The following is a 108,629-nucleotide window of genomic DNA, read 5'->3' as shown; positions in this document are numbered from 1 at the left end:
TAATGAATCTGGAAAATTAAAAAAAGAGAATTATGAGAAAAGAATGCGAGAAATTGATATTCAATACAAAACATCAGCGCAGATTACTTCTAGTGTTGTAATTAGTGCTTCACTCATTATAATTACTGCGCAGCTTAGTTAACGGTAACAAATTTGGGCAGCAAATAAAATTTTTCTAGAAATTTAAGAGTGTTTATTGTTTACTGTAAGTATAATACAATGTACTCTTTAATTATGACTGCCAATCTTCTCTCGTTATTACAAATCCCATCCAATAATTTTCTAAATTGTTATAATTTCTGTTGCTAAAGATCTAACGAGGAACACTATGAAATATATGCGAAATAGACTCATTAAATCCATTTCTTTTTAAATCTAGTTAATGGTTTGTATGTTCAAATAATAAAAATAATGAAAATGCATTAAAAATTCTGTGGAATTGGCCTTTTCATGATTGGCTTAATGATGGCTACAAAGAGGACTGATATCTATCTGTTGATAGTTCATTTGCTCGTCCATTCGTTTTCATGAAAGTTTGCAATTAATGTCAGTTCATTTTTTCTAAATAATTTGTATAGTATAAAATATAAATCGAAACTCCAGTGTTAGTGTAACCATTTTAACATTTCCATGAAAAGAAATCGAAAGATAACAGATGGCTAAAAAAACAATGGTAATTATTTAAATGAGTTTCCATACCTGGCTTTTATTTTGACTATTATGGATATAAAAAAGATAAGAATATTGGAAAAAAAAAATCTATCCAGAAATTAATAGTTCAAATATTTCATTTTGACAAGAAGTAAACATTTGGTTACTTCGAAGTTTTCAAATTCAAAAGATTAAGGCCCAAAAAACTTACTCAACATGGAATATTCCAAGTTCAAGAAGTGGTGTTTTCATATTTGCGATAGGGAAAGTAGAATTCTCATCAACGAGCTGTTGCTGTAGTTCCATGTTTATTTTATCTTAAGATTAAAAAGAATAAGAAAACAACGGATTGCATTAGTGGTACTACGACGAGAATCGCTATAAGTAAAGAAGTAGGAATGGTCAAAACTGCGATAAAGGAGAAAATATTAAATGAAAAAAATTCGTGTGTTTGAAGGAATTTCGGAAGCATGAAGACTCCTAAAAATATAACAGCAATTGCATCAGTTGAAATCATTATACAATTTCTAATGCATTATTCCTTTCAAAAATGAATAATTTATCTTACAAATAAATGAATCATTTACAAAAAAATATCTTGAAAATTAAGCTTCTAATTTTTAGGGGAAGTTCATGGTTGAGTAGTGTAATGAGAGGAGTGGGGAATGAAGAATACTTGAAATTAATCGGAATGGATTAATTAAGAAATAAATCATAAAAAAGAGAATTACTTTGTAGTTGAATACATCAAAAGTTTCTCTTAAAAAATTAAAAGAATTAATGTAATTTATGCTCAAAGTGAAACGTATCAAAATAATATGCTATAATTGATACTATGAAGTGAAACTAGAAGAAATGTGAGAATGAAGAAGAAATCGAATTTCATTGGAAATAAAAGAAAGTTGGCGATTAAGTTTTTAAAAAACGCGGTATCGATCAGAGATCTACTTAAAGACTCGACGAGTGTAACAGTTGCATAGTTCGGTGTGTGTTGAAAAGATATTTATTTCACCGATATCTTCTTAGTTTCTTCAACATTTTTGATTTCTGTGTATGTGTGTATGTATGTATGCAGGAAGCACACATGAATTGATACAGAATTTGCATTTTTTTCATGTACAAAACATGAAAGTTAGTTATCAAAGTGCTCATCCATAGGCCTCCTTTCGTCACTCCTAGCTCCACACAATGAGAAATAATATTCTTGGACAGAACGAATTCATTTCCTTTACTGATATCCGACTAATATTCTTCCGCAAAGGCAAACAAATCGGAAATGGATGCTATCATGCTATCACGAGCAGTATCTGTGAGTGTTAACTATGCCATGTTGTGTGCTTCTTGCTTGGCTTATGCTAGGCTTCATGTAATACAAAGTTATAATTATAATTAATTTCATCAGAAGAGCCCATAACAATTAATTATTAATGGAAGCCAACAGAAACGATAAGTAATTCATTAAAAAAAACAGAATCAAAAATGATAACAGAATATTAAGAAAATCAGAAACTAAAAGTCATTAAAAGAAACTAAAAGTTTTATTACATCACTAGCTCAAATAATCTTTTCTTACACCATGATGTGGCAATTAATTGAAACATGTTTGTAACGATCATAATGGATCATGTATTATTTATTAAAATGTGATGAGAGTGACAATTTCCAGCTAAATACAAAGTCATAATGAGAAAGTGGTCATTTCAATGCTAGCTCGTCACTTCACTATATTTCAACCATATGGATTCCAGTGCAGTTAGCAATTAATTTAAAGTTGGAAATGAACTGTTTTGGTTAGTAAATGTAAAAATATTCAGCAAATGACATCATCAGAAAATACTGAAACGCTAATGCATAACGATATTTTTAATGGAATCAAATTATTTTACATGGCTGCAGAAAAGTTGAGTACACTTTGTGAATGGAAATCTTCACTTCTTTTCCTGAAGCAGTTGAAATTTTTGAAGAAACAGGACAACTGTTAATATAAACGAAGTAGTTTTGTCTTGAAAAAGGCCAGGACAAAAGTACTTTGTTGATATTGATGCTCTAAGCTGATTGTTGGTTAGTGACTGGTGAGTAGTGATTGGTGATTCAAGCTGATCTCAAATTGATAATGTCAGCTGGTATCTGAAAAGCTAAAAGGTACGGCTGAACAACAGTGGATTAAAAAAAACTTTGGGGGAATTTATTCAGCAATGAGAAGGATGTTTGAAGTTAAAAATTGAACAATTTAAGAAAAGCGGTTCAAATGAGAGAACTGGTCAGTTGAAGCAAATGGTCAAAGTTTAATGTTATCACACATTACCATCCTTCTGAAGGTTAGCTCACGAGGGACAATTGCTCATCAGGGAACTGAGAGAGCGATGATTTTTGTTCTTAGCAATCCGCTTCCCTCGTTCTTCTCAAATTGGTGCTCTCATAATATTTATTCCAATTTATTTCTGCTCACTTTCTTATGGTAACAATCAAGAATATTGCATATCGAACTCAGACAATTTGACCACTTTGAGATTATAAGGATGTCAGTAAGTGTCACTCAGATACTTCTCCTCTTTCCACCTTAAAAAACATTTACGTATAGAGTGTAGCATTACCGAACATTATCGATTGTTTAATCGTCACACCAGTATGCACCTTGAGACTGGCTACTTCGCTGCGTCTCCTCGTACTGACCCGCATCGTCATCCAGCGCGACCCCGTTATTTCCGTCAAATGTTCCGAGAAATGTGACACAGTGTTATGGTCAGGTTGTGATGTTATAGGTGAAAGGAAGTGGGGCAGATAGTTTGACAGTTCAGAGGTAATAGAGGTTAATAAGTTATGTGAGACAATATGCTGGTGGGAGTGTAGGGAAAAAGAAATGTGGAAAATGTAGTGAGTTATACATAGGTGCTGTCACGTGATAACAGAGGTTAGAAGAAGGTCATGGTATGATGTTTAAGCATTTGTGAATGGATGTGATATGTAATGCCAAAGAGAGTGTGATAATGACAATGGAGCTGTATTTTAGGTTGAATACAAGTTGACAGTATGGCACCACAAACGGCAAGTGCCAGACGTTTAACCAGTGAAAATTGCAGAACAAAGGACGTGGAACAGGTGGCGGTATGTATTAATTGTGCTGTATTTTTGTATGAACAAATTTCAGGAAATTACTGTTGTGTCTCACTTTATGATACTTTTGATGCACAGATAGTAAATCGGCCCATTTTCATGTTTTCGAGCTCTGAAAAAGGTATTGCTGTTCTTATGGTTTTCTAATCGTACTAATGAACTGCTACAAGCTAATAGGGAGCTCTACTTTGATTTCTCATGCGTTTTACAGATCATTTAGCAACAAACGATTGCAGATATTTAGTGAGGTAGCCATGCGACACAACGTTGGTGTTTTGGAGTATTCAAGGACATGTCAGGCAGCTGCATCAGGAATGGCCAGCGGTATTCTTGGATTAACTGGAGTATCTGGATTTATTTTTTACTTCGTTTTTGTTGTTTTGCAGGTAATCTGTCTACTGAGTGTGTTTTCAGTATTTACTTTAGATTTATTTCGATGATCATTTGTGTCATTTCCGTTATCTCCTTATTACCCGTTTCAGCTGCAGTCCTATTACAGGCCTTGTTTTGGGAGATGAAAGCGAATTTTGAGTGGCAGAATTACTTCACGAGTCGAAGTTTATCATTGACACATTCGTTAATATCTGGTTTATTTACCTATATCTTATTCTGGGTGTTTTTATATGGTATGGTTCACGTTTACTAAATCCTATATAGCCACTTCACGTAGCTTGGAATAATATTACTGCATTTGACTGAAAAAATGAATAAGAGGATGTTTTGATGTTTGGAATGTATTAATCTTGTGTACCAAAATTACTTAAATCTATGAAAAACTCATTCATTTGTTTATTTTCATTCCGCAAGCTATTGCTGGAATTTGTTTTTTGTTCTTGATAAATTTGAAATTTTTAAAATATTCATCAGTCAGTGCTTTACCATAATATTAAAGTATGGTCACTGTTGTATTTGCTTCGTTAACAGTTTAATGAAGTTGTTAAAATCATTTGATATGTTTCTGGGCTTCATTTACTGGACAGATTTACTACTATTTATTTCTGTATGTTAGTTTGATTGTTTAGTAGTTTGTTTGGGACTTCTCTTTAGAATTTCCAGAATTTTTCTGTATTTTACATTATATTGGATCTTTCTAATTCTTCAGGATAATGCTTTATATAAAAGTCATCTTCGAAATTGGCTCTCGGTGACAAATGAGAGCCGTTTATTGAGCCTTTCACCAGCCGGTTGTGTAAGTCCATGCATCACCTAATTTTTTATTCTCTAAATTTTGATCCTTAAATCTTGTAATATTTTCAGGTACTTCCTAACCGCTGTCCCTATAAGGTAACAATATGGGGTGTTTTAGAAGCATGTATTATATTCACTGCGTTCATTTTTGATGTTTTGATAAAATTTTTCTTCTTTATCGTAATAATAGAATATGCTAGCGTTGTGATGAAGAATGTTTTCCAAAGTGCAGCAGTTGCACTGTTATGAATATTTGTCTCATTAATTTCATATACGATGAAATTCAAGGTTACTGAAGTTAGAGCAAAATCCGCTTTCTGCAAATGATGTTAATTAGTAATAATATTAGAGACCAGTAATTGAGCGGTTTCAAAATCTTCAGAGAGCTGCTACTATTCAACATGGTTTTTGTTAATCGAAAAGATAACCACAGTCAACACTCAGACCTTAGCGACTTTTCATCGTTACTTTTATGTTTCCAAAAGTGATTTAAGAAGTGTGATTTTTCTCTACTCGGTCGTTCGGTATTTTGATCGGAGGATATTTGGAATCGTTTTTCAAAATTTGTTTTATATTTTTGATATTTTTCAAAATAGTGGACGTTTAGTTTTTTTTTATAGAATTTTTATCGTTTCGTTGTTGAAACTTTGTACCTGTTGTTCTTTCTTCTTGGTGAAATTTCTCCAGGATTACAATTGTTTGCAGGTATAAGGAGAAAGGTCGATCTTTTTCATGTTTCAGGTATACATCATACATTTGTCTTTATTTAAGGCAGGGTACGATGTTGAGGAATAACGACAAAGTGAAACTAAACCGATCGAACCTTATAAAGAAAATTGAAGAACAGCAACTCCAAATCACTGATTATGAAAACAAACTGAAAGGTTTGGAATATTTTAATAGAAATATCTGAGCTTTAAAACTAAAAAGTGAAAGGGAAAGAGGACATAGCTGTTACAAGTGCTTGGAATAAATATATTTTTCAGACTTTCGCGTTAGTGCGAGAAATGACTTCTAGTTCCTTGGATGGTGTTATTTCTTCGTCAGGCTTGCTATTAGTAAATTTGGTATTTTTCAGACTTAATTCGCGCCTACAAAGGACTCACCGCTGAAAAGAATGCTTTGCAGACAGCAGTTAAAGTTTTAGGCTTGCGACAAGGTATGTTTAAATTCTGAAGTGAGCTCTTTAGAGACCATCATTTGAATTAACAGTCACTCTTCTTGCAGAAACTGCAACTAGCTCGCAAGGTAGATCTCATCTCGATGCTGATGCAGAGGAAAAAGAATTTTCTGAGGTTTAACATCCTGTTATTTGTTGTTCACATTTTTTAAATCAAGTTTTGAATTTAACTGATAAAGTAGCGAAAGCTGTGCACAAAACTTGTTTGTGCCTGCACTTTTTAATTATCATAGAATGTTTGCTATAATATTAATTATTTTTTCCAGGAAGATCAAGTCGAAAGTCTAAAGAGATCGTTAGAAGTATTAATAACTGAAAAAAGTAACTTGGAAGCAGCTTTTCGATCTGATAGAAAAGCTTTATTGGTAAGAAGAAGCATGATTTTCTCCTTCCGATTAAATTGACAAACATTCATGTATGCCTAAAATGAATGACTCATTTCTAGCTTCTGTGCGAAATCAAGGATTTCATCTGAGATGAATTTCTCCACAGAAATTATATAGGCATCAGTTAAGTGTGGTTTATGCTTTGCTATCTTTATTTTGGTTAAGTGGGTGATTTAATCATATTTTAAACACTAACCAAAGTCCGAAAGTGAAAATATCTTCAACTTTTTTTGTGGTTTTGCAGGTTGAAAATGAAGCTTTGAAGGAAAGATTGACAAAAGCTGCAGATGAGACTGAAGCGCAAGCTGAAAGATTGGAAAATAGGTTGTTGGTAAATTGTTTTCTCGAGAGATTCGATTTTTTTTTGTGATGAATAATGTTGGTTATACTGCCAATTTAATTATCTCAGCCACTCACTCTTGCAGGTCTGTTCTACTTGTTAAATGTATTTGTAGGAATTACGATCAAAAATAAAGTTAATAGAAGGAGATCGTGAAAAAGAATTGTCAGACCATGGTTCTGTTTTGGCTGCTATTCAACAGCAGTATGCAAAAGAATGTGTGAACTCAGAGCATCTTGAAAAACGGGTATAAAATATTGATTTTTCACTACTTATTACTATAATATTTTTACTGTACTGTATTTTCACTATAGGACTGCAACTGTTAGTAATTTCACAACCTTTCCAATATTCCTTACTTATTGGTTATTATATCGACTTTTAAAAATTGTTCAAAAAATGAAATCGATTGCTGGAAGTTTTTTTCACTGTAATTTCAATTGCAGATAACAGATTTGCATCAAAAGTTGTGTGAGAAAGAAGAAGCATCCAAAGTGCTCGAAATGGACATTGTCTCTTTGAAAGAAGAACTTAGCCGAACACAAACTGAAGTGAAATTTTGGCAGAAAAGAGCTGAGAAAACACCAGCTATACAAGTTCTGGAAAGTGAACTTCAGGATGTGAAGGTGGAACTTTGTTTTGTTTTAGGAAACACAAATAATATGTCGGGTAATCTCCAATCTTTTTTGAAATCATAAATGTAATTTATATCAGGAAAGCAGTAAAAATGAAATTATCGAACTAAAAAAGAAGCTGATGGATACTATGAACACAGGAAGAGAAAGTCGTCTACATGAATTAGAACAAAGGTTATTATGCAAAATTTCGAAGAGTTTCATCGGCAGTCTTTAGTTTATGTAAATTCTAATATAGACTCCAGGAAATGTCGATTGAAATTGGCGTTTTTAATAAAATTCGTACAGAACTGCAACAAAAAATGGATCAGCTGGAGAAAAAAAACAAAACTTTAGAAGATGAGAATGCATTTCTCAAAGTATGTTTGTTTTAAAGAATTCTGGTTTCATGTGAAAGTAGTTTTGAAAACTTGTAAATTCAAGCAAAAATTGCTTGTGGACCCTGTACTAGTCTTTTTACGAAGGGGTAAGACGATAACAGTAAGATGTGCATAACTCATCTTTCTGATCAATAGTAATACTTAATATAGTAGAGCAAATGTAAATAAAATGAGATGCTTTTGGTTTCAAAACATTATTTTCATTATTGTTCTCAAGGCACTTATGACAGAGTTTGTACAACGAAGTGGTTTCATTAAACAAACAGCGCTATAAGTCGGAATCCATGAAATTTATTTTTTTATTCCCCAAGTGTGTAATGATTTATGTAGTTTCACATAATTCTTGCATCTAGGCTTCAAAATCAGCGAAGGAAATTGATGATGCATCTATTGATTTCAAATCATTGGAACAGAATTTCATAGAAATTGCTCAGAAGTTGCGCAATAGTAAAGAGGCGGTCAATTTTCACGGTGCAGCTATTTTTTTTTTTAGTTTATGTTAGAGTAAAGTTTACATGAATTACTGATAGTTACGTAAAAAAGAAAAGTTCGAACCCATCGAAGTAGAAAATTCTCCTTGAATAGAAAAAGTTTTTTAATTTTTTTTTTTTGAAATATTTGACTTTTTAAAACTGGTATTTCATTTATTTTGATGATCTTAAGTTAACTACAGAGCTGTTGGGCCTAGAAGAAATTTCGTGTAAACGGAAAAATGAGTTCGAAAAGTGCAAACTGCAAACTGAAGCAGTATTAAATGGCAAATCTATGAAGGTATGGAGTTTTGTGTTTTTTATTTATCTTTAATATATTGCGTTAGTTTCGTTTGTAATTAGGAAAGTTCATTTATTTATTTATTTTTTTTATTCATTTACATAGAAAAGTTTAGAAAACTGAACGAAGCAAATTCTGAAATTACCGGTGAATAAAACTTCTATAGAAGCTTATTTATCAGAAATTAGACTGCTTATCGCTGTTGTGGTGTAAATTGATTCGAGAATTGATTGCTTTCGAAAATCGTATATAATGAAAAATCTCACATAAATATGCATATAAAAAAATGATGGGTAATTTTGCCATACTTGATTTTTTCATTAAAAAAAACACTAAATATACATACTATTTTGAAATGCAGAATGAAGTAAAAGCATGAATGGAAGTCGAACAGATAGGTAACTGTTTCTTTTTCTAAATTCACATGAATACAAAGTTGGTGTTAACTGTAGAGTTCTTTGTTATAGAAGAGGTTTTGTTTGAATAGAAACGACGTTGTGAAATTGTAAAAGATAAGTGCGACAGTTGAAGAACAATCAGCTTTCAGTGCTTTTAATTAGACACCAAATATTAGTATAAACCAAAAAGCTTCATAATTTCAGTCTTTCAGGTTGATGCGTTGGAAAATACAGGAACACTATATACATTATCTTTGTTACCTGTGAACGAATGTTCATCTTGTGCAGCAGCAGAAGGAGATTTGCGACATATGCGTGCAACAGTGGCCGAGCTTCACGAGAAATTTCATTCTCTTGAAATTGACCATGCGAATGTAAAAAGCAGCTATGAAGAAGTAAGATTTTACAAAAATGATTATTTAATCACACTTTCCAAAGATTTAATTTTGCTTTAGAGAAAAATGAACTATGTTGCATTGTGTCGCAAATATATTTCCATCGACTTGTCTGTTATATAAAATATACTGTAGAAAACAACTCAACTGCAACTAAAAATTGTCGAAATGGAAAAAGCGCAAGAAAGTTCGGCTTCTGATTTACGCAATCAAATGCATCAAAAGGGTTAGATGTCATTTCAGTTCGTCCATCTCGCTTTATTTTCTGCTAGTCATATCACAGCACGTAAAAAAATTTGCTTTCTTTTTGTAACAAGTCTCGTTTCTGCATTCATTTTTCAACTTCTTATTCATATTTTACTCTTTTTAGTTCCAACTTCTCATTTATATTTTACTCCTTTTTTTTAATTTTTTAAAAACTTTTTCTCCATTCTTTTATACTGCAGTATTTTTGGGTTTTTCCATTAGTTCTTATTTTCGCTCATGTCTTTAGTGGTCGAAATGGAATCAGAGATGCAAAAGCAACGCATCCGAGCTCTGGATATTCTTGCAGAAAAAGAAAATGAGTTGGAAATTACGAAGTAAATCTCTTTCTCTTGTAGGATAAAGATGGGTTTTATTTTGAGAATATTAAAGCTTATCTTTTAACTTGACATAACATTTAATTTTAACATTTCAGAGATATTGGCATACATTTTCTTTCATGAATGCATAACAGTTTGATTCGGGAAAAATTCATTTTTGAAGTGAAACTTTGGTAATTAATTATGCGTTTTCTTTTCTGCATTGGAAAAGCTTACTGAGTGAGAGTTAATATTTATTCATGAATTCAAGAGCTATATTGGCATCTATAAGAAGTCAGCCAAATGTTGATCCAGTAGATCCTCCACAAGGTACCTCGTTCCGATCTGTGAAATATCGAAAAACTTGCTCACACGACTTATTTGGAAGTAACGCTTCTATTGATGAGCGACGAACTGGAGGTATTTTTTAAATATTTCCTTTTCGAGAATAATTCCTTCAAATGCATTTCGAAAATACCCATCTTTTTATTTCCTTCATGAGGTCTTCCGTTAACATTAGATCATTTGAAATATTGACAGTTTAAAGCTTTCTTATATTTTTTTTCATGCTATGATTTCTTCTTTTAACTAAGGTAGCTTTTCGCTTTATTTGCAGAAATTCGAAATGTAATCGATCATTCATCAAGTGATGTCGACTCGTGCTCCAGTGTCGTGGATGAGCACCATTTAGGTAAATCAAAAGTACTGCATTAACATTTATTTCATAATCGCGAAACATTATTTATATGGTTTGTCAATTTTTGCTTTTTGTAACTGTTTTAGCTCTAGGATTTTTCATTGTTTCAAATTTTTGCTCTCGATTTTTGATGTGTAATTTTTATAACTTAGAAAGAACAAAAAAAAAAAAAAAAAGTTATACATGATGCAGATTATCATTATTTGAATTCTAGTAAGAATTTCAACTATTTCTTAGTATTTGAATATGCTATTCCATTGTCTGTTTCTTTTCATATCGGTTCAATTCATTCGTTTTCTAGTGATTTATTCTCTAATATCGTGTATAACTACTACTATCATTTTTGCAGTGATATTTAATAATTTTTCATTATTTTCTTTTTCTCAATTCTGTTACTACTTGTGATTTGACGATTCTCTACATTTTTGAGTAGAACTTCAAGTTTTAGAACGTTTATCGACTTCACCGAATAATGCACAAGTTCTATTCAATATTCCTGGAATTATAACTACCGCAGAAACTCGCAACATATTTTACGAGCAACAACTTGTCAGAAAAGATAAGCAAATAATGGAATTAAGGTACTTACTTAATTTCCTCATTAAATGGATTGTAGGTATGGCTAAATGCTTACTTATTTCTTTTGAAGTAATTCTATTTAACTTTAGTTTTATTATTCCCACTTTCCCCAAATAATGCAAATTATACTATTTCTTAATCAGAAAAATCTCTTAATTCATTTTCACATTACTGTTTAGTGTGTGAATACGAGTAAATAAAAGAAGGTGGAGTAAACTGATCTTTAGAAATGCCATGCATGTAGCAGAATTAAATGCTCGCGATATTCAACAAGCAGCTCTCACTAAAGATTTGCAACATTTCGAAATGGTGGAGAAATTGAAGGATGAAATCAGGGTTTTAGAAGGTTGATAATTTCTAATAAAATTTCGTATTCTGACTTTTCAGTTGTAATCCCACATTGTTGATATCAGTTAAGTTTACCTCATCTATTTCTATTTATATCAGTATGCATAACGATTTTTTTATCCACTTTTTTGTAACAAATGAAATTAAATATTGGAAATTCCTATCACATGTCAAGTTTCATTCCAGGAAAACTGAAATTTTTAAGCGTCGATTCAAACATGGAGTACTTACGGAATGTTTTCATTCAGTTGCTGCACTGTGATAATTCTTCCGGTCGTAAACATATTTTGAAAGCAATAGGAGCTGTATTGAAATTAAGTGTGGGTGAGATGCGAGCGATTGAAAGACATAAACTGTAATGGTACCATTAGGGGATTGATTGGTGATAATGTAACGGTGCATGTACTGTAGAAATAGGAATAAAAATAATGCATCATTCTTGTGGTTCTTAGTGATTTTTTTTTCTTTAACAAGGTTTTAGCTTCTCTGCTTTTATGCTGTATAATATTTTTTAATTTGTTTTATTAAAAGGTATTCTTATTTTTGTACTTGTTGCTGCCAACAATTGTTAGGTTATTACTGTTCCAAAAATTTGCGATAAGGTTTGTTTTAGTTTTAATTCCAAATATTTTAGTAAAAAGAAAATCTTCGAAATTGAATTTTATGTGTTTTAAACATTTATATTCTGCAAACCTCAAGTTTTGGATTTTTTTATTTCGCTTGTTTTTAATGTTTTGAGTCTGTTGTATGTTGCTTTTATTCTTGGTTGATCTTTGTTAAGGTTGGTGTTTTTGAATGTAAATGACCCGTGTTGCAATCATTAGAATTGAATTCAGACAATTTAATTTTGTAATTATTAGTTTACGTTGGAATTGCTTTTGGCAGATGACTAAAACCGACAATACAAACGGAAAATACATTGTTGCTTTCTCCCTTGAAGTTTATGAGCGAATCAAAGAAGCAAGTCTTTTCGCCTTAACACAAACCACTGTTCTAAAATGAATTTCGGTCAACATATGCCTAGAAAATAAGGTTTTACAACTGCGCTAATGCTTAAGTTACTAGGCTTCCCGAGAAGAAGCATTTGAAAAACTGCCTTCATTGTAGTGAAACAATGATTCTCTTAACAGATAGTTAAAGCAAACCAAATCATATATGTCGAGAAATGAATGCCTGATGAGCTAGTCGGTAGGGGTCACTGCTAGATGTTATAGATAAGAGTATAACACTTATAATTACCAATTAGCAGATCATTAATTTCATTCATTTCAACTAATTTAGCGTGATACAGCATAGGCTTTCATTTCGGCTTATGTGAGGACGGGATTGTTAGGGCATATGTTCCAGTACTAACCTTTGTTGCTGTTATCGACGCATAGCTGTATTTTCTGAGAGATTAAATATTACATAAAAATTCTATGATCCTAATTTATCCAAATCAATGAATCGTGATATTAAACTATTAATTAAAAAGGGATGCTATTTGTATCATATCATGTGCAGTTTCGTGATGGCAAAGTGATAATAAAGTATTTATTACTGTTATATTTAGGTAATGAACAACTGATTAGTGCATGCATCTCGTTTTACCGAATATGTTAGAAATGCTTTGGTGTGTTAGAATAAATATCAAAATATTTAATTGACGCAGACGACATTTTGTGCTTTAATACTCGATAGCTAAGCAATACCTCCATAACTTTAGTGATAAGAATTTAATTTCATTATATAGGCTTATATGATCTTGCAAACATTAAAGTATTTCGGAATGGTAAACCGGATGGTATCAACTGTATTGGTGTATCCTAATCAATTGAACCCGTAACAGATAAGTTTCCTGATTAAAGAGGGAAAAGAGAAAAAAAAGGGAAACTCCTTCAGAAAATTGCTCGTACTAGAATACGATGTTTGCTATTCATGTAATATTTATTTTGGGTTGAAATTGACAAAGTTTGAAATTCTATCAAGTTGAGGAAAGGAAATAAAAGTGCGATAAATCAGTGACCACTGGGAATCACTTTAATAATAGTAATTCGGGAGGAAGTTGAGAAATGCAAATTATAATGAAAATGGGGAAAGTTATTCCGTTTTAAATGTTTGCAAAAAGGGTAGAGAAAGGAATAAATCTTTAGATTGTTATCAACACAACAAAGTGGAGCTAATGTAGCACCAATGTAATTTGTAAGTCATTGTGATTTACATGAATCAGAGGGATAAATTGTGTTTGAAAGTCTAATAAGTAAATAAGTATTTTATGTTGTGATATGGATTCAAACACTTTTAAGGAGGTGTGCATGGCAATTTGTTAGGCAAGTTCGTGCTATTGTACGATGGTAAGTAACGTTGGATGCAGAAGTGTATCATCGAGTATTGTCACTCTGTCTGTTGCAGAAGAGTGACAAAAAACGTCGGACTTTCAATCACTGCGTAATCAAAATTTTTTTCACAATATTCGTTTCATAAGGCATCGCAAGAACTTGCAACTCTTATATCCAAAAATTTATAGTTTAGTTACTTATTGATCAAATGAAGTTCAGTTCGATCCCTGCATAACATAGTGATCGTAATACTCGGTGTATTGCCACATTGTTTCGCTTAATTCTTTTCGAAATGTGGTCTAATTTCACTTTTTTTTTAAAAAAATAATGGTCCAAGGAACTTATATAAGTCCTGTAATAAAGAATGTGTTGCTATAAGAAATGAGTAATTGCTTGTTGTTATCAATATTTCCATTTATTATCAAAAGAAAATTTTTCAGCAAGTTTTTTTTTTTTTTTTGTAATCACTGTTAACCTTTCTCAAGCAAGATTAGGAAACAGTTTTCCTAACATCCGTTTGCGCCTACAAAAATTTGTGAAACAGAAAGAAATAATAAAGTCATTGAGTTCGTGTCATCTAGTAAAGTTTTTGTCAAACTTCTTTAAGTTATATTCATATCTGTTGAATTATTGTTGTTGATCGAAGTGAGAAAGTACAAGAGTGCTAGCAACAATAAAGGAGACATAAGCAGTGTGACAACTGCTAACATTAGGACAAGCAAACATTTATGATTTGTGAAGTTGTCCCTTTTGATCAGAAGTATGAGTGTTTTTATACGCAATCTTCTACTAAAATCAGTTCAGGAGGTAACTGTTTCATCTGGGATTAGTTATTCTTCACATTTATTTCCTCTATTCGTTACTCTCAAGCCGAACTATGTTTCGTTTTAATCCATTAAGCTTCATTTCAGCATATTTTGACCTGCCTTCATTGCAGAGTACTAATTTCCATACAACATGGAGAAGTATTGTGCTAGCTGTCATTTTATGCTACCTCAGAGGTATGCTCACTCTTTAAAAAATCAGACGGCTTTTTTCTGTAGCTTACATTCATAATAATAAAAAAAAAAGCTACTAACGTTTACAACTATTTTAGACAGTGTTCGTTTTCCTGATGAACGACTGTGGGCTGTATACAATATTCGAAAGACAAATAGTAAGGTTTAAATCTCAGTTGGAAAGTGTATGAAAAGCTCTGGCGGAAAATGTCTTGAGATATTTGAAAGACAGCGCAGTCTTGCCCACTTCCAATGGTTCTATCGGAGCTGTTAGTATCGATCCTTTATTTCATTGTGAAATTTTCTTCAGCTTTCTTTTTTTGTAAGAAAAAAGAATTGGAAAATCAAGATGGCATCCTCTTGCTCATCTCAAAAGTTAGTTGCAAGCCAAGATACGTTTATCAATCGTTAACCAATTCAGTTTTTGTTCACCCTCTTTAGGAAACAACTGATAAAAACCCATGAAAACAGTTCATAAATATATAAAAATAAATAAACATCAATAATGTTCTAATTCTAATTTAAGTTGAGTCGTTGATTTTATCGCTTGACTTCTTCATTCGACTTAAGTCATTCCTCGACATATTCTCTTCACATATCTTTTGACCAGCAGTGGGCATTTTGTACTGTCCAGCGATCTTTAAGTTAACCGTTGTGACTGTCCGTGAACGTTTGGCATTTCTTGCATGAGAGAAATTTTTATTTGTTCCACTTACATCCACGTAGATTTTGCGCATGAAACACTCAACCAATTAAGTTTCCCTAAAACATTTCTCCTTTTCAATCTAATATCGTTTATTCCTATTCTTCCTCCTAAATTTATATCAAAATCTCGCGTTACAGTTGCGTTAAGCTCGTTATGTATCTTTTCGCCATCATCAGAATCAATGAGATAATCATGATGTTTTGATCATTAGAGAATAAAATTATAATTTTTAAGTACTATTTGCTATGTGTTAATTTCTAAACAATGCAGTACTTCATATATAGATAGATATGACTGATATATCCGGAATCATAAGATATTCTACGAATGAACAGAATAGTTGATGTGCTGCTCATTCATGACATATAACGCTATTCACAAAGGTTTTGAGATTCTTGCAACTCATCACCGGAACCTGCCGCATTTCGGCGGCTATTAATAAACTCTTTGTGCTGAATGCCTCTGTTTATGTGCCGGAAAATGTTTCTTCTTCCCACTTCTCAAATAGTACTCCACAAGCGACTTTGCACCATTTGCTTTCCCACGCGAATTACTGACAACATGCACATTCTAATTTCTGGCCTCTAAATGAAACCAATTGATCTGCTTCGCTTAGATTGTTCAACTGTTATGTGATAGCAGCAAAATACCGACCCTGGCAGGACTCGAACCTGCAATCTTCGCCTCCGGAGGGCGACACCTTATCCATTAGGCCACAGGGCCCATCCCGAATCCCCCCATAGTTCGAGGCAAGAATATTCCTTTATCTCCCTCATTCTTAATTATCATTGTCGATATTCATAAAGGGTCAAGCTAATGACCAGTTTAACATATGTGTCACATACATCTCAACGCTACTGTAAAAAGAGAAATACGTCAAAATTTACTGTAAAAAGAGAAATACGTCAAAATGATTATAATCAAAATGGACCTCAATGAAAAATGAGCTCAAAAATTTAAAGGATATTTCGAAAATACTGAATAATTATAAATTGATGAACTGAGGAAATTAATCGGTTATTATTTAGGAGATTGAAATTCGTAGTTGAACAGCCACTATTACCGAAGGATCGTAAAGAGTTGGAGTCAATTTCATATATTGGAATAATATCATGATCCACCACTATTAATTATTGGCACACTGTCGCACAGAATGTTTTGTCAGAAAGTGATCTGACCTAAAGACAGATAAAATTAGAACTTAGAATTGGTCGATTATAATTTAACTATTGATCAATAAACATGACCTCAATCTACTTCTATCACCGTACCGCCACTTTTAGCCGCCATCTTCTGTGAGCGGAGAATTTGCCCTAATCGGCAATTTTCGGGTATGCGTAAAAGTTACATAATGGTAATATCATACAGCATACGACAGGCTTGAGAAATCTATTTGTGCTTGGCCATTTATGAATTATATTTTTTTTCTCCAGTATATTCGCCTTGCTCATTTTTTTTTTTTTTTTTTTTTTTGTTAGTATTAGGAACTGTTTTTTTTTTAAAGAACTGTTTTTGGTTGGTATAGATGAATATTATTTCACAGGTTATTAATTAAGGAAAAAGATAGAATAATAGAAAGTTCTGTCAACCAAAGTTTCCATCGAAGTTTCGATTTCTCAAGTTGACAATAATGTAATTGTTATACATTATTTACATATTTTTTCTTTTATTTGGAATTTTTTTTGAAAATTTTTGACTTGAAAATTTCTTCGCCAATGACTAAAATGAAGAGGGCGCTAAATTCAAATTATTTTTGCGATTTTCCTGTTCGCTGAGTTTTGAATTTTAATTAATAGCTTTATAAATGAAAGAAAATGAAAGAGCAGTTGCAATGAATGAAGGAGCGCAGGTTGTCGATCGCTACAACTTAATGCTGCGCATAAGGATCGCCAATGCGGTAATAATTTCCGCTTGATGCATTTCTTTTTTTACCGAACAATTGTTAAAAAACTTTCTTTGTTTAATATCAACAATTACTGCGAAACAGTAAAACGTTAAGGAATAGTAAACAAAATATCAGTAAACATTATGAAATATAATAAAATAAGTATAGCAGATTAATAAATTTAAGTTCAGTAACATTGAATTTGTTTTATGAAATGAATAATAAGTAAAGAAGCAGACTTCGGATTCTTAGTCTTAGCTTTGAGATCTATATGACACCGTCATTTATCGTGTAGCTTCCATTAAATCACAGATCAAAAGGATTAATCCGCTGTTGGCATTTTGGACGTTTTTTAAATGTTTGTAAGATTAAGTGACAATAAAATACTTTCATCGTGACTGAATCATATGAATTCATTGTATTTTTTACTTACTTTCCGGTATAACTTGTGAAAATACATAATTATTTTCTGCTTTTGCAGCTTTCGCTGTTTGATGATGCGAGACAGAATTTTCAAATACTGATTGGAAATTATGGTAAAGAACTGACTAAGGAGGAAAGAAATTTTTTTGCAGTCTTCTACAAGGTTTGTAAAACTTGAATTCTAAATTTTGAAATACAGATGCAGGCTTATAAAGCATCTTTTTTAAAAGTTATACATGAAGTTACGTTTTGAAATTAACTTGCAAACCTGTTTTCATTCGTAATGATTCTAAGCCCGAGAACTTCATCAATGTGGTTTTCATAGTTCAAATGTGTAATAATTTCCGTGGAAGTCCTTAAAAAACAAGCGTAATTAGAAATTATTCATTATTATGGTTCAAACTTGTCCACTAATTTTAATTTCTACTGATCGAATTTGGTATATATATATATTTAGAGTTTATTGGACAAATTTCGCAAAGAATATAACATGTACATGGATCTTCAAAGAGAAATACCACGAAGAGAAATTCTTAAGCACCGCATTTTACGTGACAATATGTACCGAGCACGTTATGAAGTGGTCACCATTTGTAAAGAAGTGATTGTAAGTTGTGATTTATTTTATAACTAAATTCTACAGAAGAAGCAAAATAATGCTGGTCCATGAAGGACATCGTACCGATGCTTGAAAGTGCTTTGATACTCCCAACTCTTTTTTGGGATTTCTCAGATGAAGAAGACTCTTAAAACTAGATGAGAATTTTGTTGCTTTTCTAGATTACGACCTGAGGATTCGTTTTTCTAGTGTATGAAGATTCGTTTTTGTTGTTGATCGTCAAATTGCTGTGATCATAGATCATTCCATAAGTTGAATAGTTTTCCAGAAAAAATTCGATGATAACGAGCAGACAATTCTCTTAGCTTAATAATGTTAACTTATTCGTCTCCATAGTTGCTAAGGAATCGAGAAGTAATGCAGATTTGTTCAACTTACAGAATGATTTATTAAATAATTATTGTTAACAAAATTTTATTAATTTACATTTCTCTTGTCCAGAAAAAAAACCAGAAGCTTCTTTCTATAATTAAGTAGTTGTTTCTAATAGGCGCGAATGGTTCATAAGTCTGAAAATGTTTACTTAATAGGATATGATCGATCATGGTATACTAGACACGAAAAATATTGAACTGAAAATTTACTTTATAAAACTTCGTGCTGATTATTTTCGGTACTGGTCAGGTGTCGTAAGTGAAGAACAATTTTTTGGTAAATTTTCCATTAAATTTTTTTTTTTCCATTTACAAAAGTAGTAAATTTGACCACAAATGATCGCTAGCAAGAGGTTTAAAGATCAGTTCAGGCATGCTATGCTTAAGCACAACTTTATATGAGATATTTGTCGCCATGTGAACATTTTCCATCACATCTGCGATATTTTCCGTTCCTACTGAAAATAAGGCGTGGTTCTAGGTGTACGTAAACGTGCCGAGGATTCTTATCAGCTGGCACTTGAGCTAGCAGACAAGAAGCTCAAAAAATACCATCCTATACGTTTAGCTCTGATGCTCAACATGTCTATACATTATTATGCTGTACCGTGTGAACGTATCAAAGCTTTGCAATTATCTATGCAAGTATGCTATTATTTCAGTTTGTTTAAAAGAAAATGCTGAAATGCTTACTACAAATATCCATCCGCCTATTATAAAAAAGTAATTCGTGACAGCAATTGCAGGCAGTTACTGAAGGCAAAGATCATACTAAAAATGACGCAGACATTCGTGAGGTGGTAGATTTACTGCGAGATAATTTAGACGCTTGGATGGCAGATCTTGGTCCTAAGGAAGTGCATGAATTGGAGATTCTGGAAGGAGCAAGAAAGTGGCATGGTGATTATCGCAAAATGTACTTTAAATTCATTCCTTTTCTCCCTTCAAAACTTTCCCAATCCCTTCCGATTTCTCCTTTCTGTCACTTTCAGAGAGAGCTTTTCTATCTCAGACTGTTGTAGAATGTTGAAACCTGACAAAAAACATTTTACCTGATGTGCAAGTGATATTGTAAACAGATGTCTAGTAAGCACAGATAATAACTATCATTCAGATTATATTATCTATGCTATATTATTCCTTATTTAGCAACTGGTGACAAATCCATCGTTCGAAATGAAAAAATTTACGAAACAGCTTTGTTACTTTTTGTACCAGTAATTTTATAAATTTTATAGGGAAGGGAGCAGCAGTACCGTCCGCACATTTAAGACGTCGTTTATCCGGAGAAGAAAGTCCGAAATATAACACTCCAGTGCTAACACGTCAACGATATTTCACTATTCCACAACCGTATGTACGATATAATAAGTTCGATGACATTTATGTTTGCAATTATGTCCCTCTAAAGCGAAATCCTTCCGTTTTTTATGAACCACTGTTCGAACCTGAAACGATATATCCTGCTTCGCACAAAAAAAAAGTTCCTTTAACTGTGACCGAAAGCGTTATTACTAAATCAAAGAGTACCGCAGCTGAACTGAAAAAGACTCAAACGAAATTACAAGTCACTACATCCGTAGCAACCACCTCATCCACTATTTTAGCAGCAATTGGATTATTACCTTCGACCGCAGCTGACCAGGAAACAAACTATACAGAAGTACCAGAAAATATACATCTTTCCACATCTCATATAAAGCCTGTAGAGTCTACAGTTTTGCTTGAGGATGCATCACACGAAAAGCACGTATCGCTGCCAGACCCTTTTGAAGGAATACTTCAACCGATCCTTAGTTTCTCGTCCACACAGTCCTCATCCACCACATCTTCGTCCACCACAACATCACAGTCATCGCTGGATGAACATAATGAAGACGACAACGGTAACCCTGAACAGAGAGAAAACCGCCCATCGATATGGACTAGTGCACCGCGTGATATTCCACAACATAGACTAACTCCAACAACAATAGATCCTATAAGCAGGCTGACAAAACGACTTCGAAGTTTCGAATCTAGAATGCTATCTATAAAGAGAAGCCAACTTAGACTGGAACAACTATCAGCGGAACAAGGTCAACAATCAAACGAAGAAAATGATTCACCTCTGGAACTACGCTGGACAGCAGGAGTAGCTAATGAAGAACCGCAAACAACTTCGAATATTATAACTGCAGCCACAACGTCACCGTTTCACGTTCCTCAGCAGGACGTGACAAGTGAGATTTCAGTTCCTTCTTATACTCAGATAACAAATGAATTTATTACTGTTGAGAATTTACAACCGAAACTTCAAAATATACCCACTGACAATCGCGATGCTGAATTGCAACAACGGTCTACTATTTCCTCAAATCAACCTGATATGCTTACTTTCCTTCCGAAAATTAAGTCCTTTGCTTCACATCAACAACGCCAAAATATCACAGAGACCGAGCCAAAAGATTCTTCTACGTCTTCTGGAAGCTTTGTGTTTCCAGAATCTGCACCACCAACTCCACCACCACAAGTTATTTTCACACCATTCGGTCCGAAAATCGTTGGAAACTTTTCGCCAACTTCGTCGCTTGAAGGAGCTGTTGCAGCGGTATCACCTCCTTTGTTAGAGAATAAAAAAAGATCGAGAGTTGTAACCTTTAGTGAAAAGTGTACTTACTGGCCTTTGCAATCAGCAGTAGAAACAGGAAATTGGAACAGACGATTTTCAAGGCAAAGAACAAGAAGACAGAGATCATCAATTCGTCCACCTCCTCTAAGATCACCAACACCAGAAATAGAAGAACAGGTACCTTGTCTGCCCCGAAGTAGCCAAGAAATCGCAGTGGTTCCTCAGCAAAACCTAAGTCCTCACCAAACCTCATTTAATCGACAACAATTTCACAGAAAAGGCCAGGCATTAAAAGGTCGTAGTCGACGCAAGTTATCACAACGGAAACTACTTCGGCGTTCTTTTTCAGCTCCTCGAGAGGGTGCTACATGGCCAATTTCTTCCCTAACACGAGAACCGCCTTATTTCATCTATATGGTTCTACGACGAGCTTCTGCTGCAAGTGGACAAGCCTTTGGCAGGCGATTTCTCTCGGCACATTCAAGTGCTGAGGATTTGTATGACGAAGCTGCTGAAAAGGCCTTTCCTGATCCATGGGCTCCGAGAGGAGCACGGACGATGCATAATACCTTTCCTATTACACCGTGGTATCCAAATGAGAAACCTCGTGTTCCATGGATCCGACATCAATGGCCTTACAGAGGAGCAGGAAATGAAGAAAATGTTTCAAGTGGAATGCAAGACTAGACAACATTCTTTTATTTTTCGGAAAACTAACTCAACAAGTCCATCTCAATTCGTCATATGTCAATAACTGACTTCAATTAACCTATTCTGAACAAATAACAGCAGCATAACGAAACAACAGTGCTTTTGTTAGATCATTTAGAATCAAAAATATTGTGAAAAGTACCACTAATATTTTCTGGAATTCACTTGTTAAGTTACCGGAACTTTGCTGGCGATTAAATAAGGAACGAATTACTTAAGCGTGAAAGAAAAAGTATTCAGTGAGAAGATAATCAAATAATAAAATGAAGAATTAAAAAAATATATTTTATAATTTCGATAAAAATCATAATGTTTGTAAATGAAACATTCAGTGAATTTTAATCGTCGTTAAAGATATTCACTCAGCTTACGTGAAGAGCAAAGTTCTGGCAAGTAAAATATAATGCCTCATTTATTAAAGTGCTTGGTTAGGACCGATTTCGATACATCCAGCAAGAGTTAAGAATTGATTTAAATTCATAATTTAGCATAGTGCAGCTTAAAAAAGTTTATTTTAGTACTGTATAGTATTGCTTATGAAGCAAGAAGAATGGCGGTATAGTACAAACTGATTTAATTTTAAAGTAACGTATTAGTCAGTATAATACAATGCCGTGAAATGACTACAATGAATTTGCTCCAATTGATTATTTTCTCAGAATATGAATTGTTGAATGAGAATTAATTTAACAGTAATCATTAGAGAAGTTCAACACCTCCCTTACTTTCTTACTTTTTTATTCATCAGTGGTCTATTGCTGCTCAGTGTTTACACTTATTTTAAAATGTATATATTTGCTTGTTTATATCTCTTTAGGTATGTCGTTCATTATATCATCTTCTATAACACTTTTAGTTTTATGATTTATCATTTACAAATCCTATCAGCTTTGATGCTCATATTATTAGCATAATCCTTCATTGAATGATATGATTCAAATTATTTTGCTATTCTGAAAAAAATATTTGAGATGGAAAAATCACAAGAAAGAATGTACTTGAAACATGTCCAATACAAACTCGTTACTTCTAGCACAACGTAAGTTTGTTGTAAATTAAGTCGTGCAATAATTTATTTCATTTGAATTTTAGGAACTTGTAGAAATGATACACTGTCTTTTGCTGGAATGGAAAAGTGAGTATAATGCAATCACAATAGCGTTCAATTAGAAGTGTATTCAATGTAAGTAAATCAATTTGGTGCAATTAAATATACATCCTTATTATCGGTAGCCAGCATCAGATAAAGATGTTTCACATTCTAGCAACATATACTTACATTAGAATTTTTGTGAAACTTGCAAATATCTCAAATCACTGAGCCTCATTCCTTTATTTATATTCGACGAACTCTGAGATTCATTCTATGACACTGTCATAAATTGAGCCACATCAATATGAAGACTTCGGTAGTATTACAGTACTGACTAAAAGTATCTTCCAAAATTATCTTATCAGTAATCAAACGACGTGAACCAGAAATGTACTTCATGATTGATAAAATCAGTAGTTTCAGATTATGAACTACGAGGTTCAGTATTTTTAAAGAACATCTGTCTTATTTCTTAGCAAATACTAGAATGTTATTAAAACTAACCCATTTGTTACTGATAGCAAAATATAATTTTGCTATTTTCAATTGGAAACAAAAATAAAAGTAACTATTAAAGAAATTTTTTGAGAACAGATTTTAGTATTTCCTAAAGAAATATGGAAACGGATATCAGTTTTTGCTCCTCTTTCATCTTATTCTTTTGTTAGATTTATATCAGAAAATCAAAATGTTAGTTTTACTACTATTTGTATTACTACGCAAATCTTTACTTGACTACATGTTAACCTTTAGCATTTAAAGGTATTAGAATTAAATAAACCGTGCAGCATCATCCTAATTTCTCTACGATCATTACAATTTTTTGTCTTCACTGCAGTGTTCCCATCTGCACACTTTTTTCAATTCGTATTATGCATGACCGTACTGTTTTATAGCGAATTTTTTGTTTAACCCTAACAGAGAATTACAAAGATCATAAGAATTTCATATGTTTCTCAACTATATTCTTCTAATATACGTCTGGAACATTGAAATTTGCATATTTAGAGCTAAGTATTTTTCGACTGTCGATGGGTAAAAAAACTTCAAAGCGATTTCAGTCATTTAATTCGCTAGTCTGTGAACAAGGAGGTTTACATTATTTTTAACGAGTTCTGATAATGGTTGATGTTGTGTATGTTTATTTCAATTTTCAAAGTTATTAACAAAGTGAAACTGCGATTAGTATTATGTTTGGTAAAACAAAAATTAACGATTTGCATTATTATGCTTCTATCTAGCAATTAAAGAAAAGCATAAGAAATGAATTGATTTCGTGTTTGCAAACGTTTATTATCCCAACAATAAATTTGAGTGATAGCAGTTATAAGAAAATAGTCAATATTTACGACACAAAGATATAGTTTGTGAGATTGTAGATTATATTCAGAGGATATTAATAATATACCCCTGGAAAAACACGAATTATCAGTCAGTGATCTGCAGACAGAGTCAAACTATGAGACTGTATCAATTAACAAAAAACGGTGTACTTATTTCTTAAAATGCTTTCCGATTTAAGCTAATTTTTGCAAGAGTAGAAATGGAAAAAACTGTATGAATAGAGCACTTGCGCCTTGCTGATTCCAGTGTTCTATGCCTCCACTTCAAACTTACATATGAAAATAATGTGATGCTTACAAATAACATTCATCAATGTATAAGAAAATACGAAACAGTTGGGCAGTAATGAATGTGTGGCGAACGTTAATAATATTATCTATATATTTATCAATGATAATATTATCAGAAAAAATTTTAGCACAATGCGTGTGAATGAAACAATGAGAGAGTTGCGCATATTCCGTTTTTGCTTGTCAACGATACACCTAATTTAATCGAATAGAATTTAATCGGCAATAGCAATTAATATTTCTAGGAATGAATGATAATGATAACTCCGGAGAATAATTAGTGCAATATTTCTAGGAATGAATGATAATGATCGATTGCTACTCAGTCTTTTTCAGAAATGGCTGGAAAGGAATTTTTTGAGATTGTTTGAGAGATTAAAGAATTACAAACAAAAAATTTTGGGAAAAAATCAAAGTTTTTTGTTAATAATTGTAATTTTCAAGACATTTCCATCTGGCAATGGCCAAATTGCTCATTATAGCGAGCAGGAATGCATGTTATTGTGGATTCGTCCAAATTACATAGAAACGTGGCAGCAAATGGATTTTGTCAAATTGTTGTTTTCCCTTTATCTTTTCACAACCAATGGTGACTTCATCGGATTACCTCATGTCGAACCTTCTGGTAATTAACTTTAATTAAATAATTAAATTTAATTAAACTTCCACTAAAAGTTTTAATTGTACACAGTATCATAGATAGAGTGATAAAATGTAACGATTTACTTAAAGTCCATTCTATGCTATATAATCTGTGTATTAAAAACTTTTTCCCTATAATAGAAAGTGAAACTTGTAAGTACCAAGCAAAACACTCAAAGCTTACTTAAAAATTTCCAAAAAAAAAAAAAAAAAACTACTTAACATTTCACTGCAGCATAGTTGGATATGAGCGAATTTTTCACACCGAAGAATCCAACGGTGAACAAATATTTGATTCTGAGGAATCAACTTTGAATTGCGGTCAATTAGAACAATCGCTGCAAAGAACACTTAAAGTTACTGAAATCATGTCTCAGCCAATTTTTGTCGTCTTTTCCAATTTGCAAATTTGTCTTCTTGTACTAATTACAGAAACTTCAGCTAAGAAAAATAAAACTAAAAACAGTTCAAGTGAAAAGATCTTCAACTCTCAAGAAATCACAAAAACATGGATTTCAGCGATGGTAACAATTGTGAGTGAATCGTAGTTACTCGATAAGCTAACCTTCGACTTTTGTTAGTTTCATATTCCCGTAGCTCAGTGAGAATTTGTGAGAATTCCTCGATGCAGGTGATAATTTCGGACACTTTCTCTAAATATAAAATAATTCATTAAAAAGTAATGTAAACAAAAATATAGTTGCATTGCAGCACTGTCAATTTTGCGTTAAATCGATTCCATAAAGGTTTTGAGTACGTTCAAGCTTAAGCTTAATAACAATAGCAAACGACAGATTGTTTGGAAGTTGAAGACAACAAGTGCATTACGGTTTTTAATATGCAACTTGTTAACATTGCTTTGTTCCAGTCTGAGAATTATTTCACCTGTAGGTTTCATCCAGCAGAACCAGGTTGTACCGGCTTTTATAAATGGTAAATGTATCCTTTCCTGGGAATTTCCTAAACATTGCCAAAATTGTGATAAAGTGAAATCTGCCAAACTACTCATATTTTTTCAAATCTATATAGAAACGGGAAAATTACTTGATGAAGGCAGCGCAAAATTCATAATCTAAATAAAAATGGGACTAAGCAATGAGAAAAAATGAATTAACAGAGTTATTAACTTACTCAACATTACAAAATTTATTTGGTGCCAAATCAAAAAATTAGTGTAAAAAATTGAACGAAAATAGCCAATTTAAAAGTAGTAGCGAACGTTGAAAAATATATCATCGCATCCAAAAAATATCATTTTGCTTCAATATTTTTTCTTATTTATTTTTTTTTTTTTTTTTTTTAGTGCGATGGAATATGAATCACATTTATACAATAGGCAATGTTCCGAATCATTGGATTGTCCTCATATCCGAAAATGCATGTCCTGACGCGGCAAAGTTTGCTGCAGTGCAAGCGTTTGCATCGACTGAGGAGTAATTCGCTTATGTGAGTTAACATTTAATCTGATGGAATTGCTTATAAGCGTTGGCAGGATTCTTAAATAAACTGAAATATCATTTTTGAAATCCATCTAGTTATTTGAAATAGAAAGAAATAGAATTTTAAATTCCTATATCGATTTTCGTAATATATTCCATATCTTTTCACTTCTATTTCAATATTTTTTCTTATCGTGGAAAGCTAACCTTTATCAAAGATGTATTTTTATAAGGATTTTTTTTTTTTTTTGTATGGTTATAAGGAAATACAGAAAATATTTTTTCAACTTCAATTTTATGGCAAATTGCATCTGTAATTTACAGTTATGTTAGTAACAGTATATTTCAGAATAACTCTTCCACAGATAATTCCTATTATCACAACGTAAATCAAAAAACGATGTTACAGCGGCAAAAGCAGAATTCGATAATGAAACCGTTTGGCACACTGGAGTAATTTTTCTATTATAGGGAAAAAATCATTACTGCTATGTTAAGCTTTGAAAAGTCAAAAAGCTTACAGTGTTTTAATATGATGTAATGAACAGGAAGCCAAATAGAAGGAAATAAGAGGAATGAATGGTTTCAAAACTATTAAAAGACAAATTCATATTTTTATTGCTTTTTACTAGAAAACAGCAATCAACAGCAAAGAAAGACAAAATAACTTAAGATAAATCGATAACTTGAAACTTGAAACACTTACTGGCACTTTTAGAAGTTTTTCAACCAATTATATGTAAAACAGCTCATTAAGTGTATCCACGTGCTCGTAAAGTATATTCAGTAAAATATCTGGCTATATAGGAAACGAACACAAATAGTGGCGGTATTCTTCTATCGTAAAAATAATTGCAAAAATTAAAGGCACATTATCAAACCCGTAAAAAGGAGAAAGATGACATTTTTATTATAATTATACTCTACTACCACTGCTATATCAGTCTTTCTTCGGGTGGAGATTTGAGCATTGAATTCATCTGAAACAGAGAAAGTTTTTTATGCTAATTTCTGCATGGATAAAGAGTATTTTATTTATCGATTCTTCATTATCATTAGTTTCTAATGTCTCGTTTCGTTTCATGAATTAATTTCTTGAGTGTTTTAAGAAAATGAGATTAAAAGTAGTAAGTATAAATACCGGCATTCGTGAGATGCTACTTTCGTGATGAGATGGACTATAGGCACCCTGAGTTGCACGACGTCCATGAATCATAACTACTGCCAATAATACAAAGCCAATAATGAGCAATGCTATGATAAGAGCCAGCATTGGTCCAACTATGTAACCCAATGAAACAGATCTAAAATTTTATTCTTTGATTTAATAATGATAGCCGCTATGATACTCATTTAAGATAATGAAATAATGTAAAATTTGACTCATAAAAATCTCATAGCTATTATAAAAAGTAGTAGCTAATTCTGATAGCATAGAAAATAAATCACAATGTAGGAAGGAATCTGATCAATCATTGATGGTAGACTAGAGGAATAAGCTAGTATTAATAAGAAACTGAAACACCTAAAGATAAATACCTGCTCTTCTCGACTAAGTGGATGCAATACTCTCCACCATAGCCGAACTCACATTCGCATTCATAATTTGCCACTTCCATATCATTCTTCATGCTAACTGTAGGATGAACGCATGCACCATGCACACAGTCATGTCTCGTTCGATTCAGGCTATCCAGAGTGCATGGGTCTTCTACAGTGCATCGTTTTCCCATATATCCTAAAACAATCACCAAATTAATTCTTACTTCATTGTAGTCTGGTGATTTTTCTAGCTAAATAAACTAACCTATGTCGCAAATGCAATTATATGAGCCAATCAAGTTGGTGCATCTACCGTAGACGCAAACACCCAGTTCACATTCATCGATGTCCTCAGTGCAGTGAGTACCCCGGTAACCTGTACCTTCACAATCACATTCGTATCCATTTATCCTATCCATACAATGTCCACCATTCCGGCATACTTCATTAATGCAATCATCAATATCCAATGAACATGTTTCACCTTAATCAGTCAACATTTATATTTTGATATATATCTAGATGTTTTCAAGCTTCTAACATAGTATTCTCACTTTTGCAATACCAAAATCTCATTTATAATTCCAACAATTTCCAAGGAAGAAAGATATCTAAAGTTTTGTTAAAAGAAAAAGTTTAGTGCTTTATTATAATTATATATACAAAATCAAAGCGATGTTTGGAAAAAGACTATAAGAATTTCAACTTTCGTATCGTGGATTGAAAACAGAGAAATTGTGGCCAGTGATAAATAAATTCACTGAAAGTTTCAAATTTTTTGTTCATTAATGTTTAAGGAAAGTTTTCAGACTTTATTGTAATAAATAACCTGCAAAACCAGCTAAGCATGAGCAGCTGAAGCCACCAATGAACTTCTGGCAAGTGGCGCCATTCTCGCACGGATTTGGACTGCAGTAATCAATCAGCATGTCACAGGTATCACCCGTATATCCCCGTCTACAAACACATGAATGCGTAGTCGATGTTTGCTGTATGCAATCACCGTTATCACCACACGGTCGCTCTACACAACTGCCCACTACTTCACAATGATCACCTGAAAAACTTAGATCAGCGGAAGAATTACTTATAAAAAGGGACCAAAGCAGAAGCTTCATTGCTAGATAGTTTGGGAGCAGTACATTGAGTTTAAGAACTTGAATAGTAGATTTGATTTCGAAAGAAATAATTAAACAGAATTTCAATAATAACCTAAATGATAGCTGTCGCAACTACAGTGATATGATCCAGGTGTATTGGTGCAGTTACCATCATGTTCACAAGGAAATCGTATACATTCATTGATATCAATATCGCAGTGTTCACCATTCCAGCCCGACTCACAGTTACACAGGAAATTGTCAGTTACGGTTATGCATTCTCCATGTACACAAGGTGAAGTACTACAGTAATCTTTCATTTCCTCACAAATTCGACCTGCAAATGTAGGTGAAAGAAGTGTTATGTTACCTGATATGACAAGAGTTATGAATATTATTAGCTGCCTTGCTAATTTAAAGTATGTAACGGAACTTGATTTTATTAACCTAATGTTGTAGCTATAAGATCACTTCATGCGCAAATAATTCTAATGCACCATATATTCTGTAAAATGGCTTTAGCATTTTTTTGAATATTTCTCACAAAGTGGAGAATAATATAGTTATGAAAAGATTTGCACTTTTTTAAACTCTCTATTCCACTCTGTCATGTTTTTTCTTGCAAGTAGAAAATTTAAAGGTGTAAAGCTTGCGAGGATTTGTTAATGCTAAATAAAAAAAATAGATAATATCTCATTTATTTAGCGAAAAAAAAAAAAGATAAACATAATCGGATAGACTCAGTACCCTCATAACCATTGGTACATATGCATTTAAAATCGCCATCTTTTGGCAAGCATGTAGCTCCATTTTTGCATGGATTTGATTGACAAATATCTTTTTGTATATCACAAAGAATACCATCAAAACCTGGCGGACAGTCGCATTTGAATGTGTCCTAAAATATAAAATACAACTGAAGCGCTTTATATGTTTGCAGAAAATCTTGAATGAACTTATATTCCCACAAAATTTGAATATTAGAAAACTTCTCTAGCTTCTCCGGAAGGATTTATTTCTTTTAAATGAAATCCTCCTTCTTTCATACCTCTCACTGCTTTCTTATTATTAAGTTAGTCTTTTCCTCAAGTAGAAAAGAATGATGCTTAATGATATCTGACCTTAACTACCGTACAGTTCGCTCCATTTTCACATGGTGAAGGAAGACATTTTGATGATTTCTGAAAAAAAAAGAAATATTGCCGTCCTTTATTGTTAAAGTCCTTATTTTATTATATAAGTAGATCACTGTCCGTTACAGTTTCAGTTGTATATCATTTATTCAGATCAAAAGAAGTTCCATTTACTTCATCATCAAAAAAAAAAAAATGCATCTGAAATTCTTACCAGTACTTGACAACGTGATCCGACAAAGTGAGGTGGACAATCACAATTGTATTTGCCTTTTGCTGTTGTACAGTTTCCACCATTTAAGCATGGTGATAGTTTGCATAAATTCATTTCTTCATCGCAAAATTGTCCATCGTATCCGGGCAGACATACACAACTGCAATTATAAAAGTTTATTAAACAGAGAACAAAGTCGACAGCATTTGACTAGCCATGTTTTTTCTTTCTAAATTATTTGTTCTAAAAAACCACACAATAATTAGGAAGTGTTAAAACACTAAAAATTGACCTATATTCGTCGATACCGCTGATACAAGCGCCAAATTTACAGATGTGATTCTCACATCTATTAATTCGTGTCTGTAAAAAAAGGAAATACTAAAATGATATTTACTTATATCATAACTCTTCTAAGAAGCAATCTTTTATAAGAAATTATGAATCACGAACTCGAAATCAATTAATATAACATAAGGCGTATTCCAGAAGCACCAGTTACGGGTAAGAAAGATCCAGTAATGTGACTTTAACAAAATTTTCAACCTCACAAAAAGTTCCAGTAAACCCAGGTTGGCATTCGCAGACTCGCTTATTCCATAAATCGCGACAAACTGCATCATTTTTGCATGGATTTACTAAACCACAAAGATCGTCAGCATAGCAGAAGTTATCTATGATATTTCGACGCTTCATTAGCTTGAAATGCATGGTATTTTCCAATAAATTACCAGCTCGACCATCAACAAAAAATGAAATCGGTGGAGTTATTCCAATGTGTATATTTTCTAGACAACCCTGAAGCAAAACTTATCAAAAAAATCAGATGTATATTTACTCTGTCAGACATATATATATATATTATATACAAATGCGCCTCGACAATTATCAGATGCAGCTAATTAAAAAGTTCTGTGACGGATTTTGGTTTTATTCCCGGAAACTTTAAAAAGTCAAAACAAATTAAATTTGATGAAAAAAGTTCCCAAAATTTTAAATTACATCGAATGATGGTAATTGATCACTTCGTTGTCCAATTATTAAGGTTAAGTTATCATTGATACCAAATGTATTGACTAAGAGAGGCAATGATAAATTGTTAGCATTGAGCTTGCCATCGATATGTAAACCATTTTGGTTGATATCAACACTGCGCACTACACCATCATTTACTACCAGATTCGTCCTTTGCTTTTTCATATTATCATTTATCAGTGCTTCATACACCAGTAAACCATCCTCCAGTGAGACCGATAGGAAAGAAGTTGGAGTTTTCTGAAAAAGAAATATATGCTATGAGCAACACAGCGAGAGAGAGAGAGGTATGAATAGTAAGAATGATAAAAACGCTCTCTCATATTCATAAAACTCACTAGGTAAATAATTTGACCCGATAAGGAACGAGTTCGCAACATGAAGCTGATTTGTAAGGACTTTGAAATATCCATCGCAACACCACCATTTTCCAATTTAAATTTTGCGAATGATGTTGATATAAATGTTGCTGGCGAACTACCTGTTAAACAATCATCGCATCACTGTGATTTTACTTATTTGATCTTTTTTTATTATATAAGACAAGCGACATACGAAAATTATAAAATGACAGATGCACTTACAAACATAACCGCCGTCGTAATTTGTGCACGTCATATTTGTGCCACAAGACGAAAGAGCACAATGATCACGTCTATTGCAGCGTTTCCCAATCCATGAATTCTCACATATACATTCAAAATCATTAAACGTGTTTGAGCATTCTCCATTTACGCATGGTTTTAAAAGAGTGCAAATGTCATCCGATACTGTGCCCTGCAAAATAAGATTTAGATGAAATAAATATCTGAGATAGAAAACTGTCCTATTGTAAGTTTATGAGTTGTGCTTTTGTAATTTCAAGTACATAGGTAAACACGAAGTAATAACAGCGCGAATGACTGAATCAGCTATGTAATTACAAATAACATTAAGCTAACAAATTGTTTTTCCCAAAAGACTTACAAATTTTACATCAATAATTCTTAAAAGACTAATAACCAATCAAAATAGTAAAAAAAATTACTTTTATCAGTCCGATCAAATGAAAAAAAAAAAAAAGATAGGAGAAGTTTTTACACTGAGTCCTTGAATATTAATAAATGGCGCAGCTACCTGCTGGATATTATCCTTTTCGATTTCAATCCCAAACTGCTGTACTTCGATATCAGTCGGCAATGTTGTAAGAGGAACGACACGATTGTTGATACGTAGGTCCTGTAGTGTCCCTTTGAAGTAGTCATTATTTGAAAATGCATCTGTAGGTAAATCTTCACTGCTGCCCAGAATCAAGGTATCTGCTAGCAAAGGATGATCAAAACGATTTTCAATGTCGAATTTTGTACTTGCCACACCATCATCTATTGTGATCTGTGATAAATGGTATTCAGAAAAAGTAGTAAAATAAAATCAATATTTATTCCATAAGCTGATTCTCTTTTCTCAGTTTGTGAACATGACAAACTTTCACAGTATAGAATAATCTAATTAGACAACTAATCTATCCTTATAATCACGAATGCACATACAAAGTATGATGAGAAAAAGGAAATGGCGTGATTTTTAAGTAATTACGAAAAACCAGAAATAAAGATGAGAACTTACAGTGAAATTATTCCGATCTCTCACTAAACTTATCAAATGCACTTTATTGTCATCGATTTTATCTGATATATTTCTTGAAAATACTTTCTTGCCTCCCAATCGCGTTCGTATATTCAAGGAACCGTTAAGAATTTGCAGTGCTATGAAGGTTCCAATATCTTCATTACTCTGAATAAAAAATGCTCAGAAATCTTTCCATCATGTCCACAATAGCAGTATTTTCAACATCTTAACCATAATGCTTCTCTGTTAAAACAAACACTTCTCGCTTTTTGTCTCTCATACTTCGGTTAAGTCTTTAAAATGTTAGAGGAAAAATGCCATAAAAATCTCATGTTCATGAAATATTAAGTCTGACAGACACAACATACCTTCTCACCGAGATACAACAATGTTCCATTAGGTTTGTTCGTTCTCATCAAGAAATCAATATCTGTATCTAGTTTAATGTTCTCCAGATTTTGTTCTATATCTAATTCCAATCTGGACTTTAAATTATGATGCCCAAAAGTCACTTCATCTGTTTGTTGTATACAATATGGTGGCAAGAATGGTTTTTTACATGCACAACGAAATTCATCCCATTGATCGATACAAGTACCACCATTTTGGCATGGATTAGGAGAACATAATTTGGAATGTTGACATCCTTCTATGACTCCGAATACACTACTAAAATGAGTAACTCTGAGAATTCCAGTAATTGTCAAGTTCTGATTTTCTTTTCCAGCATCTCTTAGAGTAGCTAATAAATCATTATATGAAATGTACTTGAAAATTCCCGTAATCTCTACCACTTTATTATTTGAATTCCTTCATTTAACGCTTATCCAACAAGTATGAGGCTTCCTGATTTATGATTTACAACAGCTAAAAACTGTTTCTACTTACGCTGATTTGAGCATATTAGTGAATTCTCCATTGATAAATAAATCACGAACACAACCCCTGAAACCATTTGCGCGACCTTTGCCTATTCGTGTCCAATAGATGCCCATATTTCTACGTTCCTTCATTTTTAGACGCGACAAGACAAAATCTCCTTCGCGTATTTCTAGTGAAACAGTCTGCAAATGAAAATGCAAGGAAATTATAATTTCAATAACTGGTGAAAAACTTACTTTAACTGAAACTAACTGAATACTTGATGAGAAAAACTTGCTTCTTTAACTGAAACTAACCTGAACTTAGTAATTAATTTCTTAAAGTTTTTTCTCGAAATTTTGTTTAATAAGGTTTGAAACTTTTTTAACATAAACAATAGTATCTCTAAGTAAGCAATCAGCAGAATTCAATTTTTACAGTGGAATATGTAAAACATTGTGGATAGTAATAGGGTATGGGGCAGCTCAAACTTTTTTTTTTTGAAAATTTATAAATTTGTAAATTAAATATGAGTGCTATTTAAGTTCAATTTTTGACCAATTTCGACATATACTAGCACTAACATCTGAAGTGCTAGTTGGTTACGTGGTTTCAGAAAATCATTTACTAGATAATTTCAAACCTTATTAATATTACTGAACAGTACAGTGTACCAATGATCGTCATTAACAGCAAATGGCAACAATTTTCGGTAAACAAAACCGGTGAAGTTGCCATATAAATAACCGCGTTGTACATTTAAAGCGAATTGCATTTGACTTAAAATATCTTCTGTTGATAATATATGAGTATCATCTACAGTTGTTCGAAATGTGACTTTTAATGTATAATCGGATTTTTGTAACCTAAAAAAAAACTGGTGAGAGGAAGGAGTTTTTTTGCACTTTTCATAAATTTGCTTTTAACTTAAATATGTTTTGAATTTTAGAAAACGAAGCTGAAAGCTGATCACTTAGATGTAAACAAAAAAATTAGAATGATTATACATTAAAAAGATAAGGTTCACAAAGAGATGTGTACAAAATATAAAGAGATAGACTAAACAAATGTTTCTTATTCAGATCGGTGCAATAAATATGATAACAAAAAACAAAAAAACATACCCAACAACGCTATTTGGTGATTGATAGAGAAAGAATGAAGTATTGTGAAATGTCACAGCAGTATTTATGGTGCAATTTGTTCCAGTTAGACCTGGCGCACATCCACAGGAAGTTATTGTCCCAGCAGTAGTAGGCTCATTTCGACATATCTGATATTGGGTGCAGAATAAATTTTGGCATTCCTATAAACAATATCAACGAATAGCGGAGAGCGATCGATACATCTTTAATATTATTCTTTACTGAGTATTACTACGAGTTAGTTAATATTTTTGCTCAAAGCAATTTTGATAATGCGTTAGCATTATCAAAATACTGATCTTACTGATCATTTGGAAGATCTTCTAATCGTCTTATTATTCCGTAATATCCTTCCTAGTGCAAGTTGTTCTGTAAACTGAGAGGAATTAATCAACCTTAATTTGCTGATCACACTTCGGTCCTGTCCAAGAGGTGTCACAAACGCATACCGCATATTTACCATTTTCAATACATCGAAAGGAATGCACACAGTCATCACAAGATATTTCAGTCTGAAATATGTATTTTTGAAAAGAATTTCTTAAGAAAAGATCATCACAACACCGATTGCTTTATTTTAAGTTTGTTACTCCGATGACAGACAAATCTCTTACTTTAATGCAGACAAAAGTACCATTTCTTTGCTCACAGCTTTCACCCTCGACGCATTCCGGCACACATTCCATTTCTTGTACTCTCATTTCGCAACGTGTACCGCTGAAGCGCTCATCGCAAATACACTTGAAACCAGACATATCTGAATCGAAGCATTACAGTAAGTTTTCACTTGTTGCCTTTTTCTTTCATCAGTCACTTCATGTTAGTATTCTATCTAATTAATTCAATAAATTTAAACAGAGAATAAAACGCGAAAATGTCAAAATCGATTTGGGAGATTATGAAGTAACACAAGAATTAGTGTAAGAAGTAAATTTTATGGAACAATAAATCAAACTTTTGTAACTTACTTGTAAAATTAGTGAAGCATTTGCCTCCGTTCAAGCATGGCATTGTTTCACAAATATCCGTATTTTCACAGAATTCGCCTGAATTCTCTTCCGGACAAATGCAAACTGCTGAACCTCCCTTAACTACGCACTGACCTGATGGTAAGAATATTTACAAAATACAAAAATAAGTGACATAATCTGTTAACAACTAATAATTTTAACTGATTCATTTTTTCAGCTTGTGGAGTAATCTTGAACCAGACATTTTCAATCAAATTTAAACTCTACGGACGAAGGAAACCTTCGCTTAAAAAAAAATTAGTGAAGAGATGAATTTCAGATCAAAAAGAGAGACACCGGAATTACAATCCCTTCGTAAGCATGGATCGAATTCCGGAGAATTCCTCTCACAATATTTTCCTTCAAAACCATTTTCACAATTACACGTAGCTCCATTTGCAGACCATATACAATTGCCGTGTATGCAAGGATTGCTGAAATTCGGAAAAATAGAATAATCAATAGATATCAGTATAGTTAAAATGGCAGTAAAAAGTCAAACAGTCACATTTTAATTCAAATCAAAAAAGAGACTTTCCATTAGTTGCAAACTCTGTTGGAAGTTAATAGATGTCTGTTTTACCGTATCAGTGCAATTGTAAAAATAAGAAAGATTAAGAAGATACCTATCAACGATGCATTCAAGCGTATGTTCACAGCGTATACCTGTAAAAGCAGGTGGACATAAGCAACCACCAGTCGCTTCAAGGCAAGTACCACCGTTCTCACAGCTTTCATTTCTTATACATGACCATGACAGCGGCTGATCACAATCTTTGCCCTGCAGTTTGTAATACTGTAAATGAACAGAAGCCAAAATAAAGTCACAATTTCAGTAAAACTTCTGATTTTTTCTTCAAGCATTTTCTCAAAATTTATTGATGTTTAAAAAAATTTTTCAATACCCTTACCATAAAACCATCAGGACATCTGCATATTCCACTGATACAAATTTGTTTATCACTTTTACAATTACATTCTTCCTCAATTTGTTCCTGTAAATTTTATTTATAAAACACTTTGAAAGAAATTAATGATATTAAATGATAGTAATTTATTCAACACACTTCTTATTTGTCGTTTTTATTTCTTTTTTCACCTTTCGATTAATTCCTTTTAAGAGAAATAATACGCTCCACATGAATGAACTAGAATGATATGATTGGAAACTGATAAAATGTTTTTATTAATATTGAAAAGTCATTCTCACCTCATACATTTGACAATTCTCTATATAAGTTATGAAAAAACTTAAAGGGAGAAAATAAATTATGTGTTTCACCATTCAATAAATTAAAATTAGCAAATTCCTTTTTGTCCCAGCACACTATTTAGTCCAAGCTACAATTAATTAAATAAGCAATACTTGACATCGGTCAGAAGTAAAGCCAGGTTGACAGTTGCAGTGGTATAAGCCATCGACAATACTACAAATTCCATTATTAAAGCATGGATTAGGATCACACAGCGTACTCTCTTCGCATACAGTACCTAAAAATACAGTTAAAATAAGTACTTCATTGTTGCAAAAAAATTCGTAAAATTTTTTTCACGACATTACAAATTTGATTTTAAATTCTATTAAAGCACTGAAGAAAGCGATATGTGTGGGAAAGATGAAATGGAAATATAATGTCTATAAAAAGGACGTCAATAAGCAAAAGAATTTGGTGCCGTATATTTTAAAGTTTCTTAAGAAGCTCCAGAAGACTAGTACATAATTATCTTCCTGAACAATGACAAATTTTAAAATCTCATTGTTTGCAGCTCCCGAATTTTAGATGCAAAGACTCGAAAGATGAAAATAAGATTAACCTCGAAAGCCATCTTTACAGAGGCATATAAATGACCCAAGACTATTTACACAGATAGCATCGTTTTTACAAGGTGTGGTTATGCATTCATCGATATCGTTTTCACATAAACTACCTTCAAATCCACCTGTGCAAGCACACTCGAATCTATCCTGAAAGTAATCTAACTTAATGATGCCATAGGACAGGAAAATGAGCTAAATAATCGTTGATAATAATAAACATTATTTTCAATTTAATTTATTTCAAACCAATTGCACACATTATTATTTTTTTTTTTATTTGTAACTGCAACCACGGTTAAACTTACACAAATTGAAACTTCTCACTTACTTTCACTAGTGTGCATGATGCATTGTGTTGACATGGGTTTGGAATGCACGCATCATGCACACAATGCCATTTGCCTCCTTCGACAAGCACACATCTACAAATTGGAAAATTTTAGGTTCAAATTAAATTCCACCATTTATACACTATTGCTATTGACATGAGTCAAAATCACAGTGAATACTGATATACTAATTAAATTAGTAAGTTTAATTAGCTGTAATTTATACCAAAATTAAGTTAGCAGTAAGGAAGTATACCTTTCACCAATTGAACAGCCTTGAACTTGACAGTCAATTGAGCCGACTTCACATAATTCCCCCGAAAATTCTGCAACTTCTACCATTATTTCCCTTTTCCTCTCCCTTTTAATTCGTCAGTCATTATAATAATATATTTCGTGCCAGAGTTTCCCCTCAGTTAGGCTAATTTTGGGATGATGTCAGTGACACCTATCTTTGCAGCATTGAAAGATCCTCTGATAAAAAGAACTGGTGACGAATGAAATCAGGTTATTGAAAAATATGGGCTGCAAAGTAGCAATTTTACGAGCTCAGTGGACGCAGTGTCGCCTTATTACCTTATTATGGGAAAACTTTGTGATTTTAATTATGTAAGTTATATTAAGTTTTTATTTAAGTACAAATTGTATTAAATCAGCACAAAGAAGGTTATGACAATAAACAAAAGTTGTTAACTTGACCACTTAGTTTACCTCACAATCAGTTAATTAGCTAAGTTAATCACGTGAGAAGTGGTACATTTGTTTTAATAATGATAATAATTATACATAATCAAAACCATATATCAAAGCATATGAAGAAATCTGCGTAAATCAGTGTATGATTCGTTTTAAGTTAAGTATAACAAATTTTCAAGGAACAAACTGATAAATGAAAAAAGGTCAAATACCTTCTGAGCAATTACATTTTGGCTTTCCGACATCAGTAAAGATACATACTTCATTGTTGTGACATTTCAAAGAACAAACTTTTTCCGATTCGCATAGCAATCCTTCGAAACCAACTGGACAAAGACACCGGAAAGTGCGGTCTTGATCGTTTACTTTACATGTTCCGCCATTTAAACATACATTACTTTCACAATGTCGCAATGTAAGAAAGCCTAAAAATACAACTGTTACCAACCATCATTTTGTCAATTTAATCCTTTTACTCTTAGTATAGAATGATAATAAAAAATAATAAAATTGATAACGTCTCAAAATTAATTAGCAGATTTTTTAATGACGAGAATAATGAAGCTGGCATTATCCTACTTGTAATAAACTACTTGAATACAACAATTTCATAGCTGAAATACGAGAAGTCTGTCGTCCTCACAAAATGATTCATTTATCAGAAAATATTTCACGTTTCAACTTCAAACTTATCCTTGATTTTATACAATGATAATTGCAACTATCCATCAAATATAGCATAAAAATTTACTTTCATAATTTATTTTAAGCAAATCTTTTTTACATCCAATTCGGTTGAGCCAAATAAAATTGTGCCAAATATTTTATGCCAAACATGATGTAATTATTATCAATTCTGAGAAACCATTCAGTCGTTCCAAAAGTACTTTCACTATACCAGTTCTGCACAGCTGTGATAATAAAGATTGTCTGGCTAGTCCGATCATGACCTTCTCTTTAGTATCACTATCACTTAACTTTGTTCCAATGTATACCTTCATTTTTTGCAAAAGAAACTGCGAACTATTTATTTCACAAGAAATTTCCCTTCTCTGTTTGCTACACCTTAATTTCAGCAGATCAGCATAGCGATATTTATTAACACAATTTAATTTTAATTTATCCTTTCATTGATTAACGCAATTCGGTCATATAATTAGACTCCAAGAAACGAAAGACAAATTCTGTTGTAATCTTTTTCTAGATTTCCTCTTCTCTCTTCTTTGTTGGGTGTAGTTTAGCGGTACTGTCAATAATATGTAGAAAAGATTTTTCTACAACAATGAAAAATTTCGAGGATTATTACGATTGAATGCAAATAGTTATAAGGACGAAATGTCCAATGTCATTTTTTCAACTTCAGATCGTAAAATGAGAAGCGTTTTGTTTGTTGTAGTGGAAATTGAAGGACAAAAAAGAGTTTTCAATAAAAAAAAAGGCGTTGTAGTCAATAAATGCAGAATGTTTTAGCAAGAAAACTCGAGATTAAATTCGAGAAATTATTCCAAAAAAGCAATGCATCGAATGGTATTCAAAGAAGTGAAAGGTACAGATTGCGAAGTTGAAGTAACCGTAAATGATTTGATAGGAACTCTCGGTACTGCTAATGTTTCGCTGTTTGCTTGTTGTTTACGTTGCTTCAGTTATCTGTTAAAATCATATAATTTTTATGATTTCTTGTCACATTCCTTTGCTCTATGGCATAATCCCAATCTATTAGTAAACAACTTCTAAATGGGCATTTCTTTCCACTTCTCAATAATCTAGGAAAAAAAAAAGCAAACAGAATTCTATTTCAGACCTGGTTTAAACGGCTGATTCGTTCTATCTCCCTCTCTTACAAAAGAGTGAAGAAGTAAATTTATTCTGAATTGCGAGTAAATGAAAGATTAATTAACGATCAGAAGTAAAAGTGTACAATAAGATGTGTAAACAGCAGTAAGTCAAAAGGCGCTTTTGTTTACAGACGGAATCAGTTTATGAATATACAGTTCAATATGGAGAAAAGCCAAGGAAAATATGTGATAAACATTTCAGCAGTTGCTTGTGATCAAAACTTTAAGTAACTACTTCATTCTTTATCAGCGATGAAGTAAAAGTATCGTTTATTTATTCAATTCGAAATTTTATGATTTCTGATAAAAGAAAATAATAGACGACTGGGTGTGTATTTGAAATCTATTTCATGCATACATATTAATAGGCGGTTTTGCACAATAAAAGAGTAGATATAGGACATGAACATAGCTCGTCAGTTCATTCGTTGTTAAACGACAGATTAATAGTCCTATGCAGGTAATTGCCAATTTTCGTATTGCCGACATCAGGTAATAGTTGCTAGTATTGTTTGACAGTACCCATTATCCGGATTAAAGTGCATTGCCCAAACTACATATGCTTACCTATGCATGATGAATAAGACATAATGAAATGTTGAAATTTTTGAAGTAAAAATGAAAAAAAAAGTGAAAAATAAAATTTTATCAGTAAATAGTGAGCAACTCAGTAATTTAGATGGAATTTAAAAAGGCTCTGCTTACAAGCGTTGTTAGTGTCTTACAAAAAAATCTACTATCAATGTTAGTCCAACTATCGAAATAGCGGGAATGTCGATGGCGGGGTATATCTGACTGACATCTATCTGTCTTCCTTATTAGTAATTATTTGCAATGTCAGAGCTGAACCAATTGCCTTTCTCCTCCTCATGCAAGCTTACAGTAATAATAGAGTGAAATTTCAGACTTAAATTGGCACTTCTGTTTGCGTGCTTGAACGATTCAACACGGAACTCATCAGATCAATTAATCGACTGAAGTTTACAGAAGATGATAATTCTTTTATTTCAGTACATAGCAATTTCTCCAATGACAAATAGAGCACAGCAAGCGAAAATTATTTGTTAATTTCAATCTCAAATTAATCTAAAACACTATTTCAACATATTTCAATCACTCATTAATAATTATGCTAACAGCTAATTGTTAAAACGGAAAATAGAAAGTAATATTTCCACCGTGTAGAGGTTCGTCTTTTTGAAAGTTCTTGAGATCCCACAAATTATCACACATTTCAAGCTTTAATTGCTTTGAATGAATGCAATTTAATTCTGATATTCAAAGTTATTGGGTTTTACATATCCTTATTTATCGCTTCAAAGTACATAGTGCCATACTTTTCTATTTTACGAATAGTAAAACTAAAATAATGAGATAAGGATGATGAGTGTCCACTAGCTAAATTCTCAAGAGGTTACTGACGGAACAAACTAAAGTCAACGATTTGTTTACATACATTACTCACCAAGAACTGTACTTTATTTGAATATTAGTAAACATCACTTGACTTGCCTCAAGCTTCGTTGAGAAAACATAACTTACCAAAACAATGCAGTTTTAAAGAACAAAGCAAGAAGACAAAGAATAAAATGAATAACTTTGGTTGGATCCAAAGTTATTCATTTTATATATATTTTACGATATATAAGTTTTACGATAATAGCGAAAAAGCACATTTTATTTTATGAGTTCATCAGTAATAACTTATATCCTACAAAACTTTGCATTTCATTTCTGACCATAAATTCTTAAAAATTTTTGGATTCTGTACAAAACCAATAAATGTTCTTTGTGATACTAACTTATTAATAATTTTCTTTTTAATGAACTTGCATATGTATATATTTGAACTCAACGAAAAAAATCAATGTTTTTATTGAATTTTATCTTAATCGAATGATCTTAAAACATAACGAATTATAGAATGGTACTTTTTAATTCGTAATAAAAATTCGAATTTGACGAACAGATAGAATTATATATATATATTGATATTTTGTAGCTGAGATGTAACAAACATACGATTGTTTAACAAATAATGTTTTGCTTTTCTTCGTAAGATTGGCAAATTTCATGATTAGATTGCTGATAATGTTGACAAAATGGCCATCAGATGAGATTAACGACGAAAAAAAAAAAATCGAATGAGCACATAAAAAAGTGGTAGTTAGTATGCAATTGTAGAAACAGAGCAAAAATGAAATTTTTTATAAAATAAATAAATTTGTTAATTGAATAAATTGATTTTTAATGTTTCACACTTTTATAGTGAAAAGAAAAGATGCGCTAACAGTCGAACTCTAAAAATTCGCTATAGAAAAGCATAACAAATTGCTGGAATGAATCAGTAATTATAAAAGAATTAAAAACTAAATCCATTTATATCAATTTACCACAAATATATCTATACAGACAAAGACTTTCTCTTCATTTCTTCTACGCAAACAATTATTGGTCAAATATTGAATAATTGAAATAGAAAAAGTGGTTAGCAACTTCGGTGACATTTGCTGAGAAGCAATGATTAGCGATGAATGAGATGAAATAATTGTCATCTTTGCCAGCATCTATCACTGGCACTGATTAGTATTTATTTGGTTTAGGGAAGCATGAAAAAAAACAGAGCTGTATGATCGTAATTGGAATAGAAGGTCGAATCTGTTGAATAGAATTTATAAACACGTAATGACAAATGATAGTACAGATAACCAGATGTCACTCAAGGAAAATGACCGTTAGACTAATTTCTCAAGCTTTTTGTGCATGCAACTTCAGTAAATAAAAACTAATCAGAAGTTGCTATCATGGCATGGTTCAATAGCAATCTTCACATATCGTTAAAAGTTTTGACGATCTTCAACACTTTGGGTAAGGAAATGAAAAGTAACTAGTAAACTTAATGAAGAATTTTACATTAAACAATTATGGCTACTAATGAAGTTTAGAACCAACAAGTTAAGCAAAAGATATATTATTTTCTAGAAATTGACTATTTTTAAATGAAATTCAAGAACTGTTACATATCAATGAACAATTATATACCTTTATTTCTGAACCGTCTGAGCAGAAACCATTCAGAGAAGTCTGTTTATAAGCCTTTTTCATATACCTGTTTAAAATCTATACAATTCTCGCAAAATTAAACTTATTGTACTACTTATCAATTTACCTTCAGCCAGCAAAGCATATGAAAAAAATTCTTTTGCAAATTGAAAATAGTCAGGTCGATCATATTCATTTGGCAGACCCTTATCAGATAGATCATTTATTTCAATTCAACAAATTATGGAAAGAAAATAATTGAAAAGAGAATTTCGAGAACGAGAAGTTTGAAAGATATAAAAGAAAATGTAATCACATGAAACAAAATATAATTTCAAAAATCTAACTTATGATGAAATGTATCTGATTCAATCAAAATTGTACTTAGAAGGTTTCAGAGTTTTAGAAGAATTAAAATTGGTAACAAACCTTTTAAGGTAGCGAATAACAGTATTAGAATAAGCATATATGCAAATTTTCAGTAAGGTATGCAGCAATCGTATTTTCAATAGGTAATGTTTTCGTACTTCTGTGTTATTGCAAAAGGTCATACGCGGAAAAGCGAAAGGTCAAAGGTCACGGACACCGTTGATTCCAGAGGAGTTTTATGGAACCAACAATGTTTAATTAGTATATGAGCAGGAATGAATAGTAGTGTGTTGAAGATAAAACGTAGGCAAATATAAAAAGAATATAGTTGGGGACGACGCTTCTAGGAGAGACAGACTAAAGCTAGTGCAGGTATTGTTTCTGCGATCTTTTTATCGCTGACATTGTCATCGGATATTTGCTGCAAAGCTGCGGTTAAGTTTGGTGTGCTACTTATTTGAGTTGTTAATAGGAAAGAGTAAGGTCGACAAATATATGATTACTGACCAGTGGTCAAGAAGGCACTTCAGCAGAAATATGCTGTAGAAAAAATAAAGTTGATGAATGTTCAGCTCGACTGGCTCAAGCTACCACCCATACCTACATGAAAACGATAAAATTAAAGATGTTGATGACAGCGATTAGGACACTATGATGATGACACTAGTTGACAACGTTGACAATGACTACTCTGCTTGATATCTGCCTATATCTCCGTATCCTCTGCTCACTGACTGCTGGCGCAGGTGCGGAAGAAACAGTCCGGTGGTAGTGATCGCGCCTCCCTCCCACGTCCCTTCCGTTTCACACCCCCAACTTGCTTCTCCCATCTCGCGCACAAATCAAAACTACAATAATGACTGACTAGTACTGATTGATAGATGAACCGGTTCCCAAGATATCTAGCTGATAAAAAAATTGCCAGTCCATTTTACCCTTTTTGTACTCACAATTATTATTGATCATCGTGCTGTCACCGTCTTCCATTTCATTTTGAAACTAACCAGGTTACTTCATTTAGTGCAGCTGATCATCATAATTTATTACATGATTAATCATATATATATATATATATATATATATATATATATATATATATATATATATATATATATGGTTAGATTGTATATTTTTATCTTTCCTTACACGTGTGTATTTATCTTTCCTTACCTATCTCGTCTGTGTTCAATTTCTCATTCCTATTCTCCCAGTCTGACGTGCAAATATTTTTGTGAGATTTCTGCTTGCTGTCATCAGCCTTTCTGATAAAATGATTTAGAAAATGAAAAGGTGCGGTTGATTTTGCTCTTTGTGCGTAATTCCATATAACGTATTCGATATCAAGGAAGTAATAATAGTTATCTCATCATTTAGTATATCCATACTTAATAATAAAAGAAACTCACTCGGAATAGCTTTCGACTGTCTGATGCTAAGTTTCCTGGGACTCCCTAAATGGTTCTTTTTAACTTGCTCATGGCTTCTGAAGGGTGAATTTTTCAACAATCTTAGTTATCAAAGTTCATCTTAGCTTCAAAGTACAAATGTTAAATGTTGTCATGTATTTCACTAAGGAAAACTTGTTTTCCATTCAGTGATAATTGAATATTTTAAACTGTGTCAATCTCAGAAACAAATTTTTTCCGATTTCAATTTTCCACTTTCGAAAACAAATTGAAATCTCTTTATTTTCTTTCTTTTTGTTAAAAAAGGGTTGTAAGGGATGTTCGATGTGATATTTTGTGACTTCTTCCATATTAGTTTCTGCTATCCTTAATGATTTTCTAAAATAAGTCTTTAACACTCTCATTTTTCAATTTGTATTCTATTTAACACAGAATAAAATGCAGAAAAATATTATATTATAAAATGCAAAGTATTACGAAATCGCCAGTACAAAGTGATTTTTAATGGGAATTCATTACACAAATATAAACCTAGAAAAAGTGACAAAATATACCGCTTTGGTTTCAATCTAATACACATATAAAATTATGGTAAAAACAAATTTGATAAAAATAAAGAAACTTTAAATGATTTTGACCATCAGCCATTATTGTTATTCATTTTCGAGACGATGTGACAACTGTCATTCGTCAGTTGAGTCGTACGGATTACAACCAAAAATGGAGACCCATCGGACACGGACCAATTTTGACTGAATGCTCCAAATCTTTGTGACTTGAAAAAAACTTTGTACAGCCAGAGTCTGTTTCGATAAAACTATATCAGAAAAAAGTTCGGAACGAAAAAAAAATAAAACAAGTGGTTTAGCTTTCATTTCATTTGCACCGTCAAATTTAAAATATTTCAACATTCTACTTCATTAGAATATCCGTGGACATTTCAATACGCACATTCAATGGAAATAAGCAGCTAACTATTATCAGCTAACTATTAGTTGGCTCTAATTAATTTACTTTAGCTTGGATTCCAGTAGATGTAATAAATTTGCGCTTAACTTCAACTCGGATATTTCCAATGAAATCAGAGGAAAGTTATAACAAAATTGAGCATTAGTGATCGTACCATCTGATTAACCGTACAGTTAAATCAGTTTATATAAGTTATTTACTGGGACGACAAAATTAATTATCATAATTTCATCAGGAATCGTCAGCATTGTTAGCAGCACTTTACTAACATATGTATAGCGGCATTACTAGTGAATGAGATTTACTTTTTTCAATTTTTCAACCCATTCTTCATCAGAAACTTTGAGGGAATATAAAAGGAATATTAACTAATCAAAAATATTAAAGTGCATCTGATGGCTTTTATCGGGAACCTTTCCTTAATCTCGATTTATCGGGATTCTCGGTGTCAACAAAATTAACGAGTATTATTGTTAAATGCAATGGATATTGTCCTTTCTCGTAGCACTAAAAAGAAACGTTCAGCGCTGTTTATATATTATGTATATTATAAACAACGCCAGTAACACTTCCGAAAAAATTGAGAACTGGTCAGATTTAATTCATGTAGCTACTAAAGCGTTTTTCCGAATGGATAAAATTTGCATATGAAGGATTATTTACTCCTGAAAGAAGTTCTAAATGCAATTAAATTAGAAAAAGCAATGATATACTTATTGGCGAGCCTTTCACATCTTACTTAGTTCCTCGCATGAAACTCCCGGCTAGTGCTTCATTTTAAACCGACCCAACATCACAAAATTGTTTCATCGAGTCGTCATTTTCATTTCGCTCCTTTGTGTGTGATGGATGGCAGTGGGTGATACTGAACAGTGTCGGAAGGGTGACCTGTTGTTGGGGAGGTGATGGGAATGAGTAAAATATACTTGTCTCGAAATTTTTCCTGGTGGCAGTAAACAGAAAAGTGGTTCTTGCTATTTTGACTCGTATCTCAAACTTGGGTAATTAAACCTTTCTGGTAAAATGATTAATGCAAGAACGAAGGCAGCAGTTCGAATCCCAGTAAGGCAAATTAAATGATATAAAGTAAAAAGGGAGAGCGCAAATGACACCATATATCCCAACAACCGATCCAGCGAAAGGATTTTGTAAAATGAATTTGGTGGGTAGGACCATACGCTTTAATGGACGGAAGGTCCTTTTAAAGTCACAAAAACAGGGTCTTCAGGACGTACTTATTGGTATGGTGCTTTCTTTTAACGCATTATAAAATGTCTAAGCATTATGTATATGACTTAAAAGAATAAGGCTCTGTGGCTTTGAACAAAGATGATTACTCTTTCTTTGTTTCCGTTTTCGATATCAGCGATAGTATTGATTAGTTTTCAGGTATATCGGATATATGTACCTGCTATGGTTGATGTGGTGTTTCATGTTAGCTACTCCTGCAGGTATGACATAATTTCTATTGTTGGGAAGATCGTAAAGTCACATCTGTTTCAAAGCTGTACTCTTGTTTAGGACGTCATGTATAGATATTGGGTATTGTAGTTCAAATAGTGTTACTTATTCGTTAAAAAAAAATCAAGTTTCAAGCTAATTCTGTAGGGTCTTTTCAGCTTGAACCTTAAAATGGCCTGGGATTTACGTGAAATGGCTCTTAATCTTCAGAATCTGTTGCACTACTTTGTCGTAACTGCGGGCATGAGATTGTCGAAGGTTCAACGCTTACCAGTGAAAAAAGTGTGAAAGCTATACGTTCATATAATATGACTATTTTGGGCCGCAGTCAGCTCGTTCAAGTCTTCGAAAATGCCGTCCGTACGTTTGAATTTTCTTTTTCAATTCAGCAAGTCACCATACTTATCCCTTTATTCTTGATTCCTTTGACAACACCGGCAGGTGTTTCTCGGTATTTCAGAACGTTGGTTTTGCTTACAAGTTAGTTAAACGTCTTCATCCTTAGACAGTTGAAATTTAAAGTGTATTGTATGTAAGGGATCAGCAGACACTGTTTTTTCGATGCTTAGAAGTGAATATTTTCTCTATTCAATATATTATTTGCTAGTTTATCACTATTTTGCATTTAATTTCTTGCAGCTGAAAAATTCGATGTGATAACTGCTTCAACCGCTGAATTGAGACTTGCAGGTAAGGTAAGCAAACCTTGAAACTTTGTTCCAACTTTCCATTATCGAGTGATTTTTTAAAGGTGAAAAAAAGGTATTTAATGATTCGTTTATGTGAATAATCTACCAAGTGAATTTAAAAAGCTTGACATATATTACCGCCTGATGGAATGCAAGATGAAATCAGATTCCATAAATACGCTGTCCTTCCAATAGACAGTAATTGATAACTGGAACCACTGTTTCCCTGTCATTTCTTGGAACGGTTTAATTCTTTCATTTTTTTTTTCTTTTTTTTTTTTTGGGATGATCTAGTAATGTGTTTACTAAGGTGTTCCACAAACATTCCTCATTGAGACGATTTATCAAAAGTTCTAGTCATGTTCATACTATATCTTAATCATCATTCTCTAGTTCTTATTTTTGATTTAACGCTAAAAAAAAAAAAAAAAAAAAAAGGAAAAGAAATATTGTTTTGCAGCCTTTCCTAGCGGATACTTGGTGGCCGAATTATGAGTGGACTGTTTGTGTATGCCCTAGCTGTGGTTTTCATTTGGGATGGTATTACTTCTTGTTTTTGCCGTTTCGTTTCAATTTTTTTATTGACAAAAAGCTTTGGCATTTGTTAAGAAGAGTGATTTTTGAAATTCCTTATTTTTTATATTTCAGGTATTTCCAATCGGGTAATATTCAATCGAAATTACATAAATCATTCTTTGGGCTTGTGCTGGATTACTTAATCAGTGAAGAATGTAAGGATTTAAATATGCACGTTTTATGCTTTGATGAAAATGATTTTTAGGGAACACGCATGCTGACCATATATATAAATCAAAAATATATCGAATATTGGAAAGTAGCAATTTTTTCTATTATATTTCTATCATTATTTTTTTCAGATGTTGATTTGCTGACGTGGGTACCATAGCTTAGAAGCGAGTGACGTATGACGTCGATGTTTATTACCAGTATAGCGTAATGCAATTAGTTTGCTTTATTACTCATTAGATTTGAATGCAGTAATCTTAAAATAGTTCTATATTACTAATTATTGCTCTTCTTATATATACACATTTTAATAGTTTGAGAAAGTAAACATACTTCCTTTTTTGAAGTGCGCAGAAACATTATATAAAGCATAATGGAAAAGTATTTCTGCCGAATTTTAAGGAATATTTAAGTAGAACATAACTCACTTGAAATTTTAATTATTAAATCATTCGGTTGACTTACTTTCGTATTTTGAGACTAATTGTTTATTAAATCATTGTTGACTTGCTTTCGTATTTTGAGACTAATTGTTTATTGATGTAATATATTTTTACTATTCTACTGAATATTTTCATTATTTAAGTTCAATCTTTGTAAAAAGCAACTAATTTGTACTTTTTGCCTTTAAAAATATTATATGTATATAAAATACAATGTTTCGTTTTTTCGAAAACGGGGATTTTGTAAATCATGCATAGCCGTCATGTTGTCAAAAGCAAAATGAAGTGCTAACTTTATGGAATGATAGACTATGAATTATTTGGGTTTTCATGTTAGTTAGGCTTCAGGTATTTGCATATTGTTGATTAACATGAATTTGTTACAAATAGGAAACATATCTGCCTTTTCTGTACCATGAACATATGATTGCAAGATTTAAAATCAAATGATAGCATAATTCTGGGAAAAGGTATTGTCGCGAAAAATAGGATCTGATTTAAGTAATTTATGCAGCCGAAAAGAGAGTACTTTGCTGAGAAGGCGACGTTTGACCTTGTGATAAAGGTTGGTCGGAGTTATTGAACAATGTCAGGAAAATTTAGGAAGTAAATTGGAGAAGCAGAGGAAGTGCACAATGTCCGGAGCTGCTATCCCGACTAAATAGCTACCTCCTTTCCTCTGTATATAGTTTACAACAGAGCGTATTGATAAAGACTGTTCATATAGGATCATCTCTATTCTATACCGTAATAATTGCATTTTAATAATATCATTTACTGATAAGAATGAATGCCGGACTGGAAGACACAATTTTTAAACACTGAAAGTAAGCTTAGTTTAAAACAAAGAAGCTGACAATGGGAAATGGACGTATAAAAGTATGTTTATATCTAATTGACGGCAGTGGTGACCTTGGTGCCTTTATATTTTTTAATCTCAACTTATGAACTTGTTTCAATTATTTGAAAGCAAATATTATGTAAAATACGTACGGTTAAGAATCAGTTATCTATTGACTCTTAATTTGAACACTAGCATAGTGGATTTTCATAGATAAAAAATATCAGTCATTCTAGGTGTTGGAAAATTATTCTTATTAGTTTATGGTTATTCTGGTGTCATATGTTAGTGAATTAGTAAATAATTTAAAAGTTCAGCCAAATTCGTTTTTAAATGGCCTTGAACTTAACAATTAGTTCGCATTTTTTGAGCGGAGGCAGTCATTTCTGAGGATTTATAAAATCCCATCTACTTTAATTTTGAAATGCCAAATAGTATATCTCAGGACAAATTTCAATAAGTTCAGGCATGAAGCAGTGGTAAAGAACTTCTCGACCTAGCAGTAGTTAATGCACTGATTGATAAGACGGATCCGATTACATTTTATGGCAGCGCACACACAATTTATGTATTTGACATCGACGAACTACCACCTTATAATGTCCTCAAGTTATTTGCTGTCGATCGAAAAACTTACATCTACAATTACCAGTTAATACCACATTGCAACACATAAATAAAATGAATTTGCATCACAAAAACTATTAGGTTCATAAAGTCATTCAGGATAATTCTGGTATTGGGAAAGGCTTCTAGTATTTACCGTGTGTACAAATTATAATATTCTGAAAACCAGTTTTGAAGGCATTTCATATATTTCAAGGAATCCGACAAGTCCTAATTTCCAGCTCGGACGCGCTGGACAGGACGGTCATTTCGGAACGCTAACTTCGATGAATCGGCCTGTTTTTAGAACTTGGAGTGAGTCTTATGAGACAGATAAGGGATTGGACTTGCTATTTTCTTGGTGATGCATCTCATATCATATATTCAATTGTAGCAAGACAACTTCCTTCAACGACATGTAAATTTTATGACAAAAAATTCTATTTTTTCACACTTGCATTTATACAGACTGGATTACGCAATTTAAACTCATGCTTGGCAATCGCTTTGAAATTGCTTAGGAAAGCACACAGACTCTGTAATTGTTGCCATCAACTCATTTGAAAGAATAGAAAATTATCATTGAGCTTTAAAACTGAGTAATGAGGGTGACATTTTTTAATTGGAAATATATGAGATACAGAAATTCTTGCATGTAATGATTAGCTTTAATATTTAATGGTGGGATTAAAAAGATTTCTGTTATGGGATAGGAATATGCCGACTGAAGGGTCGCATTTCCAAATCAATAGCAAAAGAATTCATCAGAATGGACCAATAGAGGATTTTATAAGTTGGGAAAAGGAAAAAGGTTTCTGAAACATAAGATTAAGGACAATTAGGCAAGACATGTAAACTGTTGCTGATTGCGTTTACTTGATAAGATCGCAAGCTGCTGAAGTATTTTTTCTTTTTTTGCATTATCTGTTTCTATGGCTTAATATTTATATATAATGTGTTTTTGACGTTAGCAGAAACAATTCTAAGAAATAGGAAATTCGAAAACCGAAGAATTTGCTCTAAATTTTGTTTAAAATTCGTTCAAAATTAGGATTTCTTCATGGTTTATTGAGGATGAAAGATGAAGCATAGATAGATTGGAGAATGATTCGTTGCCAAACGACTTTTTGTCCCTTCTCATCAGTAGATATAAAAATTCTACATTAATTATCAGTGAACTCAGATAAATGTAGAATTCACATGAAAGTTATATGATAAAAGGTAACATTAACAAATATTTAAAAAAAAAAAAAAAACATTCATTCGACAAACACAGTCAATTGATCGCTGAAAAAAGTGACTGTTTTCTAAAATACCATGCGATTCCCTTCATTAAATTGTAGTGTTAACAGGAATTTAACTAATTCCGAAGGAGTTGTAGAGCTAGTAAGGAATGACTCGAACTTACAGATTTGCGCTCCATAATATTTCTCTGCTTAAAATATATGGTGAAAAATGTAATAACAAATACAATAAAGGATAAAATTACAATAGCACAGCATAAATGACCGCATAAACTACTAGCTCCACTCGTCTCTTCATTGAACACTCGTGTCGTTACAAGTTTCAAGTCTGAATGAAGCAACGCAGACAATAAGTGTTCCCTGGATTGTATTACTTTACCGACGATGTTTAAATCAAGGTGATTGGCTGAAAATACCAACAAACTTGTTTGCTATTACGAAAAAGTGCCTTTTCTGCACCAATTTAGCGACAGTGCTGAATTCCTTCAACAAGAAATTCCAATAAAGTCTTAAACACCATTTCAGCTTTGAAAAGGTCTACGCCAGACTACGTCCTTCTTAGCAACATTTACTAAATGCATTTCGAATGATAACTTTTTTGTCGCTTTTTTAAAAAGTGATTTTTTTCGACAACTAAAAATAAATTCAGACTTCTTGAATTTGAGATATTCATTACTGGAAATGCAACATTTCTTTAATACGTTACTTGCATTGGTAAACTACAACAAAAATGGAATGGCTAACAATTAATGCAATGATCTTAACTTATACGACCTTGACGCGTCCTTCCTATTTACACTTTTTTTTCAGATTTTCTTAATAATTAAAATTTTACTAACAAGCACTACTTAAAAAAAATTTCTTATAACTGGCCAGCTTGCTAAATATTATAAATGATAACCTTGCAGAAATGCATAAGTGGTGGCATTCCTTAGCACAAGGAATGTGATAAAATTATTTGGTGTGCCACAGAAAATAGTGCCAACCAAGACATTTTTTACTTCCACTGCACTCACCAGGTTACATTGAATAGCTGTAGCACATTCTTCATTGATCCAGCGAGCTAACGCTGCTCGAATTGTATTCACATTGATTTTAAGAACTGACGGACACTCAAAAAATTCGACATAAATCCAACGTGTGCCATTCCTTACATCATTTTGAATATACTCAAAAAAAATTAGAATAGAGTTTTCCATGCTATAAACATGACAATATTGATTGAGGGAAGTTGATTAAGGAATTCCCGATATGCTTATTTGCTAAGATCATGATTCTAAACAATATTTAGTGTTCGCGATACTACTTATATCTCATCCATTTTAAAACAAAACTGCATCAGTAATGTTTTAGGAAGTCAGCTCACGACTGCTGAATATCGTCTAGGAGGAACATACAGAATTTCAAAGCAAGTTGTTCAAATTTCAATTCCTGGCAAAACAAACCTGAGTGGCTCTTGTTGTGATACAGATTATATACAACCAACTGAAGCCCAATAAAACGATTATGGGCATTAAGAGTTGAAGGATCGCGAATTTTTAACAAATTTTAAGAGGACGTAGGAGAAATGTTACGCTTTTTAGGGGCACTTTCACTATTCGATGTGGAAGGGGCGCGCATTGTAACATATTTTATGAAGAGGTGGTGAAGACAGTAATAGTAACAGCACTAGTAGCAACACTGTGTAGAGGACGATACTATATCATTAGTGATTATCTACGATTGACCGATAACACATCACTCTTACACTAATTACCCTTTTCTTTGCCAAATGCAAACAATCAACCATCTCAAACAGTCTTTAAGTTTTCTCTGAGTTTATCTGTAAAATGATATAATAATAAAAAAAAAAAAAAACTCAGCGAAACACTACAGATGACGAATTTGCAATAACGAAAAAAAAAATCGTCCTCAGCAATAAATCAGTGGAACAAAAAAATCTTCAAGTTCTATAACCAGAGTTATTGTGACAAAGTGCTACTTTATAAATATCGTCAGTTTGCTAAGAGAAAGCGATCTCATAGCAAATTTCTAATGATATTGCACAGCACTATAGTGAAAAACAGGTCAAGAAACTAGAACTGTCGCAAAACTTACGATATATTGCGTCGCTTCACTGATAAATTTAAAGATTTGATATGAAAAAAGTTAGTAAACAACAAAGATAAAAAACCCCACCAATAAGAAATAAGACATGATATCTATTTCCCAGCTTGGTGAAGCGACAATTAAGTGGTACATTCATAAATCTCGCTAACTGTAACTGGTGCATAATCTCGTGCCATTAATGTTAAAGGACACCAACAAAAAAAGAATATTAACCCAAGCTAAGATTTCAGTAACATCCAAAAAGCTATATTCAGCATTACTAATGTGAAGGAAATGTGAACCTTTATATACATCCTAAATAAACAGTGTAAATTAATTGGTGAAACATATAAAAACCTAAATTACAAATCAAAGCCACAATCAATAACTATGCAGTAATCAATTTCGAGGAGCGAATGAACTATGCAGAATGTTGGCTTTATTTGAAAAGTTTGAAAGTACTGCGTTAATTTTAATGACTTATTCCTTCCATTTTCTCAAGCCAAATCCATAGTCTTTCCAATAGGAAGTTGGCCAGCGATTCGCGCGATTTGTTTCAAATGGTGCTGGGTAGTCCTAGAAGAGTTACAATTTTTTCAAATGCAAAACTTTATGTAAATAAACTTCTTGAACAAAAATAATGAGAAAATTTCGAAAGTAAAGTAGAAAACCACTAATTCAACATCCTCTACGTTACTATCCAAAATCTCGTTTGGAACCAGTTAGTTAAAATTCCAAAACCAACTTCAGGAGGTCTCCATTCCAGAACAATCGGATCATCAGGGCGCACGACATGGTAATATTTCCGATAATAAGGCATAGCTGAAAATTATCTAAAATAAAACTAGTAAAAAAGTGCAACAACAACACTATAACTTTACTGAATTGCAGGAACCGACTGAGAAACAGAAGTACAAAACATTAAGATTTAAGACATCTTTTAAATGTCATAACGAACCTATAGTTTAAATGATGAGAAAAAATAACGGGAATTGTTATGTCTATATAGCATACTGGAGCATTAAATAGGAAATGGCACTTTATAAGCCCTTCATTTCTCATTTTATGATGATGAGGACTATCAGTATGACAGGAAAAATTTTTCAGCTTGATGTAGAAAACACGAATTAAGAGCTCATGGCATCTTTAAAGGTAATTAGGTTAAGCAATATCATTGCTGAATAAAATATGATGAATCTAAAGTAAACAGTGTGTTCTCAATTCCATCATCCTTAAGCAAAATTTAATTCAAAAAAATACTAACAATTATATCCCGAGCCGTACTTGAAAATATCATATATGACAATAACAGTCATCGGAACAAAACAAAATACAACACCAACGAACTGAAACGACCCAATTGGAAAATTCACATTAATTATTCGACAGTGTGTAAAGAGACTGTTTTGTTAAAGTAAAACTATGAAATTCTCTGTAAGAAATAAAGTGTAACATCTGAGTATGATGTCTTACAAACAAATACATAAAATAAGGCAAAGATAATATATAGTAATTTGATTAAACACGTGTTTTCAAACGACTTTGGTCTTCGAAAATTTTTAAATAAAAGTTACATAAATCAAGTATCTGCAGGTCTTTGTATCTTTGTTAAAGTTTAATGTGCAAAAATATGTTTGCTTGAGAATAACTCTGAGAACTGGAAGAAGTTTGCGGAACCACCGCTCACATGACATGGTTGAGATGAAATATTTATAGCAGTTTTCGCCTGTCTAAAAAAATAAACAGAAATCTCACATGTGTAGGCCAATTATTCCATAGCCATCGAGGATATGAACGGGCAACTCGTATCATTCGTATCCATCTTGATGTCACCATTCCTGCAACACACTACTTCTCGTCAGTCAATGACCTAACTTTGCACAAGAAGTAAACTAAAAGAACTACCGAAATGAATTAAATCGAACTAAACAATTTATCTCCTCCAAATCTGTTATTCTTGCACACCACTTTCTCAGAAACCAGAGACTGAAATGCTTGCTATAACAAAACACCAACTGAGACTACACACTCCAATCAAATTCTCAATCTCTGCACACCCAACTATACAACTACCAAAGCATCTGCCTCCCCATGTCTTTGTCAATCTCTACTACACTCCTTTCCACCTTACACCTACAAATCTCACGAAGTGAGTGTTGCGTGTGTGTGCTATGCTACGAGTCATGAAATTAACGGTTTCAGTCTGAAATGTGGGCAAAAATTGAAGTCAAATATAGATGGTCGAGGATATATCATTTAGCGTACGTCATGTTTTCATTTTCTTTTAAATGAAAAACTTAGGACGAAATTTCTGAAAAAGATTGTTCACTTGCTTTGCTTCTGTAACTCTGTTTAGCTGATGGTTTGACAATGAAATGAATGTTATGAATAGCATTATTTCAGGCGATTCAACTAGTCCTGTCTTGCATGGCATTTAAAAGGAATCTAACCTATTATTGATCTGATTTGCCTGAAGGTATGGAAAGTACAGGCCACGCCGCTGATATGGGAAGTGGCAAGATGAGTAGTGGAGATAGCGTACACAGCTGGAGAGATACTCTTCCAGTTTCGATGGTATCGAAAAGTGAATTGAGCGTATGGAGTGTGCTCAAAAAATGCATAGGAAAGGTAAGAGATGCTAGTTTGAACACCCCCTTTAATTTCATTTTTCAGTGATAAAAACGACGCATCATCAAATGCGGAAAATACGGATATTTAGCTGACGTGATAAATCTCTCAACTGATATTAAGTGATAACGCAACGTTAGACCTTTTCAGGACCTGACGCGAATTTCCGTCCCGGTAGTTTTTAATGAACCACTCAGTTTCCTGCAACGCCTCGCTGAATACATGGAATATGCTGAATTACTGGAGAGAGCAAGTAAATGTGCGGATGTCACTGAAAGATTTGAGGTAAAGTGATTCGAGCCTATTTCGAAGGCGTTAACAATTCGAGGCCTTCTACTTTTCTCACGTCAAACGTCACGAAAAGAATTAACTTTGGAAATTAGAGAGAATATGTGGGCTTTGTTTTAGTATCAAAATTAATGTAAGTTCATGCAAATGATGTTTTTGATAATTTTATCTGTATATTGAATGTGGGATCATGGCGCGATTAAAATCAGCGAGGTTTGTTGCAGTATGTTGCTGCGTTCATTGTTTCATCACTTTCTTGTAATTATTTGCGATTATCGAAGCCATTCAATCCCTTGTGGTTTGAAACCTATGAATTAGATAGGTAAGTTTTTTATAAAATTAAATGTGAAGGTGAAAGCGAATTTTCATCATTCAATGCAATTTCATTATTAGAATTGTAGTATTGCTTTATAATCGAATATGCATAGTGTTTTAATATGTAATATCAAGTTTTTGAATACTTTTTCTGAAAAAAAAATATTTTAATAGGGCTTTAGTGCAATAAATTGTCGTAAAGAGCTTTAGGAATAAAAAACAAAATTTTTGTATCTATTTCTGCTTCTGTATTTTTCGGTCAGTTTTTTAATTTTTTAGGAGTGACGAAAATGGTTATCGCTTTATCGCTGAACAAGTAAGCCATCATCCGCCCAAATCTGCCTTTCATGCTGAATCGAAAAGCTATGAATTTGATGGTGTTGTTTCACCACGATTGAAATTTTGGGGAACATCTATTGAAGTACAACCGTCAGGGAGTTTTCGGCTAAAATTTTTGAAGTTTGTTCTTTTTTCCATTTTTTCTTTTTCATGTAAGTGGTATTGCTAACTTATTTCTAAAGTAATTGTTATTTTAATTCACACCTAGTTTTATTATTTCCTTTTCAGTCATAATGAAACTTATGCATGGAAAACACTGAACGTAACCATTCATAATATTGTCATGGGACAAATGTATATACAGTTGGTAACTTATTACGATATATTTTAGTACATTTACTAATTTTTTCAAACGTTTATGTTAAATAATTATCTTTATACTTCTACAAAATTTAAAAAGAGCTTTTTTGATAATATAAATTGAATATTTTTCCAGGAAGGGCATCTTCTTATACAATGTAACACAGGATTAGAGTGTAAGCTATCTTTTAAGAATAACGATAATGGACCTTCGAAGCAAAACACCTTCTTCCAGGGTTTCATATCAAAGCAGTTGGTTTATAATTTTAAATTCAAATTAATATATTTTGTTGTCTTATCTTTTACTCTACGAAATTTTAAGCTTGTAAACCATAACTGATTACAGAGAAAAAGCTTTAAGAGCAATTTACGGGAATTGGACAACATTTCTTGCCACTTGTGAAATCACTAACTTCGAGTTCCGTTACGATGATTGGTTGGAAATTGGAAGACAGTTCTTCCAAAACTGCTCTGCTGTGGTGGGTTTCATTTTTCACTCAAATCATCATTTTGTTTTTGTATGCGCATATGTTTTTGAAGTTTTTTTTTTTTTTTTTTTTTTTTTTAATTTTTAAAAATTTATTTAAAAGCATTATTTAAAAAGCTTTATATCATTCTACTGGAAATTATTGCAGGAAGATATACCTTTAATTCAAAGATCAAAACTGATATGGAAGAGTCGTCCTCGACCTTTGAATTCATCTTCAGTATGCATTCCTTAAAAATTGAATTAATCTAAGTTACTATAAAAATAATGCTGGCTCAAATTTTTTTATAATGTAATTTTGTTTAAAGCGGTTAATATTCTAGCCAGCTTTGTTTCCAGATGTATAATTTTACTTCGTTCACGTTTCTTTTAAATGATCCATCTGGCATAACAAACTTATTACCTCCAACTGACAGTCGACGAAGACCCGACATACGCCTTTTAGAAACAGGTCAAGCAGGTTGGCATCTGTTTTTTAGAAACTTATAGTAGCTTGGGTTTCTTTAAACATGTCATTTGCTATTTTCCCTTATGAGATTCTTTTCTTTTTTAGAAGCAGCAGAGAAAGAGAAAGAACGTTTAGAAGTTAAACAAAGACAAGCTCGCGCTTTAATGAAGAAGACAAGGGAAAAACTACCCAAGTAAATTTAAAATTATGCGAGAAAATAAAATGCAGTTCCATTCAGTAGCTACTGTCTTTTTTTTTAAAACCAACATTGATCTGAAGTGGGAAATCTTGGATTTAATTTGCAAGCACTGCTTATGGTTTCTATGCTTTTTTTTAGATGGTTTGAAAAAGTCACTTCTAAAGATCAGTTGTTGTGGATGTTCACTTACAAATATTGGAATCGTGAATACTATGACTGCGAAGATATTTACTGAAGCAAATATTTCAAATAATCTGGTGTTGGAACCGGTGAAAAGTTAATGGGTATTTATATAAGAATTCATAGTTTTGCATCTCAATGGTTGTTTAATCCATTTAGATTTGTTTTTGTTCGGTGCTTTGTAGTTAAATTTCATTTAGTGATTCGAACATATGATATTCCGTTGTCTGTTACTACTAGGTCGCTCTTTCAATTTATCTGTTTTTATAGAGATAATTTTTCATTTTCATCCAAATTCGAGCCGCTACAAATACATTCATTGTAATTTCCACGACAAACTCTAAATCTTCTTATCTGTTTTTTTTTTTTTTTTTTTTTTTTTTTTGAACTGGTTAGTTTTTTTTAATTTACACTGTAGAATTTCGTGGTAACTACTTTTCTGATTTCGAAATTACTTTAAACTAGAAATTGTTTATTTCAGTTCATTTCACATTTCTATATATCATTAACGTCGTCTCAAATGTTAGAATTAATGCGATGCATAGAGTATCCTGTTGGAATGTTATGCAAACTGAAACTATTTTTGGCTTTTCTTTATGAGGATATTATTTTTTCCTTTTTATTTTTGGTGAAACTATGATTCAAGGTTGAGTTAGACGTTTCAAAATATAGTTTTATGAATTCGGTTTTTAAATGATGACTATCTATAAGGCATGATGCAGTTCGCATTGTATTAAATCACAATTGATTCTCTTTGTTTTAGTACAGGAGCCTTAGAATTATTTGCAGTAATAATTGCTTACTGACATTACACAATCTGAGGAAGGAGAAAGAAGTTATCTGTTATCAAACTAGGCCGCAATATTTTACGTTGAATATAGACAGTGATTGACATTTAATCATATACTTATGAAAAAGTATTTTGATTTAACTTTAAAATCATTCATGTCAACATTCGCTTAGTGGAAATTTAGACAAGGATTAAAATTGTTTATATCAACATTCGTTAATTGAATATTGATCTAAACAATTTTAATCATAGATTAAAATTGTTTATACTGACATTCGGTTAATGTTTCGGAAACGTGTTCTCCTAACACTTATTAGCATGGTTTTTGTATCGAGATTGATTTATCCCAGTAATCACAGGAACTTTAGGAGGGCTTAATTTTGATATTGATCGCAACATCTCAAATACTTCAAGAATATCAAACCAGTTCTGTGCTTCTAGTGGTTTGAATGATTCTGGAAATGATATTCTTGACAGTTTTAGCCAGGCTTTTTAATAAATTGTCTATATTATGAGAGGAAATGTTTAGTCATTGTTCAGTAGACTGATGGTTATTCAGTAATTTAAATATAATTCAAAAAAGTTCATCTATTTTTAAGTTAAAATATTTAGGTGGTTATTAAAGAGGTTTTTATAGTGCATAGTTTGCCCTTCCGCGATTCTTTTGCTTGTTTATTTACATGGCAATTTGTAGCATGACTCCTATTTATTGTGATTGTTTGCATTACAGTATCATTTAATGCTTGCTATAAACAATATGCAAAGGAATGATATTTATTCGATAGAATTGAATTCACTTTCCCGGTCCATCTTATTTCTTGCTTCCCCTATCCAGTTTCTCAAATACTGTTATATTTATAAAAATTTGTAAGGGAAATGTTTCTCTTTAATTTATGATAATCTTTAAAGATCTTTTTGAAATATACTTTATGATACTCTTTAAAGATAACCTATAAAACGCTGCTGAGTTGTATTTATATTTTAATTTTGTAGAAACTAAATACTTTCAGTGAGATTTCTGTGACTTTTATTAGGAGTACTTTTAGTATTCGTTTATATTTCTTTTTGCATATATTTCTTTTTTATATTCTTCTCGGACCCTTTCATGATTTGTTGCAACTTTTCACGAAGCCCATATTATTGTCAAAGTAAGATCCTGACATAAAAGTGAATGTCCCTTGTGCAGTTTCTTATCAGGCCAAAGCTCTATTGTAATAACCGAATTTAAAATCCTTTTTTTGCCGTACGTTATTTGGATATTGTAACCTGTAAAGTAGTATCATGTGCTCTAATATTAAAACTGATTTCCTATTCATAGAGTTTTTTATTGCAGAAACGAAACAAACATATTGGTTGATTATGCTTTCTTGAAAGTCATGTTTTTATTTGAAAACGTTATTTCTTCGATAACAATTTCTTCATCTTTATATTATAAAATTGCATTCTTTTTCCAAACTTTGATAGAATTTCGATAAAGATAAGAAATTTCGAGATATTGCGCAGTCTCATTCAGCAAAGACATATGGAATAAATATCTGATAACATACGCAAAATAGAAAGCATGCGGTCTTACTATTGTAATTGAAATGGTTCTAACATTGAAAAATTCGTTCATCACTTTAAATCACAGCGTTGATTTATTTGAACTGAAAGTGATATGAACTCGTCTCATTTTGGATTTCTAGAAAATGATCTAATGTTAAAATGAGGTAAAAGGAAATAATTCATTACAACAATAATCGAGAGAGTTGCTATGCCCATAGTTTGAACTGTAAACGACACTATTGGCTTCCGCATCTGCTGTTATCGGATATTTTGGCAAATGACGATTCTTTCTGAAAGGTCTAAATTACTGTGATTGCTCAGGTAAAATATATACTTTGGTCCTTCAATGAAGTCGCTTTATTTTTGTAATTAATCATTCAAATTTCTTAAGCAACAAAACTACTCTCGAGTGGTTTTGAAATTTTTTTCTTTTTTCAAAATCAGGAACGTTCAGTCATGCTGTATTTTGAATGTGTGCAATAACAACCAAAACAATTGCTGCCATTTTTTGAATTGATTTTGTTCATAGCAAAATCAATTGCGACATTTAAACTTTTGCCTTCCCTTGATTTCTTTTTCAAAATCAACAATCAAGCTGGTTCAGATTTTAATTTTTTCTTACAATAGTTTTATTTTCCTTTCCTTTCCACTCAATCGTGTAAGAAATGGACAGTTGAAAAGATCATCCTGTTAGCCACCTATGTCAAAAAGTTAAAAAAAGGAGAGATCCTGAGAAGTCAATGTGACATTCATATATCTAGCGTGGAAGAGTGTAACAACAGAAGTAATAGAGTGGACAATCTTTATGATAATTTGCTATTATTTAAGTAAAGTAAAACATTTGGAGTTGAACAACGACAATGTCCCCTGCATTACAGCGAGATAACACGAACTTTATTATGCCGGGAAATATGCAAAAATCGCGGGAAAAGCGAAGGGAAGAGTTGGAGATCAGATGAAATGACCCATGGCCATCCCGCCGGATTAATGAGTATGTTGTGATTTAGGATAAGCTAATAGGAAGAGGAAGAAAGGAAGAAAGAAAGATGTGTTAAAGCTTGCCCACCCAATGCCCTTCTTTTTATTCCCACAGCTGCTTGGGAAAATTAGAAAGATGATGCGCTCGTTCTTCATGAGCGCATCATCTTTCTTTCTCTCTAATCTTTCGATTTGATTTTTTTTTTTGTTTTTTTACACTGATTTTCATTTGTCAATTTTTGATGGAACTCTCTCAGTTCTTTTCTCGAAATGAATGCCAGTTCGATGCTGAGAACTTTGATGTCTGGATTGCACTACGTTGATGCTCTTGTTTCTAAGACAGTCCAAGTCTTCACTTTCCTTATATCTTAAACTTCCATATTATCATTCATCAATTCAACTTTACTTTTATCCTTCGTCCTTCAGCAACAGATCGAAGACAATTGAGTATAATAAGTGTACGTTATGCGTATATGAAATTCATTATTAAATGAGCATTAGTATAGGTACTGATAGAAGATACTCAGGGGAAATGATGTTACGGTACTCTTTCCACACTTCTTTTTCATCCATTAAACTCTTCTATGATTTTCTCATCTTGACATTTCTAGAAGCATCAATGAATAATGAGAATTATGTCGGAAAACGAATGCTTTTTGTACCATAAACTTTACTGAATGTTCTTTGGTTCATAGACCTTATCAAGTTTTGGTATTTGGTAATTGTTGTTATTCGTCGATGCTTATTAAAAGTTTTCACTAGATTTTCCTCACATTTGGGAAGAAATACTTTTCTTAACAATAAGCATTCTATTTACTTCCATGTCAGAAAAAGTGTTGGATGAGAGAGGGAATTCAAAATTCAATTAAATTTAAAAATTTATGAGCACTGAATATGCACTCTTCCATACTTCGCTTCTTAAAAAGTACAATTATTGGTAGTAATATTTCCATAGCATCAAAATATGAGGATACACTGCACTGTTCAAAGATCTAATCTTTTCTTTCTCTTTTCCTTTTGTTCAGTCTGAAGATATTTATCAGGCAGATGCTTTTCATTTCCATTATTCCTCCAGTTCAGTTTATTTCTTCACATCTTATCATAATTTACCTTTTGGTTTATTCTATTCTCTCCTACCGTAATTTTCGGTTTTATCATTAGTTTGTTTCCTCCATCTTATTATGGTCCTCACTCTTTTTAGGATTTAATTGGGAAGTGTAGCGAAGGAGTCAAAAAGAATACAGGTACTGTTCACTGACTCACGCATAACCGTTTAATTCAAACCATTAAAAATTTCTGAATACACACCTGATAGTTAATTTGTGTATGACAGAAGTGCTAATTTCGTCCGCTGCACTTCATTTCATTCCTCTCTGCAGTTGCTTTCGATAAGTGTCGTGTGAACGAGACAACAGAGGAGACAAATGAGATATTGAAATTTATTAAGCTAAATTTCGAGAAAAGTTTAATTGCTACTCTGTATGAAGTCTCCAGTTTTAGAGTATTTTTTCCATGAGTATATCTGCAAAATTTTTTCCAAGGAAATATGTGCTAAACCCTGTCTTAAAGCTTTTTTTAAGAGAAGTACTGCAGCAATTATAATTTAGTTGGATGAGAGATAATCACAAACCATTCCTGTTATCTGCTTTCCTCAATTAGTAAAATCACTCTCGAGAAATGTCAAGATTAATTGTGTGTTTTCGAGTATTTCTATATGCATTTGCGCTGTTGGGCATTAAGTACAGTTAGTTTATGACATGTCATAAATAATTTTAGTGAAGAAAATAAAATATATCTAAATCTTTCTCGCTAATCATTATACTGAACAGCAAATCATTTATCGGTCTGTTACTTTAATAACTCGATGATGATCCATTTTAATATTGATCAGTTGATAGGAAACCAAAATAATATATTTGAAAAAAAAACTCAAAATAATATGCCTAATTTAGGAAAATAATTATCAGCAGATTGACTTTTAAAGCAAAATCAAATTTTTGTTTATAGAATACGTGGAAATCGAAAAAGCTGACAGGAAAAAATATTCTATAATTATTTCAGGTAATAACGAAAAGATAATAAATTATTAAAATAATTTCATCTGAAATTTCATCGATAATCTCATTCGAGATATTAAAGTTTTTAAGAAAGTAATTTCATCTGAAGTTTCAAAAAAGTAGTCTGAGGAATAAATAAATGCAGATTACTTTTTTATAATGAAAATTTGAGCCTCTGTGCAATGTGCATGATGACTTGTTTAGCTGAGCTAACTTTACCACTGCATTTTGTAGAGAATTAAGATATGGAGGGAAGGATGAATGAGAGATCGAATGTTTTATCAGCTGATATCTTGAGTCTCTTTCAGAAGTTTGAATACTGTGGTATGACTGATTAGAAGATGGTTTAATTTTTCTTATTCCACTGCTTATTTCATTATCTTCTATCCTGTCATTACTGTTAATAGAAGATTTATAGAAAGAATAAACATCGTTGTTATGGACGTATGTTAATCTAGAAATACCATTATAAATTCAAAATAACTCGATGTTAAGCACAATTCTTTCATCAGAGCTTGCAAAAGAATACAAAGAATTCATAGATCATTTGATGTAGACCGTTTGCTTATATTTTCGTGCTATTCGCTTGCAGCAAGATTGAAAGTTATCATGTGGAATTAGATATTATCGAAGTAGATATTATCAGTATGTCTGATATTATCACTGTACTGTAAAGAACGTCATTACATTCTCTGTAAATCTTCTAAATATCCTATGAATGTACAATTTTCATTCCTCATCATCCCATAACAATTCAAGACAAGATTAAATTTACTTCCTTAAATGATTTTCTCTCTTTCATTTTCAGAAAGATTCGCTCATCTCAAAACGATGCACCACAACGCGCTGTTTTTAACAACTATTACTGTATTTTATGTTGGTATGTCACTGTTAGTTTATTTTTAGAGGGTTCATTAGTGCGTTTATCAAGTGGTACAGTTCAGTATTAGAAAGGACAGAAAGTTCTGCTTCCTTAATATAATTCTCAGCTTCTCTAAATCGGCTTTTTTCTTTTGCGTTAAAAGTTCTATCCTGAATTTTGATTTTTACCTCATTTGATGAGTACTAAACAATCCACTATAAAAATCATAAGATTATCAGTCATTCTCTCTCTCTCTCTCTATTAAAATGGTATATATAGTTTTTGTTTTCCAATTCTTTTAATTCCAAAATTCTTGTTCTGGAAAAAGATTCTAAATTCCTATATTTTTCCAGCTGCACATAAATTTGGTTATGATGCAGAAGATGGACCGAGCACGTGGCGAGGCGTATGTCAAACTGGGAAGCGTCAGTCACCTGTAGACATTAAAGCATTTGAAATAGAAATTGCACCTTTAGATCCTTTACAATTTCTGAACTACGATCTCACCGGTCATATTCACCTGGCAAATAATGGACATACTGGTAATCCACTGATTAATTCTCTCATTCTTTTTGAGCATTTTCCTTCTCAAAATGTGTAAATTATTTAAAACTGTCCATGTTATCTGAAGTCCAAAACATTTTCAAAAAATAAAGGCGCTATACCTAATAAACAATGTGACTAATTTAAATAGCGTCTGTGTGAGAGATATCCTGCGTACATTTAGACAAAAGAATGTCTGGAAGGTACGTCAACTGCCTTAAATATGAATTTGAACTCTATGAGGCAAATTGAACATGACAAATAATAGTGGATGCATACAGGAACTTGGAAAAGCGGAATCATTAAACCTGCAGTGTATCCAGAAATTGAGAAAACTATTGCTGTCTTACCTTACTGTATGGCGGTATTATACGTCTTAGGGGTACTGACGAGACAATTGATTTAATTTATTACTGCCTTTTCCTAGATTCCTAGTTATTAATATTCTAATTCTTGTATTTAAAATAATATCGATTGGTTTCGGTTGCACTTGGTTAGCATACATTAGATCCATTACAGTGGTTGGTTCCGGTTTTGAAAGATGGGGTGAGAAGCGACCGTATATCTCTGGTGGCGGTCTTAATGGTACCTACCAACTGTCACAGTTTCACTTTCACTGGTCTCAACAAAATGATACTGGAAGTGAACATACCATTGCTTCATTGCATTATCCTGGCGAAGTAAATGACCTATGATTCATTTAACAATGAATTTATCTAACAATTATATTTAATTTTTTAAAGTAATATGTTCTAATGAATTAATGATGAAATAATGAGTAAAGGAATTAAAGAAATACTCTACTTAATAAAGAAGAAAAAAAGTATATTATGTTGCCATCATGAATTCGTCTTCATACTTTTAAATATTTAGGATCTTTGAACAAATTAAATAATTACAACTTTACTGAGTCGAATTGACACCTAGACTTCAAGAGATTAAAAAAAATTCAGGATGAACTTGCTAAAAATTTTCCAAGTAGATCAACACATCGCTTGTGTCAGTTACTCTATGATATGATCAGATATAGTGACATTTACACCTGATATTCATTTGGCGATGCAAACAACATGCATATATTTGTTTCAGTTGCATTTAGTGCATATCAAGAATGACCCGTCTCCAGATGAAGTGAACACCATTGCTGTCGTGGCTGCATTTATAAAACTTGATGATCATGCTGAATCATTGCACAATCTTAAACCTTATGTCCATAATATCAAAATGCCGAGTTAGTTACTTCCTTCATAACTTATTCCACTAATTATCTTGAGTGCTTATATATTTTCGACGCTAATTTTAACTGTTTCAGTACTGATACTGATTATCAGTATAATCAGGTACTGATTTTCTCCTCAGTTTTCAGATGACACTGTCAAAAATCAGTGGTAAAGAATTTTCAAACTATTGAATTGCAGACACCGAGCTTGTGGTACCTGGTTTTAGTGTCAGCTCATTGCTTCCAGAGCATAGGGAAAATTTCTATAGGTATGAAGGATCACTGACAACGCCTGGTTGTGATGAGGCTGTGGTATGGACATTAATGGCGGATCCTATCGCAGTCACTCCATCACAAGTGAGAATTTCCTCACAAGTTCAATAATTTTGAAATAAAAGAACTGGTAAACTAATAAGACATGATATATGCATCTGAAAGGATGTTGAAAAAAGCTGTAGAGAATGAGCACTATGATCTGAAATGAACCGAAGCATTTCTCTTTGTCTGAAAACGACTTCTCTTCTTTCTACCGTTCTCACATTGAAATTAATGACACTGCTAGTATGATAAAAGCATCAGTTTTCCGACTGATCAAGGTAAAATGTCCCCTTTATTCATCAAATTAAAAATTATTTGAAATAGCTTGGGCTCCAAGAGAACTCTTTTTCTGTTTAGTCAATCATTTTATTGTCACCTGACCAAATCTTTTTATAGGGAAATAAGTCTTTCTGATATTCTTGGATTAATGCTGGAAAATTAAGCGCTGCAATTTGTATTGTCGCATCACTGAATATTCAATTATCTTTATTCCATAAAGTTGCTTATATTTATAGATTTTTGAGGGAATTACATAAAATTTGAAAATTATGTACTTTTTTTTCTAGATTATTCTAACAAGATTGCCAATCTTTTTTGACTACCAGCTGGGAATTACTTTCATCTCATGAAACAGTAAGATTCCGGAATAAATAAATCATTCGAGAATTTGACACACCCTTTTGTGCTACACTGTGACGAAACAGAAATGTCCTTAAAGGTCACAGTACTTTTAATTAGTGAAACGATACAACTTATAAGTACCCAAAGTATGTCAAAACACTATTATAAGAAAGAATCCTTTATAACACTGCAAACTTTGCGGAAGGTTTTCTCGACGAATCTATTGGTTTTACAGTTTTATTTAATTGATTACTTTATCCCAAGACAAATTTTTTACATTGAAATTGGAAGTATTGCATTACACCACGTTTTGAATTCCATTAGACCACAAATACTTCTTGGGACTTGAAGGCCAAAACTAGCAAGAACTGTGATAGCAATAGTAGTAGTAAATAAGTCAATAAGATAATCCCTCTACATGAAAAAAAAATCTCGATAAGTGCCAAAACATGCGAAAAATATGACTTATAATAAAAGTCATATTATTGAGGAGTAGTTTATTTATTCGATGTTATCAAGGTAAGTCCTAATTGCCGCATTTTCTTAAGCGATAACTTACAGTTGTATCATTTTACAGATGGGAGCATTTCATCAGGTGCATTTTGCATCAGGAAAGACTGGACACAATTGGCGTCCAACACAACCACTCAACGGTCGTAAAATACTATTTCGCCCTTCAATCACTTTAAGAAGTTTTAAAAGTGGTGGTGTTATGTTGAAGCCAGTTTTCCAACCGCTTCTAAGTATTTGGCTGTATGGAATATATCATATTATTTCGTTTTTTTAGTATATTTTCCGAAGTTCTATTGGATTAAAGCCGACCTTTCGTTCCATGTAACTTTTTCATAGTTATTATTGTGTTTAGTTTCCATTTAATATAAGCTTATTCTTTTTCTGTCAACCTGAATCTCATCTACAAATCACCAAAAACATTGACCTTCTTGTTAATATGACCTGTCGCTGTCATCTAATTTCAGTTTCGTAATTATTTCTCATTTATTTGTCCTTGCATTTCATACATTTTTTTAATGCATAAAAGCCGTATTTTGTTGCATTCTTTACTTTATTTGCAACATCATGAACTGCACTGCATAATGAGTTTGATGACAACAACACAAATGCATGCAACACGCAGATTTAATTATGCGCATATATTCGCTAGTTGTCACTTTGACATACCTATGTGATCCATCTAAAGTAACTGCAAGAGTAGTTACTTTAGATTTCGTGATTGATTTGGACAGGAAGGAAATGAAATTTATGTGAAAACTGTTTTAGCAAACTAGCGACATATTGCCGACTGCTTTTTATCTGTTCAAAGTTTTGATATGGTCGAAGTGAATCCATCGTATATCGTTCGGGTCAATCTCCCCACGGTAATCTCGTTTGGCCATCATCCGGAGTTCGCGATATGCTGCATATAACTGCAATGTTCCCTTTTCATCTATATTTTTGAAAATAGTAATAAAATGAGGCGCAACTTTAGTGACTTGATTTGGATGTTAAATTTAAAGAGCAAAACGTTATTTTTAGATTTTTTTTTTTGGATAATCTAATGAATTTGTATCATTTCCTTCAAACCTTACCGCAAGATAAGCTTTGCAGAATTGAGGATTGTTCCATTGATATTCTTCATAATTCTTTTCTAGCTCATCTTTCAACAACTGCAATGTGGCTTCATATCGCAAAATGGATTCTGAAGGAGAAGAGAATTTCTTCCCGACTCTATAATTTTCAGAACTCTCTGTTCACTCTTTTATTTATATTTCAATAAACTATTACTTGTGGAGTGAAAGAGAAATGTTTACTGTAAAATTCATAGAGCTGAGGATCGATAATTTTTTTGAAAATAATATGAATGATGCAGCAAATCAACGCAATCATAACAACTGGACCAGGATATTTGAAAATCACATCCGATAATTTCCGGAACAAAGGATCGCACCATTTGGGAAATATTTGTACAGATGACTCAAAATCCATTTTGTAAAAAAAACTGCCCTCTGGAAGAATATATTACCCCACCATAGTTTGCTCAAAATTCAAAGAACCAATAGAAATCGCTGCAATTGTGATAAAAATCTGATATTTTTACTATAAAACAACTATATCTAAATGCTTACTTTATTTGCAAGATATTATTCAGACAGAGAAATGAAATTTAAGAGAAATGAAGTGGCGGACATTTTGCATATATGCTAATTCCACGTTTACAATTCATAATCTCAATGAACCTAAAATTTAGACCAGATGTGTGGATAAACCAAATTGCATAATGGTTGAGAATATGGAATATGCCGAATATATTAAAGTTTAATTAGAAATAATAGATGTATATTCCGAAGTTTTCGTCATCTATTTGAATATAATAGTTTCACTTCGATTTGATAGAACAATGTTGGACTATGGTTACAGACGCCTAATAATTAAGCTCTGTTATTTTCCAGAGATTTCACATAAATTGCTTCTCCTTTGGCTTACGTGATTGTGATTAATTTCAATTTCTCATACAAATGAGCACTTTTACTGGCAGTAATTGAAATACATTAAATTATAATAGTGACTTTTACATTTCATTAAATTATACAAATCTTGTATGCAAAGTAATACTACAATAACAGACACGAAGTTTAATTAAGAAAGGAAGATTTGTAAGAATCGATAGCACAGATTTAATTGGTGTTAACATTCATGCCTACTTATGTTTAATAAAATCTATCAGATAACTTTTCTATCCGTAAAGGAAACAGAGATTTTAATTAAAGAATAGATTCATGTTTTAAATTGAAATTTGCCTCTTTCATATCAATGTTTTCTTTAACAATAGCAAGACAAAAAATTGAGTTCGAATAAGAATTACAACAGAAATAAATGTTTTATGAGGAAATATTGCAATAGCAACAATAACAAAAACAGTGTCATAGGGTCACATGTGAATTTTATATTTAAAGTAGCCTTAACTGTTGCTAAATTTATGTTTAAATATAGCTGACTGTGATTAATTTCTAATGACAAATCTTAAGCAGTAAATTAAGCAATAAATAAGAGAATATTTTTTTTTTCCTTTTCGTTAAACAAATTATAATATATTGGTGGAAATCTACAGATTGCACAGCATAATTGAAAGAAAATTGAGAAAACAGCTGGAATTTTAAAAATGCAGAGATATAGAGGACAAGAAACGACAAATCTCCAATGATTTATCAAGGGTCATTGATTGATAGCCTCATACTCTCGAGAAAATTGTACATGTGTGTGGTAAATACAATATGCATGGTACAAAGGAAATCTGGAATAAGTAATCTACCAGAGAGATACTTGGATACTATCTGATTGATAAGAAAAAGCTACAAGAAAAAAGATTTATATTTGAGGCAAAACACACAAGCTCAGTTAATCTTTCAGACATAACAGTGAACTGAACAATGATTATAAAAGATGTATTTTTGAGGACATTTACCAAAAATGCTAGTTACAAGTCAAAAACCGAAGGCCTGAGTTACAGTAATTCTTTTTAAAAAGATACAATGTGCTTCATTAAGAATCGTAGTTTTAAAATTTTAACACTTCGCTAAAACTTAAATTTCTCTCATTCCTGCGTGATCTTTATGAACTAATGAATGAATAAATAAATAGTTTCTTCCAAACATTTACCGCATGCGCATTAATCCAAAATTGTTCGATGTTGAAGGTAACAAAATGGAATCTGATGATAACAAAGAATTCCAATTCCTTCGCCGTCCTACAAAAACAGCAGTAAAATTTCAAGTTCAGAAGAAAAAGTTTGGAAAATGAAGAGTGGTAAGATTAAAGGAGCCACTTTCTGTCTATCATTTCACTGAATAAAGCATTTTAGAATTTGCCTGGTGTCTTTTAAAGGTACAAAATGACTATGTCCACATTAATCAACTCTTTTCTTTCAAATTTTAATTAATATATCGTTGAAACTATTACTCTGATATTTGCGTTCATAATAGCTCGATGGAGTGCAAAGAGCGCAAGAAAATCGACAATTCGCTGCCATATACGCTTTTCGAGAGCCGTAACATTCACCATGTTGTGCCCAAAGATTACAATTTCGATTATTATCAATACAGCTGCGCACTGAAATAACGCAATTGACAGGATGCGCATCTCCTACAAACTTTTCTGCTTTAACCAATCTAAACTTCTTCATTTTTTCTTTCAAGTTTTTAGAGAAAAATGAAAGGAAATAACACTTTAAAAAATTAAATTATAATCTAACCCATACTAATATGATTTTCGTAAAATCTGTATGTTGAAGAAGATCAATTATCAGTTGACCTTCGTTAACTAAACATTAAAAAAATTTGATATTATTCATTATCTTAAAAATTCAAATAAGTCAAATGATTCCTTATTTCAGAACTTTAAGTTAATTAACTCGAAATAAACATGATGAACCGAATGCATATATAAAATATTCACCTTGATTAACAGCAGAAAAAAATGGATAACAAGTATTGCAAGTTTTAGGACACCGTTTCATCATGAAATTTCGATGCTTACTGTAGCATCCGACATTTCGAGCCCAATGCTCACAAAATGGCTCAAAGTCTCGACACTCTAAAATTTCATTTCTATTTAAAAACATAAGCTGAAGAGATAATGTACTTAAATGAAAATGTACTTCCATTCATTCTACTTCTAGCTAAACTTAAGTTATTCAATTCTAAATGTATTGCACTCAGTATTTTCAAGTTATAACGGACAAATCGGAGTAAATGTTTGATAATGGATGAAGAAAATAAAAGACACTTTTTTTTTTGAATTTTATCAAGTATTAATTTTTGAGATCAATTTCGTCGGATTCAAAAAAGGAATTACCATAATTATATAATTTGCCATTTCCATTTTGCTGATAGTTTTTATGCTTTTGCTGCACACCTATCTTGTTTTGCCATGATTTACGGGACTGTTGTGTTCTTAGTATCGGTGAAGGCAAGAAATTACCTTGCTGCGAATAACGCATGCCTGAGCAGCACGGAGCTGCAGTTTGACGAAATGTTAAGTTCTAATTTTCAGTAAGATAACAGGCCAACAAATACAAACATGATGAGACGATGAAGTAGAAAGCAATTGTTATGCAGAATATGCGCTCAAACTAAATTGCTACAAATTGGAAGGTGGTTCTGAAATTTCAGAGTAGCCGAAAAGATTTTTAATAAGCTTACGACAGAGGCCTTCTGAAGTACATTCTCCGCCACATCGACAATTAGAACATCGTGGCCCAAAGATATAAGGCCGTTTCCCAAATTGATTGCCACTGCAAAATTATGGCATACACAAATTTCATAAAAATATTTCATTAGCTTGTTTAATAAAGTTTCCAGTTTGACTATTAAACGAAATTCAATAATTAATTTACTAACATAAAATGTATGTACACTAAATCACCGTCCATTCATAACATGCACTGACATTAATAATTTTTATAATTAAGCAGCTTAAATAGGGATTGAATTACTAAAGGATAGCAGACATGTGATCAATAACTTACCCTTCACCATAATTACAGATAATAATATGTCCTTGATTTATACCTCTTCCATTTTTGATACCGTTGCAATGAACTGCAGCGCAACCCACAGCACATGTTTCACCCCAAACATACTGCAGAATTTCTTTAGAAATATTCCCGACATTCAAACATTTAAATAAAATTGCTATAAATTGATAAATTTTATAAAAGTAATCATTTTCCTAAATGTTAATTGTCTAATCGAACTTAGAGCATTTTATTCTGCAAAATGGCACCTCATAAGATAGTTTTATGACAATTACAATATTTTTTGAATATTCCTTTCATATCATTTAAAAATCAGTCTTGTTGCATTGAAATTTTGCTACAAATATAGAATCAAGTGAAAATACTAATTTGATTAATGGAATCAAACTAAATTGAATTGCGCTGTAAATAATCTGAACAGATAATGTTAAATGAACTGGGACCAAAAGATAGCTTTAAAATAAGATATTCTGCATAAGCTGGTGAGTAAACATCATTGGTGAATTTATCTATCGCGAAGTAAGTCATTTCAAAAAGTGCAGTTATCATTCTTTTGCATCTTTTTAAAAAGTTTGAAATTTTCAAAGTGTCTAAACAGTAGTGAGAATTGCAAATAACTTTTTTTGTGTTAAAAACAGATGAGGTAAAAAAATGACAAGATGTAAGAAAATTTCCTTTGTATTTTTGAAAGATATATTTTTGAGAAAGATTGAAATGAATAACACTCTGAACCATATGATAAACAGTGTATTTAATTAGAATTTTTTTCTTTGGTTTGAATTTAAATGACATATTCTAAGGAGAAAATTAAATAAATTTGAAAAAATTAAATAATAATATTAAAGCTATGAATGCATATGAAGAATTTTTTCCAGGAACTGACAAAATAAATGAACAAAACAATATTTTATTAAAGGAAACTGCTGCTTTCATGTGTTTCTCTGGGAATAAAGATATGAGACTTAATCATATCACCACATTATTGACGTTAATTGTTAAATTAAAACCTGTGTATAATGTCCACACTGAGCACCTTTCATACATTTATTTGTATTGTAATCATAATATAGTCTTTCGTTGAAGAAATCTAACATTGCTGACTGCAGATTGGACCGTAGATAAGCTTCATTACTCCACCAAATATTTTCACCAATATAAGAATAACCATGACCTTGTCGTTCGTAAGCTAAAATGCTTCAGTTGATAGTCCAATGCAGTTACGCTTTTTAAGTGTAGAAATTATTGTTGCACCTCCAATTTTTCGAAAGACTGACCGCTACGATGCCAAGCATCACATCGTTTAGCGTGACCGTACGCCAGGTCAGCGAGCTGTTGATCCCAAACTAATTCCTGCATGTTTGATGCTGGTTCCCGAGCCCGTAACTGATTGTGAACTGCGATTATTTGCCTCCTTTGTTCCTCATTGAAATGGTATATTCCATAAATCATTTGAGCTGAAAATTCTCTGTACCCTACTTCAATTCACCTACTACAACCCAACAAGCTCTATTTGATGCTCTTGATTTTTAAAATAAATGTAATAACAAACTGATTCTACAGCTCTTCCTTTTAATTTTCGATGGCTTATTGGACACTGTCAAAAACTCTGCCACTTTTTATTTCTCAAATAATCTTAAATCAACTCACATGCAACAGTGCCAACATAATAACAAATAAATACAACAGAGAAATGGAATAGCATCGTCCAGATTTTTCTGCAGCCTAAATTCATTAAGATTAAATCTTTTTGTGCTCAACTGCTTATTTTTCAATTAATAATTGGTAAACCATTTGAAACTGAACCACTTTATGAGATGTGTAAATTAAGCAAACGTGGATTAATTTAAATTTAATGCGGCTTCCGTTTTTTTTTTCTAGCAAAAATGTTCATAGCAAGAAATATAAATGCATGAGTTGGGGAAAATAAAATTAAAAAGTTCGTTCAAAAGTCTTATCTATCAAGTTAATGTATGACATAATGACCAAGTTATATGAGCAAATTAAAGAGATGAAAGTAAATTAAAAGTGGTAAATACCATAAAAATGAGCAGAAAGTTAACAGTGAAGTTAATAAAATGATAATGGTAACTTTATGTGGTAAAAAATGGAAGAAAATTGAAGCAGTAGTGAAAAAAGTTGGAAATGACGCGAGATTTTTTAAAAATATTCCCAAGTTTCAAAGTTTTTCATCATTACTTCATTTTAGTTAATAATATTACCATTAGTACTTATTTAACTACCATCTTCAGTGCTATCAAGTGAATAATTTGTATATTAATTATGCAAGAATTTGTTTCCTTTCCTGTTTATACTTTTCCAAGTTGTGTAAATTCTGTTCGAGGTGGTAGGTTCAAGGAAGGTCTTGCTTTGAAAGCCAACAAAAGATCAAGCATTACGCTTTGTTCTTCTGCATTTGAAAAATTTATTTTTATACCACATTAAAAAATGAACAAATAAAGTAAGAAATGACAAATTTCAAACCTTTACCACTATCTTGAAAGTACAAATTTAGGCCATTTATCAAAATGATCTTACCATTTGCAGCTACGCCATTGGCGCTGCTTGAAGTGAAACACCTGGTTGTGTTTTTTTTTACAAATCGACTCTTTCTAAGCAAAATAATTTATGAGCTCTAACTGACTATAGTACTAGTTACCTGTTTTTTGAACTTTTTTTACACAGCACCTTTTTACTAAACTCTTTAAATTTTGCATGCATATTTTAATGCTCATTAATCAATCTTGGAAGATCTGAACATGGACGATCAATATTAAATACTGTTTAACTGGTTTAACATAGAACAAAAGAATTATTCTTGAATAGATCACCGGAAATGTAATCATCACTTAAGATTAAGTGCAATAATTAGAACCACACTAATTATCGAAAAAGTATATTTGACGGCTAATTCATGGAATTATGAATACATGTTTGTTTCTATAAACAAAAACTAGGAAAACAAATTCTCTTACGACTTCAAAGTTCACATTAAAACATATATTTCACACTTTTCTATATTATAATTTCAGCTTAAAAGAAGAGAAATTTAATAATAAAAGTGTAATAAATTGCTTTAATTGAGGAGGAAATTTATAATAGAAATTTGATCATTATTAAAAATAATCTTGTATGCTGTCATTTTGAATGATTGTTCCGCTGGTAAAGGAACACTAAATTACAAATAAATTTATAATTCGGAATGCAGAATTAATGCGAAACTAATGTTTGCAAAGAATTATGCATGAGTGAATGTAAACCGATTATGTTAGGAATGTATAAAGGAAACTCAGATTAATCAGAGCAAGTTTTGGAACGATTGTAAATTCCGGTATATCCGACATATAAGTTCCAGTTCTTCTATGCATATAGCTTTTAGTCATATAATTGATCTAAATTAGCCAAGTTCATTTCTCGAACAAGTTACCGGTTCTCTTCCAGTTTAACTTAATCTTTAGTTATTGGTATAACTATTACTTAGCAGTACAAGTCCTAATTAGTTGTATTTTCTATTCTAATGTTGTCTCAAATTATTCAGAATTCGAAAGAATTTCATGATTGAAGGAAGAGTGTATTTAAGTGAAAAGTTTATTTAATAAACTAAAATTGAGGACAAACTAGTGATAACTAATTAACTAACTAGTACATATGCATAAAACTTTAAGCTAGCTTCGAGATTTACAAACATGTGACAACAAATTAGTGATAAAACAAAAACTGGTCAGTGAGTAAGGAAGAAATTCTTAAGTTCCATAACTTCTCGACAAAAAAAAGTTTAATAGATGTTTAGGTAACTCTTTTTGAACTAACAACTAAAAGAGCTATGCAATTAAGTTTTTATACTCAGCAAGTGTCTTAAAAGACGAAATTAATCCTCTCGAAGCGTTGACTAGCTTAACGGCCCCCTTCAAAAAGCTCCAATCTTCAAGCTTTCCAAATTATTTAAAAAGTATCCAAAAGCATTATTATTTATAACCTGCAATTTGACATAATTACTTTGTTACATTGATTCTTCACATAAACAATAAAAATTAAATTTATTTAATTGTTCATAACTCTCTTCTAAAGTAATTTATCACCTTATTCGTTCAAATTCAAATCAATTTTCTTGCTACCGTTCTTTACGTTTATAACTGAAAAGTAAAAAATTTGCTTCATTGAGAAGTTCTATCTTTGATGCAATCTTGCATCCTGAGATTGAACAACTGGCCATTACATTGATTGACTGTCAAACCAGAAAAGTGATCAATTGTTCATTTTTAATTTTAATTCATTATTTCATCTTAATAAAACCATCTTCTAATTGTAATCAATGAGATTGCTATGATTGCAAAAAATTTTGATCTTTTTCCAACTGTCAGTTCAGTTATAGGTATAACTATTACTTAGGAGTACAATTCCCAATTAGCGTGTTGTTCATTTTAATGTTATCACAAATAATTAAGAATTCAAAAGAATTTCATGATTGAAGAAAATTAATTGAAGGGAAGTGTATTTAAGTTAGAAATTTATTTTAAAAATTAAAACTAAGAACAAACTAATAATAGCCAACTAATATATATGCGTAAAGCTATCTTCGAGATTTCCAACATATGACAACAAATTAGTAACGAAACAAAAGTAAGTAAGCAATATTCGGTTTCAAACAGTAAACAATATTTTTTACAAATAAAGATATTTGGAAGCAAAGAATGCAGGACGAAGAATTATATATGTATTTCATACTAACGGATAACCTATGGAGCATTATGACAAACCGGATGGATCTATTCGAGAATGTAATCCCATCGTGTACAGAGGAGATTGATATGAACGATTTTCTAATCCGAGATTTTCTAATTATTTCATATCTGCTTGACCTTTATAAAATTGTTGACCATTGGTCAGCAAAATCACTCTAACAGAACAATTTTTCTGATAGCTTAAACTTTTCAGAGAAGAGCATAAATGTCATTTGTAACATTTTATATGAACGAATAACTGTCAGAGCAGCAAAGCGAGACAAACAAATTTCCCTTTTCGCAAACATTTTTTTTTTTTTTTTTGTTGTTACCAGCAGAGATGTCTCTCTACCAAAAAACATGTAGTAACGGAAGTTTTTCGACCTCAAATGGGTCCAATAATCAACCAATCCGATTACCCACCAAAATTAAGGAAGAAAAGGAAATCTTCGTGATAGTGTCTGATTTGCCTCGTAGATAAGGTCATCAACCCTGTTTTCATCCTCTCTTTCTACACGAGAAAACTGGCTTTTAGGTTTTATCATCACTAGTGTGATTGTAATAGGAATAGAATACCGGAAAGCAACTTGATTAAGATATGCTATTTAATATCATTCGTGTGAAGGTAATGGGCTGAAATAACTTCTTGGATAATGATAAGATGATTGCATGATAATCAGTCATTACATGTTAATTGAAGGAGTCAAAGCTGTTGACTCTTGATATATAAAAAAGGGTAATGAAATCATTTCATTTGAACTGAACTTTGATTATAAGACTTTTAGTAGTAAAGCAAGAGATCAGCTCACTTAACTATCATTTGTTGAAAACACAACAAGATCAGTGTTTAAAGAGTGGGAAGAAGAATGAAATGAACCATTTACTTAAAATTTTTAAAAGTTTCGGAAAAGAGTTTTTCCTCAAGTTTTCACATACTCCGTCACAATTCCACACTATCTGTTCTTGCATTTACTATTTGCTACAGTTCTAAAAGAATAATCTTACTGAAATTATCATCACTTCCATATTGAAGGCTTTTGTTAATAATAAACCAAAGAAAAGTAGTGAAATATGCTTATTAAAACGCAGCTGTCCACGAGTGGTATACGTACATATCAGACGTGTGTATCAGTTAACCGAATAATGCATGGATGATCAATTGCAAATAAACATAACGCTTATCAATAAACTGTTAATCTAACAAAGCACCTTCAAAAATATTATCCTAAAAAAAGAAGACTACATGAAATGACCAATCAATAACTTGTAACGTGATATGTGAATTCCATTCACGTGGTTCATGAAGTGCATGTATTTGTTTTAAAAAATTTTGTGATTTGTATTTTGAATGAGTACTTGTTGGGATTTCATTTTATTTTCAAAGTGCATCCTAACTTTTTGTCACAATACTGTACTTAAAATTTTTGCTTGCTGCTGAAAAATTGATGAGCTGTCAGCAATGTTATTTACTAAAAAAAATATACCTTAATCATTTTATTATAACAATTAGTAAATTAATGTTCTTTTTTCCTTTAATAGTAGCAATAAATCTTTAAAGCATTTAAGAAAGTGAGCAAATTGCAAATTGTTTTGCAAATACAACATTTTGCAGTTCGTTTTGTCGACTATCATCTTGCAAGAAAACTCTTAAAATTCGATTTTCATAACGAAGAACTTATCTGAAAGTTTGTTACTTGAATGGAATAACATAATTTCAATTACAGAAATTAAGAAATAACATATTTAAATCGCTTCATTGGAAATTTTAAATGCCCAGATCTTCACTTCAAAAAATATGATATTTGGATTCATCTAATAGAAAAAGCCTTCCACACATGAATAGGTCAAGTTGTCAGCTTTCCAAAACTTAATAAATTTGATTATATTTAACTGCACTTGTGTAAACAAGTTAGCTGAAAAGGGATCCGGTTGTGCATTCAGTTATGACCAATTTGATCCATTCATGTCACCCAGCAGAATATTTCATTCACCAACACTCGACCCGAGGAATAACTCGAATTACCACTATGTGCACTCAAGATTTTGATCCATTTTCTGTATCAGAAATATCACATTTCTAGTTTCCTGAAATCAAAATATTTTAAAACGTCAAAAGGGAGGTAACTTCTTAAACAAATAATTGAATGAATGAATATTCTGATAATGAATCTGTCAGACAATGATTTACTAGTGTAAATCATTAATAAAAAACTACCATAATTATACCTATTTATTTTGAAACATTTCTAATACTATCATTTTCCTCGAGTACAAATATCTATGAGACATTCGGGATCAGTAATTAATCTTATTACTACATAATGAAATAATTCAAAATTTACAGTCTTAGTAAATGTTTAATTTGTAACTGGCAAATTATTCAGCTTTTTAAGAAAGTTGCAAAAGTAAGTAAAAATTTGAAAGGAAACCGTTGAAATTCGAAAGCTACAAAGAGGCGAAGCTTCAACAAACCAGTACAAATTGTAAATAGAACAGTACAAATTGATACTCATTGCTAGATTAGATGCTCGATTTATGGTTCAAGTTTTTGAAAAGAAGTTTAAATGATCGTAAGGTTCAGTTGCATTATACTTTGGTGATTTATTAGGCTAGAAGTTGCCATTAAATGTAATATATCGTACTGTGATACTTGACGAACGGCATTACATTTCTTCCTTCTATACACAATCAATTGAATTTCATTCACTTACTACATAGGCAGTTCAAAAACTTAAAAAAAGATGAGAACCTCAAAAATTTATAAAATTCAATTTCGACATTATTGTATTTAATACTGAAGCTAAATTTTATAATAATCATTAAAATTTCTGTTGAATGCAAGTTTTATGTTGCTTTTATTTGCTTTCATTCGTTTTTAGCTAATGATATTGTGCAAACAATATCAAGTACAGATATACACGTGGAGTCTACAAGTTACGAGTGATACGAGTCAACAAGAATTTATTAAGTTACGAGGACTAAAAATATAGGTATAACACTAGCGAGACGTAAATATGTGCATGAAATATGCGGAAACTATAGTTGAGCAAAAAGGTGAAATCGCATATTAGATTTAGAATGACATGCCAGACTAAAGCAAGAAATATAAATAAGGAGCTGCAAACGTTTTAACCTGTCATATCCGTACTTTTCATCTCGGTACCTTAACAATGAAAGAGGTAAACATAAGGTGAAATGTTTTTGGTCCACCACTTAACGAAGTATCGTTGTGTGCAGCGATACAGTATCACTGTGAATTATTAAGTATGAACTTAAGCTAGAAATCAAAAATGAGACGAACTGGAAGATAATAGCGCAAGATAATTGTAGCATGAATAACTAAATTGCTACTCACTTGCGATAACTTTTTCTTCTCAGATGAAATTTGTTCCATTTTTTTAGTGGAAGTGGTACAATGAACTAACCTACTTGGCTTAAGCTTATCTAAATCAATGAGTAATAATGCCTTTTCAAAAATAATAAGTCTAAATATAATAATAATAATAATAATAATAATAATAAAGATGGTAATAATAGTAATAATAAGATAAATAATAAGACATAAAATACGAAACACCGAGGACACTCGGTCCACTCAATAAGTTTGCAAAATAGCCATGCCTTCATAAGAAAGTATTAGACTTTTATAAAAGAAAATTTTCTACTCATTTAGGTCAAATGCATAATGATTCTTCTTTATTTTGATTACTGTTGTGATAAATTGATTGGTTTGAAATGCCTGAATGTGTTGGATGGGGCAGAATTGGTATCCATACAGAATTTTACTCTTTTTGTGGATCTGCACCGCGTTGCAAGAATAAAATTGACCCGAATTCCGGGTATCAGAGATTTAACATATTTAATATAACATGATCCATCTCTGAGAGATGCATCCATCCATTCACAACAGGTACATTCCGTATCTTTTTACATATCTACTCAGTCCAATCTTGCTCCAAAAATACCTTCTATTTCGTTATTTCTTCTTTCTTCACTTAAATTTCTTTTGAAACTAAAAAATTAATACTTTTCTGATGCGATCAGTTTATGTGTACGTGTTTTTATGAATTGTACGCATATGTTTAAATCGTCGCATGTTTTATTCGCGTACAAGTGCGCCCATATATTCATTATGAAGTAAACTTGGTTCAATATCAAAATCCAAATCTTAGCTTTCAAAAAAAATTCAATTTTCAGAAAAAGAAATGTTATCGAAACTAATTTTGCTGTCATTAATTACTTTCATTTGGTTTGGCACAATTTGCAGAGCAGAGGAGGAAAAGGTTCTGTCACCGAGTTATTTATTTTTTCTTTTTCTTCAAACAAGATGTCTCATTGTTTTCTTTCTTATAATACTCAGGTGTACTAAAGGTGACATTAATTATTGGTAACACGACGTGTCACATTTGCTTGAAGATATCCTATCAATTTTTCCAACTCATAAACAATGTCTCTTCCGAGCTTTATCAAATTGTTAGGTAATTTTGACAATAATGTAGACATTCAACAACTATTTAGTTTAATAATAGCAAATTTGCTAGGGGAAATGCGGCCATCCAAAAACAGATTACAGTCCATGTGTCACTAGGAGTCAAAGCGACGTACTGTTCCGCCAATGTTGCCAACTATACGTACCAGAAGGATGCCATGATTTATGTCAATACGAAATTGAAGAGATTCCAGCTCGAAATTTGGTATGAAAAAGCTATTTATAAATTTACTGATTGCTTGGCTAATCATAAGAGATATGAATTTAGCACGGATTTCCCAGAGATAGTAATGAACTCCTGGATGGATTCACTCAAATTATAAATGAAACTTTTAATTTCATATTATACTGTTCGCTTACTTTTTTTTCAACCAAATCAGTTTATTCTTTTTCACGAAAGAATTTATATCATTCAATACGTTTACCACAGTAAATTTTTAGTTAATAAAAACAATTGCATCTAAAAAATGTGGCCTGAAACATATCAGTGCTATACTCTATTGTGCTTCACAAAATCAGGTAAAAATGAAATCCTTTACTCCTAAAATTTCTTTAATCAAGTACCATCGCAAATATGCAAAACGGGTTGTAAGAAACTCGACAAGATTCTAGCAATTAATATTAATAGATCTGTCTCGAATTTCAAATTATTTTTTGTTTGCTCAGAATCATTTTGACCTATATATTGCTTATTAACAACGCATTTAAATTTTCCGCCTAACATTTCAGCAAATCCTTTGAATAATAATAGAACAAATGTATGAGTTTACAATCTCTTGTGTGTAGTTTTCTTGAAGAAATAAATTACTCTTAAAGTTTTACGAAGTCGAGTTTCCTTTTCAGGATAATCGCAAATGTTGTCATCATTTGAATTTAGCGGACAATAAATTAGGAGTTGGTGATCGTTGCTTACGATTTTGTGATCCAGCAGGACAAGGAATTAATGCCATCAGTAAGAGTGATGCAACGTGTCTGTTTAACTTGAACGTAATATTATACTGTCATCAAAGTGGTATCCCACTAGATTGAGTTAAATCTTTTCTTATTTAACATTAATTAAGATTTCAGAAATATGATTCAGGATGCATTTCATGATAAATAATAGACAATTTGTCGATTAGATTAATACTTTACATAACGTATACTACCTGCTTTTTAAACGTTTTAAACCGTCTTAATTTAATTTTTTATGCACCTTTTTAACTTTTAAAGTCATAATATATAATAAATTGATGAATTATCCCGACAAATTAACAAAAATACCAGTAATCTGAGTAAAATAAGTCCACCAAACACCAAAAATAAGCACATATTTACATTGTTTGTTGACATCAATACCTCCGGATCTTCCTTTGCATATAAATTTTACAAATACCTCTAGTGCACTGTGTGCAGGTGAATAAGCGATATTTCAACGGTAAAGATGACACCTAAATAATTTTGACCAGCAATTCATTTCAGTTATTGAATAATATGTAAACAATATGAGCAAAGTAAAATATAGAGAAAACATTAATGAGAAAACATTAAGAGATGAGAAAAACATTAACACCATGAGAAAACATTATTAACAAGATCACTGTACCTGTTGCACATCACTACTTGAACAATAAATCAGTGGCGCAGAAGAGGATGTCAAATTATCAACACAGCAAGGTAGAGGACTTTAAATGTTATTTACACTTTTGGAAGAAACTAATTGAAAATTAAATTAAGCAAAACATTGTTAATTTATTCCTTAGTTCAATCTGATTTTTAATCAGTCTTTAGCTAGCACTTCCATCGTTAATGTCACCTCCACTGCTTCTCATGGAAAAAATACTCTAAAACTGGAGACTTCATACAGAGTAGCAATTAAACTTTTCTCGAAATTTAGCTTAATAAATTTCAATATCTCATTTGTCTCCTCTGTTGTCTCGTTCACACGACACTTATCGAAAGCAACTGCAGAGAGGAATGAAATGAAGTGCAGCGGACGAAATTAGCACTTCTGTCATACACAAATTAACTATCAGGTGTGTATTCAGAAATTTTTAATGGTTTGAATTAAACGGTTATGCGTGAGTCAGTGAACAGTACCTGTATTCTTTTTGACTCCTCACTTTTCTAGTTGACTGGTCTGCTCTACTGCACTTGCTAATAGTCAGAATTCCTTACTGACTTTTGGTTCTCAGTTAGGATTTGTGTCCAAAATATATTTGCTGTTTGGGTAAACGATGTTTTAGTAAAATAACCAAAAACTACAAGCGTTATTATTGTTGTATCACAAATTGAATTTATAACAGCAATGACGATTATTTCATATGATATTAAACAAAGGAAAGTAAAATCGACAAAATGATGAAAACAATCGTATTACTCGAGCGATGTTACAATAAACAAACTGGCCACGATAATCAAACACATACTCGTCGTCTGGATGATGCAAGCAAACACAAATACAAGTAGCGGTTGAAACCAAAAACCACATCTGCATAAATACAATCCTTTCAACTGAAGCAAAAAATAGGAGACTGAACCACCGACATCAGACGAGCAAGATAAAATCACCAGAAATAATAATTCGCACAGGGAAATAGTAATAAACACATAAATGTAAACTCATTATGGGAAATTATTCTACTTTCCATATTTCCAAAAAGGATTAATCTATAATAGACAAAACTAAAATATGAATCCGGAGAATGATCCCAAAGAGGTATTACATATCACTATCATTAAATATATCCCAAACATCATAATCTGAAGAGCAATTTGGATTGATTCTAAAATTATGGAATCGCAAAGTAGTAAATCGTCTTCCTAAACCAATCTGTGCATCTTCTTGGTATCTACCAGGGAATATCGGTACTAAAACTACAACTTACCATTTGCGTTTTCCATGTACACAGATAAAGGTAGACGATGACGATAATTCAAGAGTCAAAGTCACAAATTTACAGAAATTCCAAGTTCGAGTTATCCAAAAAAAAGTTTTTTTTTTTTGCATCTTAATTCATCTTTAAATTTTTGGGACTTTAAACGAAAACTTATAACACTAGCACATTCGCCAGGGGAAACAATCCCTTCAAAGGACACCGGCATATCTGTTGCATTTCAAATAACTGAAATCTATGGAACACATTTTAAAAATACATGATTCTTATGCTACATGAATACTAAAAGCCCATATTGTTATGTATGTTTCAAAATGTTCCGGAACTTTCATTAATAAATAATAAATGCGCCTCATTTTAATTCGAGACATACCGCATCCAGAGAATGATGAGTGAGTTCTATAAAAAAAATAATAAAAATTACTTTATCCTGTAAATGGTAGATAACAAGGAATCAGTAAATATTTGACTTAAACGCATTCTGAGAAATTATACTGAAACCGACCATCGAACTCAAAACAGTTATAGAAGATGTGGATGGTTGAAATTATTCATGCAGGAGTGATCTGTTAACAAAGTCGATCACTATTGAGCAAAGCTGTACCGGAAGAGAACTTAACTGGATGCAGTGGTGAGAGAGCTACTCTAATTTGATGAAAGGTTGACAGTTCTCAACAACATAATCTGGAAAAAGGAATAAATATGCATACATTTGGCATAAATAATGGAGAAAATACACATAGGAATAGAATCAAACATTCAAAAAAGAAAACGCTCTTGCCAAAAATGCATTAAATGATAAAAAAAAATAAGATAAAATGCTACGAAAGAGGAGCAGATTAAGCAACAAAAAAGTAAATACAGTATGAACGCTGAAAAAAGAATTTAAAAGGCACATGAAAAGAAAAATTCACGGAATCAAGAATAGCGATGACAGAGAGTCAACTTTTAAAAAAGCATAGAACTTTTTCAGCCAAAAAGACCAATGAGCTAAGAATAAAATTTACAAGAAATAAATAATCTTAAATATAAAAATACCATTTTTAAATCATATTTTTGAAAAATCATGTAAACTTCGCGCTTCGAATGTCTAAAAGGTCATGAACTTGTAATTTTATTTCCTTAGGCTGCTAATAAGCTTTAATGTCCATTCCCACCAGAAAAAGTGAAAGAATGAATTGCAAGAAGACAAATCGCAATAAACCCGCTGAATGATTTTACCTGAACAAAAAGTCAAAAAGTAATAGAATAAAAAGAAAAATGAAGAAATGACTACTCTGTATCGAGAAAGACTTCTGAGGCAACAAAGGCAAAAAAGCGAATCGTAGCGTGATACTGAAATGGAGAGGACGAACAGAACCGCACAACTAATATAATGAATTATTCTTTACGAAGTTTCTGTCGTCGATTGCAAAACCATACGCGAACTACCTGGAATAAATGAGCCACTTCAAGTGAAAATAGAAACTTTATGGGGCGTTTACGTAAAAACAGCAGAAGACTATATGTACAAAATCATCATGATAATCGTGATGCAGCTGGAATGGAGAATGTGGAAACTAATATGAGAAGATATACTCAGTCTAACAACCACGTGATAAAACAAAGCTATGAAATAACTTACATCTCGATCTAGCCCTACCAATTCGGCGATTTCCGCCATTCTATCGTGGTCCGGACGTGGGTTCATGTCAAAGTAAGCATCCAGTGCTGAACGCTGTGCTAAATCCAAGTTGGTTCGTTTTCGACGTTTTTTCAGCGGAACACCACCACCAGCGCCTGAACTGCACACAGTAGATCCATTTGGTGATGGTAACTCGTCGCATGGCATTTTATTACCACTGCTTGCATTAATGCTCATTAAAGAGCTCGGTTTGTTATTATTCAGTGGCAAATGTATCACCGATGTTGGATACTGAAATTCATCAACTTTACAACTACAAAATATCTCTTCAAACTTTTGATTTTTTATTTATCAAGCCTAGCTTTCAAATAAAGACTTTCTTCTCTAAAATACAGTTCTGTCTAAATCATTGCCACTTTATTTATGGTCCTTATAGCAGATTTAAGAAATCTGACATAAATAACAGACCAGATTTTATCTTGAAAGACTATAAAAAGCTTAAGCTGCTTTAATGAGTGTACTACATGAAATACAAAACTACTTTTCGGAACCTTCACTAATGCAAGCACGTCAATTATAATAGCATTTGTTCAAGAATTATATTGGAAAAAAGGAAGGTATAATTAAAAGTCTGAATAAATGTACTAATATACCTGAAAAAAATCTGAATAAATATCCTTAATATATATGTTCGAAGACCACCGAGCAAAAATTAATCCTAAGACAAATTTTACAGCAAAAAAAAAACAAAAAAACAAACCAGAACGAGGATGACAGAAGACTACATTTTAGAATCAGTAACCAAATTTCTTTGAAAATGAAAAATAATACAAAACAAACGATCTACGACATTCACCTATAGTAAACACTGGGAACTCAAATCTCCAACTCTTTCATCATGCAAAACAGAATTTTGTGGCAAAACAAATTAACAGACGCTTTTGCCATAAATACTAATTACTAACTTAGATTACTAACTCAATTATTTATTTAAATAACAGTATATGTCATATCGCCAATTATAATAGCATTTGTTAACGACTTACAATATCACCAATTATTACTCAATCAACTCATTAAATTTTAGAAGTTTTTCACCATTCCACACTATTACCAATGCAATAAACTCACGTTGTCAAAATCCTTATCAAAATATAAACATTCCTTACCGCTGTATCAGATTTCCTCAATTCCTATAACAAATTAGGTAATAAAGACCTCGATATTAAGTAATAAAAGTAGCAAACACACGAAATATCAAATGTAAAATGCCATAAAGTGTGCAAAGATATAAAACGGGATATGGATTATTCTTAAAAGGTCAAAAATGCTATTTAATGATTTCCTTATCAAATTTTAATACGGTAGACTATATGGGCGTGCAACACTATGACGTTATAACAGAAAAAATTGGAAAGACAGAAAAAGCTTAAGCTTTAGTAAGAAAGGCTTTTACTGCACGATATAATTTTAAAATCATATCCCAAATTCAGTGCAAAAAAATACGGAATTTCCGAAATTCCTAAAAGACGCAACATTACTAGGAAGAGATCAGAACATTCATGAATAAACGATAAATTTATTCAAATACAAATTACTTCCAAAATTCCTCGACTGACAGCACTTAAATCGTGATATGCGACCTTCAAGAGCTAAACCAACGTGCATCTCTGCATCGCTTTTAAGGTGAATTAGGCAACAGAACAACAGCATTCATTACCTATTTTACTGTTTACCTTTTATTCTCACCGGCATTTTTGCTACCATCTTGACATACATATCTATGAATCGATTCACTATAAATCCAGTTGCACCAACTACGCTTATCTTCAGTATCAAATTTCACAGTCTAATTCACTGCATGAGTTATAAAGCTTGTCCCGTCTCAGCTTGTAATATTTCCCCTTTTTTTTTTTTTTTTTTTTGTACTCCTCTGTTATAATTTCAGTTTTGCCATTAAATTACAGTTCAAAATAAACGACAACAAGTTTGTTTTGCAAATCATTCCTGAAATAGCAGAATAACAAGTAATAAAGTTTCCTAAGATATTCAATTGACAAAATTACCAGTTTGATGCCAAATTTTCAAAAATAACAATACTAACAATCTATGTACCTGTGATTAAAATTAAGGAAGCAGAATGAAAACTGAAAGCAAGTCTTTTTCCATTTCGAAGCAGTTCTTCAAATATGGAAATATTAACTATTCATATGTATAACTTCTAATTGAATACCCCTTTTCGAAGCCCTTCTGGAACTTAAGTCTAAGCAGTTCTCAGAATCGTGCATACAATAGCAAAATAAAATTCGATAAAAGTCAAAATAAAATAGGACAAGTCAGAATTACCTTCTTCCTCAAAAAACAAAAATAAAAAAATAAAAGAACATAATTAGCTTCTAGACCAGCTAATGATTAGGATGCATATTACAAGCAAGAATTCCCGAGAGTAAGACACTGAAATTTTGAAAGAGCTCTTAAAATATTTATATCATCAATCTTTTCGAATGACAGTTCTCTTTCATTTCATCAGATATTGTTCTATATCAAGCGATGTACGAAAAAACTGCTGAAGCATAGCTGACATTCGAATACAAAAGAAATTCTGAGGTACCATCATTATGTGTAGTTGGAATACTTTGCAAATAATGTAAAAAATATGATCGCTGAAAGAATTCCATTAGCAAGGATATATGCTGCGACAAAAAGAAATAAATCCAACAACAAACGAACTTGTGGAATTGGCTCTTTAGAAGGTGCATCCAAGAGATCACTGATAGTAGCGCCGTTGGCCAATGCCGCTTCTGCATCCTCCAACCATTCTTTGAGCAATGGCCGTAATTTGCACATATTTTTGAAGGACAAATTTAGTGCTTCGAAACGTGATATAGTTGTTTGCGAAAAATCAGTTCCATAACGGCGTCCAAGAGCAAGACCAACATCACCTTGAGTGAAACCTACAACTGCCAAATTCAGTGAAGTTTAATTTCATGTAAAGTTCAAATTGAAAGAGCTTACAAATTACTGGAAGCAATAAAAAATTTTTTATATGCTGAACTTCAGACCTGTCTAACTTTACGAAAAAAAAAAAAAATTAGTTGTGCAATTCATCAAACTGATATCATAAATCTTACCAAACTTGATGCGTTGCTTTTTGAATGTTTGAGCAAAATTTTCCAGCTCATCCAAATCAATCTTTTCTTCTTTAGTAATTGCACGTGCTGCACTGCTCAGAGTCTGGAATTGCATCGATAAAAATCAAAAGTTGCAGAAAGACAACTGACATTTACCTTTCTAAAAATCTTATCCTTCAAAATTTCATTTTCCTGATAATACTGTGAATACTGAAAAAAAAAATCTGAATATTAAAAACCAAAACAAAACAAAAACTATATCACCTATTCGAATAATATGGAAAGAACCTCTTCGTTTGCTCTCCTTTTAACGCTTAATTTTATATCACTAATTTTGCACTTCACTGCTTTATTCGACTGACGTTTTGGATCACCCAACTGCAATGAATGTAAACAGCTGATATTACATTAAAGTAAAGACGGATTTACGTTCTCAGAAATCTCCTGGATTCGTTTAGAAATATTATAGTAAAAAATTGATAAGCACAGAACGATAGCGAATAAAAGAAACATCCCATGTGGAGATTTTTCATTACTTTAAGAACAGAGTTAGATACTAGTTTGGAGAATAATAACGTATTGATAAATTTATCATGAATTCTGGAAAATGACCAACGTCTACCATATTAGCATTTTCACCGGCAGATGCTGCTCTACCATTGAGTGAAGAATGATCCCCTAAACGCTGATCGTGTTTTTTGCTGATTCCATTATGATCATCATTAAAAAAGATGTTTGGAGTACTGGTAGCAACAATTTCCGCCGTAGCAGACGTTGATGGAACTGCAGATAACTTCGGTTTAGGGCTATTCATAACATCAATCGCTGTCGCGTCATTACCATTTGTTGATGTAATCCCTGTAATTTGATTCTATTTCATGAAAATTAAATGCTCGTCTCACTAAGAAACGTATTTTTTAACCTGTATCTATAATGAATGCATTTCTTGCACTTTGTATACTTTTATACGCTCCTTTATTTATTTGCAAGTTCATACATCGTCTGTCAAGAATTTTGGAAGTGTAGAAAAAAAAAAAAAAAAACTACGCAGGTTTTTAAAAGAAAGAAATGAACCTAGTAAATCTCGTATCGTTCCTGCAGCTGTAGCAGCAGCTGCTGCTTCTAAGAGCAACATATTTGCGCTTTGCTGCTGATCAACACTCATCAAACCTATAAACATTGCCAAAAACTTGCAAATAAAGTGAGTTCAAAAGTAAGGTTCCAAATTAATAGGTACGATTGGGATTTAAATTTCCAAGTGGAAGAAGGGGGAAACTAAAGTTTATATTAAAAAGTCCAAGTGGAAGAAGGGGGAAACTAAAGTTTATATTAAAAAGCGGACATGCAGAAAAATAACGAACTAATGAATTGTGGAAAAATGCAAAGCAGTCAAGCATATATCTATTTTAAATAAAAATGAAGTGGAGTTCTTGATTTTTAAATAACACAGCACATAATTATAGCTGTGGCATCCAAGAATTGTTAAGCTTTTGATTTCATAATGAAATATTCTTCTTTAAAAAGAGATGAAAAAAAAGGCCAAATGTGGGTAAATGTCGAAAAGACAAGGTGAGAATAAAAGAACTTGGCGGTGGCATTAGTTTCTAACTCATGCGTGTATTTTATTTAAATATTTACACGATGTTTAAAATGGAAATAACTCTTTAAGACTTCCTCTCCCATGAACACAAGACCTTTTGAATGATAAGTGCTCATCTCTGATATGTTCATTAAAATTTCTTTTGCTCTTAAATATGAATAACTGTGATTGAAAAATCACTTTTGAGAATGAGAGCCTACCGGGAAAAGATGAATTATCACAACCGCCACATGAATGATGAATTGCTATAACTGTTCAACTTCTAATTTAGGTATATAATATACAAAATGCAAGATTACAGTTTCGTTGCATTACTGACAAGTTATGAGTAAAAATTTGCATTCCATCACGTTTCAAATTAAAAAAAAAAAATTACCCCAAAATTGTCTCTTACCAGATAAGTTGGCAAGCAAGCAGTCATTACATATTGCAGCATATAACAATACCGAAATTCAACACTTTTAGCAAGTCCTTTTTTGCAACAGTAAGTCTGTCAAAAGCTAATTCGACAGAAATATTAGTTAACTAATAAACCACACCAATCTAACATAACTTTGCGGCACAGTAATGAATATATTTCAGTATGTTAATGGAAAGAGCAGCAAATGTATTAATTACTAATAGTAAAATAATGATTAACTGCCCACATAAAGTTCCTCACATAATAAAAAGGACATTTCAGTCAATATGCAAATAATAAGCGAAGTAATAATTGCATGCGAATAAAGATAAAGCATTAGAAGGAAAAGAAGTTAAAATTACATACCATCATTGGTATAATATGGTGACGCTTTGGTTACCAATTCAGCCCGCTGATTAAATAGCAAAGTTTCACATGCAGGTAACATAGCTTCGTTTGCAGAAATAGGCTGTAGTGGCATAAGCGGTTTTAACGTTTCATACTGCGGAGAAAGTACTTCACAAACATCCACGTATTCCGCCGGTTCTGGTACCAATTTAGGTGCAACATGCTCAGCCAAATCAAAAGCTGTTCTCTGATGCAATGAATCCGTTGCCGTTGAATGAGCATTATTAATAAGTAACTCGTGCTTCATGGATATAGCTGAACCATTCGGTGATAAACTTGCTGTTTTAAGTAACACGCTGTCATACGGCTCTACAATATTTAATAAAACTTTTTACAATTTTAAGGACTCGCGTCCCACTACTCACTGAAAACGAATCCATCACTATTCGCAAGAACTAGTCAGAACACAGAAAAAAAACTGCTGTTGTTAAATTTGTGTTCTATTAAACAACTTTCAGCTAAAGAATAGGAGAGTAGGATTATCATTCGGATTTACTGATATATGACACGCGTCGCTTAGAAAACATGCAATTCACAGCAATGGTATCTCAGAAGTTCATGCAATAACCTTTGACTGATGAGAAACAAAAGGTGCAAAACTACTATTCTAAAAATAATGAGTCGAATGCTAAGAAGTGATGAGGAAGCATGCGTTTCGTAATAAAATTATTTCAAGCAATGTCTGTGATGACAAAACAGATTACAATTGCATAAGATGAAGCGAAAGACAGAATTTAAGAGGCAGAAAAATTGGCAATACTACACAAGCAAAACATGCTCATCAATAGAAATATTTGCAATTCATAAAAATATTAAATTAAACATACTGTCGGTAAGATTGGAGGCACATGGAACGCTTAAAGAGGGTGATAAACCAGCAGCTGAGAGAGATGCAAGCATTTCCGGAGTGATGAAAGCATTTGCTCCATCCGTTCCGGCAGCTACAAATATTTTTTAATAACGATAATTTCTAAACCTTCTATCAGTCGGCTAAAGATCAAAAAAATGTTTTATTTGAGTGTTTGAAACTTCAAAAAATATGTAAAAATAGGAATTCGTAACTATGAAGCTGTCGCTTTTGAAAAACTTCATTTGATCAATCTGTAAATTTCAGATCCCGAAATCCTGTGCACACTAATGAGTCTGTTCTATCTCATATTTCAGACGCTACATCTAAATTTAATCAAAACATAGCAAGACGGAAAAATAAACGAAGAACCAATGTACTGACCTACAAAGACATAACTCCAAAGATATATTATCGAATTCTAATAATAATTTGAAACAAGATGAAAATCACAAGATATAGCTTCGGGATGTATTATCAAATCTTAATAACTCGAAACAAAATTCCTATTTTGAAAACTTCACCTGCATTGGCCCAAAGAAAACTGTTCACTGCAGCATTCAAAATCAAGACATCATTCAAATTCGACATATTCGAACCATTCCGTTGATCCACAAATTGTTCAGAGAGCTTGCAAATTTTCGTATCGGTCGCTTCTTGATATTTATTTGTTCTAAAATACAGTAAGAAAAAATTCGAAGCACTTGCACAGCAACAGAACCTCAAGTCCTTAACAATTCGACTTTCTCTTTTCTAGCATAGAGATTATCTTCTATGTTTTCATCATATGTCGGCAATGAGTTATTACCAAAGTGAAGCCAAGTAAATACAGAAGTTAAGATATCTCTGCAGAAATAAGATAACTAAACAGTGAGATGTTAGTTGATAGTGCAGTCAAGAACAATGCAATGAAAGAATACTCAGACTCTTTATAAATATTCAAGAAATGTGCAACGGAAGAAACAAATTTGTAGCAGTAAATTTGCAAAAAATTGGAAAATAGCATATTTAACCTGAGCACATATCCTGAATGTAACTTTTATATGACACTTCCACACACCATGCACACTTCCTTCGCGATTCCCTTACTGTTAAACATAAGCAAATTGACGAAACAAAGCACCTGTCCACTGAACTATCGGTTTGTGAAGGTGAATTCTCGGTAAGTTGTATATCCACAGGTCCATGAAGAGCCTTTGATGAACCCATATTATGTTCAGTAGAATCCACATAGTCAATTATATCTGTGATAACAGACGATTCCACATTTTGTTGCTTTCCATTAACATCTTCTAACGACGATAAGCTGTTTGACCGTGTATCTATCATCAGTGCATCGGAAGTAGAAGAGATCGATGAAGTTTCCCAATGTTCCGCTTTAATTTCACCATTTAGGAGCTCGCTATCACAATGCAAACTAAAAGATGTTAGTAGTGCACAAACATGTATTATCTTGTGCAAAACTGTTACTTCTTCGTTACAGTACCCTCGAAAGTCATACAATGTAATAAATGTTACCACGACAGGATTATGAAACAATTATTTCTCCATAAAAGATCTGTAAAGAGAATTATTTTAACTACTCCATTACTTCGCTCCACTGCCTCATACAAATTCCTTATTCAAAAATTTCCGTTCTTTAACCAAACTTTCCCCTCTCTACTACAAACGTTTTGCATTTGGACTGTGCCTAAATAATTGCTAATGGTTACTTCGTAGTACGAATCCCTCACTGATACAATATGTGCTAGCACTTTTTGAATCAAAAAACTTGTAAAAAAGCAAAATAAACCTTTTTCGAGCAAAAAACAATTAGGCGTTACTAACAAACATGTATCAGAAACTTACAGACAGTTACAAAAGGCAAATTTTGAAGCAGAAGAATTAAAAGAGGAGAAATGGAAACAGATGTCTTTCCATTACATACATATTCGCTGCATCCGTTGCACCACACAAGTTTGGAGGTATACATTTCTCTGTCGTTGATAATAATCGTTGTAAATCAGTGCCACCTTTACAGAAGTCAGCTGATTCTGCAGTTTTTCCTTTCATATTGTTATTCTCTGCAATACTAAATATTATAAAAAATTATCATTATTTAACTACTATAAAGCACCAATTTATGAATTTTAAGCCAAGTTCCTAAGTTATGCAAAATCATCAAACCTATACCAAATCTACAATCCTTGCCGGCGATAACATTTCCTGATGAACAAACCGAATCTTCCGTAAGAGTGGTATCATCATCAACAGCTTCACCTGTTTCAGCACTTATGATCACAGGCTGAAATTCAGACAGAAAAAACAATTTAAATCACACAAAAAAAAAGTGAAAATAAATTAAGTGTTTCACCTCCTGCATAGTGCTGGGTCGTTTTTTTGGTAAGGCTGGTTTGCGTTTGCACGATGATCTGGAAACGCTGTTATCCGCTAAAATGAAATGAATCATTTATATAATTTTTAAATTCTAACAAATTTGCAAAATATGCAAATTTGAAGATTTTACAGTCCTCAGCGTTTACCTTTATAAAATAATGTAAACTATCACAAAAATCGGGTAGTGGCGCTAAAATTTATGCTAGGAACTAGAGTAAAACAATGAAGTCAAAGTCCCATTGCATAAACAGTAAACCAGAAATGGGAATATGTCACATCTACACTCCAGTGTTTTTCCTGTTTTTCCAATTCTGGGATACACAATTACTATCAACAAAAAGAAACAGTTCTGTGCAAATCAGGTTATAAAAGCAACTCAAAGTGATTGCAGAAACGATGTGGGATTCGAACCCTTACTAACTAATGGTTGCCGCCGATCGAGGAGACTATTTGATGATATATTCCTGCAGCTTAAAGCCGTACTCGTGCTTGCTTCAATATCAGATGTATCAGTCACCAAAGTTTCAGCACTTGCTCTTTTGAGCCCTCCCTCTTGCTGTTTACAAGCTGTAACCTGAAAATTTCAACACTCAAATTAAGTTGAAATTAGACCAAGTGAAGTTTCTTAAAAGCGCAAAGAGATGTCATAACAGTAACCGAAATCCCTTTCTAAAAATGTATCACGTTGGAAAACAGACACCAACAAGCAGAACAGACCACAAAACAACACACAACATCGTGTCATTTTGCAATTAAACTGGAGCTAATTTACATATTAGGAACAACGATATGACTCAAAGTGTGTAGTAACAGATGGCGGTAAGGAACCAGTCCTGAACAGGTTTCACATAACTAGCTGGAAACAAAACGTCATTCGGTCCTACAGTTTCTAACGTTTTGAAAAACCTTGACACGGTGACAGTTTCACACTGTCCCGGAATTTGTGAAACACCGCACTAGAAGAAAATTGATGCAAATTCGATAAGGCGGTGGTGAGAAGCAAGGGGTTGAGGGTTGCAGTTTTCCGGCCCAGGTATTGTCCAGAAGTTGGTTGAAAGTTTTGAATATAAATACCTCCTGTTGATTTTTTCCAATCGAATGAAGTCTCACTCCCATCAAATTAGCCTATTTAAATATGCAATACACTTCACTCCTGATCCCTTTCGAACAAGTTTGCTCTCTTTACGAAGTGAGTTACATAGTCTGACTGAAAACCGGAAATTACATAAGGAAAATGATAAGAGATAACAGGCAAACCTGAAATGAGATTGTTCCACCAACTGGCACATCACCTGATACATTTGCAAGATTCTTCGATATGCCTGAGCCTGAAAGAAGCTGATGATAGTAAGAAGGTCAGACGAAAAGTGGTGAATTAGAAATGTAAAATGGGATCAGATTTCAAATTCTGCTTCTGCTGCGAAAGCTTCTCAAGTAATTAAGCCATTATTGTGTGAAGTTCAACAAATGAGTGAAGTAGTAAATTGGGTGAATAACAAGAAAAAGCTGGGGAAGAAGAAACGTTTCCACCAAATCCCGCCTCAGAATCCTTTGATCGCTTCATAATTACTGCAATGGAAACTTGCAGCAGCCCAGTCAATATCAAATTGTTTATTCATCTTACTACACATCAAAGGGATGTTTAGAATCTGCAGAAATTTTATCATCATTTCGTAGCATCGTTAAAGGTAAGGCAGTGTTGTCGAGCGGAAGACAGTCCTTCAGTCTTTTCGTTTCTTTCCTTCTATCTTCATCATGAATCCATCCATCTCTTTATAAATTGCCTCTGACAAGACAAGATGACATTAAACACTAATCTTTGTAAAGTGTCAGATAAGGCTGTGTCACTTTAGTACTCGAATTTGAAGTACTATTCGATAAATACAGTAACAGTGAGATTATCTAAAAGCATACCTTCCATAGGTCTTCCCGCATTTGTATTAGCAGGTTCATTTCTAGGTTTGTTGTCTCGTGAAGTACACTCAATAAACATACTTGACATTTTTGGCCAAAAATCGATGAATTTCACAGCTTCCCGTAGATGTTTACATCCAGTTTTGTTCCCGAATCAAAAATATACAAGCAAATTACTTTTTCTACAGGATCTCTAACTGTAATCGAATACATAACATATCATCAATTATTATAAGTAGATCGAAGATATGCGCACATTAACATAACTTTAATTTCAACACTAGTTTTTTTAATCGTCAAAATTCTTAGTTCCTTTCTCCTACTTCTCTTATTTAATTTCTTCCTGCTAACTTAATTTCCTCTGTTTCACTAGCAGCCATTAGAAAATTTCCTTAGTGAATTAACTGGATTAAATTTTTTCTTAAAAGCGAAACTTCATACTGCTCACAGTTAAAGCTAATAATTTACATTCAAATTATTAGACAAATCACATTCTCTATTTAAATAATTTGGTAAACAAGAAATCAACCGTGAAATGATGGGTAATAAAATAAGTAAGCTCATAATCATTAAGAAATCTGGAAACACTGGACTAAAAGTTAAATGAAAGAAAAGAGGGAATGTTGAACGATACTACATGCGTCACTTTGTAAGTGAATCGTCGACTTTTAAATCTGTTATCAAATTCTGAAGGCCAGTCACAAATTGATAAATTTGTTGAATAAAACGATTATAATATGGTACTTTCTGCCTCTTTGAACTGGATCCTGAATCGTGATAAAATCATGATAAAACAACTGTGGATGTATACAACGATGGCCGTTAGAATTACTTTACATTGGCAGATTGACCATTTCATATAAGAATATCTTAAACTACAGTATCAAGCCTACAAATATGAATGGTCAAATTTGAGAATAACTGAAATCTAATACTGAAGAAATCAGAAACAAAAATGAAGCAAAATGTGATAAAAAGTTCAATACAAACTCAGATGACTGAAATAAAAAGCAAATTAAAATTAACCTATTATTTAGTATTGGCATTCCTATTCACCGCTTTCGTTTTTTCATTAGCTAATTTCCATACTTTTTTATTACCTGTGCAACGATTAAGTCAAATTAACTATGTAAAAGCACTGCTCATACCACAATTCAAAAATCTGCCAAATCAACTGTGTTGGAAAAGGCATTAAGCTTTGAGATGAAGTAACCGCTACACATAGGTCAATTCCAGGTCACTGCAATAGTGAACAACTACAGAGAGCATTGTACAGCTTGCAGTGGGATGGAAATAAAACAGCTGTTATTGTACGTATGCAAATGCATATATATAATATCGATGATGATGAAGACGATATTAAATTGTGTACGATAGATGTGTCTATACATAATACATTTATAAATGAATAAATAAATAAAATAAAATAGATAAATATATATAAGTGGAGTGTATGGGATAAGTGTATGTGCGAGTTTATTTCTCGCAGAGGGAACAAAATATGCATAAAATTGATTCTGCCCTGTTCCATTCCAAAAAAAAACATTACGTATATCTATGGAAAGGGAAATTCATCACTGTTGTCGTTGTCGCTGTCTTTTGTTGGTGTGTTGGACGAAGCTTGAAGAGAAAGCAGTGGAAAGGAGAAACGAAGTGGGCAACAGGAAGAGATGTCCACTTGGCTTGGGTATTGCTTGTAATACTGTCCTTTAGTGCTAGAGAGTAAGTGATTCTACAACAAATTCGTCGCTGCCATGTCACGCATACGTATACCGTAGTGCAGTACTGATAAACACTGCAGCAATCCGGACGTGGAACCAGCGTTGCAGTTATCAAGTCAATCGAATAGAGTCCGTACAAAGTGGCTTACTTGTTCTGGTAAATGAACGAACCGGGAAGTATGCACATTGCTCCGAAACTGAAAGCCATCTGGTATTTGATATTTAAGCATTGCGTATCAATCGATGGTCGCATGAAGTCCTGCCACTGTTTTCTCTCTTGACAGCATGATGACTAATTTCAATAAATTTGCTGATGGGACATAACTGAAAGAATGAGATCAAAATGCCTATACCTCAAGAATATTCTGTCGTGTCGTATGATCAACTATTAGCAATCAATAAAGGGATGGTTGTCTTGTGAATAAATATAATACTGGCAAATAGAAAAATCCAAACGATATCAGAGAATGAGCTAAAGGATGACGAGCAGCGTCACGTAAGCTTAGGTACTTAATTGTTCTAACAAGTAAGTAGCTATATGCACTTCTCACAAACAAATATTTAAGAATTAAAATAACTGAGGAGGTGATTGTGGAAAAAAACGAAGCGATGAGCATAGTTGTTGAGAGTCGATGAAGTAATAAAGCGGAATTAACGCTGAAAAATTCTCTGCCCGACTTTTCCAAATGGCATCTCTATCACCATTATCATCATTATTTTACATTTAACTGTCGCCTTCTCTAAACGATAAACGATTCTCGCACTATATATAAATATATACATAATATATGTAGACACAATTTAATTTTTAGCAAAAGTGCAACTTTTTTCTTAGCTGTAATTTATGTGGCACATGTATATTCTCTGCTTAATGCCTCACAACTCTTAGTACTTGCATTAATTTCGAGAACCCTAGTTCTAGAAAGAAGTTTGAAGTGTAAATAATACAAACTGTATTTATAACTTTTTTTGAAACAGCAACGGCGTAATGGGGGGTGATAAGTACTGTCCTAGTGATATAAAAATAGTGATGATAATTTCTCTTGCCTTATTCTGATAATTATTTTTAATCGCGCTTGTTGTAATCTATATGAATAAGGTTGACAACCATTACTGCGACGATGACGCTTGCAAGAATTCAATTCTTTTTTGCAGAGTATATGCAGTTACCCTTAACACAGCATAGCAGTCAATGTATGTGTGTGTATGTTGTATATATATGCATATATTATGATGTATTGTATTGGCTGATGACAAATTCATATTCTCGAACTACTTCTAAAATTACATATGGGCACAAATGAAAGCATTCTTCTTTGCATGCGGTACCCATAAACATCGATTTAGGTGAAATGATGTCTTTTTATGGATGCGTGGGAGGATAATAATTTTATAGACCTTACAGACCACGTAAAACTGGCCACTGTATCCATATCTCATATCTTAATTTTCTACTACGAGCCCTAAAGCTTTCAACTGAAATTAGCCCATCCAAGAATCGAGCAAATTTCAAAACTTCTCATCAGTTTTTGTTTAACTGGATAATGATTCCAGTTTTGATGAAATGAAAACAGTTAGCAGCATATCTTAAACAAATGTACAAATTTAAATCGAATTTAATTTTACATAGTAATAAAGGAAATTGACGAATGATTGCGCACCAACACAAACGCATCTTTATGCATATGTATGGAAATTAAAATGAAGTAGTATTGTGGTAGTTCATCAGAATTAGGTAAATTTCAAAGAATGGAGGGTGAACGAAGTGATATGCGCAATTTTGTATGCACGGGTGTTGTGTCAATGTGTTTATGTGTGCTGATGTCGCTGTCGGTATGCATGTATGTATATATACATATATATATATATAAATATATATATATATATGTATATATATGTGTGTGTGTGTATGCGTGTGTGTCGTTTGCGATTTCAGTGTAAACTTGAAATGAAACGAAATGTAAAATGCATACATTTTATGCATAGAAGTTAGTGATTTGTGATAGATATTGTGAATTGCGTCGTTGTTGTATGGTGTGATTCTACGATCGCAACGGGAAGAAGTCAAAATTCGAATCCCTCTCTCCAGTCCTTGCTCTTCTTTCTCCCTCTCCGTATTTGCTACAACCCCTCGTTATCATCTCAGTTGAATTTTTGACCTTAATTACTTCTGACCAACTGCACCGCAATTGGAAATTTTTAAATGATAATACAAAATATGGGAAATCATGACTTGAGCTGTTTGACAGAGAATATAGACAGTACCATTAAGCAAACAAATAAATTAATTGCGCAAATGTCGAAATCAAAAAGTGGACAAACTAGCAGGCAGATGAACAACGAATCTATGTGATGACTAGGTTAGGCACATTTATTACGATGTTATAAGATTCATAAACCTGATTAATATTTTGGAAAGGTCAATGAGGCAATGACCAGTGATAATGAGAGCGAATATTTAGCATTTGATTTCGATTATTATTTCAACGATTTCGGTATTTTCCAAAAATGTTTAAGATCAGTAAGGAAGTGATAAGAGTGACTGACAATAAACTTCAGGCATTTTCGGCATAGCAGGATGAAATGTATAAATGTGTTTCGAAATAAGAATATTTAAATTATCTGAATTTCATCGCCTGGTATAAGAAATTAACGGGAAATCTTCGAGACATAATGAATTAAAGATGAAATGTCACTATAATGCAACAAAGTTCAGCGAGTATGGGATTTGTTTGCTTTCTCGTTTAACTGTTATACGAGGACAAATCGGACAGCATAAAAAAGATTTCGAAATTTTCGACTGCATGAAGTTTAAAAATCAATCAATAAATTTATTAATATCAGTCAAGATGTAAATGTACCTGGTGACTGATGAAATATCTGTTATACAGCGATAAGAAGAAAATTTTAGAAAATGAATTCGTTTAAAAAAATTAGGGAAAATGGAGTTGCAGAACTTTCGAGCAGTTGCAAAAATGCATGCTCTCTGACTTCCTGTGCATCTTCATTCTGCTTTTTCTCTCTCTACACAAGTAATGTTTACTTAAAAAAATGGTGAAGGGAAGTATCATTGTGTTACGCATCAAACAACAACAATAACAACGATGATAACATAGGAATGGCACTGATGACAGCATAGCATTACACATTTTTGAGACATAATAAGTTGGAGGAGAGGTTCAGATGTGATGTGATGAGTATTCCTATATCATATCATATCATATCACATCATATCACATCACTCATGGATTCACTGAAGATCGATTGATTGCAACGACTCCCTCAAACACTAATTAATTGTCGGTGCCATCCGAAGTAGTATCATCGCATCGCGGTGATAATGACATAATATCATAAACACACTTTCCCATCAAATGAATTAGTTAATTTCTCTAGACAGACACACATACGCGCACCACGCTACCACAATTATAAATAATACTTCACGCGCCTAAATATGCATATTGTTTTGTCCAACTGTCTCTCTGTCTATTTCTATTGTCTGTCTGTGTGCGTGTGTATGTGTGTGCTCATTTTAAACCTCAGTTTGTAAATATTGCAGGTGCCAGCAATTGTTCTCGAAAGGTTTAATTTGTTTTACGCAGTTAAAAAATATCGAGAATGCTTGAAATAGATGCCTTTGTATGTATATGGTCAATTTAATAATTAATTCTGCAAAACAAATAGCAACTCTTAAATGATTACAAATAGATGTATCCAAAATCTAAAAAGGAGGGAAAAAGTGGAATGTCGATTAACTGAGGAAGATGTAAGAGATACAATTAATTTTGTCAAATTATATGCACTTTATGCATCGTAATATTTAGGAACTTCTCATTTTCTCAAATCCAAAACTTTCTAACATAGCAGGTGGTTTGATCAAACGGAAGAACAAAGACTTCCTGGATTTGATGTTAAATACTGCATAAATTTTGAAAAATATGATATCTTAAACAAGGGTATTGATTTGGCCATCGATCAATAATTGCTATCTCTAAACTTAGAGTCTATAAAAACTTGTTTGATAATGCAGGAAGCTTTATCATTGTGATGAAGCTATAAATGCATTCTCATCAAAAACTAAAACAAATGTAGCGCAATCAAAATGACATGCCAGACGATGGTGGTCCAAAAATTCCAGTTTTAATGAGTATGGATAGATTGCTTGCTACTGTTACTATTCCTACTGCGGTAATTTTCGCATACTTGATTAGAAAATTTGCAAAACCAGATTTTCGAATGGTATTGGAAAGAGAAAAAAGCCTGTGCGAGCAGGAGAGGAGAAAATAAACGATACAATCGGTAAAGGTAGTGAGTCCTACAGAAAAATTAACCAATATTCATTAAGGAAGTCTACGTACAAGACTGATGAATAAGTGACAGTACATTCGCTTTGCTGAATAAAACAAATCGATTGCTACTAACAATTAAAAAGTGATTATGAATCGCTGCTAAAAGTTGCTTACATAATTCTTGAAAAAATAGGAAATATGAATAAAGTTTGAGTTCGGTAGTGGTTCAAAAGATCGTTCACTAAGATTCCTCGAAAATGCTCCGAATTCAGCACATAAACAAGAAATAGGAAGCAATTAGAAAACATTTGCATAACACGCAGAGTATAAAATAGTCCTTTTCGAGAAATGACGTATTCCGTATCACTTACTGGTGATTACTTCACTTCATGACTAGTTTGTCATACGATATCAGCCATTTCTTCTTCAAACATTTTAGTCATACAGTTGCATATGCTTTATTAAATCTTTGTGCATTTACAACAATGAACTGCGAAAGTTGTGAATGCTTACTTATATGCAGATGAATAATGCTTAACGGGCTCGTTTTGGATGAATATATAATTTATTCACAGCTAGACTAGTGTCTAATGGCGCTGTTACAGGAGAGAGTTTGGATAGTTAATTTGTCTGAATCGGTTAATGAAATACTGATAGTAAAACTTCTGTCATTTGTTATAAATTATTTAAATTTAGTAGATAGCTCACAGTTTATACACAGATGATACACAACACATATACAATACATTTCAGTGTTGATTAATTTTTAAAATGCAAACATAACGCTTTGTCCTTGCATCTGCATTTATAAAATATAATCCTAATATAATCATTCCATTGTTATTGAGGTCATTTTAATAATATTCCCGAGATAATGAATACATATATAATATAAAATATAATGTACGCTTCGAATAGTTAAGTGATCAGATAAAATTAAACGATTAAGAAGGATAAGTAGAGAAGCGTACAAAGCCGCTTTTAATGCAGGACTCGAGGTGATGTTGCTGAAAAGGGTTTCGTTTTTTTTTTTTTTTCTCTTTTTTTCTCACTGAAGTAATTAAACAGTTGAAGAAGCAGGCCGGTTGCTTAGATCTGCATATAGCTAGCAGCTATATACATAGCTGAATGAATAGATAGAAAGATGGACGGTCGGACGGACGGACGGACGGACGGACAGACGGATGGACAGACGGATGGAAGGATGGATGGATGGATGGATGATGGGCGAAATAAACGAAATGGATTGAACAAATAAATGAAAATTCTTAGATTTGGCGAAGCTTTTTATAACTTTCTGGAATTAAAAAAAGTAGCTCGGGACTTTTTTTTTTTTGTTCGTGGAGAACCCTTGCTATACAGCTCTTTTGCGGAATGCTTTCGGCACTTGTGCACACACACATACACACTTATATCATGGAGACACACAAGCATACAAATATCCCGGGTGTTTTGCACCAAACAGCCGTCCCAATTGAAGAAAGCAAAATATCGCGGCGAAGTGTATACTTAAGTTTGGAAGCTCGAAGGAAATCCAGCGAAATGCGAAACTATACGAAAATTCTGTTGAATAAATCATCAAATGGCTGAATAGAATGTTCCTCTAAGTTCTTTATTTCCTGAACAGACGACTGGAGTAGACGACCGTATTCAAATCCATACTTTGATGTCAACTGCTTAAAAGTGGAATGTCCTCGCCATGCTAAATTTGATCGCATTGAAGATCGATGGATCGTGAAAATAGCTGACATGTCCCACTAATACGTCGAAATCCATAACAAAAGTTGTTTTGTTCCGTACAGCCACTCACAATTCAGATTTTCAGTATTACTGAACATAAGGCTCAGAATTTTATCCATTCCAGTTAGTATCATTTCTGAGATAAAAAATAAAAAAACTCACAAATATTTTTTAAATACTCATATATCGAAATTCATTAAAAATATTCAACCATTAAAACAAACCACAAATAGTCATCAACAAAAAAGATAGCCAAGAAGAGAACTTTAAAAAAAAAAATTATTCCTTCCTTAACAATTTTAAACTATCAAAAATAGCCTGAAAAACCCCAGAATACCAACCTTATTAGATTCAATACGACCATGAAAACCACTAAAAATGACGCTCTAACAAAGTTAAAAAAGCAATAGTTTGCGAAATTATAACGAACATACGATGTAATAAAAAATAAACAAAGTAAAATTCAAAGAATTTACAGTTCTTCATTCTGTCATAAATTAATACTTTTTTAAAACGTAGAGACAAGTTTCCTTACCTCTACCACACTACCACTTACGCCTCTGTATGCTATTGACGGATGCTTTATACCACTTTGTTTATTAATATATCAAAGGAAATCACTGTTCATTAAGCAAGTTCATGAGGTATTATTACAATAAATAATGCACATGAAATGAAATATACAAATATAAAATAATAAATTTTTTTGTACTTGAACAAATTTGTTAGGAAGAATAACGAGTGCAATTCTGGTACCATAATGGTAGAAAACGAATTGTTGAAATATGCTGACAATAGCAAATTAATGAAATTCCATCAAGCAGAGTTGTTTTTTTATAACAAAATCTCTCTCTCTCTCTCTCTTTCTCTCTTCCTCTTTCTCGCTATCTCTGTCTTTCTCTTCCTCTCACTTCTCCAACCTGCACTAGCTTCCTTCATCACTGCTCTTCAGCAAAGTTCAACCTTTGAATTTTACAATATATATATATATATATATATATATATATATATATATATATATTAGCATTCACTTCATGTGAATAATGTGAAAGAAATATTCTTGCATTGATTTTAACACTTACTGAATATTTCAGGATGAACTCACCCTTGACTACATTTTTGTAATTTTTGAAAAGTCGAAAATTTGTATGAAAGATTAAAAACAGTTATTATTTTCTCTACCTTGAAGGTAGTAAATTTTTACTTTGAATGTAGTAAGATATTGCCTTATCATTTGCATCAACCCAAGTAATACTTTCCTGTTAGAATCAAAAGTTGCCAAAAACGCTATTTAAGATTTTAGGCCATAGAAAATAAAAATACATTGCCTTTATTGAAGTCTGCAATCACTACTACTATATGGTAAATATAATTTAGCTTCGACATTATTTCGACAGAAGAAATGAATGATAATTGTGCGATTGCTAATTTGTGAATTATCAAATTTATGACAAATTTATACATGAATAAATAACTGGGCGAGAGTCAAAAACATAATTTTTTTGAAGGATGCTGTGGAAGAGACAATAAAATTGC

General features: G+C 32.3%; 13 protein-coding genes and 1 non-coding gene across 19 annotated transcripts; 7 read left to right on the top strand and 7 right to left on the bottom strand.

Annotated features, from left to right (window-relative positions):
- Positions 1 to 3,681: 3,681 nt before the first annotated feature.
- Bma-emc-6 (Uncharacterized protein) lies at positions 3,682 to 4,411 on the top strand (the record flags this gene model as incomplete). The annotated part of the gene is made up of 3 exons (XM_043075408.1): positions 3,682 to 3,756; positions 4,002 to 4,151; positions 4,265 to 4,411. The coding sequence occupies 3 exons, from the start codon at positions 3,682 to 3,684 to the stop codon at positions 4,409 to 4,411; spliced, it is 372 nt and encodes a 123-aa protein (XP_042931342.1).
- A 1,323-nt stretch (positions 4,412 to 5,734) lies between these two features.
- Positions 5,735 to 11,984, top strand: Bma-gcc-1 (Uncharacterized protein; the record flags this gene model as incomplete). The annotated part of the gene is made up of 19 exons (XM_043075407.1): positions 5,735 to 5,837; positions 6,032 to 6,112; positions 6,181 to 6,248; positions 6,400 to 6,498; positions 6,764 to 6,850; positions 6,975 to 7,106; positions 7,306 to 7,485; positions 7,574 to 7,668; positions 7,733 to 7,853; positions 8,228 to 8,345; positions 8,548 to 8,645; positions 9,256 to 9,438; positions 9,574 to 9,664; positions 9,932 to 10,019; positions 10,273 to 10,421; positions 10,618 to 10,692; positions 11,147 to 11,279; positions 11,505 to 11,623; positions 11,812 to 11,984. The coding sequence occupies 19 exons, from the start codon at positions 5,735 to 5,737 to the stop codon at positions 11,982 to 11,984; spliced, it is 2,193 nt and encodes a 730-aa protein (XP_042931341.1).
- A 4,313-nt stretch (positions 11,985 to 16,297) lies between these two features.
- On the bottom strand, positions 16,298 to 16,370 carry Bm14610. Its single transcript has one exon. It is a non-coding gene; the product is annotated as a tRNA-Arg (tRNA).
- Positions 16,371 to 17,451: 1,081 nt separating this feature from the next.
- Bm10299 (Uncharacterized protein) lies at positions 17,452 to 22,246 on the top strand (the record flags this gene model as incomplete). Of its 2 annotated transcripts, none has more annotated exons than XM_001898239.1 (7): positions 17,452 to 17,544; positions 18,014 to 18,118; positions 18,413 to 18,562; positions 19,105 to 19,225; positions 19,430 to 19,593; positions 19,695 to 19,848; positions 20,187 to 22,246. In XM_001898239.1, the coding sequence occupies 7 exons, from the start codon at positions 17,452 to 17,454 to the stop codon at positions 22,244 to 22,246; spliced, it is 2,847 nt and encodes a 948-aa protein (XP_001898274.1). The 2 variants fall into 2 exon arrangements, with proteins under 2 accessions (XP_001898274.1, XP_042931340.1); XM_043075406.1 differs by having other exon boundaries at positions 17,479 to 17,544.
- Positions 22,247 to 25,961: 3,715 nt separating this feature from the next.
- Positions 25,962 to 26,648, bottom strand: Bm13126 (Uncharacterized protein; the record flags this gene model as incomplete). Its single annotated transcript, XM_043075405.1, has 3 exons — positions 25,962 to 25,977; positions 26,205 to 26,292; positions 26,525 to 26,648. 3 exons carry the CDS (start codon positions 26,646 to 26,648, stop codon positions 25,962 to 25,964), a joined length of 228 nt encoding a protein of 75 aa, XP_042931339.1.
- A 1,365-nt stretch (positions 26,649 to 28,013) lies between these two features.
- Bm3309 (Uncharacterized protein) lies at positions 28,014 to 44,913 on the bottom strand (the record flags this gene model as incomplete). Of its 3 annotated transcripts, none has more annotated exons than XM_043075403.1 (32): positions 28,014 to 28,058; positions 28,220 to 28,382; positions 28,618 to 28,816; positions 28,886 to 29,104; positions 29,450 to 29,677; positions 29,833 to 30,057; positions 30,468 to 30,618; positions 30,842 to 30,901; positions 31,068 to 31,227; positions 31,360 to 31,430; positions 31,614 to 31,865; positions 32,070 to 32,342; positions 32,441 to 32,583; positions 32,687 to 32,879; positions 33,219 to 33,473; positions 33,708 to 33,875; positions 34,079 to 34,379; positions 34,599 to 34,774; positions 35,215 to 35,437; positions 35,696 to 35,877; positions 36,112 to 36,228; positions 36,331 to 36,473; positions 36,685 to 36,819; positions 37,024 to 37,160; positions 37,353 to 37,507; positions 37,638 to 37,721; positions 38,093 to 38,217; positions 38,542 to 38,692; positions 38,874 to 38,967; positions 39,131 to 39,200; positions 39,783 to 39,995; positions 44,877 to 44,913. In XM_043075403.1, 32 exons carry the CDS (start codon positions 44,911 to 44,913, stop codon positions 28,014 to 28,016), a joined length of 5,148 nt encoding a protein of 1,715 aa, XP_042931337.1. The 3 variants fall into 3 exon arrangements, with proteins under 3 accessions (XP_042931337.1, XP_001898272.1, XP_042931338.1); XM_001898237.1 differs by lacking the exon at positions 44,877 to 44,913 and adding an exon at positions 40,436 to 40,571; XM_043075404.1 differs by lacking the exons at positions 39,783 to 39,995; positions 44,877 to 44,913 and having other exon boundaries at positions 39,131 to 39,216.
- A 3,680-nt stretch (positions 44,914 to 48,593) lies between these two features.
- Positions 48,594 to 50,248, top strand: Bm5297 (Uncharacterized protein; the record flags this gene model as incomplete). Its single annotated transcript, XM_043075402.1, has 6 exons — positions 48,594 to 48,642; positions 48,863 to 49,012; positions 49,292 to 49,347; positions 49,802 to 49,881; positions 49,990 to 50,072; positions 50,220 to 50,248. 6 exons carry the CDS (start codon positions 48,594 to 48,596, stop codon positions 50,246 to 50,248), a joined length of 447 nt encoding a protein of 148 aa, XP_042931336.1.
- Positions 50,249 to 53,285: 3,037 nt separating this feature from the next.
- On the bottom strand, positions 53,286 to 54,736 carry Bm18128 (Uncharacterized protein; the record flags this gene model as incomplete). The annotated part of the gene is made up of 4 exons (XM_043075401.1): positions 53,286 to 53,413; positions 53,488 to 53,628; positions 54,124 to 54,391; positions 54,668 to 54,736. 4 exons carry the CDS (start codon positions 54,734 to 54,736, stop codon positions 53,286 to 53,288), a joined length of 606 nt encoding a protein of 201 aa, XP_042931335.1.
- Positions 54,737 to 55,790: 1,054 nt separating this feature from the next.
- On the bottom strand, positions 55,791 to 57,146 carry Bm5025 (Uncharacterized protein; the record flags this gene model as incomplete). Its single annotated transcript, XM_001898235.1, has 4 exons — positions 55,791 to 55,886; positions 56,056 to 56,132; positions 56,575 to 56,656; positions 57,066 to 57,146. 4 exons carry the CDS (start codon positions 57,144 to 57,146, stop codon positions 55,791 to 55,793), a joined length of 336 nt encoding a protein of 111 aa, XP_001898270.1.
- Positions 57,147 to 57,788: 642 nt separating this feature from the next.
- Positions 57,789 to 60,549, top strand: Bma-obr-2 (Uncharacterized protein; the record flags this gene model as incomplete). The annotated part of the gene is made up of 11 exons (XM_001898234.1): positions 57,789 to 57,938; positions 58,089 to 58,223; positions 58,451 to 58,548; positions 58,821 to 59,000; positions 59,109 to 59,187; positions 59,317 to 59,432; positions 59,527 to 59,659; positions 59,816 to 59,887; positions 60,007 to 60,127; positions 60,221 to 60,308; positions 60,453 to 60,549. 11 exons carry the CDS (start codon positions 57,789 to 57,791, stop codon positions 60,547 to 60,549), a joined length of 1,269 nt encoding a protein of 422 aa, XP_001898269.1.
- Positions 60,550 to 66,695: 6,146 nt separating this feature from the next.
- Positions 66,696 to 70,214, top strand: Bma-cah-5 (Uncharacterized protein; the record flags this gene model as incomplete). The annotated part of the gene is made up of 6 exons (XM_001898233.2): positions 66,696 to 66,744; positions 67,080 to 67,268; positions 67,789 to 67,949; positions 68,359 to 68,500; positions 68,688 to 68,845; positions 70,005 to 70,214. The coding sequence occupies 6 exons, from the start codon at positions 66,696 to 66,698 to the stop codon at positions 70,212 to 70,214; spliced, it is 909 nt and encodes a 302-aa protein (XP_001898268.2).
- A 2,863-nt stretch (positions 70,215 to 73,077) lies between these two features.
- On the bottom strand, positions 73,078 to 76,689 carry Bm10297 (Uncharacterized protein; the record flags this gene model as incomplete). The annotated part of the gene is made up of 9 exons (XM_043075400.1): positions 73,078 to 73,169; positions 73,382 to 73,531; positions 73,877 to 74,014; positions 74,276 to 74,437; positions 74,623 to 74,714; positions 74,949 to 75,061; positions 75,965 to 76,143; positions 76,232 to 76,411; positions 76,605 to 76,689. 9 exons carry the CDS (start codon positions 76,687 to 76,689, stop codon positions 73,078 to 73,080), a joined length of 1,191 nt encoding a protein of 396 aa, XP_042931334.1.
- Positions 76,690 to 83,880: 7,191 nt separating this feature from the next.
- On the top strand, positions 83,881 to 85,193 carry Bm10296 (Uncharacterized protein; the record flags this gene model as incomplete). The annotated part of the gene is made up of 4 exons (XM_001898230.1): positions 83,881 to 83,958; positions 84,217 to 84,369; positions 84,606 to 84,683; positions 85,008 to 85,193. The coding sequence occupies 4 exons, from the start codon at positions 83,881 to 83,883 to the stop codon at positions 85,191 to 85,193; spliced, it is 495 nt and encodes a 164-aa protein (XP_001898265.1).
- Positions 85,194 to 88,420: 3,227 nt separating this feature from the next.
- On the bottom strand, positions 88,421 to 99,428 carry Bma-ceh-18.1 (Uncharacterized protein; the record flags this gene model as incomplete). Of its 3 annotated transcripts, XM_043075398.1 has the most annotated exons (18): positions 88,421 to 88,471; positions 88,665 to 88,955; positions 91,395 to 91,618; positions 91,796 to 91,898; positions 92,084 to 92,173; positions 92,418 to 92,653; positions 92,870 to 92,965; positions 93,596 to 93,640; positions 94,162 to 94,512; positions 95,031 to 95,144; positions 95,575 to 95,723; positions 96,174 to 96,467; positions 96,978 to 97,113; positions 97,223 to 97,334; positions 97,404 to 97,480; positions 97,844 to 98,000; positions 98,684 to 98,754; positions 99,341 to 99,428. In XM_043075398.1, the coding sequence occupies 18 exons, from the start codon at positions 99,426 to 99,428 to the stop codon at positions 88,421 to 88,423; spliced, it is 2,685 nt and encodes an 894-aa protein (XP_042931332.1). The 3 variants fall into 3 exon arrangements, with proteins under 3 accessions (XP_042931332.1, XP_042931331.1, XP_042931333.1); XM_043075397.1 differs by lacking the exon at positions 93,596 to 93,640; XM_043075399.1 differs by lacking the exons at positions 93,596 to 93,640; positions 94,162 to 94,512.
- Between the last annotated feature and the right edge of the window lie 9,201 nt (positions 99,429 to 108,629).

This window comes from Brugia malayi (genome assembly GCF_000002995.4).
Source record: "Brugia malayi strain FR3 genome assembly, contig: Bm_v4_ChrX_scaffold_001, whole genome shotgun sequence".
Taxonomy (NCBI): domain Eukaryota; kingdom Metazoa; phylum Nematoda; class Chromadorea; order Rhabditida; family Onchocercidae; genus Brugia; species Brugia malayi.
The sequence above is the reverse complement of the archived record's forward strand: the minus strand, read 5'-3'. Positions and strand labels throughout refer to the sequence as shown.